The 144,179-nt window shown below is 39.7% G+C and overlaps 2 protein-coding genes across 2 annotated transcripts; one reads left to right on the top strand and one right to left on the bottom strand.

The window, feature by feature from the left end:
• The first annotated feature begins 30,155 nt into the window (after positions 1 to 30,155).
• Positions 30,156 to 136,355, top strand: GALNT2 (polypeptide N-acetylgalactosaminyltransferase 2). The gene is made up of 16 exons (XM_069010250.1): positions 30,156 to 30,353; positions 93,871 to 93,961; positions 100,062 to 100,215; positions 105,233 to 105,331; positions 105,899 to 105,966; positions 106,861 to 106,926; positions 109,920 to 110,041; positions 116,640 to 116,727; positions 120,482 to 120,569; positions 121,111 to 121,214; positions 125,108 to 125,234; positions 128,635 to 128,727; positions 128,929 to 129,012; positions 130,761 to 130,887; positions 134,526 to 134,645; positions 135,858 to 136,355. Exons 1-16 carry the CDS (start codon positions 30,231 to 30,233, stop codon positions 136,011 to 136,013), a joined length of 1,710 nt encoding a protein of 569 aa, XP_068866351.1. The 5' UTR covers positions 30,156 to 30,230; the 3' UTR covers positions 136,014 to 136,355.
• On the bottom strand, positions 40,697 to 49,276 carry LOC138107230 (uncharacterized). Its single transcript, XM_069008513.1, has 3 exons — positions 49,038 to 49,276; positions 43,818 to 43,900; positions 40,697 to 42,438 (listed from the first exon to the last, which is right to left on the bottom strand). The coding sequence occupies exon 3, from the start codon at positions 42,334 to 42,336 to the stop codon at positions 41,020 to 41,022; it is 1,317 nt and encodes a 438-aa protein (XP_068864614.1). The 5' UTR covers positions 42,337 to 42,438; positions 43,818 to 43,900; positions 49,038 to 49,276; the 3' UTR covers positions 40,697 to 41,019.
• Positions 136,356 to 144,179: the final 7,824 nt, after the last annotated feature.

The following is a 144,179-nucleotide window of genomic DNA, read 5'->3' as shown; positions in this document are numbered from 1 at the left end:
CCCAAACTTTCCATCTTGGTGGGTCATGATGTCATTCTGGTGTCAGGGTGGGCTGGATGCCAGACCCATTTCTCTTCTATCTGACTGGATTTCCTGCCCATGCATCATATGGTCTAGTGCTGCAAATCCCAACTCCTCGTCAGTGCATGGGAAGCACAGGTCATTGGCTGCTGCTTGGGGACAGTGAGCAACCCCAACCCTGGCAATCTGTAGGAGCAGATTATACAAACATCTGTCAGGAGGGCTCTAGGTTTAGCATGTGATGAGGCTTGATGGCTCACAGGGTCCCTTCAACCATACAGTTTTGCATGCTGCCCACGACGTTCTTGTCGTTCCTGGGGGGCTCCCAGGAGGTGGCCATGACCAGGGCAGTACTGCTGTCTGATCTCTACCACCCTTTTTCTGATAAATGCCTTCAGAACAGGCAGACAGAAATGCACTGTCTGCTGTAGCTGCCCTGATGGCTGCTGGGACAACTTGTCCTTGGTCACTCCCAAGAGAAAAAGGACCAGGGGCAGGCTGTGGACCAGGTAAATACAGACCTGGTGGTCTGTATTTGGTCCATACACAAGCTGAGTTTGGTATTCCAGATGTGGATGCCTCAGGACCTCTCCGGGTGACACACTGAGGTGCAAGTAAAAGCAAGGCAGAAAATATGAGTGGAAAAGACCCACAACAGTGAGACATTTGGAGGAAGACAGGCTTTGCTGGTAGACCTTGAAATTTTCGTGCCATTACCCTAAGGAGCTGAACTCCTTTTTAGTGAGAAAGCTGCTCAAGAGGCAGGAGGAGACTAGACAGATGGCACCAAATTGGAGGGGGAAGAAGCATCCCAGCATGCTTCTGGAAAAGCAGCAAAGGATTGAGGACGAATGGGGCAGTGGTACAGGAAAAGGCAGAGCCAATGGGAGCCACAAGGAGTGTTGGGCTGTGATGTAGGAAAGAAAGAAAGGTGGTGCACAAGGACCAGGCCTAGAGAGGACAAGGAAAGATAGAAAAGCCAGGAAAGGAGGTTATCCATTATGCTGGTTTATACATGTGATGGTTCAGGGAAGGATTATGGTTACTCTGTGAAATGAGAGTGACGTGACAGTAATAGCCCAGCAAGTGTGTGGCTCAGTATGAAATCACAAGCTGTGTTTGGCTTTTAATCACTCTGAGAAACATCTGGCTAGGATTAGTATGTTCATGACCAGAGCAGCTCCATTAGTTGCACCATCAGGGTGGGTGACACAGTGGCTGGCAGTGGCTGGAATGCAGGGGGATTCAGGGATAGAGACTGAAACAAGTAACTTGAAGCTTCGTCCTCCCTCAAAACCCCCAAGAAGTCCTTTGGAGGACCCCTCTGCCCTGCATGGACCTCAGGGGCAGGCCAGGGAGACTCACTTCCTGCTCCAGCATCACAGCATCCTCTGCCAGCAACACAGTCCCAGGCAGTGGGGAGGGCAGGCAGGTGGGATGCCCCACACCACCCTTTGCCATCCCACCTGCCTCAGTCATTGATGCCCTCACCCCATCAGCACAAGTGACTGAAGTCTTGGTCCCCTCACAGTTTTATTCAGCCACATGGTTTGCAGAGAAAGGGTAACACAAGTGTCATCAGCAGGTCTGTTGGTCTCAGCTTGGTCCAAGCAGTACTCAAACTTGCAGGGTGCTTGGTGAGTGCTTACTGTGATAGCTGTTAAATGGTTTCCATGTGCTATTCATGTTCATATCCTTCTTCTGACAGGTGATACCTTTTTTCCATTGAAATGGTGTCCCCTTGTTGGCAGGCTTTGTGTGAGCAAGGAGGAGACCCGGCCTGTTCCAGTTAATGATGTAATTGCCATCTAACTGCTGACAGAAAGCTTTTGGGAAGCTTCTTAAGCAGCCTAATGATTTTACATTGTGTACACCTAGAGAAGCACTCAGCCTTTCCAGCTCTTTTGGTGCATTTACATGTTGTGTAATGAAACCATTCAGCTGAGATTAGAGGGAAGCTGTAGGGGCAGGCAGTGGGGAGTTAGCTAGTCACAACTGTGTCTTCCTGACACTTGCATTGCCAGGGTCACAGAAATGGGGGGAGTGGAGCATGAAATGAGTACATTGCTGAGAGTCTATTAACAAACCAAATTGATATTAAGCTATCTAACAGGGAGAGTATGATTTTGCTCCAAAAACCAGCTGTGGCAGTGTCACCCTCATATTCCTATAAAGCACACTTCCCACTCCAAGATCTCAAAGCTCATCTTTGTCTGAGCTCAATAAATTTCATTGCAAATAGATGGCAATTTCTATTCCATGACAGAAGTTCCCTCATGCCTTGTTATTAATTGTTTTTAAAAGTTGAAGTTAAGTAAGCAAAATTGCAATTGTTCTTCCCCTAATCTTCCAGCCAAGGGAGGGAGTATTCAAACAGATATTGCTCAGAGTACTTGAGAAAATATTTGTTTGTGGCTTTAAGTAAATTTCCAGCAGGGCCCCCCCATGGGTTATTTCATAGTTCTGTGCTCAGGGAACTCAGCTACCATAGAGAAGGACAGCCTTCTGCAACCCTCCCAACTGCTGGGTGGCTCATGCTCCTGTGAGTAGCTCCCAAAAGATTCAAGGGACTGCTTTTGCAAGCACAACTAAAATTGCTCACGGGTTTCAGAATTTACCTTGGAAAGTGTGGTACAGAAAACTCTTCAGAGACTGGAGTGATTTCTCAATGCTCCAAACAGAAGAAATTCTATTTCGTTTGTTCTGTCATTCCTCCATTTCCTTCCTTCCCTTCTGCCTTCTCATCCTCCCTGGCTTGCTTTCTCTCCCCTCTCTTCCTTCTCCCTCTTCTCCAACACAGATAGTTGAAAAACTCATTCTGGAATTCCTTTGCCCCTGCAGAAGGTACTGAATAGTGATTCCAAAATAGTCCAGCCTTTAATCCATTATTCATCATCCTAAATTGTTGCTCCTCACTGCAACCCTGAACAAAATGTCAGATGCAACATAAAGAAAAGAAATCAAGCAAATGAAGAAGGGACAAAAGGAAATGCAGCAAACCCCGAGTGTATCTGCAAAGAGAAATCATTTAATCCAAAAAGGCTTTCCAGCACTCATACAGGAAATGTGACTTGCGCCGTGTGTGTCACCCTGTATTAGGGGAAAGCAGGACTGGTCTTATCTTGAGACATGCTGTAGAGCAACTTATTGGAATAAAACAGAGACAGAGAAAGACACTAGAAAACAATTTTATCTACCACCTGTACTTTCACAAATAGAACTGCAGTGAGTAGCCAGGCTTGGCTCTGTTGAGGTTTTCTCCACCCCATTCAGACTCTCACCGGACTGTGGTTTGCTCCAGCTGACACAAAGAGCTGTCACTAACTGAGCCTGATGGCCCTGCCCTGATCCCTGAGAAATATTGTAGCAGCCGTGGAAAAGCTGTGAGATGGGGACAGCAAGGTGGGATGGGGTCTGCTGGGGGTGCTAGTAGTGTCTTCAGGTCCTTAGGATCTGTAGCCAGTGCAAAATTCTTCAAGCCTCTGAACATGCAGGTTGCCTTGCAGTGATACACGTGCCAATCTGATGTCACATTAATATGGAATGTCTTGAAAATGCCTTCAACTGGAAAGAATCCAAGGAGAGAGTTTTGTGGCTTTGTAACCTGTAGTTTCTCTTCATCTCTGGCAGTGGTCACCTGGGAGCAGCTTCCTTCTGTAACCTGTGAAGTGCCACCAGCTTTGGGTCTAGAAGCAGAGAGTTTGGACAGGATTGTGAGAGTAGACAGGTAGAAAGCCAGCTAGGCAAAAAAGGATCCTGAGGGCTGGAATAATTGAATTAATATGTACTAGTCTTCTTGCTTCCATTGATGGCAATGGGGGCTCTTGCTATGATCTTCAGGGGAAATAGGATCAGGCTCATTTTTGGGAAGAGAAGATCAAAACTAGGGACCATGTGCTTGTACATGTGATTGTGCCATGATTTGAATCTAGTTTGTTTTTCTGTGTGACCCATGCAAGGATGTAGGAGAAATTAGATTAAAAAAGATTTTAAGCTCCCCCTGTCAAGAGAAAAAGAATGGAGAAAGCCATGGGGTTAGTAAATGCAATTATTAGCCATTCATCCCCCTTAACCCCTTAGGCTTGTGGCATTCCCATTAGAGTTGTCCTTTATACACACTGGTTTAAGTTAGTCTTGATGCTCCATGTAATGCCAGGGGGAAAAAAAAGATAAACATATTCAAAGCCTTTTAAAAACTTGCTCTGCTGTAAGAAAGAGTGGTTAAGTCCTTGATCCAGCAAGGTATTTTAACGTATGCCTTTATTTTAAGCATATGAGTTGTCCCATTGATTTATACTCAAGACTTCTGCTGAAGAGGGGTCTTTGGCTTGTGCCTCAGCAATGCAGCTACACACATGCTTTGCTCTTGGTGTGTGTAGTCCTGTGATTTTCATGAGGAAACTCACGTGCTTGGCTGGCTCAGGGCTGAGGGAGAGTCTTCAGGAGGTGGACAGCATTGCAGCACTGCCAGGGTCAGAGGAAAAAATGTCCCAGACCGCTGTCTCTGTCCCGGTCATCACCCCTCTCTCAACTGTTTTACTCTGTTCAACTGCTTGTAGCTTTGGGATAAACCATAGCAGTGAGAGAGTTTCTCAGGAAAAAACCCCAAACTTTTACACAACATTTTGGCCTTTGCAGTTCTGTCCTTTGCCAGACATGGAAAAGAAAAGACACAGCCAGAAAGTTCAGAGTGTGGACGAAAAGGATACTATAAGTTTGGTTTTAATCAGGGAGAGGAGTTTTGGAAAGCAGAGAGGAAACAACAATTTGGGTCTAATTCTGCTCCTTCTGGCAAAATACCACACCTCACCCCTCCTCATGAAATCATTAGTGTGGCTTTTCTCCAGGCCGATAGCAGAAGTGCCTGGCTTGTACGTGTTGCTCACATGCTCAGATAAACCTGCTGCCAGTTTTGGGGATAAAAGGGATTTCTTTCCCAGGTCAGCAGCAGTGACTTGGTTTCCCCTCCTCTGCAGAGAGGCACAGTTTGCTCCCCCCGACCACTTGGGAAGGTGTGTCAGACCTCCTCCCAGGGCCTTCTGTGGCAATAACTTCCTGCAGGAATAGCTTTTGGTCTTTTACTACAAGACTTGAACTTATAATGGAACACTGAGAAATATTGTAGGGTGGAGTAAATCATTCTTCTGCCCCAGGTCTCACCCCACATTACCTCCAATGCTGGAGTTTGGGCTCAGCAGTCCCAAGATGGTCCCTTCCCACCCCATGACCTCTAAAATCCAGCTAGTGTGTGCATTGTGGGGAGGGAGACCCATTGCAAGCAGGAGCTGCTGGCAAGTAAATATTGCAGTGAGTGAGTGAGGTGGTTTGTCAGTTCATTTTGACAGCTGGAATGTCTTCTGTCTCCCTGTCAATGCACAACCTCCCTGCTACTTTCCAAGCAGAGCAAAGCCTCTGTGCCAGGCATGCCACTAAAGCTGTGGTGGGAGCTGAGCAGCCCAGGCAGCTTGAGCAAAGCACATGGAGAAACATCTGAGCATACTGGGTTGTAGGAATGCTGGGGAAAGGATGATGGAGTTGTCTGGGATTCCAGCTTCTTGGGCCTGGCTCAAGGCTTTACACTTTGTTTATACAATAGTAATCCCAAGCACTTCACGTGATAGATCCCTGGTGATACATTTTGGAGGGGGTTTACACTGATTTACACTGCTTGAGGCCTTGGCCTATATTTTCCAAAGAATTTTCCAAAATTGCTAATGAAAAATACCAGAGTGGTCTGATCAGTGCAGGGTTAGGTTACCGCAGTGAGCGGGCTGGAGGATGCAGGGAGCCCCTCTCCCCAGTCTCCCACAGGGAAGCCCTGGGCGAAATCTCTTCCAGCCTGCTAAGAGCTGCAGGATGAGCTCTGTAGGCACTCATACTCCTGGAGTTTATCTGCTGGCTCTCACACCCTGTGGAAGACCGTCTTTAACGCACTCATCTCCCACTTTCAAAAGCTGGGGGGCACCCCTTGGCAGGAATAGAATTTAAAAGTCTCAACATTGATTAACTCCTTCAACCCCAAAGAGCAGCCCAGAAATAGCCCTCTCCCATTGCTTAACTTTGGCTCTGGGAGTGGCAAAAATGAGATGACAGTGCAATAGGGCCTGCAAGATCCCATTCCCTAAGTCAGATGAAATAACAGTAAGATCTAGACTTATTCTCCATGTTTCTGCTGCTGTAGAAGAAACCTCAGAAACAGGCACTGCTTTTGCCAGTACCTGCTGGGAGGAGTCATTTGGCAGGAGGTAGGAAAAAGGGGTCAGGAGATCCTTTCTGCTCTGCTGGAGCCTCAGACCCACCTCTGCATATGAACAGCCCTAGAAGGTCAGCCATGGGATCCAGCTTGCCCTGGCTCCTGTTTCCAGCAGTGGCACTAGTTGGATGTCACATTTGTGACCCTCATCACCCTCTGTTTCCTTGTCCAGAGCTTCCATGCAAGGCACTGTGTTCCTTTGAGTAAGGAACAGCACAAATGTAGGTAGCATCCGAGGATTTCTGTCCAGGTAGGAGGAATTTGCTTGTGCTGAGTTTACGGATCAGTGGAGGAAGGGTGTAGGAGGAGAAAAGGGAGGATGAGAACTAAGTGTGCAATCTAAACCAGAGTGTTTGTCAGGATTTTGAATTCTGTGTAAACCATATTATTAATATTTTAAAAAGGTTTGCTTTAAAAATTTTGTTCTTTTCTTTTTTCCCCCTCTCTCCTGCCTTCCTGTTACAGGATTGCAAAACTCATTTCCAAATAGGCTTTTTTTTGCTGTTACTCATAGCAGCAGAAGTGATTTATATCCACATTGGGAGAATAAGTGCATCTGAAAAGAAAAAACATCCATCCTTTCTTCCACCTGTATCCAAACTTACTCTGTTTTCTTCATCCTTCCCTCAGGGCTCAAACACACAATGGACTTAGTGTGGTTTCTGGAGCTGCAATGGTAACTTGATAGTGTGTCCAGGCCCAAGAAGAGCCCACCTTTGTACTGCTCAAAGCAAAAGGTCCCCTTTTTAGTTTCAGGATCTGGGAAAGGCTGAGATGTTAAGAATATTGTCTGCCTACAGGCAGTGAGGTTTCCTCTGAAATTCACTGCTCTGGTTAGAATTTGCATTGCAAATTTTCACCTGGAATTCATTTTAATGATTCCATCATGCAAGCTCTGCCAAAGCAAGTTTATAATGGGAACATTGTCTTCACTTTAATGGGAGCAATGAGAGGGCAATATCAATGCCTGTGAATATTTAAGTTTGTTTGGGCTATTTTTGGTATCGGAAATCTGAAGGTCTTCCTTCAGGCACCCCAGCCCAGCGTCAGGCTGAAGCGTGGTGGTAGGGCTGTGGGTAGCACCTGTCCCTGTGATAGAGCTGCTGGAGAGGGAGGCACAGCCTGTGGCCAGATGAGCCCTGCAGTCAGTAGTCTTGCCTGAATGCTTTTCTGTGTGAGCAGTTCACAACCAGCATAGAAGAGCTCACCACTGGCACCGTGTTTACACTGTGGGAGAAGGGACAGACTTAACTGAAAAAGACTTTCTAAGGTGATACAAGTGGCTGTGGAAGGGCTTTGTCAGGCTGGAGCACATGAAGTTGACAGCAAATACTGTACCTGATTTTGGTGGGAGGATTTTCTCTTTGAGGTTGGCAAAGGTGTGTTAATGAGTATCATTAGAATCGGATAACAATGCACTTCCATGTAGGGTTGCCTGACTCTCTTGCTGTGCTTTCAAGCTGAACGTATGTTTTCAATTATTAACATGATTAATGGGAATGACTTGAATCCCAATGAGTTCTATCTCGCCATCATGTGCAAATCCCTCTGTATGGCTATGTTTATGCAGAGTGGAAGTGCATGATTTCTTTCACCAGGAGTGGTCTTTGGAGGTCTAACTCTAAACAAATTTAGGGATCCACAATCAGAGCCCCTTGTTGTATTAAAGTCCCTGGACTCCTGCCCCTGCATCTCCAGGGGCAGGGGATATGGAAAGTGCTGTGCAGGAGCCAAATCACACTGTGCTGCCCCAGCTTGGCCTGGGTTTTGGTCCCAAGTTTGAGAAGGTTTCGGAAACATGAAACCATCTTCTCCCCATCATCACCTGGAACATCCTCCAGGACACACAAATCTCCAATTCAGCTGAGACTCTCCCACTATTTTATGTGGGCTCTAAATCTGCCTTTCCATTCTTGGTGGGCAAATTTTGCTAAGGTGTGCATAATTTTTGCCCTGCTCTAGGTTTTTGGGAAGCAAGTAAAGTTGAGGATGTAGAACAAGAAAAACAGACATTGGAAATTCTTGTAATGTTTGATTTCTCTCCAGCTGCTAGACCCAGAGATCATCATTATACTTGGGCCCTTCCCCCCCCCCCCCCATCAGTTAAGTCCTGGTCTAATTGCTTCTCACATTAGTATATGTCACTTACCCCAAATCAGAAACAATAGATCTGCAAGTGAGCTATTCAGCACCTAAACAAACAGGGGTCAAAGCAGAATTGTACAGAATGAGTGTATTTGCCAAAGATCCAATGTGGAAATGGATAGAGGAACACCCTCCTTCAGCTCAACAGAAACAAAGCAGTGCCATGAGCACTGGAACCAATGAAATCAGACTTCCCATTGTTTTGGGTCTGGTGCTTGAATAAAAGTTCCCATTTAATTTTCCTCAGATTGCTAGACTTTTAAATTTGCTGTCTCTTGCAGATTCTGTAAGTTAAAGCCTCAGTCACTATACAGATTGAGGCTTTCTCCTGTGTCTTGATGCATGTTTTTGTTGATTCTGTAAGAAAGTAGCTACTTCCAGGTAAGCCTGGAGCTGCCAGAAAGGTTTGAGATCTCAAGGAGAGCAAGCAGGTGGAAGGAGAATGAATTCTTACATAATTTTTTATCTTTGGGAAATACGACTAAAATTTCTATACAGTACAAGCGCAGATGGCTTTTACAGTACCAGCAGTGTGTGCACGTGTGGGTATGCAGACAGACATACAGCATGAGTTAGCATCAAGGAGCTGTGTGACTAAATCTCCTTTTCAGTTTTGAAATATTCTATATATGTGTAAATATGTGTATATACACATGGGCACAAATGATATCTTCCTGTCTGTCTCTACCCATATACATGTATGTTTTTATGTCTAAGTATTCTATATATATTTAGAAAGAGTGGACAGCATTGTTGAATAGGCTGATATACGATTATTTGTCTTACTGTGCTTCAGTCATATACTTACTCTTCTCAGATTGACCGAATCAAACAAATAGGTTGTGTATTGGGGCTCTCAAATTCAGCCACAGAAGAGTGTGAATGGTGTGTGTGTGTCTGTGTGGTGTGTGTGAGTGTTTGTGTGCAGTAGGTGATGTACAGCTACACAAAGGTTGCATTCACGTAGATGAGAGACAGCTACATATCCCAAAAGCAGTAAGGCCACCCCAAGCAATGCTATCAGATGGTCCCAAGTCACCTGCTCATGCTCCATCTTTCTGAGAGGAATTTTACTATTAGCAGACATGAGAATTCATGTCACAGAAATAATCTGCAAATGGTTACAGGTCATATTTCCCTGCATGAGTCTAACTGGTATCTGTACAAATAAAAACTTGCCTAGTAACCAACTATGAATTCCCAGACTGTAAAAGCTTATAATGATTTGCACTCAACTGTTGATTGGTTTGGGTGAGCTGCCATGACTGACGGTAACATTACCAGTTAACTAATGGCATGCTAGTAGAAGTTATGGACTCAAGACCATCACTGCTAGAGGTGTACAATCACACAGAAGTTGCTGTCAAACAGCAACAATTTCTGGTAATTGCCAAGCACAGTGTGAGGCAGCAATGCTCCATATTCTGTTAGTCATTCTCCCAGACATCCACTCTTGCTGAGGAAGGGATTTTAGAAACAGAACCTATATTTAAGGTGAATTGAAGTTTCAAGAGATTCCACTTTTTTTAAAGTTGCCATTATTCAGCGTAATGCACCACTATGAGCATCTGGAAAAGGCAAGTCAGGGGAGGGAGCTGCTCTTATTCTGGGAGTGTGAGCAGGTGTCTGAAAGTGAAGCAGCTGATTTTTGGTTGGGATAAAACAAGCCCAAACTGTGACCTTAAATGAAAGCAATCTGCAGTTTGTGGGAGAGCATGTACCAGACTGTGAGCTGCTTTCTGCATGACACTTCATCAGCATCAGCTGGGCTAGAGAGGTTACTTATGGCAGATTTTGGGATTTCAAACGGCAAAGAGAAACTGCTTTAGCAAAGGGTGTTGATGCATGCTCATGTATCACTCTTATGGCTACCAGGCTGGGTCCCAAGAGACATCTTCCATTCCTGCGTCCTTGGCTGCCTCCACCTGGGAGAAAGCCATGTGTGTGCTGTAGCAGGACCTGATGAAGAGGACTGACTCCTTCACACTTGTCTTGTTTTTCTATACCTAGTATGGAGTAAATAACACACAACAGCCTGAGTTTTAATAACAAATGCTCATCATCTGGGAAATGCCTACAATTAAAGGTGAGCAGAAGGAGTCCACCCTCCAGCAGTGTTAGCTGGCACCTAAACAGGTTGCAGGGTTTGTTTTCCTGTTCTGGTACCATTTTTTTGCTGGCAAACTTTCAAAAGCCTTTATGCCAAACCTTTGTATCTCATTCTCAGCATCAGATTAATCAGTCAGTTGGGCTCTTATGTGACCCTGTGTGCCGGTTTGGACAAATTTGGAGGAAAATATCCTTTGATAGAAGGCAGGTTACAACCAGCCCTCCCCCACCAGGTTCGAGAAAAAATAGCAGATTGTTTCTTTCTGGGCGGGTCTGCTATTGGTGGCAGTTTGGGAACCATGTGAATGCAGAGAGCTGTCTCTATCTCTGTGTCCTTGAAACAACTGCTTTGCAGAAGTACACTCGGGTTTTTTCTCTCCCCGCTCTCAGGCTCAGTTTAAAGGCACAGAAAGGCACAAATTAATTTCTGGGCATAGGGTGGCGATAGGGGATACGCATCATAGAGTCACCCCAAGACACCCTGCCAGAACCTCAGTTCTTGAAATATCTAAAAAGGATGGAGAAAGGGGGATTTCCAAAGATGGGTCTGGGAACTCATCAGCCAGGCTAAGGCACGGTATGCAGTGGTGTGGGGACTGCTGAGACCCCAAGTCATCCTACATGGGACCTAGTGCCCTGAGACATGGGCTGTGGGCTATGGGGGTGAGGAAGGAGTGGAGGCTCGCTTTATCCCACCCATCCTTTTCCAACAATTTGTGTGGGCTGGCAGCCCCTGTCGAATGGCTGAGGGAGAGCTGCAGGAGCATGGCAGCAGCTGTGCCCAAGCCTGCCTTCCCCATGCTTCAGTTACAGCCTTAACTCCCTTTTAGAGTGAATTAAGGTAAACTGAATTGGGGGCTCTCTGTTTCTGAATGAGAGTGTTTAGTCCGCTGCTGATTATGTGTCATCACCTAATCCCCTTCCAAGGATAAATCAATTTAATTCTTCTGGATGTCCCCTTATCAACAAGCCCTGAAAATAACTATCTTCCGTGCCTAAGGTGGCTGGAGAGATAACCAATTTAAGGACACCTGGAGCAACTGATGACTGGAGGCAGACATGAGGCATGGCAGTAACCTACTTCTCTAAAACCCTGTGAAGATTTTCCTGTGAAAACCTCTGTGTCCATGTCAGCAGAGGCATTTGGTGGCTTCAGCAGGGGAGTGAGAGCCAGAAGTCTGTGGGTGCTGGTGTTGGCCCATGCTCAGCTCCATCACTTCACACGCCCGGAGCACATTCCTCCAGTTGAAGGCAACACCATGAACAAACCCACATTTTTCTGCTCACATTGTTTCCAGCTGCAGTAAATTTTAAGCAAAATCAGACCTTGTTTAACGAGGAAAGTTTATTTTTTTTGCTTCTTCTTGAAGGTTTCAATTTGTAAACAGTACTTGAACCTCTGTATTAGAGTATTTTACCACTATGACACGGCAGACTGTCAGTACAGTGCAGTACTTTGATGAACGCCAGGAGAGACATAGTGATCTGGCAGCATACCAAGACCTGAAATTCAGTTCTGAAAGTACTGTGCAAATTTGCCTAAAATGTAAATGTATATTGGTAAATATATTGTAAAACTGAAAATCTTATTTTTTTCTTGCGATACGATGACACTGAGAATACAGCATTTGTTACTGCTGTGCTGCAAATAATGAGATCCAAACCCAACCAATTCAGACAGAAGAATCCTCACTGCAGACTGTTAGAAGGCTGGTAAAAACAATGACAGTTTTGCTGTTGGAAACTACATCTAGAACATCACAGCAGGGGACCTGAGTCATATTTTAAGTACTTTTGAATTAAATGTTTGTTTGAGAGTGTTATTTGAATGCCACCCCCTGAAAAGTCAGTAACTGCTCATACAGGACAGAACGGGAAGCATTTGGCAACCATCTCTGTAGCCCCCAGTAAGAATGTGTTGTCAGTCTCTATGTGATGCACAGAGGTAAGAGTAGTTGCATGTATGAAGAGGCACAGCTCTTTGAGGAGCAGTATTCATGATTTTGTTTTGCTTAGGAAAATCCTGGGATGATGATGATGATGATTATTATTATTATTTATGCAACATAATTCAAGATGGAAACAAACTATTTTATTTCAAATAAAACAAAATATTTCATGGAAATTAATTGTGGAGGGGATGTTATTCATTTCACAAAACCTCTATTTTGTTCCAGTCCATTTTATCTAAGCCTGGAGCTGCTTTTCATTTTCTACCTCCTCAAAATGCACACCACCCTGAAAATCCTAGTATCACAAACCCTAGATTCAACTTTCTTTCAGTGCTGTGTTTCTCGCACACAGTCCTCCCGGACTGGAAGGATGTGTCCATGACACGTATCAGGTATGCCCTGTTTTCCAATCATGGCAAATCTCAGAAATAGAAGGACTCACCTCTGAGGAGTGGGTTATATGAGACACCTTCTCTGCTGATGCCTGGGTTTTTGGAAAGAAAATAATTTTCATACAGAAGATCCCAGATTTGTTCCCTCTGCCAGATGTTGGCTGAGAGGCTGTTTTTATCTGCTGATGTGGAAGCTCAATTTTTGAGATACAAGTCATCTGGTCCAGACCCATCAATATATTGTAGCCTGTGGCTTTTATGTGAGCAAGATGAACAGGTGAGAAATCACCTAAAGAAGATCAGCAGGGGATAAATATTCCTCTCTATGGAGTGATAGAAGACAAGAATGGATAACAAGTGATTTTCCATCTCAGGAGATGGCTTTTGCACTTTCTTCTTGCTCTCTGCTATACCCAGAATAAACTTCAGTAACTCATTCATAAAAATACCTTTTCATCTTCTGCAAATCTCATGTTGTTTGTGAAGTACTGTACAACAGTTTTGAGGAAATATTTATTAGATGATAATCACATGGTTTCAGTATTTCCTAATTGTATCTTCTAAAGAACATAGAAGAACACAATCATCTTATCATTTCTAATCATTCTCTTCATTTCTCAATTTCCTCCTTATGGGTCTTCTTCTTGCATTTGATGATATGTCTTAAATATGATTTAAATGTTTTGGTTTAGAGACCTTTTCCCTTGGTGTTTGTATGACAGCATGATTCTTGTCTAGCTATAGTATCAATAACAATATTTTCTTATCATCACAGCAGGGATGCCATGATCCCGTGGTTTCAACCTGCTTGCAGCTGAATTCTGTGGGAAACAGCCCTTATCTATGGCAGGGACAAGCTTGAGTCCATTACATTTGCAAGTCATCAATATCATCCTTCAAGGTGTATACCAGGGGCTCAGAGGTCCTGCTGGTTCAGGGCAGGGCTCATCTGCCTGGGATGATTTGTGGGGATGTCCCATGATTGGCGCTGCTCTCGTCACAGCTGGGGACCCAAAGCTGCTCTGGGGGGATGGCCGGTTCCTTGCCCCCATCAGCAACGTTTCTGGTAGTACTAGGCCAGGCAGTGGCTCTTGAATGTTTGCCTGAAGTGCCTGAATGGGAATAACTGAGATGCCAATTGACAGTAAGCAGCTTCCAATCCAAAACACTGAACTGCATTTTGAGATGCATTTAATACCAGCTTGAAACAGCTGGTGTTCGTCTGTTTGTCCATAGCACTGAATTATTTACCTGTTGGCCATTGCACAGCATTTTATTGCTGCTGTTTACTCTTTTGTACCCTGCACTCATTCTCAAAAGAATAGTACAGACCCACAGAAAAATTCTGCATGTCAGTATCCAGCAAGTAAAAATCCCATTTTTTACTGCAGTTGTTTGCTTTTGAACAGCATGAGAAGAAAGGACAGTCTCTGAGACAGCTGTTGTTCCATCAACACAACATCAACACTTTTGTGCCTTCTGCATTCATCCAGCCTTTTTATTTCCCTCAGACCTCTCTCACAAAAAATAAGCGATATAACACAGACAAGTCTGGCAGGTTATCAAGATGCAAAGGTTGGACTGTACATTAAGAAAAAAAAATCAGGTGCAGTTAACACTTCATTGTTCCCAGAACACCATCCTTTTGGTTTATGGGCCTAAATATAGTCTGACTGGTAATTTATATACTATTTGACCTACCACAGCCACAGATTATTGTTTTTATCACACTGGAATAACTGGTGAAAATAACAGTTCATGTACTCTGAGCTTGCAATGGAAGTATATTTCCCTGTGCTGAAGGCAAGGTGCCATGTCCAGGGGAGTTCTGCACACAAGTAATTTCCGGGTATCCTCGTGGTTATGCTGCAGATTTTGTTATCGCTATTTATTTATCAAGCATTGCCAACGAGCTTGGGTTTGTACACTGTGTAAGAAAAGCACGCAGAGCCTGACTCCCAGCCAAGTTAAACTGGCATGTTGTACACTGGCGAGTCTGGCTCTCACTCCCTTATCCTTAGGGCTTACCATCAAAGGCTTCCACACAGGTGCATTAGGTACCAAGCTCATTTCATTTGCTAACTCTACATTCAAACACTGTTGGGGAGCCGGCCTTGCTGAGAAACTGGGACTTAAAAACTGGGAATTAGAGAAACTCATTCCTAAACCACACCAGTCTGCTTTTCCTTTTATTGTGGTTCTCTTATTTCTTTTATACCACTTCTTGCATGCAGAAAAAGTACTGTATCTTAGTGGAAGCAAACACCACAAGTCTTCTCTTATTCCTTTGAACACAAAAGAAAAATTCTCCTGGACATGAATAGCACACAATCAGGGCACTTGGTGATGTGAGGTGCTGCACAGCCAAAAAGTTAAACTCCATTAGCTTCCTCCCTGCTTGGACTCCTAAATGTTGCTCACCAAGGGGCTACAAAAAGTCACACTTGTCTGGGGTAAGGCCATTTCCTTGTGAAAGAAATTTCATTGTGAACTCTACAGGGACCAGCAGAAAGGCTGTATTCCTGGGCATTTGGCAAACTCTGGACAGAGATGTGCTGAGGTATCATGAGCTGTGAGGAAAGGGTACATAAGGAAAGGGGGCACACTTCTCTCCACTGCCATTTCTAGACAGGACCACATTTCCTGGAAAAGCCCTGGGAATATCCCACTTCGAATCCCAGCAGAGTTTCTGCATTACTCAGAGCATTCTGCAGCATGGGATGGGATAATGTACAGGTGGCTAAAGGCTGTCATGCCCTGCTGATGGAGGTTGCAAGCTCCCTGCTGCATCCCTTACAGCTACTTTGCTATGCCAGAATGGGCTTACACCTCTCTTGGGCCTTGTATTTTTTTCACAGCAGTGAGCAGAGCCACAGCTAAGGCTCCATGTATTTATTAAGATCCTGGACAGACTTTGCAGTCCATACTAAACTCTGCATAGCTATAGTCCTACTGTTTTTCATAATGAGCTGTTGTAAAGCTAGGTGTTCCTTCAGCTGTGATTGTACTCTGGCTCATAGTGTACTCATTGCTGGAGGGATAGAGAACAGAAACTTACCCCACGTCCAGGGAACATGAGTCAAAACTGGGAGCTGATGGGAAATGTGAAAAATACGAGGGCTTCTGTAAGGACAATAGCCAAAAGCAATAAATATATAAGTAAATAAATCCATAAATAATTGAGGAAATGTGTCCTCATAAGGAAAGTAAGTGGAAAATGGGATAGAATTAGAGAAAGGACTTGAAGAGAAGGAAAGGAGAAGCAATAAGAAAAACGAAGTATTTTACCGTGTGTTCATTTTTCTTAGGGGAAGCTGGGAGAAGGAATTGTGGAACAGGAAGAAAGGAAATAGAAACATTAAGAGCTGTGAAAGTAAGGAGAAAAGGGAAGATGCTGAAAGATGTAAAAAAATGTTAAAAATAACATGTTGAAGTTAGCTATAGGAAAACACAGGCTGTGAAAGGAAGTAAAAAGCAAGCAGAACCAGACTTTACTGTCCTTACACACAACATCTGCTGCTCAGTGCGATTAAGCCAGTGAACTCAGAGGTTGCTCTGCAGAGAAAAGGGCTTGTCTGTGAGAGTGAAGGGATAAGAACCTGGCAAGAGGGTGAGGTAGATGGAGAATTGGATGGCTGAAAATGTGCAAGAGAAAAAAAGAAAAATCAATGTTACTATGGGAAGGCTGATGCCAGAAGGTTATGGCAAAAAATTTTAATTTTCCAGTTTCTGCAGGGCATGAATGCTGAGAGGCAGGAGCACTAGGTAGGTTTGGTGGTGGCTGAATCGTGTGCACACAAGCCTCTGTGTTTGGGTGCAAGTGTGAATCTACCTCATCAGAAGTTTTCTTGAGATTTTCTGTGGTGCACTTAGGTGACTCTGTAGGAGTCACCTAAGTGCATCCATGCTGTGAACTTTTCTGGTGCGCAGCGATGTATCAGAAGCCCAATAAGAGCAAGTTAGAATTCCACCAGGAGCCTTCCTTAATTCTGACTTAAAATCTTTTTTGAAAAAATATAGTATTCTGAAAATAAAGGCACGTTGTCAGACTGGAGATCTTCCTTACATCACCATGCAGTGTTTTCATTATGGTTGGAAAACATCCTCCCCCTGCTCCAATAGACAACCAAATCTGTGTGGAGAGGGAGTAAAGCAAAATGTAGAAGCTTTTATGCAAGTAATTCTCTTCCTGGAAAGTGTAAAAAGGTGCAATTGCCTGAGGCTGCCTTTCAGCTGATTGCATTGCAGGGGGTTTTGGGCTGTGAAAAATAAAACCCACAGTGAAACAAGGCAAATCAACTCGTGTGGTGCTCCATTCTCCTGCAGATAAACTGCATCTTGTAATTTGAGGTTGTCTCACACTTGTTGATACCACACCACCGTCTGCAGCACGCAAGAGAGCAGAGACCAAGACAAACGTTGCCCACACTGCTCCTCAGCACCAAGACGGGGAGCAGTTGAGGTGATGGTGGTACCTTCATCTTTTTGCTGGACAGGCACTCCCTGTACTTTAACCTGCAGGGGGTAAACTGGAACAGTGCTGTGGATTCCTCATTTTCTGGGCCCTGGTGGGCAGGGATGCAGGACTTGCAGCAGCTCACATAGCACCTACACAGCAGCCCATGGTTCAGGTTGGAGGGGTTCCAGCATCCCACAGCTCAAGCTTTGCCTTTAGGGGTTGATCCTGGTATAGAGATTGAGTTCTAAGGGTCTTCATGGACAGCTGAAGCCTGAATAAACCTTCTCTGCCTTCGGCTACAGTGAGGACAAAGATTTGGGGTGATCTAGAAAATATTATGGGTATAGTCCAACATCAGAACAAGATCCAGGAGTGACTGGAAAGGGGGTATGTGTGAACACTGGAATGTACTCATGCCATGTAGCTGTGAACATACACAGTTCACCAGGGAGAGAAAAGGGAATGTAAGTTCCTCGGGACTCCCACTACTGGAAAATCCACATGTGAAAGCAGGGAGCAGAGTTGTATGATGACAATGATCCCTGCTTGTCCAAGAAAAGCATGAGAAAGGAAAGGTGTCTGATCCTGAATTTGTGACTGCCGAAGTGTTGAAGTGACTGAAAAGCACCTGCAGCTCAGCTTCAACTCTGTGTTGTTGCAAACAAAAAGGTACTGGATGTATCTGTTGTTAAAATAGGATTGAGAATGTTGATAAGCTGTATGAAACGACTGAGAGAACTTCCCTGCTTCAAATGGAATCAAATATACCTGTAGCACTGTCAGATCTTTTCCTAAAATTGTCTATGAGCAGAGTCCCAAGTGTTCCTAAGAATTATTAGCCAGCTTTGGATTTTCCTTCAACACTTAACTGCCATTCTGCCAGATTCAGTGGACTCTTGCCTGAAAACTGAGCAAAAGAAGTAAGTTATTGTTGTCATTTCTTGGACAGTCTTTCATATACTGGAAAACTATTACCAAATCTCCCTGTGAAGCTTCTAGGGTGACCAATCTAATTATACAAGCTGTTTCTGCTAGGCCACATTCTCTAAATGTCTTATGTTTTTTATTGCTTTTTTAAAAAGTCACCCAGAGCTAGATCCAATACACTTGCTGGCTCTTCACCAGTGCAGTGAAGAGCTGAATAATTCCCTGTCGCATTTGACACTCCTGTAATAATGCGTCTCATATGAGATTTGTCTTTCAGGAGATTTAACTGCTTTGCTTGTATTTGGTCTTGAGTCATACTCTGGTTCTCACATGCTTTTTTCCCCAGCCCTTCCAACTCTTTTATGATTTCTCATTTTGTATTTGTGCATTTGATCTTTCATTTCTCCATGTAGTGCTTCATATGCATTGTTACTAAATTCTGTCTTGATAGTTTGAGACTATTTCTCCTACATATTGAGATAATTTTGTATTCTGATCCCACCTGCTGAATTACTTCTATCCACTCCTACCTTGGTGTCATCAGCAAATTTTATAAATGCACTCTCCACTCCATCATTTCTGAGGATGGCAAGAAGACACTGAGCTAGGTAATAAAACAGTATTTTTAAACTTTGAAAAGATAAATTGTGAGCTAAACTCTGATGAAGAACACCTCAGGATGAAAAAGGTGGGAATATATCTTAGCTCAAGGATTTCTAATCCCAGTTTGTGTGACTACTTGCATATACTACACACTTGAGTATGGATTGGGAAAATGCAATCCTAATCTTTGTGAGGGGCTTTCTTCCTCTACTAGCCTAACTGCAAATAAAAAAAGATGCTGGTAAACTAAAGCATAAAAAGAGCCATATTGTATGGTACAAGATAGTACCAGGAAGAAGTTTAGTATTCAGGGAATGTACGGCACTAAAATACTTGTCAATGTTGCAGTATTTTGACATATAAGTGGGACACGTCTGAAGCCTTATCTTTGCCCTCCATTGCCTAGTGCTAAGAATTGGCACAGTGACAGAATTCATCTTGCTCAGGAGTCAAGATGTTACAAGAGCCATCTCTAGGGGAAAAAAAGAAAGAAAAGAAGAAATGGCAGCACCTATAGAAGTTTTATACCTCTGGGTTAGCAATTGCAGCATCTATACTCTTGACAAGCTTGGAAGGTTTTGTCTGAACTCAGAAATGCACAATTTGTGAACTTGGTCTCTGAGAAAATGTCAAGAAGCATTGGGTGAAGAGGATACTTTCCTTAGCCTTTGGGATGCTGCCAGTTCTCCCAAATTGCTGTCAACCTTGCCACTGCTTGTACGATTTTCCCATCTGTGTAATCAATTGACAAAATATATCTTTTTGCTTCCAGAAGGTATTCATCCTGCCTTCACTCAAAGAGTTTGGTTTTTTTTTGCTCTGTAGGGTTGTTTTCACACATGGAGATCAAAATGTAACAATGAACTGAAAGTACAGTAAATTCCAGTTGTATCTGTTTGCTTTGTTTGGTTGGTTCTAGTGAATTTCATGGTTCTGAATGATGACGGGCCAACAGCCTCCGTAGTGATGTTCCCTTTCTTTTCCATAGAGTGGGAGCAGGATCAGTGCTGGCTTTACTAATGTTTCCTTACTGGTTTGTATCTCACTCAGTAGGGCTAAGAGCAGTGTAGTCACTGGGCTGTGGTCCCTCCACACAGGTACCTGTTACAAGTGCAAATGTTGATCAAAAGCTGTGCTGTGGACTCAGATCCACGCTGTGTGTGCTGTTCCCAGCTGCCTGAGGCTGCCAGCTCTCCCAGCAGACACATGAAGACCCTGCTTGTGGCAAGACCAGTCTGAATGCTTCTGGGCTTTTCTCAAGGAAGCAGAGGAAAACCTCTGGAAGACTTACATGGGAAGGGAGTAACTGATTACACCCTGAAAAGACTCCTTGGCTCAGCTGATTTATTTATTCAAACTTTTCTCAGCCCTAAGTAATGTCACTTGCCATGGGGCATGCAGAATAAAAGCACAGCTCTAACATTGAAGAGGTTCCTCTCTAAAGACTTTATTCTTCTTGGAAAGTGAAACTTGTCTACCTGGTAAGTTCAGGCTTCTGTTATGTTTGCAGGTGCAAGCCCTTTGGTTCTGCATTTCTTGGAATGTCAGAAGCATACTGACTGCTGTCAGCATGTATCAGCTACTGCCTCAAGTTTCCACCAGGACCCTGCTTCCTTCTCTGTGGGGGTGGGGTGTGGGAATACTGTCAGGACATCTCCTGGCTCTTGGAGGCCCTTTCTTTCAAGTCTTTTTTCCTGTGCAGCGACACAGTACAATTTGTTAAGAACTAATAGAATGACATACGCAGAGGGACCCTGACAAGCACTTGAGGTCCAAATCTGTTCAGGTTTTTCAAACACAAACTCCCCATCTTTCCTCTCTCTCTCCGTGAGTGATGATATGAGCTCATGGCTGATCAAATGTAGCAGCTGAAGCACCAGGGATCCTGAACTTGTTTGGTGTCCTATCAAATTCTTTGATATAGCTGTATAACAGCTCAATGTTTTAGTGACTAGAGAGGAAAAAAATAACCCAGCTCTCCCGAGTGTATTGGGACTGCTGATGTTTTTTTGGCCTTTAGAACAGAAAATCTAACTAAAATAATAATCTTATGAACTGCTTCATTTTTCCTGTTTGTTACTGTTACTCAAGCACATGGTATGCCTGGAGATAGCCTAGCCAAGAAAGCAGCATTGACAGCAAGGAAGCATTGTGGAAAGCCAACACAGAGCATCATGGTCTAACCCAGGGTACCTCCAGCTGCCAGGTTAATTATTATTTACTCACAGGACAGATAATATGTTAATTAAAGCAAGAAAATGCACTGCCCTTTATGGAATTTAAAAGAAATCTGCCTGCCAGGAAGAAAGACAAAATCTGTGAAACTGAAAAACTGAAGTAGAAGCAGAAAAGAGAAAGATACAAGCTAACAGTGGTCCTGCAGCAGGTGAGGTTTCCCATTGCACTCAGCCTCTAGCAGGGTCCCATCAGAAAGCAGGGAAAACCACAGCACTTAAGCACTCAGGTTATTGCTTTTGTTCTGGCTGAAATTCTCTACCACTGTCTGGACAGAGTCCGGGGGAAGACAGGGAGATATTTCTTAAATGCTGGATTTCTCTGCAGTGTTTAGGTGGGTGTCTGGCTAACATGTAGTGCCATGGCCCTCTTCCTGATGGGATCCTTGCCTTATGGTGTGCTGGTGTCTGTAGCATTGAGCCACCATCCGCCTTGCACTCTCCTTAGCAAGAGCTCTGGGCCTCAGCTGCTCCATCACACTTAACATGATCCTGAAAGGGCAGATGGCTCTCACAAATAATGGTTTGGGTGAGGCAGTGCCAGGCCTGGCAGGGGCTGTATGGGTTAAAGACAGGATCCTGCTGGTGGGCTGCTAGGATTTCTGCTGGTGCTCTGCCAAGGTCAGTACAGTGTATGCACATTTGTCTTGCCACTGTCACACTGTACCTCTGCAGGTACATCCGTGTCCCTAGGCAAGTAGTTAGTGAGCTCCTCTGTAACAAGGACACACAGAAAATAGCTGGTAAAGGTTTTCTATTGAGCAGTGCAGTCAAGGATATTTGTTCCTGTAAGATTGTCCTGGGACATCCATCTAGAGGGGATGATTCAGACAGTACAAAAGGAAAAATAAGTATACAGCAGAAGTGCTGCTTGAAAAGATATGATACCAGAAACAGTGTTTTTCTTGTTCAGCATCACAGAGTTTTCTATTCCCAGAATCACAGCAGGAAGCATTTCCTAAAATGTGTGAGGTTTCTCTCCTTAACAAGTGATGTGTGAGAGGCAACAGTGCAAAAGCTTCAGGTCCCTGTTGCTGAGTTTCCTGACACAAGCAGTATATCCCCATAGATCACCAAGCAGAGGGCATGTCATCTCTTTTTCAATTCTTGCCTCTTTTTCCTCTCTCTCTCCCTTTCCCTCTCTATCTCTCTTTCCCTCTTCCTCTTCCTCTTTCTATGCCTTCTTTACCCTTGTCTGCCCTGCCATCCCTCCACCCCTGTACACAAGCCTTTGGGACAGTGGCCCCATGAACATTTTCATGCACTATGTCTTCAGTGGTGATACATTTTAGGAGTGTTTGGCGAGACATATATGCTGAAGTGCAGTACTCTGGAAGTGCTTTTCTTTTCTCCATTGTATATTACCACTTTTCAGTAAGAGAAGGAGCTCTGTGGGAAACCTGATTCTTTCTCTCAACTTACATCAGTTTAACCTGCTGTAATGACTTGGTCTTCTACAGAGTCACTCCCAATTCACACCAGTGAGTGTGAGATTACAACCGAACAAAGTATTGCTGTCTTGAACTTACAGTGAATTCCTGAGGCAAAAAATGTTGTTTCTATAGGGAAAGTCTCATTCACACCCCTATGTGCTGGAAAAATCTAATTTACAAGTAAAGTAAAATCATTATTTGACCACCTCTCCCCAAGGTGCATGTCTCTTAGTTCAGATATAGTTTTGAAAGCTAGAGAAAACAGTGAGCAATATCCTGGTAGAATGTGAAAAGGAAAGGGATATTAACCTCAGTTCACAAAGTCACAGACCTTCAGCTTACAGGACAAGGACAGAAAGTTCTTTTATTTGATGTTTGACTCCTTGGAAGAAAACAGTTTCTCCTCTACTTGAAACTCTTGAAAGAACAAAGGGGATGGAAAATACATGGTCTCTGCAGGGAGATCCCTGTTTCTCTTTCAAATTATTTTGTGTGATAGGCCAAGTTCATTGTGGTTCAGTTGTATTATGTAGGGGGTGGATCTGGCTACTTCTGTTGGAAGAAGAAGAGTGTAAAACCAATTTGTACAGTTTGTTGGGTTTTGGTCCTGTTTTCAGAAACAGTGTCTTTCATGATTTTAACAGATGATGATAAAGGTTTGAAGCCAAACTGATTGTGAAGGTTACAAATGGGGTCAATTTCCATCTCTTGTGGTAAGTGAGCCTATTTACTGTCTGTTCCAAAGTACTGAAAGATTAAACTTCGGAGAAATCAATATATGACTTCTAGAGAGTATGTGAACTGAAAGAAACATCTCTTTTCCCTCTTATATGAAATTTGCTCTTGAGTGTGATAGAGATGACCTGTGTAATTTGTTATAATGATTGTGGGATCCAAACACAAAATTTTGCAAATTGGCAAATATGCAAAAAGAACAGGACAAACTAATGTATTTATTGATGATATGTGCCCTGTGAAAATACTACTTTCGATTGCACAGTGCAAAATATTCTTGAGCAATATCCAGGAGTACAATATATAGCATTGATAAAAATACATCACTGGGGTTTATTACTTTAGCCACTGTAGTAATGCAAAAAGCAGATGTGGTGCTAAGGTAGGTGTGGGGGGAGTGGTGTCCTTCACCTGGTGTAGAGGAGTCTTTGGGGATGTACAGCACTGCTGACTGTCAGATCGCACTGTGTCCAGTGGGAATAGGTTGCTATGGGCAGCATACAACTTTTGAGGCATGAGCTCCACTACACACACTTGAGTGGGAGGCAAGAGTATGAAGATGGAAAATTATATTTAAAAAAATTAATCAAAGACGTGAGCTGTATTCAGCCTGTTCACAATGGTATTTCTGATGTGACTAACCATTGTCAGTGATTAGAATGTTTCTCCAGAGAGCTGGAGACCTTCTTGCTGTGTCTCAGACTGAAAGCACATTCTTTAACTCCTGCTATAAGGGAAGTGGAGAAGAAGTAAGGATATGCTTTCCACTATCCAGCTGAAATGAAAATACTGTATAGCAAGGAAAGGCTTTCTCCTCTGCCCTTCTGAATAGTACACAGTCACTGAAGAGAAACATTTATAATACCTAGACTGAGCACTCACTAAGCATCAGGTTCTCCCTGCCATCTGGGTCTGACATCCTGGGTAACTGGCAATCTGTACCACTTATCAATCTTTTCAATTCAGACACTGCAGGTGGTGCAGCAACTTTGGAAGACAAAAGCCTATGTTCCTTCCTTGTACTCTTACCTCCCCTCTTACCATGCCTCTTTCAGTCTTCTTTATGTTTTTTTCTTTCTTTTTCCTTTTTTTCTGTGACATTCCCTGTGGTGAGCTGATGATGGTGGAACTAGCTAAGAAAATTTTATGTAAAGACTTAAGAAAAACTTGCTTCTGGTAGAACACTTTGTCTCAGGAAAACCTTTTTCTTGATCTCCACAAACCTGATTGTAGGGTGATTTAGCTGCATTTTCTATGCTTTGCTGTAGCAAACTTGTGTCATAGATAGTCTCAAATTTCTAGGCTGTAGCCTTACTGCTCTGGATTATAAATTTGAATGGACAAAGTACCAGTTGAGATTACACCACCATTGTCTGATGGGTTCACATTTGCCTTTGTTGCTCAAAAATAGACTTTTGTATTATGCATTAGCACACAGTATTTACCCCTAGCCTCAAATGACTTACAGCACTACAGCTGCACACCACTGCTACATAGTGTTGCTTGAGAGGAAAGGATGGAATTTCCTGCCTTGTCTCAGACCATAGATCATCAGTCTTTACCACTTCTGGCAGCCATGACCTTTGGAATTCAGATAATTGCAATGAAGGGGTGTCAAATTACTTCAATCAAAGGTGAGGTTGTTGTTTCAGCAAGTCTCTCTCCACGGCTGATTCTCTCTTTCATCTATCATCACTCTCCTATGAGAGAGACTTCTGAGCCATATCACATTTTGATATCTGATCAGCAGCCTACAGAATGCTGGAAGAGGTTTGTTTTGTGCTGCTGAAGTTCAGTTCAACATGCAAAATGACTCAGGAAGAATAGCTGGCAATGGGACCACAGTTTGTACTGGCTTCTGCCATCTTTAGCAGGAGGCTTAGCAAAGGCTGAGTTGTTCTTTCTTTGTCTTCACCACCCTTAGGAAAAGAATCTGTTTCCTCTCTTTGTAGAACTAAAAGACTCCAAGGAATGTTGAACCTTAAACTTTCTTTAATAGAGAGGAAAGGCTTCCAGATTTGTATAATTTGCCTTGGAAGCATGAGGGCTTAAGCCGATACTTCAAACTCGTGTGAGAAAGTGCAGTGTTTACAATATCTGTATCACATGATGTAATGTGTTGATCAATCTCTAATGTGGAACAGCATAAGAGCACTGTAATCAAACAAAGTAGCCATTATTTTATGCTTTAAAAGAGAAGATACTACCTTCTCAAATTCAAAGTCTAGGATGAGAGAGCTTTAGCCGTGCAATGCCTGAACATATTTGGACCTTGTGTGACAAACCCTGTGGTCAGGCATGGTGACACATTGTTTTCAAGGTAAAATGTGCATATACAATATTTGCTGCTTGGGGTTTTAACAGTTCAAAAAACATTCTTGGAGGGTAACAAGGTTTTCTGGAAGTGAGCCGCTTTTGAATGCTATTGCCAGCACGTCTTCCTACTCTGGGTAGCATCAGAAACTCTGCTGAAAAATTAAACAAACATAGTTCTTGGCATCTAAACAGATGGGAAAGGACATGCTGACTCCCAAGTCTTTAGCTGAGGAGGTAGTCTGTTTCTCATTGTTACCACTGTGCAGTGAGGAATTGCAAAACACCCACATAGATTTTCAGACCTGCTAGCTGCACTTAACCTTTAATCCTGCAAGTACTCAGCCATAAGCATATAATTTTAAACGTCTGAGTAGTCCAACTGACTCCAATGGGAATACATGCTGAATGAAGTTAAACGTTTACATAAATGTTTTCAGGATCAGGATCTTTCACTACAAACACAATTCTAGCACTACAAACACAAATTGGGCTTGGGCTGAGTCAAGTTTTCAAGACATTAGTAGACCTATATCCTCTACAGATGTATTTTAAATTTCATGTTAACGTGTGATTTCTGTGTTATAAAACACCCTACATTAGGCCAATAAATAACCTTTCTCATGAGAGAGGAGAAATTATTTACTTTGTGACATAACTGCATAGGTTTGAAAGAAGGTAATATGAACTGGATCAGCTACGTTTTAGCTTCCATGTATCAAAGAGGTTGAGAGATCTTGACCAGTTATATTTTTGCCTTTTAAAGTTTCAAAGACCTATTTTCTGTGTTTTAGACCTGGTCTGCAAATCCCTCTTTCTGTCTTTGCAAGGACAAGATTGCTTGCATGAGTAAGAGCAAGAATAAACTCGTTTATTCTTGAAGGTGAGGACTGCTTTCCATTCACACTGCCAAAGGATTTGTTCAGCTTTGACTAGATCAGGTAACTCCAGAAGAGGATGAGCAACTTCTGTGTTGTCTAAATTACTCTGGTCATGGTTGTGACTGGTTTTGTACCCTCTCTAATACGAGTTCAGTGAAGTTCCCTCTGGTTTACACCCTAGCTCACTAGATCAGAAATTTTCCCCTCAAATCTAGGTGTCTGCATTGCAGTTCAAAGGCAAAGTTTTGGTGATTCCTTCTGCAAATTTCACTCCTATTTGTACTCTCACATGCTTGATCTCTCTTGTTTAAAGGGCTGTGCTTGATACAGAAGCATTTATATTCTGTGAATCATTCTAGCGATGTTGCTTTTAAAATATGCTAATATTTTCTTTTGAAATGCACTGGAAAAAATAATTTTAAAATATCTTACATTTTTCTTAAATTCCTTCCTTTAATTGAAGTGCATTTTTTTCCCCCAGTTTTTCTTTCCTGACTAAACATGTTAGGGCTTTTGAGGTAAAGAGATATTTGTATGCAAATGCATTCTAATAGAACAGGCAGCTTTTCCTAGAGTTAAATCAACGTAACATTTTCCATTCTAAACCTCTGTGTTTTCTGTGGTCTCTGAAATATAAATGATTCAGAATGAAATCTGCTGGATTGGGACTTCGTCCAAATGTGAACATTTTGCAAAGACTTGAACAAAACTGGTTCAGCCAGTTCAGAATATCAGGAGAGTGGGGGGAAAAAAAGCATTTCTTGATCTAAATAGACTCTTACAACCTTTTTTGAGCATTTTGTAACTTTATCAGCAGAAGGCTGAAAAATGAACTCTGACATGGAAATAGCCTTCCTTGAAGTAGGCATGTATTTGCTTGTTTGAGAAGAAATTAGTTTTGATTTGACTGAGTTATAAACCTTTGAGAACTGTGGTTGAGCATGTGCAGTGGATTACTTCGATAAGCTTGTGAAGTGTGCAGCTACAAAAGAATTTTCTGTACATGCATGGCTGGCTAATTTTGCTGGAAAGGGAAAAATCTATTTAAGCACATTGCTAAAATCAGTGAAAATACCTGGGGCTGCAGGGAGACCTTTGAAGACCATCCCAAGATCTTTAAGACTATGAAAAGGGCAAGATAAGTTCCTTTAGGCTTTGCAGGTGTTTAAAGACTAAGTGGTCTGCAGATTTTGTAAAGTTAAATGGGATTATGGCTTCACTTAGCACATGAAAGTGTATGATGTTTTCTGTGGGGACATATGTCATGCAAAGCACCCTTTCCCTCAGCAGATCTGCCCAGTGAAGAAATCCTCCAGCAGCAGGGAAGCTGCTTCTTCATCTTATTGTAGAGCTCAAGAGGCAGGACTTTATCAGGCTGTTCACAAGCTTGGGTAGCTGAGTGCTCTGATTTATATAGAAAACCTTGCTAATGGACATTTAGCTTTGGAGTGAGCTGTGGTACGTGTGTATGTGTGTGTGTGTGTCTTTTTACATGCAAGCACAGTCAGTGATTTTGCAGGAACTGCTCTCACTTGCAACAAACACACCCTGGATAAATCAAAAATCCTCATCTAGAACATCTGTGTGTCTCCTGGATGCCCATACTCTCCAGTGTATGTCACTTCAAATAGATGCTAGCTATTTGATTTTAAACTTGTATTTTGCCCAAATTGAGTGTCTGTCTCCAACTCCCTCCAAAACCAAATTCATAATGCTCAGTTTATTGAAAGATTCATTTGCTCTGAAAAAATAGATCTCTTTGTTTTACACTCCCTGAATGGATATTTATTTGGGATTCCTTCTTTTGTCTTTTTAACCCATGCTATCTCTCCACCAGTGCTCTGGCAGGTGGGAAGGTATGCAGTTCTTCCCTGAAATCTTTGCATGCCAGACAACTTCTGCCCAGGCAGTGCCAACACTGACACAATTCACCTTCCTGACAAGACTGTCAGTGGAATGACTGTGCTGGTGAGCAGGTGAGTTTTTGATGCCATTTCTTTTCGTTGATGGATCTTTTCCTGCTTATGCAACAGAATTTATGCCAGACCCCTGGGCCACATCCCACCCAGCTTGGTGAGCAGTCCGCTGCAGAGGCTCTGTAGCCACTGGTGTGGCTGGACTGGCAGAGGCCTGACATTGGTATGGAGACAAGGAGAAATGTGGGGTACAGTCAGAACACGTGGGAGTAAAACAGTCTATTGATAAAACACAGTGAGATGACAGAAAGAAAAACATTTCAAACCCAGGAATGTTCTCCTTTGAGTGATATTATGCCTCTGAAATAGAGGTGCTTTCTAACTGTTAGCGAATGTGTCTCTTGTTAGTTTTGTGTTCTCATTTCTTGATGTCTCACAGTGGGATGAGATAGTAGCAAATGCTGAACAACAGGAAATTCATTGGTGTGGAAAAATGGCAGCATGAGCTGTGCACATGCGAGTCAGTGAACTAGCAGCACTGTAGTGTCTGTCCTGGGGTGTTCAAGGATGAAACTGGGTAAGTAGAAAGATGATTTTACCAGGCAATGACCACATATCAGCAGACCAGCCTCTAAGAGCAGAGCCTTATGTGGGGCAACCTTCTGGGAACATCCAGGCAGAATCCTACAGAGATCCCTCTAGGCCTGCATTAGTGGTGCCCATGCTTCCAGACGGGGCGCTGCTGTAGTGGTGACTTCAGAAGTGCAAGTGGAGCAGGTGTGTGAGTTCACTGGGATGGTGGGGTGTTAGGTCTTTGACGCGTCCCATAGGGCCATGGAAAAACCTCTTAAATAATGTCATCCAGAAGGCAGTGGACGTGCCCTGACATGACTTTGCCTTCCGACCTTTGAGGTACAATGAAGATCTGATTCACTACCTGGCTCCAGTGGCTTCAGGGACAGCACCTTCATAAAGCACGTTTTCCATTCTGCAAAGAGACAGACACGACTTGTGTCGTGGCCAGTCTGGAGTTTCTGGGGGCCTGAGAGCCTCTATGTAATCATCCAGTATGGGTGGGGGAGCGAGACAACTCCAAAGAAGTGAGACCCACACACCAGCGCTGTACTACGGTCCTTGGAGGTTGCACTGAACGAGGGCGCAGCCACTACCAAACGCTGTGAGCCCGAGTACCCCTCATCTCCGAGGTGCCGCTGCGGCACTGCCCATGGCCCAGCTGCACAGGGAGCCCGCGCACCGCTGCAGGAGAGCGGGCACGGACACTTCGGGCTGAGGCAGGCGGGGGTGCGAGGTGCGGACCGGGGCCAGCCCTCGGTCCGTGGTACCGGCAGTCTCTGTGTAATCGGCCAATATGAGCGGGGAGGGAGCGGGACAACTCCGAGGAGGAGAGACGGAGAGACCCGCACAGCCGCGCAGTCCCGCGGTGCCCCGCCGTCTCAGGGCGGGGAGCGGCCACCCCCCTGCTGTCCCACGGGCCGGTTCAGGCAGCGCCCGCCGAGACCCGCGGCCGGCGGGGGGGGCCCGGGGGTGCCCGGCGGCAGGAGGGGCGGGCGGCGGCTCCGGTCCGGGCCGTGCCGGTGCCCGCCCTGCGGCCGCCGCGGGGCGCGCGCAGCCCCCGGCCCGCGGGCCCGGCGGAGGCGGCGGCCCGGCGTGCTGCAACCATGGCGACGGCGGCGGAGCCGGCCCGCCCCCCGCGGGGCCGGGCGGCGCGGGATTGGTCGGGGGGCGGGCGCTCGCCCTCTGCCCCCTGACCCTGCGCGGCGGCGGCGGCAGCAGGAGCGGAGGCGGCGGCTGCTGGCGGCCGTTTCCTGGTGGCCTGGCGGCGGCGCGGGAGGGAGGATGCGGCGCAGGTCTCGGCTGCTGCTCTGCTTCGCGTTCCTCTGGGTGCTGGGCATCGCCTACTACATGTACTCGGGCGGCAGCGCCGCGCTGGCCGGCGGCGGCGGAGGCGGCAGGAGGAAGGTGAGAGCTCAGCCCGGGGAAGGTGCGCCCGCTCCGTGCTCCGGCGGCGGGGCGGCGCGGGCCGGGCTGGGGGCAGCGCTGCGCGGTCCTCCGGGTGGGAGCAGGGACGGCGGCCGGGGGCGATTCTCTTCACCACCGCTCGCTTTCGGGCGGCGTGAAACTGCCCCGGGTTGCTCCTTCCCCCCTTCCCGCCCGCCCTTGTCCAGCCCGCTTCCCGGAGGCAGATGGCTTCTTTGTGGACTTCAGACCGATTTCAGCCCCGTCGCGTCACTCCTTATCCAACTGCGGCCGGCCACGTCCCGGGCCGGGGGAAGTTGGTGCGGGAAGGGAGGGTGGGGAGGGCCGGGGCAGCGCTCCGGGGCGGGGGGGCCCCGCCTGGCTCCGCTCCGCTGCCGACACAGAGCGTCTGCCCCTTCCTGCCTTATCCGCCGGCACCGGAGTCCTTCAGGCTTGTGTTCCCACCTAGAGAACACGCGAGGATCCGAGCTGCTAATGCATTTTGTCTTTGGATGCACAGCACTTTCCTTTCTCCTTAGCGCTGTGCCTGAAGGATACCGTTTTCCGACCGGTTTTGCAATATTCCAGGAAATAGCCGGATTTGTCATGTTTTGTGTCTGTCGCGTGGAAGGTCTGTCTCTTCCTTCTTATAACAGCTCTTGTTACAAGTGTTACTAATGTTTAAGGAGTTCCCTGTGGGCAATACAGGAGTGATTTTTCATTATTCTGGCCATCGAGTTACTAAGTAGATTTTTCAAGGTGTTGTAGTAATTAATCGATCAGGAACACAGCTGGAAGTTAAGCACATCACAGTTCACGTTTGTGTCAATCAGAACAGGGTTTTGTGGCATGATGTGGGAAGTGGCAACTTTATCCACTATTTATGCTTAGAAAAATGAAGTGGTTTTTTTCTTTTGTGGTCTTCCAACTCCCCTCCCCCCCTCCCCCCAGTAAAGATTAGCAAAATCAGGAGCTTTTAGAAACTGTTGTTTAAGCTTTCTATTTTGAAATAGGAAAGGTGTAAAGCATCATAATGACACAGTTTTTTACGAAGAACCCCAGAAATGGCAAGAGGGCAATTGAATGAAGTGCTCTACAGTTGAACGGTGTTGTTTGCTGTTAATTGCTACTTCCTGTTAAATGAAAAGTAGTGTTTTGTGGGTCTAGCTGATGTATAAAAAGAGGAATATTTTTGTGTTTCTGTGATGCAGTTTGGTTCATCAGTGTATGTATTCTCAGTAAAAAAATGCTGATGACTAGTTCCTGTGTCGGGTCGTGGAAGCAAATACTTGGATGGCTACTTATATGAGCAAGGGTCTAGAGAATGCGTCACTGCTTGCTGATAATTGGCTCTCTATCCTGTTTTTTATTCTTTCTGTAGCTTAGGAATGAGTTCAACAGCAACTTTTGATGTAATATGTTAAAGTAAGTGTAAGTATGTATTGCCAAATACCAGCTCTTGGTCCTTCAAAGTAGATACAGTAGCAGAAATAGATCAAGCATATGATAAAAAAGTAAGGCAGTAGCCTAAAGCCTTTCTCGAAGAACCACTAGAATGTATTTAGAAAGTAAAGGCAACTGTACACTGCTGTTGTGTAATGGAATAAAGAAAAGCTATCAAGGCAAATGTATCTGCAGATAAGGAAATATATTTTTAACTCTTATGGTGTGTTACATTTGGAGTTTCCACACAGATTTGCAATTCTGTTCAATTAATTTTTATTGCTGGGGAAACTGCAGTGTGGGGGTAGTGATTTGCCCAAGGTCACCTAGAAGACTTGGTGAGAATAAAATAGGAAAGAAACCAGTATTTCTGAGTAGGAGTCTGGTATTTAATCTGCTAGAACCTGTTGCTGTTTATTATTGATATTAGTAGCAGTTTTTATTATGGTTTTAAGAAATCAATGATCCTGTTACTTGCTTCGGTAGCATAATTTGGTATCATTCTGCACAAAATTTAGTAAGCCTTACTTGTCTGGGTAATTGGGAAAGTTTAGTAAAGATAATTTAAAGAAAATGAGACATTTCATAGACCTCAGCTGAAGCTTAGTGCTGTGTTTAAAAATACGAAAGTTTAAAGTAAAGCTGTGGTAAGGAAGAAAGTAGGTACTGTGGCCACAAGAAGCAAGTGGAGAAATTAACTATTATATGTGGATTGGTGATTTAAGATTCTATTTTCTGTCAGTGAAGCGTAAAATTTAATCCCAGGCTTCAACATAGGTTAGCAAATATAAGTAGAGGAAGATGTGTATAATGTAATAGCTTTTGAATCTGAATAAAAGGCTTATTAACTTAGTGTCAGACACCAGTGTAAAGCAAAAAACCACAAATTGTCCTAAACTTACAAACAGAAACCCTGCTGTAGTAAATTTCTTGATGTGTATGACTTCATGTAGTCCTTACTACTTGCCCACTATTTCAATATAATGGAAACAGAGTTGCTTATAGAAGAACATAACTTTTAATAAATTGTAGCCTCTGCCATGTTCAGTCTATAAAATTACAAAAGCCAGGAGGGGATAGTTCTTCATTGTGTGAGTAATTTGCATGTTAATTACAGATCTGGTTGTACAAACAGAATGTGTTTTTCCATAAGCATTATCTTTTTTTTTTCCCCATACACAGACCTAATGTGTTACTCAGGCATACTGGACTTGTTTGATATGACACCCAGTCTTGTGGTGTGTTGAACAGCACCAATTCCCTTTCTCTTCAGTAGAATTGAAGGTGTTTGCCCTTTGCCAGGATTGCACCTGAGTAAGAGAAAAGAATGTTTGGTTTTTTTTAATTTTTTATTTGCTTTTCTTATTAGAGTACTGTCAGAGTTAATCTAAGCTCCTCCTTATTTTGGTTCTTCATTTACAACATTTCTAATAAGACCTGTGAAGCTGTTTGGATGTTGCAGTGTGTGGTACAGCCTTGATAAAGTTTTTGGCCCCTCTCAACAGTGGTGCAGTCCACAGCTCTGTGTGCAGTATATTGGACTGGTAGGGTCTGAGCAGGCATGAAAGAGTGTAAAGCACACAAAGCACAAGATGTCTCAGTGGTAAATGTGTAAATAACAACAACCAACCAACCAACCAAAAAAAATAGAAAGGTGCAATGCTTCTTGTTCTGGACCTAGGCATAAAAACAGTAGTAGAAAGAAGCAATGTATTCCAGATTTAGAATTCAGTATGTGAAAACTGTTTTTCTTTCTTCTTGAAAAGAAGAAAAGGGTAGAATCAAAACCTTTCATTCAAGATGTGTTTGAAGGGGACAGAAATGTTTTAGGGTTTTTTTTTCCCCTTCTCCCCTCCAGTGAATCTCCAATCAAAATTATTGTAAACATGGGAGAGCCATGTTCAGTTGAATCCTTTTCCAGCTGGGTCACTGCGTTGTAGATTGGAAAGAGTGAGTCTGATTCACATGTCTAAAGGTTAGAGAAATGGTTCCCATACAGAGACTGTGACAGAGAAGAGAGCAAGCTGCAAGCCCAACAGTTGTGAGACTGAAAAAAAATGTGGTCTACTTTTGTGTTCAGTAAATGTGTTTTATATTAAAAAGCCTTTGGAGTGGAGACTGGAAGTTCCCTTCTTTTCATGGCTAAATTTCCTAACCCAGAGCAAAAGCAGTTCATGCTGTCTGTCTCAGACTTGCATAAAAATGGAGCAGCTTTTACAAGATGGTAAGAAAGCCAAAGTCATCCTGATGTGATCCCCTCCTAAGACTGATGTGAATTTGTATATTTGTCACATAGGTTTTAAGTTCTTGAACCACTAAGCTCTTGCACAATAAAGTGACTGGATTGAAATCAAAAAGAAATTAAAAAAACCCAACAAAACTAAATGGCACACCAAAACCAGCCAAAAACTCCAGCTGATTTCCAAAGAACTTGCCCTTCTAGGCATTAAGAAAGTAGCCCCATGTAATTGAGCCCTTCAGGCTGGACAGAGGAAGGTCTGAATCTTATTGAAAGTGCCAAATGCTTTGCTGCATCCAAGAATGAAATCCTCAGAGGCATCTCCAAAAGGAGACCTGCAGGCAGAATGGGGATTTACTGTTGAAAGCTAAGGCATCCAGAGAGGCCAGCAAGGTTAAGCCACAGCTAAAACAAGGTCTGTAGCCTTCTGGATTTAGGTGCCAGAGTGCTGACAAGCTTTTGCATTTGTTGCCATGTAAAGAATCTCAGTTGTTTTTAAGTGGAACCTCTCTCATCTTCCACCCTTTCTAGAAGAAAAGACTAAAAGCAGTATTTTGGTAATGAATGATGGATCACTTTCACAAATACTTCCTAAAATTAGAAGCATTTTTCTTTTTCATCAACTCCCCCCCCACCCCCCCCCCCCCAAAAAAAAAAAAAAAAACCCAACCCAAAACCTGAAACCCCAAGCCTCCTTGAACTAGAAGGTTGTTACTCTCTTGACTCACCAGATTTACTGGGTGTAATGGAATGAATTGGAGAAACCTAATTTATGGCTAGTGCAGCCACAAGGAGGCAGGCTTTTCCTGTGGAACTGGTTCTTATCCTGTACATAGTGCTGGTTTTCCCTTCAATATTCTGGTTTTGTTTGGTTTTCTTTTTTTCTTTATTTTGGAGCAGACTTTTGATAGGTGACTGTACTGGAGCTAGCTGAGATGAAATAAAGCTAAAGGTAAAAGGTAATGCTTCATCTTGAGTATGTGACTGATTAAAAATGTCTCAATCACTGGGTAAAGCAGGGGAAAAAGAAGCAAGCCTTGTGAGTTCTTGTTCTGTATGGATAAAACTTTAAAATAACTTATTTCAGCATACACAAAGTTTTTGTTTGTTTGTTTTTTGGAACCCCTCTACTACTTCAGTTACTGCTAAAGGAGGCTTTTATTGACATTATACATAATGACACACATAACACTCTTGCTCTCTTTCTGCATAAACTACAGATCTAGTGTACCTAAGTGTTTTTTTTTTTTTTTTTTTAGGGTTTCAGTAAGGAGGAAAGGATATGTGTCTTAACTTTAGATTCATTAATCTGTTTGTGTGCAACTTGAGTGTTTCTCTTGAGGTATGTGAAACAAGGGGGTTAAAAGTAACCACTCCAACTCTGCTGGTTTCTTTCATCACAGGAAGGCATTGCCTGCTTTAATTTCTAAATACTGTTTACTTTGCTGCATCATTTTTCATGTAACTTCAGTCCCTTATGTGTTGTGACACTGAATGTAATTTCTGATACCTTGACCTTGAGACAAGTGAAGATACTGGTGGTTAAAAAAGTCAAATTGTCATGTGTCCTTTTCTGTATCCTTCACTTCCTGGAAGGTGCTAGGAGATAGAAAATTATGTTTCGCTCTATAATAGGTAACAGTTTCTGCTAATAGATCTTTCTTTTATATGATTCTATAATAAATGGGAAAGAAATTAAATGCCTAGGCACTTCAATAATAAATCTGTCCTCTCGCTAGAATGTAAATGTCATACATGTATATTTTCTTAATCTAACGTATGTCAATTGACAAAATTACAGTCTTAGAAACTCAGTCACTTATTTTTATGGATTACTTCATAAAACTTAACTTTGGGTTTGATGAAAAGGTGGTCTATTGCAAATTTGGTGCAGTCTCTTTAGGTCTGTCACTGTATTGGGCTATTCTCTTTTCCTCTCCTTTTTTAAATGCTTCAGCAAGGGAGTTTTTTTGCTTGTTGATATGTAAGGACATTGAGAAATTAGTTCTTTGCTAGAAGACCTGTGCTGTCCCCTGCAACCTGCTAGGTTAGAAACTGATGACTGATGCCAGTGCTATATCTCTTGGATTACTGTTAGCTGTTTGCTTCATAAATGCAGAAGTAGAGCAGGGCCATAGATAGAAGGGGTTGAAGAAACAAGAATGACTACTTCGGTAGTTTAATACAAAATGGGGTAGTTACCCACCTTTCCCCATTATTTTTCTGTTTCATGTGGGTGTTGTAGCAGTGTGCTGTTCTTCTGTTATTCCATTGCTGCTATGGTCTGCTGCTTTCTGGGATCTCTGTGTACAAAGTTTGTAAATTGTAGTGATGTCCTTTTGACAGATGCAGTTTAAAAATAAGGTAGTCCACTAACTAATTGTGCATGTGCCTTACCTGTTTTTGTCCCATCAGTCTTGTGATTTGAGGTGTATTGGAAATAAATGCCAGTCATTTTTTCTTGTGTGTTCTAGATACTTCCAAAAATGGAACAAAAAAAGTGATGTAATAGCACTTTTTTTCTAATTTAGAAAAGGCTCAGTATGACTTCAAATGAAGTAAAAAAATATTACAAGTTTCATCTCAATGGTGCTACCTCATTTGTCCTTTAGACCAACCTAGAATAAAAATATAAACCATTTAAACATATCTTAGAGAACTTATTTCTTAGTCTTCAATATTTTATGATCATTCCACATTTTTCCCTTGGAAATCCTATTATTTTTTCCTCTTTTGTCTTGCCCATCCTTTTCAGTTTTTCAGTGTGATGTGTTATCTAAGTGCTTGTATATAACTGATACTGTTTGGTTAAAAGGGTGATATGTCAGATGAGAGACATGGTATTGCCTACTAGCTGCTTGCAATGGTACTCTACTACAGAATAGAAGAGATGGTGCTGGGTATCCCAACAAAGTGACTGACCCTTGTTGCGTGCTTAGAAGCTGTTTAAAAACAATTCCACCAGGCATCCTAGAAAATGTGTTTGCTTGGCTTTTGGTAGCTACATGTAATTTATAAATAATTTAATACACAGTACTTTTGTTTAAGTTAAATCTATTTGAAAAGAAAACATTAGGACACAGTTTGTCCTATGAAGCTCAGGTTTTAAATGTAAACTGCTCAAATTAAGTCAGTGCAAATGACTTGTTTTAAGTTGATTTGGTCCACCTACTTTTCTTAAATAACCTACTTTTGACAGTAGTTCAGCTGTAGTGGCACAAAGCAAGATATAGCCAGGTGGTGTACAGACAGTTTTTTAACTCCCTGCCCAACAGTGAAATCGTTATTAGGACTTAGGAGAAGATGTGTATTGCTAATATGTTGGCAATGCCATGTGTTGGCAAATCATTTGAATTCTAAAAATGAATCTGCAGGAAGCAATGAGGCATTTGCAATTTTTTCAGGAATGTCGGGCTGAATGTCATTGCCCGAATATATCAGGATATTGTGGAAGTGGAATATCAGTGTGGGTGTTACAGAAGGAAACTCTAAGCAGGTTGTTAAAATTACATATTGCCATCATGTAATGCAAAGTGGTGGTATCTTAAGCTACATAAGTTTTAAAACCTGGGTGCAGTCTTTCATGCTGTTTGTTTTGAAATAAGTAGGGTGCCCTCTTCTCTTCTACTTTTCCCTTTCATTTAAGCTTTCAAAGGAATAAGGGATGGATTGAGGAGGGAAGATGGGGAAAAAGTTGTGTCCACATCAGAATGTTAGGTTTGTGTGTTTGGGATTTTGAAGACAGGGCATAAGAGAATCTAGCTAACACTAGAATTGAACCATTTCATATTCCCTTTAGGTCCGTAAAGTTCCTTCACAGAAATCTTTGTATGGTGGACCTTTCCTGATAAGTGGAAGTGAAGATATTTAAATGTGTGGTGTTGTTTCCTTTCCCTTTATTTGTTACTAAAATATATTTGGAGAATGAATTTTTTTTGTGGAACCTGTATCTCACTGACACATCCAGAGTACATGTTTAACTGTCATTCTCTTAAGCGTTCATTTGCCATGTAGTCTTACCATGAATTAACCAGGCCTGTACTATTTGTGTCACGTGACAGTCAATAATGATTAAGAAAGTGAAAAAAATCAGCATCTGTTTTCTTTCTATAAACTGAATCCCCTGTTGGAATGTAGCATATTTTAAACTTATATTTAGCTTTAAGATAGGCTTTTAAAAATTGTTTATTTGTTTGTGTGTTTTTCTTGGTGCTATCACCTTGAATGTTAAAAGCTGTTTTTCTTCTGCAAGAACAAGGTAACTTGTTAATATGACTGGCTTCTAGTGTAGCCTGTGCAAATTACAAATCTGATCAAGACTTTTTTTATTTCTAGTTGACTTTTCATCTGTCTGAATTGTTTTATTTTTCCCACTATCCCTTTTTTATACACTGGTTTTGTTAATTGCTCAGGGTACCTGTATTGTCATTTAAACAAGTTAAAATATGCTAGTTCAAATAGCTCCATCAACTGACAGGAGCACATTTGTGTAAAGGGACTATGTAGACAGATGTTAGTTTTGAGCTTTGCTTGTGCAATTCAAATGGGAGAAGAACAGGATAGTAAAAGAACAGCAAGTTTGAATTTTAGAGCATTCCATATATCCCTGAAATTGCTATGTAGTGCACATCAAAGGCAATAATTTGGATTTCTCTTCTTTATAACTATGGTCTCTTATGGAAAAAAAAAAGAGCCTATTGAAAAGGTTGCAAGTTCAGTTGTTAATAACTTTTCTGAAGTTGTAAAATTGTCATAAAACCTGGGTGCTTTATTAAGGGAAGCAGAGAATAACTAGCAATTCTGCTGAGTTCAAGCATTATCAAAGTGCAATAGACTGCCTGTACTGAGTAACAGATCTGCTTGAACAAAAGAACTTTGGCCAAGGAAAGACTATGCAAAGAATTGGCACCCAGCTAATGCTATTGTGTATGAATTCTCAAAGAGCTATGACTTGATGAGGAGAAAATGTTTTCTCCTTGTATTAAGTTCCAAATGTTTAGCCACCCTGGAGATATGAGCACAGCTGAAATTTGTTACTAAAATAAATTTTCTCTATCTGGCCTGTTGGTTTACAGATGGTCAGTAAATACATGTGTGTGTATATATATGGATATATGCTTCAGTGACATGAAGGTTTTTAAGTTGCTTGGTTTTTTTTTTTCTTGCTTCTTTTAAGTGAAATGGAAAAGTCTGTTCACTCAAGCACACTTTGACTCTCTTGAGACCTTGGTAAGGAAAAGGAAAGTTTTCTCCTCATAAAGTACTTCATTTGGTAGCAAACTGCTCCGGACTAATGGTGGATCAGCCTGGATACTTAGACCTTACATTGTTCCAATGTATTGGAAACATTGCTACCGGAAACTGGGAAATATCCCTACAGCAAAACTGCTGCTGTGGTAGGTGTGCCTACCAAGAGTGTGGGGGCAATGGAATTGCAGTATCTCTCTGCTGAAGTGTGTCACAAAATTAGGTCTGCATATGTTGTCCAGACAGTGTAATAAGTTCTTGTTGTGGGTGGTGGCATGGCTTCTGCTGCAGTGGAATGCCAAAGTCCTTCCGGTTAGCGTGCCAGACCATCCATCAACTGCAGCCTTGGCATTATCTGTGTGGAGCAAATAGGGCTGTTCTTTAGTCCTCTGACTTGTGCTCTCACAACATGTGTTGCTTCGCCAACACCCACTGAATTGAAGATATGCTATGTCGTTTAGCCTCAACAAACATCAGTCTGACTGTTCCACCATGTGGAATAGTTATAACCCATATATGCTTTGTCAGTGAGTACTTTAAAAAGTTTTAATTAAGGAAATGTTCTTTTTTGTCCCACTAACACAGCATATACCTTTCTTTTGGTGTACTCTGAAAGTGCTGTGGGTGAAGAGTAATGTAGCAAGTGCTGTAAGGACCTGATGAGAAAATCAGAGTTTGATTCCTAAAAGAGCAGAGTCATTCTTAAAACCTCTGAAACTGATAGACGTCAATCAAAGACAATGTCCCCACCCCATATGCTAACCTGTGTGCCTTTCATTAATAAGTACATCTTAAGAATTTACAGGTCTTAACAGTTAAGTTAAAAGGCATTTGGAGTCTGAAATGTGAGGAATGAGACAACTCTTTTTAGAAATTAAAACAATTTATTAAAAACAGAAAAATTGAAAAATTGCAAAAAAAAAAAAACTAACAAAATATAAAAATTTGGGATCCAGATGGCTCGAGAGATATGCCCCAGGAGCGCAGGGATTCAGGAACTTTAGGCTTAAGACAGCTCTGAACCTCAGGTAGAGAAAAAAATAAACTTGCAGTTTAGGTTGGTCAAAAAGAAATCTATTTCTAAAAAGCCCCTAGAAAGGGGTAGGCTTCTCCAGCACTGCCTTAGCAAGCTGGAGAGGAAGGGAAAATGAGAGACCACGTGTCTTTTTCTTCCTTTTATAGCTTTTGCTCCGCCCACAGTCCGCCCACAGCCCACCCCCCTGGTTCAAGGCGGTTGGTGTTTTCCCCTTGACAGACCACCTCTGTCCACCAATGGCTCCTCCTGGTCAGAGGGGTGATATTAGTTGAGATAAGGGTCATGTGCTTATGGGGGCTGGGCTGTTTGTTGCAACTGGGGTTTTTAAAATCTGCCTTGAAACCAAGATACAAGTAAAACATAAAAAAATACATCCAACACATCTTAAAACACTTGTAAAGGTATACAGTAAACACAGGAAGATCATAAAAACTTGATTAGTGTACCTGGACTGATGGATTGCTTTAACATTCAATTTAAAAATATTAAGCTCAAATTAATTAAGGCACTTAATATGCAAAGACCAAGCACAAATAGGGATTTCATGTATGACAAGTCCCCCCTTTTTTTCTTATGCTCACATCTTTGGTCTTTGCATTTAAGTGGAGGTGGATAACTCTTCAGGGATAGATTCAAGCTCTTTAAAACTGTCCCACACTTGCTGGGCAATTTTTCTCTCCTTTCTAGTTTTCTTATTGTTACTATTATTGATATGCATAATCTTTTGAGCGAATGGTGGACGCTGCTGTTGTCCTTGAAGATCCTGGATCAGTGGCATGCTTTGGACGACAGTGGTGATTAGACAGATGAAACAAGGGATTAAACAAGGGAGAAAAATAAGTCCTGTAAGGGAAAGTCCAACAATAATTAAAGCTTTCTTCCACCATTGTCCTTGGAGAGTAGAGGTCTTGTGGTGCTTCCCAGAAGTGGGGTTGTATACTTGCTGCTGTAATCCAGTACTTGGAAATTTGTGGCAGGACAGAATATGGATTTCCTTGATCCCAGCACTGCCAGAGTTTTTTAACAGGATTCAAAATGCAATTTTTGTTTTTAACCTTTTCTGCAGACCAGAATACATCTGGTTCTTGAGGTATCCACCAATGTTTTTGCCCATCAGTTACCAGGTACCTTTTACATATTGTCTCACCAACTTCTTCTAAAAATTTTCTTCCTTTCCTCCAGATGCATTCTTCTCCAATAACAGTATTGCTTAGCAGCCAGGTTTCATTGTCATGTCTGGTTGTGGGGGAGAGATTACTCAGTCGGAGTAAATCGGGGGGTCCAAGACTGACTCCCCGCCAAGGCCAACTCTCCGATTCTAAAGTTCCTCCGCACACCCAGCAATTTGTTAAATTTAGCTGTTGTCCAATCCTTTCTGCCAGGTCAATAAACAAGTTTTTCCTTGACATCAAAGGATTGTTTTCTTTTTGTTTTTCCTTTTCTTCTATGACCACCTCTTGGATCAGGTCAGTGTCATAGGTCTTTCTTTTTAACAAATCTTCTGTCTTGGTTATGTATCTAAAATTGAAACAGAGCCAATCGTCTTGGGAGGGGCACTCTCCCTTCTGCTTATGTATTTGGGTGCCAATGTTTTTGCCAATCCAGTACTTGTGACCTTTTTCTGAGCAGATACTCAACCTTGTTATGTTATAACAAGATGGATTAACATAAGTATGTGCTCGGAAAAAGTGTCGAATTTGAAATGAGCCTCCTTCTGCCTGGTACACAGTCTTGTAACATCTGTTACAGCGGCTGTCGGCTGCTTGTGTAAAGGGAGGCCAGAGGACCCAGAGACAGATGACACTTAGTAGCAGGATGTTGCTCACTTTCCCCTTTTGGCATACCCGAGAGGAGCTGTCAGCATTTGGGTTGCCTCTGCTGGTGGGGCTTGTCATCTTTGCTTCTTTCGTCCTTTCTTTAGGCATCTCACCTTCAGATGGTTCTTCAGTGACCTCAGGCTTCTGGAAACTCATGGTTATTTTAGGGTTGGCCTTGTCAAAGATTAGAGTTATCGTGCCCATAATTTTGGAGTCTGATTGGACTGTTATTGGAAGAGAATGCTGGCTTCAAATGGAGCCTTACTATACAGTTGATGTGACAATATGGTTGTGTGAAGGCAGAATCTGTAAAAGGGAATAACAAAGAACAGAATTAACAGCAAAAATATTTTCAACTTAGTTTAACAACTTGTAGCTAGCACTTATTACTGAGGTATAACTGGGGAAGAACTGGGAGTACAGGATTTTATTAACTTGGAGTGAGGGATGCTGAGTGGAGCTTTCAAACAGGGTGTTTAGTTTGATGGTTTGTCTGGAGGTTTCTTCTCTTCAATTGGTGGTGCCACCGGACCCTTCACCCTCTTGACATGCGTCCAGCCCTTTTCAAATGTCCGGACAGCTGTTTCAGTGGTTAGCTGGACCTGAAATGGACCTTCCCAGGATGGGGTTAATGACTTTTCTTTCCAGGATTTTATTAACACCCAGTCACCTGGATTGATGTGATGTAAATTGAAATCAAGTGGGGGAGTTTGTGGTAGAAAACCTCTTTCCCTTAGCAACTCTAGATTTTTGGCAATTATCTGTACATATTTTTGTACATTGGTGTTTCCACACTCTTTCACATTCAACTCTTGTGGTGTAGCAAGGTAGGGTAATCCATACAACATCTCATATGGTGAACAACCCAAATCAGATCTTGGCTGTGTCCTGATTCTAAGAAGAGCAAGTGGAAGGCATTTTACCCAGGTCCATTTTGTTTCCAGCATTAATTTTGTGAGGGTGTTCTTGATTGTCTGGTTCATCCGTTCCACTCTCCCAGAGCTCTGTGGGTGCCACGGGGTGTGTAATCTCCAATTTGTTCCTAATTGCTGAGCCAATTGTTGTACAATTTGGGAGGTAAAATGAGTACCTCGATCTGAATCTATGCGGTGGACTATCCCATAACGGGGGATAATTTGCTCGAGGATCACCTTACTCACTGTCTGGGCTGTTGCATTGACAGTTGGAATAGCTTCCACCCAGTGGGTAAGGTGATCAACGATTACCAATAGGTATTTCCACCTCTGGACAGGAGGCATTTCTGTAAAGTCAATTTGAATGTTTTGGAAAGGCCTGATTGCTAATTCAATTCCTCCGCCCGTGTTCTTTTTCATTACCTTTTTGTTAACTTTTTGACAGATTACACAGTCCCGGGTTATTTGGTTGGCTATTTCATAAACACCAGTGCATCCAAAGGTTCTGAGATAGTGATCCGCCAGAGCCTTTGAACCCCAATGATTGCTTTGGTGGATATTTTGTAGAATTTCTCGGGTTAAATTTTTGTTTAAAATTTGGCGTTTATCTGGTAAATACCAGCGGCCTTGAGAATCCTCATTGGCACCAATTAAAACTAATTTCTGTTTTTCCTGATCAGTAAAAATGGGCGTGGGTAAAATGTTAGTTTGTGGAATAGTGTCAGATGTGGTGGTGTTAGCTGGAAGTTGGTTTACTTCCATCACTTTTACCTCTTCTTCCACTGCTGCTTCTTTTGCTGCCAAGTCTGCTAGGTTGTTCCCCCGAGCTTCTTTTGTGGTTCCCGATTGATGACCTGGAATATGCACCACTGAGATCACCTGAGGCAGTTGCAGTGCTTTTAGAATTTTTAGGATCAATTCCTTATGTAGGATATCTTTCCCTTTGGTGTTTAGGAACCCCCTTTCGGACCAGATTTTTCCAAAGGTGTGGACTACGCCATAAGCGTATCTGGAGTCAGTGTAAATGGTCCCGATGCTTCCTGCTAGTCGGTGGAGTGCTTTTTCTAGGGCATAGAGCTCACAGACCTGAGCTGACCAGGTTGGTGGCAATCTGCCCTTTTCTAGCACACACATTTGGTGTCCATCGACCACTGAATAGCCAGAGCATCGCTTTCCATCCACCACTCGAGATGACCCGTCAATGAAGAGGATTTCCCCTTCATTGAGGGGACAGTCCACCAGGTCCTCTCTGACTTTTGTTTGGATGTCAATTATCTCAATGCAATTGTGTTCAATTTCTTTTTCTGATGGGGTCCCATAAAGAAATTGAGCTGGATTTTGGTGTGTACACACAACTAACCTCAGGTGGTCTGAGTGCATGAGAATGGCTTCATATTTGACTATTCTTGGGTCAGTTAACCACTCTGCAGCCCTGTGAGCTAAAATGGTTTTGATTGAGTGTGGTGTATGCACTGTCAAGTCTCCACCAAAAATGAGTTTTTGACTCTCCGAGACCAGAACAGCTGCTGCGGCGATGGACTGGATGCAGACGGGCCATCCTCTGGACACTGGATCTAGTAATTTGGAAAGAAAAGCAACTGGCTTCCTGACTCCTCCCCACTCCTGGGTCAAGACGCCATAGGCAACTCCCTTCTCCACATTAACAAATAGATCGAAGGGTTTTTCTAGTGAAGGAAGGCTTAAAACAGGTGCTTTTGTTAATTTCTCTTTCAGATTTTGTAATTTTTGTGTGTCTGAATTAGTCCAATTAAAAGGTTCTTCTTCTATTAGTTTTTCATATAAAAATTTGGCAGATTGTGAATACTGATCAATCCACAGTCTGCAGTATCCAAATAAGCCTAATAATTGCCGGATTTCTCGTTTTGAAGTTGGAGGTGGTAGATTTAGGATTCCTTCTACTCTTTCAGCACTGAGTTTTTTTGTGCCATGGCCAATTAGATGTCCCAAATACTTCACCTCCTGTAGCACAAATTGTAATTTAGGTTTTGACACCCTCAGCCCGTTCCTCCCTAGAAAATTCAGTAACTGAATTGTAGCAGTTCTTACCGTAGACTCCTGTTCCCCAGAGAGGAGCAGGTCGTCTACGTACTGAGTTACCTGAATCCCTTCGGGTGGAGAAAAGGAACTTAGCAAATCTTCTAGCGCTTGGCCAAAGAGTGTGGGTGCCTCGGTGTACCCTTGAGGCAGGCGAGTCCAGCGCAGCTGCTGCCTCCGTCCAGTGTCTGGATCCTCCCAGGTAAATGCAAAGATGTCTCTGCAATGAGAATCTAGAGGACATGACCAGAAAGCATCTTTAAGGTCAATAACAGAGAACCAGGCATGTGCTGGGGGTACCCGACTCAGGAGTGTATAGGGGTCCTGCACCAGTGGGTACCTGGTTTGGACTCTCTTATTGACCTCACGCAGATCTTGTACAAGCCGGAATGACTTATCTGGTTTCTGGACAGCCAAAATTGGAGTGTTGTAACTGGATTTGCAGGTCTCAAGAATTCCATCTTGTAATAAGTCCATGATAACAGGCTTCAGGCCCTTTCTTTTGTCCTTGGAGAGGGGATATTGTGGTACATGTACTGGCTGGCTATTTGGGAGCAACTCAATTGTTAGAGGTGTGATGTCCATTTTTCCCCGGTTGCCAGGTTTGGCCCACACTACCGGGTCAATGTGTTGCTCATCTACTAAAGATAAAACAAACAATTTAGTGGTCATTTTTCCACCCTGCGGTACCACCCCAACCCTCAGAGGTATTTGGAAGTCACGTCCTAAAAGATTGATCCCAGCTTGAGGTAGGTATAGCACATCCCCTGTATGGGTACGTCCTTGTATGGAAAGGATTACATTTTTAATTACAGGAACAGCAAAGCTTTCACCATTAGCACCATATATATCTAATGTATCTTGAGAAATAAAACATCCTGGAGGTGTTTCAGTGACACAGGTTCTTTCAGCACCTGTGTCCACTAAAAACTCCACTTGTTGTCTCTGGGGTCCAGCTTCTAATTTTATCAAGGGCTCTTTAAGATGTTTTTGCCCCAGAGAATAAAGCCCCTGACCCCTTCAGTTGTTCAAAATTTGTCCCTCCATTTGAAGGACTCCTTGATCTCTCTGCTTTTTAAAACAGTACCACTGCCCGTGGCCTGGTTTATTACAGTATGTGCAAATTAACCTCTCAGGTCTTTGAACAATTGGGTTAGGTTGTTTATTGCAAACACAAACCTGTGGCTGTTGCTGAGAGCAGATTTGGGTTTGCTGTTGTGGGATGCCCCTTTGGGAAGTTCTTTGTGTAGGAGGATTGTGGATTGGAGCATTAGTACTGTTATTCATTATTCGGCTTTTAGCCTTCATCCTCTCTTCATCCCTCCTAACAAAGACTTTTTGGGCTTCCTCCAGTAATTCATCTAGTTCCCTCTCTGGCCATTTTTCCAATTTTTCTAATTTTTTCCTGATGTCAGGCCAGGAGTGAAGCACAAAATGTACCTTTAGCATAGTTTTGCCTCCCTCACTGTCTAAGTCAATGACAGAATAAAGTTGAATGTTATTCCTTAACCGAGCCATCCAAGCTGTTGGGGACTCATCCTTTTCCTGTTCCCCACAAAATGCTTTTTTCATATTATTAACTCGAGGAACAGCTTCTCTAATCCCTTTTATAATTAAATTTCTGTAGTCCTTCATGTTCCTCCTGCCCTCTTCTGAATTTGGGTTCCATTCAGGGTCTGTCAGTGGTAATTTTTGTTCTCCAATTGGGCCTTGATTAGAATTATTTTCTCTGTCCCAGACTGTCACTCCTGCAGCTCTAATCAATTTTCTTTCCTCAATGGTGAATAAGGAGTGAAGGATGGATTGTATCTCTCCCCAATTATAAATATTAGGGCCGAGGAATTGATCAAATTGGTCAGCTAGACCAATGGGGTCAGCCATCAGGCTTTTCATTTCCTTTTTAAATTCCCGTACCTCAGATGAAGCTAGAGGTACAACTACATAACCAATTCCTCCTTGAGCATTTCCCATGGGTACCTCCCTAAGAGGTAGAATTTTAGACTCATGGGGAGTGCTAAGGCAGGTGGGACAGTCAGGTGTTTTAAATGATTTCTTTCTAGTGCAAGATGCTGGGCCATCCTGGCTAGAAGAAATCCTTTGTTTGGTTGTCTTTTTGTGAGAGCAGGAAGGAACAGAATTTTCTTTTTCACTTTCATTCTCATTTTCTGAGTCCCTTTCGATTGGGTGGCTTGATGAAGGAAGGACCCTTTCTTGTTCAATTTGGACCCTCCTTTCTGGAGGAGTTACTGGAGGAAGGTAGTCTAGGGGGTCCCACTTTGGTTTATTTAATTTAGGTTTTTGTTTTTCTTTCTGTTTGTGTTCTTCTGCAATGGAAAAAATTTGGTTTGAATTTTTATTAAGTCCAATTGAATTAGATTTAGTTTCCTCTTCCAATTCTATTTTTTGCTTTGGTCTTCATTTTGTTTTTGCCAATAATTTAACCAAATTTTAGCATAGTCTAATTCATCAGAATGTTTTGGAGCTTTGTAATGTACATAAGAATGCAAAGCCTCACAAAGCCATTTTTCAGAAGACCCATACTTGGGCCATCTGAGACCATCTTTGTTAATTCTATGTTTTGGCCACTTAAAAACACAGTACCTAATCATTTGACACTGGTCTTTTTCTTTAGTTAAAAGATTTTCTTCCCACTTTAGGAGCATTTGCCCTAACGGACTGTCTGGGAAGATTTTGTATTTCTTCATTAGGTCTTTCTTTTTGCTATTCGCTTGTCCCATTTTGTTACTGGGAAGCAAACAAGCAGCTAGTGCAGAAGAAAAAAATTTTTTTTTTTTTTTTTTTTTCTAATTAAATAAACCAAAGTATTGTATTATATAAAACAATTAAAATATTGCATAAGGAAATAATATTACAAAATAACCTAAATTCAATACACTATCACAATAAAAAAAAAATGATAATAAAGTTATAAGCATAAAATACAATACAACTAATGTAGAGAAAAGCAAGCAGGGTTAGTAGATATATGATGGCGAATCTGTGGGAAAAAAATTAAATATGGCAGGCTGGTGAGAAACAAATATGGTGCAAGAAATATTAATTTTAATTATAAAAAGAATAATTAGTGAATATTTAAATTGGTTAAAGTATGACTGAAATTTAGATAGTTTTATACATATATACTTAAAATTTAAGAAACAAGAGTTGTCTTTATTAGCAAAGGAGAGATAGATTAAAATATTTATAACCAAATTAAAGGAAAAAGATTATAATGAATAACACAAGCAGTAATTCAAAATATCAAAGTAGTGTCTTATGATTAAAGCAGATAAAGCAAATTACAACTACAATCCAATAACCCAAACACTCCAAACTAACAGGAAGTATAAAGGTGCTAGATAGCACTGACCAGAAGAGTGCAGCTAAAACAAGTTCACACATGCACTTAGAACAGCAAAAGGGGTGCAGTTCAAATTAAAAGGACACAAAATGGCGGCCGACCACGTGGCGGCCCGAAATTTCAAAATGGCGGCCGACCACGTGGCGGCCCGAAATTTCAAAATGGCGGCCGACCACGTGGAAACCCGAAATTTCAAAATGGCGGCCGACCACGCGGCGAAAAGAAAAAGAGAGGGGTTTAAAATGAGGTTTCTCCTCAGTTCTAGACCCGAGGAGACTGAGACACTAATAAAAATGAATTTGGGGCTGCGCACACCCCTAAAACGTGGAAACCTCCCCCCAGAAAGGCTGATCACCACACTCGATCCTCCCCTCTGTGTCTCTAAAGGGGTGATCCCTCGTGGTGCCCTTAAAAATGAACCCTTTCAAGCACACTCACACACACACTGGGGGCGGCCAACCCCCCACACACTCTCTCACAAAAGGAATTCCACTCGGAGGTTCCCCAAAAACTAATAGCCCTTAAAAAGGGTAAGTCCCTAACTAAGTTCCCTTTAAGAAGGGTTCAAGCCTTACCACAAGTCTTTCTCCACCGGAGGTGTCCTTTCTCTGCTGCAGTAATCCTTGTGGGAGCCCAGAAAATCCAAGGAGAAAAAAACCAAAAAACCAAAAAAATCGCAAAAATTCAAAAATAGTAAAATTAACCAAAATACCTGGATTTTAGGGCAAAAATAGGATCCCGGAGAGCCCCCAAAAGAGTTGTGAGGAATGAGACAACTCTTTTTAGAAATTAAAACAATTTATTAAAAACAGAAAAATTGAAAAATTGCAAAAAAAAAAAAACTAACAAAATATAAAAATTTGGGATCCAGATGGCTCGAGAGATATGCCCCAGGAGCGCAGGGATTCAGGAACTTTAGGCTTAAGACAGCTCTGAACCTCAGGTAGAGAAAAAAATAAACTTGCAGTTTAGGTTGGTCAAAAAGAAATCTATTTCTAAAAAGCCCCTAGAAAGGGGTAGGCTTCTCCAGCACTGCCTTAGCAAGCTGGAGAGGAAGGGAAAATGAGAGACCACGTGTCTTTTTCTTCCTTTTATAGCTTTTGCTCCGCCCACAGTCCGCCCACAGTCCACCCCCCTGGTTCAAGGCGGTTGGTGTTTTCCCCTTGACAGACCACCTCTGTCCACCAATGGCTCCTCCTGGTCAGAGGGGTGATATTAGTTGAGATAAGGGTCATGTGCTTATGGGGGCTGGGCTGTTTGTTGCAACTGGGGTTTTTAAAATCTGCCTTGAAACCAAGATACAAGTAAAACATAAAAAAATACATCCAACACATCTTAAAACACTTGTAAAGGTATACAGTAAACACAGGAAGATCATAAAAACTTGATTAGTGTACCTGGACTGATGGATTGCTTTAACATTCAATTTAAAAATATTAAGCTCAAATTAATTAAGGCACTTAATATGCAAAGACCAAGCACAAATAGGGATTTCATGTATGACATGAAAGAAATACTTAAGTAAAGTAGTGAGCAGTGGGATAGCAACCATCAACACTTCTTTGCATCCTGAGTTTTCATACATAATGTCCAAAAGATGGAAAGGCTTGACTTCTTTGTACAGCAAAAAGTGTGTCTGAAGGCACTTGTTTTGAGGAAACTTTTTTTCCTCTATAGGGACATAAGTGCATAAGTGTCATTTAGCCTGGTAGATTCTTAGCAGAAAGATTGAACTGAGTGACAGATTTTTGATACCACCCCTGGGTTGTCACAAGACTTAGAAATATGTTAGGGAAAAATGTACACTGATCAGGGAATAAAAAAAATGATGTTGAAGGACTTCTCTTTAATGACTATCAGGTTTGTGAAAGGCTTGGTAAGAATGCAGTATGTCTTGTTCAAGTACAATTTCTCAGTTATTCCTAATACTTCCTGAATATTCTCTAGTAAAATTAAGCAAGAGATTGATTTTGATGTTCATGTTAGCCTAGACCTAAAATATCTGTCTTTATACAAAGCAAAAGCCATTTGCTTAAAAATCCATTTCAGTTACCTACTGAGATAACTAATGCTTCTTGCATCCTGGGAACAATAGCAAGAAAATCAAGGCGTTAAGATCAGCCTGCAATCATTTAATGTTCTCTCTCATGTGCTTGCAATTCTAAGAGCCAGAAACTTGGGCAAAACCTGGTTTTATATGCTTGGTTTGTCTTGGTGTGTGACTTTTCAAATTTTTGTTTGTTTGTTTTCATTATTATTCTGTAATGGTGGCAAATGTTTCAGATTTGGTCATGGTTTTTTCTTCTTTTAGTTAAGCATGTAGAAAGTATTTTTGACAGTTTCAGAGTACATTTGCTAGGTTGTCTCTGTATAAGTAATCCTTTTTTTGATAAACTGGGATGTTGTTAACATTTTTCAACCACATTGGAAACTCTGGTGAAAAGATACCACCACTTGTTCAGGACACTTTTGAATGTTGTTTGCATTATAGCACTGTTTAGAGTCCTGGTTCTATTGTGCCAAAGATTGAATCGTCATAACAGGTTATTTCTACGCCATGAACTTAGAAAAGGGCTTGCTCCCACCAGGCTTTAGATACCCGAGTGTGAATGTTAGCTGTGGTCATATGGTAGAAATTCTCATGTGGTTATCTCTTGGTGTGGCCTTTTGCTCAAAACCAAACTTTTTTTGCCCTCAGCAAACTATATTAGATAATTGGCTTTTATGGATTAAGTCTCAGTAATTGAATGGACTTCAAGAAATTTTAATATCCCACGTTATACATCATATGGAAAGGATAACTCAAGCTTTTCAGACTTCAGCATTGAAGTACAATGGGACCTGGTGCTTTATGCTAAGCTTGCTAGAGTATGGATCTGGAGCTGGTACTGTCAGGCTATGCAGGGAACCACATCTAGTGTCTAATCCTAATGTGGTTGATGTTGACCACTTCTGAAACCCTCAGTTCACATATGTTCAGTTTGGTTTAGAATTGTGATATTCTAATGTTTATTTCCAAGAGCAGCTACAGCTCAGAGGCAGGCAACAGTTTGGAAATGTCATGGTATTTGTTCAAATTAATTGTGATTGTGGCTGTCATTGCATGATGTTGTTATCCCAGTTTCTGAGCTAAGTTTCCAATGTAGAAGTATGGAAGAAAATGGATGTAAAAATGTTCTTCTACTTGATGAATATTGTGTATCCTGTTATGAGTGTTTTTTTCTAAACTTAGAGAAATGTCCTTGGTGTTCCTAAAGGTGTGTTGGAAAAAAAAAAAAAAGGTATGTTAGGGAAGTTGTTCAATGCGTCTTGGGGCTTAGGAGTACTTTGGATGTTAATTCCTTTGAATAGTTTGCAATGCCTGAACTGATTGCTCTTTCAGTTTTGCTTTGAAGATTTTTTTTTTTTTTAAGGGAACTTATACTTGAATGATTTGGTGAAGTCTTTTGGAAACTTTAAAAACTATCTTAAGAAGCGTTGGTTTTAGTACATCCAGTTTGTGATGAAAGGCAGTTTGTAATGTGTAATAAGCAGGGAGTTGGATGCTGGTGGGTTGTAGGTAGTTGATCGTTTTCTAAGCCATTATCGTCTTTTAAAAAAGATGTGACTGGTAGAGCTTAAGGAGAGCACCACTGTACTTAAGATGGTAATTTCTAATAAAATACTCTGGAGAAACACTGTCATTATCTGAGTTTGAGACTCTAAGCACTTGTTTATGAATGCAAAACAAATGTCTGTAGTTGGCTTTGATTACTAACACTTTTTTTTGTTTGAGTCTTACATACCATCTTATTTTGAGTTTATTGCTAGCTATATGTTTATATAGTTTATCCCCTTAGCTATATGACTGTGTCACTTTCCTCTTGTAGTGTCATGATGCTTTGTCAGAACCTCATGGCACATGGTGTATTTTTTTTAAACATAAGACAGGTTTTTAGGTGGAGATTCTATTTTATTATACAAGTGAAGATAGATGTAGAACTTATTTTGGCAAAATGTGTGTGTGACTTTTGTCCTTGGTGGTTTTTTTTTTTTTTTTTACTTAAAACTAAGACAGTGGCCTTTTTGTTGCTACTGATAATTTGTTTGCTACTGTTTGTTGTACAATACTGAGCATATTTCTCATACAAGATTCTTGCTTAGATGTATGAACTTTGCAGTAACACAGCTTGATATCTGCACTTTCAAGTGAGCTAAAGATATTCGTCTGCATTTGTCTTCTGTAGGCTAAAGTAATGCATGCCCTATCTTGGAGGAAGCTGATAGAGAGGGAGCATTAAATGATCAGTCTGGAAAACCTGATTTCATGTAAGTGTCTTATTAGAATAATTAAAAAGCTTTTTGTGATCAGCTAGGTCTTGTGGATATCAGCTTTCTAGCACTGAATTCTTCTGTCAGCTGGAGGACGAAGAGTCTCCAGTGGGAGAGTTTTTTTGGAAGTATGTCAGTTGCTGTTCTGTCAACTGCACGATGTTTTCATTTAGACTGTTCTCATGCTCTTACTGGCAGTAGGCTGTAGCAGCTGGGATGGCAGCATGTTTGCTTTCTTGTGACATGATTTAGGCTTCTTTTTCAGGCTTATCAGTTTAGGACAATAATTGTGTAGTAATTTTTTCCCCCTGTATTTAAATGGCTTTTTGCCATTATACAAATAGTGAAGAAAATGGCAATGGAATCATAGGAAGTGCTAGTACTGGCTTCTCTTCTGGTTTTGGAAGTAAGAGTTGTTGCTGCATGCCTGAATGCTATTATTTGCCCCAGTTCAATGATCAAGCACTTAATTCTTTTCTTCCACAGAATCACAGAATATCCTGAGTTGGAAGGGAGAAAAAGCTTTTCCCAGGTCTGCCAATGAACAGCAGTGTTTTCCAGTTACTGCAATGATATTAGAATGGATAGAACTACTGGTGAGATGGGAATTATTCCAATTGTACTCTTTGAATAGAAGCATAGCATGGTATGGGCTACATTCCTCCTGTTTTTGAGTGCTAGCATGCATAAATGTGTGGTCTTCATTTGTCCATGTTAACCTGAAGATTGATCCCCTAAATACTTTGGGCTAGTATAGCCTATCTCACATGCAGCACTGTGTAGTTTTTCAACTGTTAACTTAATTCTGCCTGTTTTTCTGGAAGTGCAGTTCTAGCTCTTATGCTCATTCAAATAATAGAGATGACTTTAACATACCCTGCCCTGTTATTCCTTTGAGGACTGAATATGTACAGCAGAAGTTGTATTAGTTCTATTTGTCCAGTTTCTGTGCTGTGCTCCTGGGTTTGTATTTGAATCTCTAGCAGCTTTGCTCTTTATCTCATAGTTGAAAATTAGGTACTGTGTAAATAAAGTGCTTGTTCTTTTTCCGTGCAAGAATGTAAAGCTACTGATACTGACATGGCATATTCCCGACATGCAATAAAGAATATAGTATAAGAAGTATTCTTGGGAAGTGTGCTGTCTAACCAAGACCTTAAAAAGACAAAGTTAGATGCACCCTTGATTATTTTCCACTAACTAGAACTCTTATGATCTTAGGTTTAAGAATTAAATGATTGTGTATTGGTAGACTATGAAAAGAAATATTTCAGTAAGTAACTTACAGTAGGAACTGGCTGTTCCTATTTTTGATGCATAAACCCAGTGTTTCTGTGAAGGAAGAAGGGCTGCAGGAATCTAGTAATTTTAATAGTATCTGGCACACACTGACATTTTACTTGTGTTCTGCAACAGAAAAGGGAGAGATAATTATACAGGCTGCTACTTTGTTTTAAAGGCTTAGTAGCTGTTGTACATAATTCTCATCAATTGCCAACAAAGCATCCTATGTAAGAGAAGGAAGAAATGGGTTGAAGATAAGCTGCAGGTCATAAAAAAAAAGAAAAGGGAAGTAAAAGGCTATACTTCTTTAAAATATCTATCTCAGAAAATCATCACAAGCCCTAAGAGAACAAATGTGTTTTTGCTAATCTTACTGTTCGTATAAAACCATGCCTGTATTATCTGCACTCTGCATGAAAGTCAAATCCAGTTGAACTGAAGAAAATCTGGGGAGAATACCATGCTGCAGAGTTTTTGGTTTTTTCCTTGGTTCATTTGTACTAATGGCAACAATATATAATCTTAATTATTCTATTAAGTCCTCTTAGCTTTGAGTCTTACAAAACAATAGTTTCTGTGCTAAGAATAGCAAAGTAGTTTCAGACTGAGATGTTCAATATACTTATTTACCAAGTTTGCTTGCAGACAAAAGCAATTATTTTCTATTAAGACCAAACATGAGTGGAAAGCTGTTGCCTTCATGTTTATTTGGTTGTGTGGGCTCTCTTATCCCTTTGCTTGACCACTCGGTCACTTCTTGACAATGCGGCTGATTTATTTCTTTTTCAGTCATGTTTGGATTTTAATGATGACAATTGGATTTTCTCAGACTGTCAGCTGCCTTCAGATTTGCATTAGCAGAGAAGGAGGCTTCTAGAAATGGAAACCACGTCTGTCATGGTACTATGGTGTCTTTCTTGTCAGCTCTGAAGTATGGCATGTATAGAGAGAAATTAAATATATTGTGTATGCGTGTTCAAATCTAAGCAAAGATACAATAGTCATGGTGTATGATCCTAGGACACCAAGTGATTTTGATTGTACCCACTTTTGATGGATACGTTTCCAAAAAACTTTCAAGTTGCAGTAATATGTAAAAATCTGGGTTTTGTGTAGCCACAAATCATATTACAGAAACTGTTGGAAATACCCATCTGGGTCAGAGAACTCACAAGTGAAGTTACAGCTTTAAACTTGCAAAACTAATGTATTGAAAATCTCTTAAGAAGAGGGTCAATTTATTCTGTAACCATCACTGTGACTCCAGCTATTGAAATACTGAGTTTAGGTTAGCTTCAAAGCTAGAGTACGTGTCCCTTTTTTTGCATTGATGGCTGTTGGAGAGCTCACAGTAACTTTTGGCTGGCAGTGAATCAGATTCTGGAGCGTGGATTGCCTGTAGCCCCCTGTGTCTTTGTGTGGTACAAAACAGTTGGCACTGAACTTGTTTTTCAGTCTTTCTTTCTTCTTGGGCCGTCACTCCTGCTAGTAAGTGGCACTGGCTCTAGGAGTGTCAGTGTCTATCTATCTTAATGTTGCACTTAATCTTATTTCCAAAGAGATCAGAAGGTGTTTTGAGAGATGATCTGCAATTACAAAAGGCAAATTAGATTGACAATGTAGTTTTCTTGCTGGGCTTGGGTACCTACAAATTTTAACTTGTTTGCTATTTTCGCAATGTGTTTTTTCAAACTCTACTTCAGTGGTATGCTTGGACTGTTCATTGAAGGAAGCTGTTTATTTCACAACAATGTTCATCTGCCAAGGCTCTATTTTGCAGCTGCTTTTTTAGAGATGCACTAATTCTGAATGTGTTGGATGTTCAGCATCTCTCTGTCTACCTTTGTTTCCTAAAAAAACCCCTGTCTTGTCATGTTACTGTAAAAAAAAAAAAAAAAAAAAAAGAGTGGTGATTTCTACTATTGCAACAAGAAATAACAGGCCCCATTTTTCCAAAATATTTTTACCATTTGATCTAAGCATGCTATTTTACTTTATAAACTGTCTGCTTGAGATAAAGTGGAAAGTATTATGTCTTATAAATAAAGGCTAATTTAATCTGCTTGCGATATTTTTACCATTGCACTGTTTACAATTTAAGACTTCCTAGATATGCTGGAGCTTTTTTCTTTTTGCAAATAGCAAAATATCTCATTGCTTTTTTAAAATCACCGTTTACTCTGTGCTGCAGTTTGAAGCAACAGTGCTGTTGGAGCCTTCAATTCTCTACATAAGACTGCAGACCAACACTTTGTCTTCTGCATCTTGGGTTATTAGACAGTTGTAGTTGAACATGTGTTCCAAACCAGAGAAATGTCACAGGGATAAGGACTTTGTAATAATTTCCTCTGTAAAGGACTGAGGAAGAAGAATGAAATCCATGTGTACAGGTCTTTTTTATTTAATTTTTGTCTGTTGGAGGAAATGCACTGTTACTGAACTATATCATGGCATAATACCATGACCATATGGTCATGATTAATGCATAAGTGGACTTAATTAAAAATGTGGCTCCTTTCTTTTTTTTTCCTCATTTTGCTCTCCTCAGTGTGTAGTGTTAACTAATAGGAATGAAGTTTTAATATACACAGTTATTTTCCCTGACATTTAAAGAAAGTGATAACCTCTGGGAGACCAAGTAATTCCTGGTTCTTGATGGAGCGTGTTCTGTATAACCAAGTCTTTCTTCTGCAGAGCCTGAATGGCATCTTCCACATACAGTTGTCATTATAAACAAATCTCGGTGTGTATCCAAATGCTTCAAATTCAAGTAGGGTTTAGTAGGCTTTCTTTGAATTGTTATACAGAAGTTGTACAGAGACTACCAAATTTAAATGTTAAAATTAATGTGCATTTTCAACATGATACTGAAAAACATTCAGTTCCGTGTTCAGGTGATTAGTTTGTTCCTGTACCAAGCTTCATCATCGGCTCAGCTCCAGGAAGGGAGCTTTGATTAGGTTTATAAAGATTGCTGAGTCAGTTTTCCTTCTGTGCTGATTGGCTTTCTTTGCATCCGGTAGCTGTGTTGTCCCTTTGACTTCTGTTTTCTCCCTTTTATCTGGTATTAGACTAGTGCTACTAAGTAGCTGTGTAGTTCCTGTTGTAGTTCCCTTTCTTGCCTGTTGATGTTTTTCACCCCTAATGCAGACTAGTACCCTCTGAGGAGGGAATTATAAAAACTTTGTAATAAAACAAGAATAATTTTTACCCCCTCTTGTTTAGAGTGAATCCTCAAATCAGTGCGAGAGCAGGAAGTTTGGAAACAAAGGAACGTGACATGATTATTTTCCTGCTGGTGGAAAAGTGTGACAAAATGCTATGCTAAAGGTAACCAGAACCCAAGGAATATAATGGTCTTAAAAACCCCCAATTATTCTGTGTCAGAATGTGTGTGTTGGATGGTAGAAGGGGGGATGGCAGTGCTTCAGTTTGCTGCATCAGGCAATTTGATGTTTCAAACTGATCTTGGGTATGAATTTTTATCAGAGATTTTGAATGAAGGTTAACTTGAAGATGACTTCACAAGGACATTTTGAGTAACAGTTTCTGCCAGATCTGGATCTGTTTTCATTGTGGTTTTTCTTTTTCCGAAGAAATCTGCTGCAGTAGCAGTCTTGGAGTCTGTGTGTTTGTGTGGCATGGCATATCTCCAAAGGCTTGGGGATTTGTTTTTGAAGAGTGGTGATGTAGCTATTTCTTTATTTTAGTTGCATACAAAATCAACCATCTTTGTTCTGCGCATTCTAATACATTCATTCCATGAAGTAGACATAACCCTCAGTATTTTTCTTTGAAACTTCTCTTGCCTTGGTGATACTGTCAGTTGCTTGGCTTGAAGGACTGACTTTCAAAGCCATGAGTTTGTATTTACTGAGAGGGATATAAAAATTAACATTTCTACTTTTCACATCTGAGATTTGCCCATATTGATGGGTACTGATGTCAAGAGACATGAGCTGCAGAGAAATAGGCTTTATTGGTGCAGATGATCAACACGTATGTATGGGTAGAAATTAAAACAATATAGAAACCGCTTCAAATTCAGCCTTTGAAGCTGCATGTCAACAGCTAGATTCAGAAGTTGAAACGTTGTTATAAGTAGTTCAGAGTGATTTCTGGAATTTAAAATCTGATTTTAACATATTTGATTGTAAGCTATACATTATTGTATTTTGGTGAAGGCAATGGAAGTATTTTTCTGATGTAAGAAAAAAGCAATCCATTCAGTGGCTTTTTTTTTAACAGCAACACACAGGAATTCTTGCCTGCCATTGCTCCCTCTGACCATGTGACTGCTCTTAAGTGTTTTTTGTTACTCTAACCATGTGATTACTCTTAAGGGCTTTTTTGTCAATTTAGTGTAGTTTTCCAGTGGAAAGGTTAAATTTTTCAAGCAGTTGTTCTTTCCCATTGCCATAATAGTAGTATTGCCATACTCTTGAGTAGCTTGTTTTCTGATCAGAAAGCAAGTCTTATGAGGTACTTCATGGGCTCTTATCTCCTAAATGGGTGAATAAGTGGTCTCAATTTGTGCAGACAGCAAGTAAACTGACATAATTATTTTGTTAAGAGACAGATTTCAAATATGCCCAATTCACTGTAATTGACTAGTTCAGTAATTGGCCACTTCTGTAGATTGTGCATCTGGTAGCTTCAGACCTTTGGTGGAATGGTCTTGCCTTGAACAACTTGCCTTGAAGTTTTGGGAAATGGGATACTTAATTGTCAAGCTGGCACCAACTCCAAAAGCAGTCATTCTGGAAATTGTTTCAAGATCCAAAGCTTTCTAATTCTGCACAAACTTTCATGGAAGTTGTTTATAAAGGAGAGAAAGCAGGTTTTCCTTTTCCTGTTTCAGAATTTAATTTCTCAGGAAGAATGTGTTGAGGGGAATGGAATTCTTGTGTTGAATACAGTATTGGTGCTCTTGTGTTTAATAAATGAATGATTTTGGTATTTTTAACTATTGTTACTTTTTTTAAAGAATGTGCTTAAAAGAGCTGATTTGATTGAATTGATTTCTTTTTAACAGATTTGTGTCCTTTCTTGTGGAGAAGGGGGAGTATAAGGAGAAGAGTCTGAAGAGGGCTGTTAATCAATTAAAAAGGAAGTCTGGTGTTGGACTCTTAGGTACTAATTTTCCCAGTATGTCTTGCTCAGACAGCTGTGCATGACAGTGTTTATACAAGCAGCTATGAAGATCTCTTCTTTAAGGGGTGAGAGAAGCTGCATAGTTGTATGTACCCTTACTACCACAATAGTATTAAGGGTCTTTTTAAAATCCAAGTAGGAAATTTTAAAATTCAAAGGCTGAATCTGTCAACTAATGGTGAAGGTATTGTGGTACTTCTAAATGTACAATGACTACCTTGCTTCTGTCTCCTCCCTGCTTTTGGAGCCGGCAGTGTGATAGGTAGCTTCTCATGGTTAATCTGTCTAGTCAGATTCCAAAGAACAAGCCTATGGATGACCTGACAAACTTTGTGATTTTGTGTTTCGTTAGAAGCTCCTTTGCTTTGAGTCTAAAAGGCAAGTAGTGAAGAAGAAAGCCTCAGCCAGGCATGCAAATACCCTTTCTTCTTTGGTTTGTCTATATTCTACAGTAAAAAGTATAGCCTATAAAAAGCATTCAGTTATTTCTTAGCTCCTACTCTTTGTGAAGATACTTTTTCTTGTAATGTGACAGTTCTTGATTCTTATATCTATGCTGGAGTATCGATAGTCTGTGAACTCATAGCTACAAATGTCCTAATGAGTGCTATTGATAAAGGCTGTTATAGATGGAAGTAAGTCAAAATAATTGCTGTTTGCAAGTTGGACTGTGCTGTCTGTGTTGGTTTTTTTTTTCTTTTTTTTTGTCTAAAGGACTGTGGGGGTGAATTCATCAGCCATACTGGCTGGATGGCCAGGCCCAGAGAGTGGTGGTGAATGGTGCTGCATTCAGTTGGTGGCCAGTCACTAGTGGTGTCCCTCACGGATCAGTGCTGGGGCCAGCTTCGTTTAATATTTTTATTGACGACATGGATGAGGGTTTTGAGTCTTCCATTAGTAAATTTGCAGATGACACTAAGCTGGGAGTGTATGTTGATCTGTTGGAAGGTAGGAGGGCTCTGCAAAGAGACTTGAAATGGTTAGATAGATGGGCAGAGTCCAATAAGATTAAGTTTAACAAGTCCAAGTGCCGAGTCCTGCATTTTGGCCACAATAACCCCCTGCAATGCTACAAACTGGGCACAGTGTGGCTGGACAGTGCCCAGGCAGAAAGGGACCTGGGGGTGCTGGTCGACAGCTGACTGAACGTGAGCCAGCAGTGTGTCCTGGTGGCCAAGAAGGCCAATGGCATTCTGGCCTGTATCAGAAATAGTGTGGCCAGCAGGAGCAGGGAGGTCGTTCTTCCCCTGTACTTGGCACTGGTGAGGCTGCGCCTCAAGTACTGTGTCCAGTTCTGGGCCCCTCAGCTCAGGAAGGATGTTGAGATGCTTGAGCGTGTCCAAAGGAGGGCAACAAGGCTGGTGCGGGGCTTGGAACACAAGCCCTATGAGGAACGACTGAGGGAGCTGGAGTTGTTTAGCCTGGAGAAAAGGAGACTCAGAGGTGACCTTATCACTCTCTACAACTACCTGAAAGGTGGTTGTAGTCAGGTGGGGGTTGGTCTCTTTTTCCAGGCAACAACTGACAGAACAAGAGGACACAGTCTTAAGCTGTGCCAAGGGAAATTTAGGTTGGATGTTAGGAAGAGGTTTTTTACTGAAAGAGTGATAAAGTTTTGGAATCGTCTGCCCAGGGAGGTGGTGGAGTCAATATCCCTGAATGTGTCTAAAAAAGATAGGATGTGGCACTCTGTGCCATGGTTTAGTTGAGGTGGTGTTAAGGCATGGGTTGGACTTGGTGGTCTTGAGGGTCTCCTCCAACCTGGTGATTCTATGATTCTGTGGTTCACAACTACAGTAGAGTGCAAGCCCATGGAATTGCTGCAGCAGAAATAGCCAGCACTTTGGAAACACAGCAGTGTGTCTGTGTTGCAAGGGAGATTAGACCTGTTCTTTCTGCTTATGAATGACTGTGTATTGTCAGCCTTGGCTCTCTGAGGTGAGGAGGATATGCTTTCCTGTTCTCCATCCCATTAGGGTGGATTACAATGTGGTTTTGTGCATGTGGTTTACACTGTCAGGAATATTTGACTCTCTAGGCATGATTAAAGATTGCATTTGTATGATAGTATTGTAGAAAAAATACTTTACACCACAGGCTAGAAAGGAGATTCTGGAAGCACCAAGAATGTTTGGTGGATATCCATTTTCAAGTCAACTGTATGATTATAGCAGCTCATTCAGCTGTGCTCAGCGTGGTGGGTTAACTGGCCACAAGGTGCCTACCAAGCTGCTCTCTCGCTCCTTTTCTTCATCAGGATGGTGAGAAAACAACCCACAAACCTTTCATTCTGAGATAAGGACAGGAAGATCACTAGACAATTGCTATCAGTGACAAAACAAACTCAACTTTGGGAAATTGATTTATTGCCAGAAGACAGATTAGGACAGTGAGAACTGAGAACAAAAACTAAAACCACCTTTCCCCACCCCTCCCTTCTTTTCAGGCTCAGCTCTACTCTTGACTCTTCTACCTTCTCTCTTTTGTCATATAACAGTACTGTAAAACTCAGTTGTTTTTTAATTTTCTGCTTGTCCAACTCTTTAAGTGAGTAGAAACTAATGACATTGCTTAAAACTGTGGAAAGATAGTAAAGCAAGAGAGTAGTCAACAAATCCAGTGCACAGTTCATATGTGTATTTGCATTGTAGTAAAATGCACCAGCCTGTCTTAAACACGGGAACTATGTCTGGGAATAAGGGGCTCCTTTATCATTAACAGCATGACCATAGACCTCTAACAACTTGATCCTATCTGCAGTAAAAATGTGTAAGCACGTGTGTTAAAACCTGTAGGTTATCAGTGCTGTTTCATTCAGCAATTGGAGCAGTGTGTGTGTGTAAAATCCAAACAGGTGTGTTCACCCTCACATTTTGAGGAAACAGAAGTGCACAGTGTAGCACCATTGATATAAAACAGTGACTAGTCTTGGTAGCGGTCCAATAAATGTGTGTGAGGCTTTTCATGTAATAACTGGATTATTAGACAACAGAGAAGTGTCATGTTTGCTCTGAGTCACTGCTAAAGTTTGGTTGCCTTTCAATATGTGTCACTAAGCCTTAGGTGGTTTTCTAAGAGTTTTGTGCCAATGCCTTTTGTTTTGGTCTATAAAGTCTGGTAAGACCGTGCATCATTTGAAAGCAAAGCAGTAATGATAAGGAAACAATTTTCTGTTTATCTTGTGATTGTCAGTCTAACTTAAATCAGTCTAGCTCAGGTGTGAGACTGGGCTTTTGCAGGAGCCCTCTTTTAAGCATTTTATTAACATTAATAGGTTTAGGTGATCTCAATTACTGTGTATCAATACTTAGCAGCAGATAATTTACTGGGCAGTACTGCTGAGTATTTTGCTAGAGTTTGCTCTAGACTCAGCTGTTCTACAGCCCATAAAGCAAAGAGGTAGGAAAGCAGAATTGAGAAGGGGAGCAGGAAAGAAGCTAAAAAAACCCCCAAAACAAAACAGTAAGAGTTGAAGAAGGGCAGAAGAAGAAAATACGGAAGGATGTATACCAGAGTCTATCAACACAGCGCAAGGAGGAATAGTTGCTCTGCTTTAGGAGAAAAGAGTTGGCAGAGCACAGGGAGTGGGCATTGCAGAGCTGTAGGAGCAGATGGGTCTTAGCAAAAAGAGGGTAAATCATAGAATGAATTTAAGCATGTTATTTTTGATCTCGTGCCTTTAAAGTTACAGTGGGTAGACCAAACACCTGTTCTTTATCATCACTTTTTAGGAAATGTAAATAAGCCTAAATGTTAATTCACTTCTAAAACTTCACCTCAGCTTACTTCTAAAATATTTGCCGGTATGTTTGTTCCCTTTGGCATGCTGAATGACTATTGTAAATGCAGCTGGTGTGAGCCACATCTATTACCTCATTGTTAATGTTTTCAATGAGCTGTAATCTGCTTACTGAATGCTTGATTTCATAGAATCACAGAATTATTTCGGTTGGAAAAGACCTTTAAGATCATAGAGTTGAACCCTTAACAGAGCACTGCAAAGTCTGCCACTAAACCGTGACCTGAGCACTACAACTCCATATCTTTAAAATACCTCAATGACTAACAAATTCCCTGAATGTAGCCCTTGTGTGTTGGCTGTGATGTTTTTTTCTGCATTTGTATGTTTTTCCATCAGTCATCAGAGCATACAGGAGTATAACCCTAACAAATTTACATGGAGAAACAAGCATGGCCTATTTTATTTCATGTTTGTTTGTGTCTTGAGAAAGTCCTAGCACTAAATTGTAGTGCTAAATTGTATGAAATTACAACCCTGAGGTTTCTATAAGGTACTGCCAGTATTAGCCTGCACAACTTGAAGTTGCAATTTTTCTAATCATTCTTGATTACATCTTCATTTCTTGCATACCAGGGATAATTAAATGTTGACTAATTGTAGTGCTTTACATTTTTGCTGACAAAAACCTGCTTTAGAAAGTGCAAATTCCTTGTTCCAGTTATAGTTGTCTTCTTCCAGCCTATATTTTAGCACACAAAAATATAACTTGGGGGCTGTCTAAGCAAAAGTGAAAGCAATCTGGATCACAGTGTAATTGGCCTCCTTGAACTTTGGGAGCTGTAGAATTAGCTGACTTGAAATGGTGGTACTTACTGGGCACATCTTTCTGTACAGTGGCTCTTACACCTGCCAGCCACTTCTACGCTTCTTTTGCTGGAGTCCAGGATAGCAAAGGGTTGTGTTTTCTGCTGGGTCCTTGCTAACTGAATTCAAGTAATAGAAAGTTCAGTTACATTTCACAAAACACCATGCGAAGCTCAAATGTGGAGCATCTGTAAATGAGATCCCTAGTTGTGAGTTAGCAAGATAGTAACTTTGCACTTTATTGTAGAAAGCAGCTATGTATGGAAATTGCAGGAAACTGAAAGATGTCCTGAAACACTAACCATAAATCCAGAAGAGGATGAAGTTCTGGTGATGCTCTTGCTTTTTGGTGTGGCAGCTGACATAGTTGGTTGTATATCTGAAGTGAACCCCTAGAGTCTAGAGGACTAGAGGGTAAAATTGGATACCACTCTTGTCAATACACTTCTGTGATGTTCTGTTTGTCAACTTGGCATGGATTTTCAAGAATTAAGATATAAATTGCTGAAGATGCACCTCTAGTTCTCCTAAACTCCAAGAAGGTTTTATAGAAATTCAATCATTAGTATTTTATGCGCAGTACAGTGAGTTACCATACTAGAATCTTCTTTATAAGAAGTACAAACTCAATATCCCATAGCATTTCTGTAACAATTTTTTAAAATGTATACCCTTGCAGATTTAAAATACTTCTTCACTTACTGTGAATATATAGGGTTATAATTTTAGATAAGGCAAAATATTCTTGGCATTGCTTGTGATAATCCTTCTTCAGTTGACTCAGAAAATAGAGAGATTATAGTGATTTCATGGCAGAGTGACCACAGAAAAATTTTTCTTAGTACTGAAGCAGACGTTGGTTCTGGCTCTTTGATTTTGCTATAAAGCACACTCACAAGCAATTGTGAAAATAAAACTTTACTTATCTAGCCTGCCTGGTGTGTTAGAGGAGTATTGATTGTTCTTGAAATTGATTTAGAGATGCAGCCTGCTGCATGCCTCTGTGATGACTATATAAAATCTGTGGGCCTGTTCTAAATGTGGGGTTTTTTTTAGTGTTTCATTATAAACAGCCTCCTGACTGTGCTATTGGCACTGCTGTGTGTGCTGCCCAGGAAACAGGCACTGCCAGTGTGCCCTCTGAAGCTTTACTACAACTCCCACACCCCCACACCTTGTGAGTGCTCATTTTCAATACAACTTTTAATGGCCCTCCGTTAGACATGGAAAGCATCTTGCTGGAAGGATAAATACTTCTAATGTTCCTTAATGGTTTTCTTTTGAAATCATATCAATAACATTTTTTTTTGTCTAATGTACTAGGCAGATTGGTTTTGCATGAGAGGTTGTATCTTTTTTCTGCAGTTTCAGAACTGCATTTCTTTGTCTTCAGCGAACAATCAGTAGAGCTAGTCATGTACAGATCTGCCACTTTATCAAAATGGTTTTGATGATGAAAATGTGATTTGTCAGTGAAGTCAAATATGTGTTTTCCCCTCTGCACTAGTCTCACTTGAACTATGAGTTTTGAAACTTGACTGTCAATTAAAACAAGAGTTGGAGCCTGATAGTCTGGGTGGGACATGCAGCTGAGGTATTTTGAATGGGATCTCTGAGCTTGATGATTTTTAACGGGAAGGTTACAGTTGGTGCAGTGTATTGCAATTTCTTTACATTATTATTCCAACCATTTCCATTCTGTTTTCTTGTCTTACATATCTTAACTCATCTCCTTAGCCACTTTATCCATTTACCTCTGTTCTTTTACTGCAGGGGAAAAGCCTGGTAAATAGATATAGAGCACTCTTCCCTTGATTGGTAGGTGGTGTTGCAGAGCACGCTGAGTGTGCAAGTGTCTGTGTTCAGTGTCCTGATCACTGCCTTCCCAACCCCAGTGAGTCTTTCACAGTTCTTAATGCTTTTGAAAAGTCTCTTAGTAATCACAATATTAAACAAAGGTTTAGTGGTTCTGATCCTGGACTGCGGTTCTGGGAAGAAATGGATTTTATTGTCACCTTCTGCCTGCTGGGGCTACAAAAATCTTCCCAGGCACTCCAGTTTCTCTAGCCTCTGGTAGCAGGTATGGCATGCATCTAAGCTTCAACTCCATCTGAACAGGGGAAGTATATGTTTTCTTCAGGGGTGCTGCAAAAAGGTCATGAATCTAAAACTGTCACTTGTTTTTTATTGCCAGATTTTCATAGATTGTGTGGTTTCACAGATAGTAATAATGACATCCTTCAAATAATTAAGTTCGTATTTCTATAGTGTTTGGGAAAATTTTGAGCAAGACTATTGGGACTGCAACAGGGATGCTTCACTGTAAATTTGCTTTCAATTAACTCCTGAAAAATTATCTTTAGGGGAGGATAAATGTAATTAATGTCTGACAGTCATGAAGGAAGTTGAGAGACATTTAGCCTCTGCCTTCATTTGATGTGATACTCCTGTTACTAGTGGTTTGCTGCTATTTTAGAAAGAAGTTTAGAGGAGATACCATCTGATCTGGATAGCTGCCCTAGCTGAAAATTACTCTAAAATAGAGATATACTTACCTGTTTAAATGCATGTTGCTAAAGGCTTGTTCTGTACCTTCTAAATTTATTTGAAGAATAAGGTCTGTCAGAAATAAATTTCTAGAGTTATCTCAATTTCTTTGATAATAATAATAGGGGGAGAAAAATGGTCAAGAGTGCAAATTAATATGAAAAACCAGCAGAAATTTAATTTTTTTTCTTTATATGTGATCATTGTTTTGGCTAAAATTCAGTTTTTGTATCATCTTTTGTCTGTCCTCAGCTTGTCTGAGTACTTGAAAATTGAGACAAATTATATGCCTGTCAAAAAAGATTAAATATCAAAATGCAAATTCTCATAATACTCTATCTTCCTTGTGTTGGTTCCCTATGTTGTTACCCTTTCATACTTAATTTCCCACAAATTATGTGCAGGTCTTTGTGACCACAGCTTGGTGTAAACATACTTGTTTTTGATCTAGTGTGGATGCCAGTTCCACAATGCTCTAAAGAAGTTACGGGATTTTTTAAGATTGCTAGCTGCAAAATAATGGTTTTGAAAGTGAATTTGGACAAGCTGAATAATGGAAGATGTGACTTTTAATGAACATCAAATTATCTGGGTGGAAAAAAAGCCTTTCAGAAATTAAATATGCGAGAAACATGAGTGTATTCCTACTGTGTAAGTAGTGTTCCAGGCTAAGCAGGCCCTGGATATTCAACACAGAGCTTGACAGTTCAGGTTATCAGAGAAAAAGATGCACACAGGCTATCAGCTCAGTGAGGGGAGAAATTACTTCTTCCTTTACAGCTGAGTGAAGAAAAATGTTTTCTGTTCCTTAATGTGAAAGTGCACTATTTTTAATAGTTTTTTTTCTTTACTTCACCTATGCCTTCTACTAAAGTGTGGCAATTAATAGTTGATGTCCTTTGATAAGTCTGAGACTAAAAGAATTTGGTGTTATATCCTTTGTTGTCTCATTTTAAAACAAAATTTAGGAAAAGCTTTGAGGGCACAGAGCACTCTTGCAACCAGTCCTTTTTTTTGGGTTGACTTTTAAGATTTTCAGTGAAGCAAGATTTCACTTGGAAAAAGCCTTGTATCTCATTTCTTGCTGTTCTTCTATTGCAAGTTGTTAGGTTAAGGATATCTTTTGAAGTTTGTATCTTCTGAAGCTGTGAAGTCTGCAGTGGTTTGGATTTGTGGTTATGAAAACATTTGTTCAGAGCATGACCAATCAATTAAGGCAAGGCTTCCTTCCTTAGTTTAAACAGGAAAGGAGCATGGTTGCTTTTGAAGAGTCAGGGGACCGAGGTTAGCTGGTGTAAAATGTTTCTCTGGGAATTGTAGTTAGCTTCTTGCAAAGATACTTCTTGAAATGCATGCAGAGAGGGAAATTGCCTTTCACTTGCAACTTCCTGCACTTGTGCCTGCAAGAGAAAAGAAGCTGTATTTCAGGAGCTTATTTTTGATCTGTACTGAAACCTGTGGCAAGGATTGCAATATTCCAGTGACTCTCTAGAGTTTCTTTGTAGAAGCATGATAATGATACATTTTTGGTACCTTTTTAGGTGCTGGATGCTTTAAATATCTTTCTGGAGTTAAAACAGTGTATGGAACTGCTCAGCATTTCGGGGTTGGAGATCTGTGTCTAACTTCAATATGCATGCTTATAAGTATCCATGAGTTTTTTTACTGAGATTGTGCCTTCCAAGAATCTATGGTATTGTCTGATTTTTTTTTTTTTTCCTTCTGTTCCTCACAGTCCATGATGATTTTGAATTATTCTGAAGCTACCACAGAGATCAGATTGTCCCCAAAGCATCTCTGCAGAACTCAAAGTTATTAGAAATGTCATGGTACTAATCTCTGATATTGCTTTATCAATTAGGTGGCTCTTAAGTGCTCAAAATCCCTTTACCAATTAATGATGACAGACTTTTAGCTACATGCATCTCTGAAATGAGTTTTATGTGAAAGATCTGCTTTTACATGATAAATTATTTCCAATCTGCTTGCAGAGTAGGGTTTGAAATGCCTTTATGTAAAAGTTTTGTTTTACAACTTAGACCAAATAGGCCTAATAGATGGGGTACTTGAGAGATTTTTCTTTTTTTTGTTTCTCCCTCTAACTGTCAAGGTATCTTTTTTTGGTACTGATGAAGAAAATTCACTGATTTTTTTTGTGTAATGATAAACCAAAGTTGCTTTGACTTTTCCCCTCTTTTCCCCTCTCAAAATTATTGGTGTCAGCTTATTGTTTTAAAGTGGAAGATTTGCTATAGCTCTACCTTTATGGCTGCCTCCTTCCTGAATGACTTCTCTTCCTCAAGAGCCCAGCTCTAGGACATTTCTAAAGCTTTATTACTTGGCATTTTTATAAAATTCCTCTAACTTAACATGTTTTTTTTCCTATGATACAGTAAGCCAGATAGTTAATCTTTTCGGGCTTCACTGAAACTTCTTCACTGAAACTTCTCACTGAATCTCAGTCAAAAAAAGTTTGATTAAGACTCAGTTTTGTGCAGATAAACTGTTGGTGGGGAGGGAAGGGAGGCAGAGGTTTGGGGAGGATTGCTTTTGTAAGATGAGGCAGAAATGTCTCGACTTCTGGTTAAGTTTTTTGTCTCCACCTGTGTAATACTGAAGAGATTCTTAACTGACTTTCAAATTTTTTCTTTCTCTTATCTGGGGACCTGCCTGCTATCTTGACTGTATCTGAGTTCTCTCTTTTCTTGAAATTACTGTCTTTACAAGAAATGCTATGGCTTTGAATCAAGTTACCTAAAAATGAGGCTAACCCTTTCCACATCCTTAAATCATTAATTATTGCAGAGAACTAATAATCATATGAAACAGTGACTTTTGTTTTCTAAAAATACTGTACAGCTGCTAAAGTAGTAAATGAATTATTGTAATGCAAATTTGCATCTTTCCAGTACCTTTCTCTACATTTGCAGAAATTTAATTCTTAATTCTGTAAACTTTTGGTCAAGAAAAGATTGGCTTCCAAAAAGCCATCCTTGGAGTAACTGGGAAATTCTTTTGTTGTCAGCATGAACTAATTAGTATCACATTCTTTGGCTTTTAGCACTTGCTAAGGGAAATAAAATTAAATTGCACGTGTCTATTTGTTTCCAAAATAGTAATTTTTGATGTTTGACAAATGGGCTTGCCTTTGTTATCACACACTCATTTAGGGATAGTTTCTCCATTTGAAATGAAAATAAGACTGTTTATGAATCTAACCAAAAGATTAACAAGGTAACTTGGTATTTAAGTATTTGAAGGAGATAGGGCCTAATTATGTCCTTAGGTGCCTTAGACTCTTGTCATGCAAATTAAGAATAATTGAGTATTTCTTCTTTTACTGTGACACGTTACTGTTTGAGGTAAGAACCCATGCTGTACAGTGTGAGATGGATGGAAAAACTGGCTGTTAGTCTCTTCTGCTTTTTATGCCATTTAGTCAGATACTCACCTGTGTGCCAGAAAGTGAGGCATTGTGCAGGCCACGCAGTGTAGGCCATCACCAGGGAAGTGAAGGGTTGCCTGGTCAGGCATATTTATCAGTTGCATTTATTGCAGTTAGGAGATGTATTTTCTAACAAATCATCTATTGCCAATGTGGCTGATGGGCTGATCAGAGATGAGGCTCCAGTTGTATTTGCCATGAATGACCTCACAAGAAGGGAACTGAATGCACAGCAAGCACAAGTGGGGCAAGCGTGTCCAGGCACTTTGGTTTTTTAACAATTCAATGTCATCAAAACTGCACATAATTGATTTGAGCCTGCTAAGTGTAGCAGTGAAGCAAAACCTGATGCTCTTTGTGACTGCAGTAAATTAATGGTAGAAAATATGTCTGGAGAAGAGTGATGTAGTCTAGTGCGCTTACTGCTTTTAAAGTTGTTTTTAAGGAATAATTGGTTATCAGTTGCTCTTTCCCCCAGACTTTTCTGAATCCACAGAATAATGGCTTCCTGGCAGAGCACACGGCTCAGCTGGCAGCTCTGAGCAGGCTGGTGGTGCCAACTTCTGCGTGGTGCAGGGGGTGGCTCATGGCCAAGCAGTGAGCCATGAACTCTGGGTATAGTTCTTCTGTGGGTCATTGTGGAGGCACTGAAGTGAATCCTGCCCAAAACACAGCCTTTTGAATTAAAAGGAAAACTTCCATTTACATTTGTGCTGGCAGATCGGCCTAACAATGTAATTCAGCTCTCTTTCTTCAGTTAATGCTTAAGAAAGATATGAATCATGTTGCGGCACATGGCTGTTGTGCTTTCATTTTGAAGGCTTAAAATTCTCTTACAAACAAATTATGTCAGGAATAGCTGTTCTCCATTTAAAAAAGAATCAGGGAAAACTCGGAATATAATACTAAAGTGTGTGTGTAGAGACTTCAGTGTTGGAAACATTTCATAAAGAAAAGCTTAAACTCTTGATTTAAGCAGGGCTGAGAAAGTGAATGGGCCAGAATGTGTTAACATTAACATGGAACATGTGTTCCATTAACATGGAAAAGCTAGCTGTAGCTGCTGCTGAATATTTGACTGTTCTGTAATGTTCTATTAACTTTATCTTTTAGATAGTTGGAGTAATGTCTACAGTGTGTGTTCTTCCAAGGGTTTAAAAACAGAAGTTGAAAATCCTTTTCAGTCACCTTTTCAAGATGGGAAAGGAATGTTACTAGGTAATATTTTAATGTATTAAATTATAGAATTCTGACAGGTTTGCTAGGTTATTCTTCGATCATCTGAAAGCAGAGTTGTCTTAGCAAACAATACCTTAATTGGTAGACCAAGACACATATCTAGTGTACTCCTAATCTTAATTATTATTCTTAATACTTAAGTACTGCTCAGAACAGGACTGCTATCCACCCACAGATAAGCATTCACACAGAAACTTTAGGGTTAGCATGTTTTTTTTTTTTGCATTTTCCCTATCTGATTTTGATAAAACACTTTTTCTTCTTGTTTGCTTCTGTATAAATCTTATCAGTAGTAATTTCGTTACAAACTATTTAAAGTTGAAAATTTGTTTGCTTGTATGTGAGTCATTGGAAGACTAATGCAAGAACTTGATAAGATCATGAGTAGGAGGAAGAGAAAACCAAGTGTGGCTTTCTTGCACTGCAATCAAATTTGGCAGCCTGAGGATTCAATAATTTAATTTCTTTATTAATACATTTTTCAAGATGGATGACATGTGGTATGTTTTTCTAGGATAAGAGAAGTATTGACTGCCAGAACAGTTATTTCATTTTCTGTTCTCTCCCTTGTAGCTCTCCTCTCTATGAAAGGAATATGTTTCTGTAGAGTTTGTTGGTTGTGCAACAAAAATCTGTTAATCCAATAATTTTTTTGTTGTCTGGGGACCTTTTTATGTTTCTGCTGTTGGTAGTTGGCTGTATTGAAGTATCATGAGAGACCAGTGGAAAAGGGGAAATAGCTTTTTTGTCATATTGGTCCGTGCTGCTGTGTAAAGGTGCTGTAAAACAATTAAGAATGATTTCCCGTAGATTGTGTTAGCTTCTGGAAAGGTAGGCTTCTGAGGTGAAATCTGTTTTTACTTTTACACAGAGATCCTATGATGGAAATCTAGTTTGTTGATAACAGATTCTTGTTTTGTTACAAATGTTCACACCTTACTTCTCTTGCAAGGAAGAAAGACCCGTTTCAAAGTTTACCTGTAAGAATCATAGTCATCGAATATTTTGGGTTGGAAGGGTCCTTAAGGTCATCTAGTTCCAACTCCCCTGCCATGGACAGGATCACCTCTTACTAGACCAGGTTGCTCAAAGGCCGATCCAATCTGTCCAAGAATAATTCCAGGGATGGGGCATCCACAGCTTTTCTGGGCAAGCTGAGCCAGTGCCTCATCCCCCTCACAGGAAAGAATTTCTTCTTCTTATTGCATCTGAACTTACCCTTTCCAGTTTAAAACCATTCCCCTCCATATCACTGCCTGCCCTTAAGCATTAGGCACCTAAACAAATAGAAAAAATTGCATGTTTCAAAGTTTTATACCTTTGTAGGTGTTAAATACATACTGTTTGGGTTTGTTCATCCTTTCAATTTCTGTTTTTCTTGTGTGTGTGAAAGGTTTCAGGAAAGATGTGGGGTTTTTTCTGTTTTTGTTTTGGTTGGTTTTTTATTTTGTTAAATGATATAAATTAGATTCAGGGCAATTTTGGTGTAGAAGTTAACATTGTTGAGAAAATACATCCTTTCTTTGGGGTCAGCAGGGATCACAAAAATGCAGGTGAATTTACCAGCAGAAAATCGAGTTTACTGATGTACTTTATAAAGTGTCTTGTACACCCTTTTTCTGATCAGCCTAGTAGATCAGATTTAGTAGATCTTCCAACAGCTGGAGAGACAAAGAGCAAAACATTGTAGGGCGCAAAATCCTTTAGTTCTGAGGTCTCCGAGCAGTCAAGGTGGCTGTTCTCATGACCAGATAGATTCTGCTTTTGATGGCTCAATCCTGCTTGCTACCTTGGCTGGACCATGACCTCCCAGAACATTATCCAGATAGTTTTGCTGTGGTATGCCCTCAGCTTTGCTAGCTCTGCCACATGAAGATGATTAGTATAATTGGCCTAGCAGAACACCTTTTGTTGAACATCTGGGTTCACGTCAGTGCTTCCATGCTCTTGAGCTGCACAATTTTTGCCTGGGTCATAGCTAACGTAGCTGCATGCCTTGGATTCCAAACTCTAATGTAATGGTTGCAAATCCTTGAGCCTCTCTTCAGTGGAAAATGAAACCAAAAGCTGTAAAGTGGTGCTCTGTTGGCACTCAGTAAGAGAATAATAGGTATCTTGATGGAAGGATGAGGAACTTACCTTCGAAGTATTCTCTGAGAGTTTTGAGTCACTACTAGAAGAGCTGAGCTCTGACAAAGCAGAGCTCTCCTTTGTTCTCTGTTCTGCAGATCCCTGATGAAGAGCACCTGGACAGACGTGATCTGTGTCCACCAGTTTTGCTCCTTTGCCTTTATCTTGTGTGTCCTTAGTTCTTGCTCGCTGAGTTGATCGCTATTGGAAAGGACTAATCTTTTGGTGGCATGTGAGAAAGCATTTTTCTATGTATTCAGAATTAGATATGCAAAACTCATTAGAAGTAAGCTTTAGGGTTTTTTGAAAAGTTTTTCAGCTGTAACTAAACATATTGTCAATGTGCATGTGTAAGAACGTCCTTCTGTGTGCTGAATCAGTGTAGAAAGTGGATTAAGAATGCAAACTGCAAGAAGTCTGGTATGGGAGCAAGGAAAACTAATTTTAATCTAGTCCTTTGTTGAAAAGCAGACATGTCTAGTTTATCAATAGCATGGAGGAGCAAGATGGTATTTTTCTTCCAGTAGATCTCTCATGTGAGTTCCCTGAGTTGTGCTGCATACACTGTATTTCATTTTCTACTTCATACACTGTATTTTTTTACCCTAGCTACAGCAATTAATGCTAGTGTTTAACTGGCAATAAAGACACCTTATCTTCAAAAGGGTACAAAATTTCAGTACAGTTTTTAAAAGGCTGGGAGCTCTTAAGGTCATACTGAACTTCGCCAAGAAAATGTGTTGTCATCAGGGATGCAGTTCCAATTTTAAGGGGATGAAAATGTGAGGACTAAGCTAAGTAAAAATAGCCAATATTTTATTTCATCTCCAAAGGAATGATTTTGTTAAGAGAGCTAATATTTACTTCTCTCATCTGGACTATGTATTATTCATACTGTTATATAGCTTGTAGATATTCATGATTCAGATTCATTTTGAACTTCAGAGCAGATCTGTTTTTTCTTGATCCTGCTGGTGCAAAGCTCTAGGTTTCTTTTCATTTTGGACAACCATTCCATATGATCTCTGCTGCCTTCCAAGAGGTTATGGTAGAAGTAATCCCAAGATGCTTTTCTTTTCCATTATTAAACCTGAGTACACAGCTTTTTTTTTTTTTTTTTTTTTTTTTTTTTCCCCTTAGCTGTGCGTGTTTGGATTTTGTGAGTAAACAGTATATTAAATTCTCTTTTCCCGATCTCTTGAGAGTTCCAGATGAGCCCCTTTCTTCTGAAAAATCTCTTGATTCTGTTTCTGGTGCATGTTCTGCATTTTTTTCTGTCAAATTCCTTTATCTTTGTCCTCACTACAAAGTTTCCTGTAATTTAACATGGATGGATCTAAGTAGATACAAAGGACTAACTACTTAAAAGGGGGAAGCAATATATTTTCTTCAGAAGAGAGTCCATTTAATATGACATCTGAGGACTGATAGGTTATGTTCTCCAGATCATCTTTTCTATTGGTTCCCCTGCCCCATGTATTCCTCCTTCTTGATATGGTTGAGCTCTGATTGGTTGTGGAGGTAGGTGGTCCCCAAAATTATCCCTAAGAATTGCAATCAAATATGTAAGCTGCTTGAGAAGTACTGTGTAGCTTTTGTTGGGAAGGTGGGCAAGGAAGAAGCAGCATATATAGTGAAATAAGAACTACTGTGGGGACAGTCTTTCTCTTTTACTTTAAATCATTTTGTATAGAAAAGCGGAATAAAAAAAATCAATAAACTGTTTTAATCCAGATACCCAGTGGAATGCAAGATGATAGAAAAAAAATATCTATTAATGTGTAGGAAACTGGGCTAAGAAATATAAGTTAGGAATAGGAAAAATGTACTACTTAAAACATTTTCAAGTTGAAAGTGAGAAGATGCAGGCATAGGTTCATCCCTGTATAAAGGGACTCTAAGAAATAAAAGATGCTGCCTGCAATCCACAAAGCTGAAACTATGGTTACCAGTGAGCTATTTCCACATACAATATTCAATAGATAACTCTTGAATAATAATTGATAAAACTTTGTATCCTAGGCTTAAAAAGTCTGCTCTGCTTTTTGCTTACTGTGGGTGTCAAAGGTATCTCATTATTCCATAAATCCAATTTTATTATTAGTTAATATACTTCTGAAAAGTAATGTGAAAGAATATTTGAAAATCTAAAATTTGAATTGTTATTTTTCTTCAGTGATGCTATCAGCAGTGGTTTGTGGTCAGTGGAATGAACTGATGGTTAAGACAGAATCAGTATCTTCCATTCAAGTGTAGTGTAAACTTCAGTGTATGAGTTTCTCTATAAGTTTATCTTTGACTCAAGCAGGTTGATTTCATAAATGCAAGATCTTCCTGTGTCCAAAAATAATCAATAAACACAAAGTGTGCACTGCTTCAGGCTTACTTTAACCAAGGATTGCACCAAGATCATTCTCCAAGTTGTTGCTTGTAGTTGTGCATTTACTAAGATGTTTCTATTACTGTATCTGAAGAGAATTTAAACTAATAGCCTGATTAAAAAGCAATTTAATTATAATGGTTTTCCTTAAAAGAAAACCTATGGCTCTCATTGTAGGTTGTGGATTTTAACAAATGTTCAATTTACTTTTGTTTTTCACCTACTTAAATAGGATTCTAAAATTGTAAGTTCCTGCTTATGACTGACAATTCACCTCTTTCATCTTTAGCAGTGGGCCAGTTGTTTTCACTAACTCAACCAGAAAAGAGAATTCCCTTGCTAGTAGTGAAAGCAGCTGATACAAAAATAAACACAATAATTTTGTGCAACGAGTGTTCCAAAAAAATGTATTGTATTTGTTTGCCTATGAAGGAAAACTCGGCCATTTGCTTTAATCAGGGGCATTTTTCTGTGTGTAAGAAAGCTTAGACACTGCCTCTATATAATCTCAGCATTATTTATAAGTATGTCCAATTGCAACAAATGGTTAGCACTGGATATATAGTTGATAATGAGTTTTTGAGTGTTTTGCCTTAAGTGCTGATGTTAAAAGGTTTACAAGTGTGAGAGATTGTAAAATCGGTAGTTTCTCTGTGTGTGGCTTTGAAGCAGCAGCAGAAGATAGGCAAACAGTGTTTAATAGTGTTTTAGAACCAAATACGACCACCCAGAATTATAATGTATAGGTTCTCCAGCTAATGCTCATGGTAAGCAACTCCTCTTTATAATGCCAGCGGTTAAAAAAGTTTGGTGAAAGGGAAAGGGACAGCCTAGTGAAATACAGGATTGGAACAGGTTTTGATGTTGGGTTGAGGAAATAGAGCTGATGACTTTCAAAAGCAATATCAGAACAATTGCTGTAACATACTCCTGTTTGTGTTACAGCTCCATTCAGTGGCACCTGATGAGTTTGAGCATCAAGGAATTCTACTCTGGTTTTAAGGACTGATTAATCCTCTTAGAGGAAAGGAGTGTGAGTGCATGAGTGGAAAAGAAAGAGGAGAAAGATTGGAGACATCAAGCAATATTGCTTGGGGCTGGCAGAAGGGTACCAGACACGTGGCTTTTGGAAAGTAGCATGCAGTGACTGGAGAAGTTAATGTGTATCTCCCTCTTCTTAAATTGTTTGTAAATGTTCCTTTATGTGGTTGTGTAAATTTGGGTGATTTTATCTTTCAGGATTTTCCTTAGCACTTTTTATTTTCAGCTTTGATCTCAACATGTGGGTAATATCTATCAACAGAACAATGCACACTATGAGAGCAGGTGACCTAATCTATGTCTCTGTCTTTATCTGTGCTTTCCAGCAAGTGAAAAATAAATGAGTTTTCAAGGTGACTATATGTTTAATAATAAACCTTTTAAAGCTGCTGTTATCTGAAACATATTTGTCCAGTGGTGAGAATTAAATGTCAAAGAAACACTTACTTTGAATTGTTACTTGGTAGTTCTGAAGTATTTCTTCATTTTCTCTAGGAAGTTTGGGGTTTTTTCTGGTTTCGCGTGTGTCAGACCTTTTTTTAGGCCTTTCTCCTGACCCAGAAAACTCTTTTGATCGACTATTCTCTTCTTTCCTTTCTTATTAGTCTTCCACGTTCTGCTTTTGAATCTGTTGCTCAATTCAAAATAGACTTCAATGTGTCATCTTTGATAAGATGTTTGAAAGAAAATAGACAATGTAGCAGATAAGGGCAGATCAGATTATGACTTCCCTGAAGGAAAGGCTGTATCATGAATTTAAATATTTGTAGCTCCTTGTGGGTTAAGATTAGAAAGCCTAATTTCTCATGGCCTTAGTTTATAAATGCTCCTGCTTGTGTAGTTCTGTTACCCATTGTAGTCTTAACTGAAATCTTAAATTATGGTAAAGGTGCATTTAGGCTGCAATTCAACTGTTAATCTGGATATGTGAGTCAAAATATAAGTAATTTTGACAGATCATATTTACTGATTAGTCTAGAAACAGCTTTTGAGTTATTAGTCTGAGAAACGTGCTACACACTACTTCTCTGAAGCTCAGTTTGTGACACTCAGCTTGTGTTCTATGGCTCAGTATTTTGGTGCTTTTTTTCCAAAATACAAGCAAAATGGAGTAAGGCATTAGAGCAATGTGTGGGGGTTCTAAAACCTGGTGGCTCTAATTTTTTAACAGTGTGACTGGTCTAAAAAGTCAAGCCAGTTGACTGCACTCACTTCATTTATCCACACTATTCAAAGCAAGTGATTAAAAAGATAGGACATTCTGACTCATGTAGTTTGAATTCCTCCAAGTTTGATGAATAACTTGTTTCTTATTCTCTAAATATTTTAGGATCTCTCTTATCTTTAAGGACTTTTCTAATCCATGTGACTTCATTCTACTAGCTAAATTTGCGAATGATGCTGTGGCTTGGGCTCAAGATGTTTGTTACTATTGTTCTTCTTAGGTTTTGTGAATTCTTGTTGCTCCTTAGGTTTTGTTTTGGTTGTGTCTTCTTTGTGGTAATGTATATTTTCGTTTTGTTATTTGCTGTTGTGCTATGATAGTGATTTCAACTCTTTTCTCACTTGCCAGAGACCAATTAATTCTACTTTTTATAATAATCTAGTGGAAGTTTAAATTACTTGTTAGGATTTTTTTGTATTTTTAAAAGGGTACTTGATCTCCTGCCCTGTGCCTCTCCCCAGTTTTCTAGTACAAAGTAAGTCTGTGGTTAACTCTCTGTATATGCATGCGTGTATAAGGTTTTGTGTGTGCATATATATGCATGCATGCACATCATGCACGTGAATACAAGGAGTCTTTCTCCTCATATCCTTTTTTTTTTCCTCGCCTGCCTTGGGATGATTTATGTCTTAAATGTCAGTATATGGTCATATATAGTGAGAAGAGGCGGAGGAGAGCTCAGTGTTAAAAATAGTGGGGCAGTATGTGTTGTGAAAACACTAGATGATAGGAGTGACATTTTGCTCTTGTCTGTTATATACTATTCATGACTTCCAAACTAGATGACAGCTTTGACCTCATCTTTTGACATTTTTTGACCTTAAGGTTGATCTTCCATGTATTTGGATGTTTTCTAGAGAATGGTAGCTCATAAAATTCTGCAGAAGGGTTTAAATTTTGACTGAGAAATTTCTGATAGTTTGAATTAGGCAGCCTTAAACTGGAGTCTGGGTTGGAGTAATTTTTCCTGTTGGGCTCTTTTGAGTTGTTAAATTTCAAGACTTTTCCTTATTTTGGGAGGTTTGAGAGCAACACAAAAGCTTTCTGCACTGCACTTGGCTTAGCCGTCATGCTTGGATCAGGCTTTAATTCTGGCTCTCCCCCTCTTACGTCAGTTTCTATGATAAAGGCTCTTTGTGGAGGTTGTGTGAGATCTCCACTAAGGGTGCACAGTTGGTGACCTCTCCTCTGAGAGACTGCAGATGAATAGGCCATAACTTCAGCAGACTTGAGCCCCCAACCTTTTCTTGTTAGGCCTTAGCATCCAGGAGGAGGTTTTCCATCTCTCTTTAGAATGAGATTAACTCCAGTGTGCCTGGGTAGTGTGAAATCTCCTTGCTGCTTGCAAGTGTGCAGAATTCCTGGGGTGCCTCAGTAAATTGCTCAGTCTTTTCTAAACTTTTTTTCCCCTTGGTCTTTCCCATGAATAAGTTTGTGTATTGTTAACTTTGTGCTCCCAGGTCTGATAGATATATCTGATACACAGTGAGAATATTGAATGTTTTGCACACAGGACCTAAATTGTATCTAAAGGGCTCAATTTATACACTTGGTATAAAATTTGCCTAAAATTACTGCTCCTCTCTGTGCCTTACAATCTGCCTTTGCTCAGGGCTGTACTAACAGGATCCCAGCTTGAAGGCCTACTCTTTGATGGAGTACAGACAAGCTAATGCAGCCCAGATTGGGGGAAAGGCAGTGCTGTGTGTGAGGAGCAGCAAGGCGAAATGCCTGATTTTCTGCCTTGAAGCTCTGTGTCTGTGTGTGGTCAAAATTTTAGTAATAGAGTGCTCTGACATTGGCTTCCTGTAACAGCATCAGTTTGAGGGTTAACCTTAGTAGACAAAAAACCTCCAATCTTTTTCTTTTCCAGTTGGTGCCTTATTGCAGAATGGTGTCTTTCAAAGGAATAATGTTATACAGTTTTATTCTGTGTTGAGCATAGATACAAAGATCTGCATTGCCTGCTTCAGGTAGAAATCTTAGTATTAAAGTTTGGCAGAAAAAATTTGAAGTATAGATGTCCATTATCTCAGTAATGATTAATGTTTCTTCCTTCTGATGCAGGGGTCTGTCTTCCACACTTCGTCCTGTTTGTCATAGGCATTTATTTCATTATCGGATTGAGTTTTGATTTAGTAGTCCAGAGTATTGCAGATGAGTGATGATGTCTGGGTCTGGCAAAAATCAAAGATGTTATTGGCAAACATCTGTGTGAATTTTGTAGTATGGAGCCTTTAATGTTTAATACATTAACAGATATCATTTACTGTCAGAATTTTTGAACTGGATGAAAACTTTACACTAGCTGTGGACAATTTTTTTTTTTTTAGTAAAAGTCTACAGTTAAACACAGATGATGAAAAGTAATACTGAGTGTACTGTGTCATGTGCCCAGAGCTGTGGAGACCTGATCATAAATCCTACTGTTGAGATAGAAAATATGCAGAGAGTTATTGAAGACAGAAGTCATCTGTCAAGCACAAGCTTCCTCTGAAGGTTATTTAATTAGAGGAGTTACTAAGTAATTTTTCAGACTTCCGGGACTTATTCCATCTCTTTGTGTTCAAAGATGACCTATTTGAAGGAAGTATAAGGAAATGGTTTCCTTGTTTTTCAGTGCCTTGCTTTCTGAATCTGAAGATTAACCTTTTTTCCCCTTTTAAAACAAAAAGTTGTGACCTTAAAATCAGTCTTGCTTTTTCTTTTCTTATTATTTTCTTAGACACCAAAGCAATGCTCTTGCATTCTACAGAAAAGTTCCAAGACACAACAACTTTAATTCCTTTGTCTCAGTCTATCTTCACTTTCCTTATATGACTGTGGTAACCTTCCATTATGGCTGAGAAAATGTAGTGTGATGTTGTGTTGCTTTATTGCATTGTAGCCCTACAGATCTCATCCAGCAAAACATTCAACTTGTTAGCCGCATCTTGCTTTTTCTTTTTGTCTTTCTTTCTCCTTAATGCAAGAGAGTTTTCTTGGTTTAACAATTTCTGTGTTGTTGTGGTATAATAGTCACCTGTCCCCTTTGCTAGCAAACTGTGGATGTGACTTCTACAGCAGTTTGGTTTTAGACATAATTGCATTTCTGATATCCTTTTGATCTCAGTTACATTTGCAAGTTTAAATATTTGTAAACCAAAATTAAGTGAAGAGGGTTTAGTTCCAATCGCTTTCTGTTTCTGTTCTCTGTGCTTCAAGATGCGTGTACAAGTTATGGGAATTTTTTTCTTCTGCTCTTCCTTTCTGTTGCATCTGGTTCTTGTATTGCTGGTGAGCGATTTTCTTACTGCTTCATTCAGATGTATATAGGGGGAGATTTGGGTTGTTGGAATACTTCACTACACTTAAGTTTTTGGATGCATTCATGTTGAGTTCTGCTTATTTATTCAATACTTCACTTTTCTTTCAATTATTTAACTTCAGTTTCCTGGACTTCCAGAAAATGAGACTTTCTCATATAACTAAATATGAAAAAAAATTTTGCTTTCTGTGCTCTCCCCTTTCTTCCTGTGCAGAAGCTTTTTTTTTGCTTTTCTTTTTTTCTTCAGAGAGCTAAGAGCAAGCAGTGATGAGTTTGAATTCAAAGAGGATTAGGGGTAGGACTTAAAATACAGGCTAATTCATCAGACATTTCTAATACTGTAGAATTAACAAGAGGTGGCATTAAATCATGCCTGAGCATTTGTTGAGTAATTGCCTTCTTTCAAGAAGAAAAATTTGTAGTGATTTTGAGTGATGGGTGGTTTAATGTTTTAACTAAACTTGTAATCCTTTACTTGTAATGGGAACACCCCTTTCAGTACTTTTTCCCCTGCTACCATAGCTGGAAATGCTTCCCTTGCATCCAGTACCTCAGATAATTTAGTGGTTGGTCTTGTGGTTTAAAAAAATCCCACCCAGCGGAATGATATATCCATATCTTCCCCAGCTCACTGTCAAGTCAGCCAAATGAGTTGGATCACCTGGTCTGCCACACTAGTGTCTATAAGGGGAGAAGTGGGGACAGTCCACGAGTTCAAGATGGAGACATGGTGAGATGTGAACAGCCCTTGTCAGCAGCAGCTGGACTGTACAGCAGCTGTCTTGTCAGAGTAAGCAGCAAAGCAAAGCTTTGCAAAGCATTGCATCAGTTTAAGATGACAATGTCCTTTTGGTTTCTTCCCCTTGTTGGGCTAGTTGTTCCATGGGCTCTTTCATCTGCTTTAAGTAGAATCAACTGGGATTGTTAAACAGGAATCTAATCTCAATAATTTTTTGAATGACTAATAAGGCCTCTCTATCCCTTGGATCTGAATTGGGGTCTGTGTACTTGTATTAAGCTACGTGAATGTTCAGGTTTCACATCTTGGAAAGCACTCAAGTGAGAAAATGAATAAGCACAGTAATTTTCAAACAAGAGCCATGGAGTTTGAAAGAAGCACAGTGGGCAGATACTGTTTGTGTATCAAGCCATGCCCTGTTTGGAAGTAGTTGACACTTGTTCAACCTTTTCCCATTCCAGAAACGGATCAATTAAAACAAAAAACCCCAAACAAACAAAAAAGAAATATTACTTGCAAGCATTAGAAGGTATGGGATAGGCATGATAAAATTATTGCTGCTGCCTAGGTATGTGCCTCAAAACACCTTTTACCTCACACCAGACATGATGACAAAATGTTCTTTAGAGGTGACTATACCTGTAAGATGCTGTCATAGGTTAGCAAGCATAGTCCTGGAAGGGATGTCCTTGCTAAGGGATGCTTACAGCTTCCTCTGGGACCAGATAGAGCTTATCAGCTGGCCAGTTTGAATATGGACAATTCTTTAAGCCACTTAAAGTTGTGACCGCCTCTGTGATACACACTTAAGAATAGACAAACTCCCCCCCAAGCTCTCTCTCGTTTCCGGCGCTGGGACAGGTGGCTGCGGGGCCCGAGTGGGGGCCAGCGGGCCCGGCCAGGCCCTGCTTGGGCCAGGCCACTGCTCCAGGATGACCCCCCCAGCAGGGCTGTGGGCAGCCAGAGCTGCTTGGAACCCTGCCCCCCCCCCACCCCCCCCCCCCACTGCAGCCAAGATTTCAGAAAAAGTGGCACCAATGTCCGGCACAGGTCAGGTGACCAACAGCGATAAGCCACACAGCTGCAAGGCCGAGGTGAGATTAACCCTTTTATTGCTGTGAAGAGCTGAAAACCTGAGGGAAGAGAAAGAGGAGATGCTTAAAGCTGAAAGTCTGTTGTGAAGCTATGATATATCAGAATATCCCGTTGTAATTTCATGAAGATATGGGGGGTGGAGTGTTCAGCTTGTAAGCAACAGCACCTGCACTGAGATAGGCAGATGCTGACGCAGCTGTAATTTCATGAGAAGTTTGGACAGGGAGAGATGAATCAGATGAGGACTTTGGCTCCAAATGGGAAATCAGAAAACCTCAGTTCCTAGAGATGCTCCCAGAGACAGTCCTAACGATGAAGATGAGGAAGACCCTTTGCTCCCAGGGAAGGAGAAGGGCCTCTGTTTTTGTTTCTGAATGGCTCAACCTTAAAATTGTATCCCAAAAAATTTCAAGAGTGGACCCTCGAAAGCAGTTGCAGGAAAAGCTGCAAGTCGGGGGAAAGGGACTCACATGTGAGCAGAGAACCAACCCGGGCGGCTGTCTCATTGTGATACTGTTGTCATAGCACGAGCAAGAAGAGACTTCTCTTTCTAAATGGACTGAATAAGGTTATTATGGAAGTGGTAAACAGACTGAACATCTGAAGGGTTGTCTTTTTACATTGTCAGCGGGAGAAGGGAGGAAGGTGGGGGGGGAGGGGGAGAGTTCTGAAGGTATGGTTTGTTTTGGTTTTTTTTTTGTTTTGTTTTGTTTTGGTTTTTTTCCGCCCTCTTTTAGGTCTGTTAATAAACTTCTTTATATTCTTTCAAGTTTGGTGCCTGCTTTGCATTTCTCCTAATTCTTATCTCACAGAAGATAAGTAGTAATGTCGGGGTCTCCTCCCCCGCCATGTAGTCGTGAGGGGAGGCACGGGGTTTCCCTGCCCCTGGTCAGCCTCCTTCCCCGTGTTACAGTATCCCCACTGCAACAAAATGGTGGAGAATTGTGAGCAGAACGATCCCCAATCCCTAAGTGACTGATTTGTGTGAGTAAACCCTGGAAACTTTGGATGCCTCTTCTTGGTTTTGTTTTGCTATTCCATATCTAAACTATGGAGGAACCGTGGGAAGACTCTTGGCTTTCAGAGCCGCATATGGACATTTATCTTAAAATGACTCTTGAACAACGATTTGTAAATTTTAGCTTGATTCAAGCTCAGAAAGAACTGAAACACTTCCTGGCATGGTTGTTTAAGAACTTTTTCTATGTTTCTTGGGATTTAATTCTTACCAAGGGCTTTTGGAAGACCGTTTGGACCCAGTTAATATTTGAGTCAAAATATATGCCGATGGAAGAATATTTTCGTGAATATTATTTAATTACCGAGACTGTTGAGCAATGTCAGCTGTGTCCTGGCGAAGGGAAGCCTGGCTCAGGGACCGTGCGGCCTCGGCCACGTGCACCGAGTGCTCTGTGAGCAGCAGCGAGGCAGATCCCACACGCGGGCGGAGCCATGCGAGCCGCGGTGTCGGTGGCGGAGCAGGAAGCGGTGGGACCCAGCAGTGCCTGCCCGGCCCCGCACAGCGCGTGGTGGAGCGAGCCTTGTCAACGCCCAGCCGAGAGGGGCGGCGCACGGGCAGTGGTGGAGCGGAGCCGTGCCCAGCTGAAACGCGTGCTGGAGCAGAGTGCGGGGGGGTCATCGCTCAGGGACCCGGCCGAGATGCAGCGCCTGAAGCTGCAACCAGAGGAGGCGACGCACGGAGAACTGAGCAGTGCGGCCTGGCCCGGCCCGCGCGGCCCCGAATGCGACCCTGGGAAGAGCGCGCAGGCACCAGCAGCCCCAACAATTCCAACACGGGAGCAACCAAAAGAGAGAGCAAAGACTCAGCGAGACAGAAAACAGCAGCCACTCGGAAAAAGGAAAAGACCATAGTAGCTAAGATCTTAGGGATAGTGAAATGGTATAATGTTAAACAAAATTATGGTTTTATAACAAGGTGTGACAACCAGCAAGACATATTCGTGCATAGAACTGCTATTAAAAAGAATAACCCTGAAAAATGCATCCCAAGCTTGGGAGATGGAGAGGTGGTGGAATTTAAAATCATACAAGGTAGAAAAGGGTTACAAGCATGGCAGGTCACTGGGCCTGATGGTGTTCCTGTAAAAGGCAGTATATATGCAAAAAATCGTAGTCATGTTAGACAACATCTCCATTGTAAGCCCCCCCTACAGTCTCCCTTTCCTAATCCCACCTTTCCCTTTTACTCTATGTCCTATTACCCCCAGTGTATTCCCAATCCATTTTTCTATCCATGGTTTCCCTCACAAAACCATACCTTTGATAATTGTTTCCCCAAAAATCCTTTTCCAATGCCAAGTGGGGGATGAAAAGGGGGAGGGAAGAAATTAAACCCTCTCCTGCCTCAGTTTCCCCACAAAGCATGCTCAGAGAGTTCTGTCTCCCTTCTGTCAGCCCTAAGATGTTCCACAGAATCTGTCAGGAGGGTGGCTTGTTTTGTTTTGAAACTGTTCTTGTTATGGTTATCCAGTTGTCTTCATTCTCCTTTTATTAAAATAAAACGGGTGAAATGTCGGGGTCCCTTCCCCACCCTGTAGCCCTGGGAGCCCTGAGGGAGGCACGGGGTTTCCCTGCCCCTGGTCAGCCTCGTTCCCCATGGGTTGGTTTGTGTTTCCTGCGCGGGCAAGGACCCTCGGGTCCCGTGATTGAGCAGTTCCTTGGCAGAGCCCGGCCATGCGGCTGGGGAAATAAACATCTCTGAAACATCTAGCAAGAATCCGTCCGTATATATTTCTTTTCCACGGGACTCCTGGTTTGATATAGGAGTGTTACAGTATCCCCACTGTAACATAGTAATGAGTATTTTGGACCAAACCACTACAGATGCTTTTAACAAGTTGGAAATGATAAGGTTTTGTTTCCAAGTTCTTCTTTTTTGCTGTTGAAGTTTTGGGGTGGTTTTTTTTGCTTGCTTATCTATAACAGATCAGATCAATCAGCCTGTTTTGATTGATGATGATTTATGATTAATATGTTCTTGGATTTTTTTTTCCCAATCTGGCACAACTAAAAGAGCAACTTAAAAGCTATTGGTGCTGAGTGTGCACTTACTTTTATAAATCACGTAACTGTGTCTGCACTGACAGATACTGATGGAATAGAAGGCTGTTTTCAACATTATTAAAAAAACCCACATGAACTAACTTTTGAAAGAAATGTCTTTTGTCACCATCAATCTTTCATTTTGGAAACTTAAACTGGGTGATAATAGCCTTAGGTATTACCCTGAATTTAAATAATCACTGCAAATGTTTTGTGATGTTTTATTTTCATAGTCTGTGGCAGGTAGTGCAGACAAGTGAGATTTTTTTTTTTGAGGCATGATGAATTTAACAGGAAACACTGGATACTCTTTGTGACCTGCTGCTGTCTTTAGAGATGCTAATTCCTTGCTTTCAAAGCTACTGGTGCACTTGAGATTATACCCTTTTATCAGTACCAGTACCCTTACATGTTTCTCCTACACTTCCTCCCTGCCCCACCATTGCCATCTATCCTTGTACATTTATGCAGCATCATGAATCATGAGGATTGAGTGATCTTAGAAAAAGCAGTGAAACATTTTTGTGGCTCCTCTGCAGTGTTTTTGTCCATTCACATTCTGTCTGGTGTATGAGACCTTCCCCTCACTTCTGCTGTTTCTGTGGAGAGGTGACAATCAAGCCAGAGAGAGATCCATTTTGCTTTCTGGTGCTTGGGCACTTCACAGCAGGTGCCGATTCTGCTTCTGTCTGTGGTGGCCTCTGTGGAGGTCTTCAGTTGGCAGGGCTTCTTTCAACATGGAAGACTTAGATAGAAGTAGCCTCTAGCAAGAAGATGTGTTCTTACCCACACTCTGTGTGGGGGTGTGTGTCATTGCGTTGTATTGACTGTCAGTCTGACAATCACTTTAGATCTAAGTGTTTTTTCACTGTAGAGCTGATGGAATTGAAAGGGGTGTTGTAGTTTCTGGGGTTTGTGAGTTTTTTGTTTCCTCTTTCTGGTGGTATACTAGATTGCCAATTTTGTGAGATAAGTAATGTTTAATTCTCTGCTTTACTGGTAGGTGATGAGGTTGTCCACTTAGTTCTGACATTTATCACTAGAGTGGATGAAGTCTCTAGGCAAAAGGGAATATGGTTTATTAGAGGTCACCTGGAGCTGGGTACCAGAATTCTCTCTAAGCTGTAAAAGTGTTGCGGGTTTGGTTTTTTTTAAAATGTCTTTAGGATCATATTACGATGACAGATACTTACAGAAAAATTAATTTTTTTGTAAAATACTGAAATACAGTCTAAAACTGTGTAGGATTTGTGGGCTAATAAATTAATCCCTTGTATATTATATCAGTGTGGGTATTTGGGGGATAAGTCATGCTGTTACTTTTAGGGAACTAATGAAAATTTACAGATAATCTTAAATATATTTGCATGCAAATCTTCATATTTAATTGCTGATCTATATTTAAACGCTTACTTCTTGAATAGCCTGACCTGCCCTACCTGGGGTTTTCTGTTGCTGCTTGGCTTTTGTCAGTTTAGGTCTATTGTGCCCAGAAATTAAGTTGAACCAGAACTTCCAGTTGATCCCAACTGCTGTTCAAGTAAGTCTTCAACTGCAAAGACCTTCCTCAGAGAATATGTATACTTGTTTTCCAGAAACTTCAGATAAAGCATTATTTTTGTTTAATCCATTCTAGGTTTAGAAAATGTCACATTTTATAGTTGTTTTAGTACTTCAGGTAGTGCCTTTAAGCTCCAAAATATGTACTTTGTGCTAAGTAAAGGTAACATTTACAGAGATGGTAGGACACTAAGGCATTTAATTTTGTCTAGAGAGTACAGCTTACAGTAATTGCCATTTTCAAAATGTTTTTAGTGTATTCACTGAGTATATCTAAGCACATTTCCTATGTATGGAGCCATCAAGGTATAATCTTGATGCTTTTCCCTGATTTTTTTGAGAATTTAAAATTGTCCTCTTATGAGGGCTGTGTGTGTTCACCCTGATGGAAGCTTCTATTTTTGTTCTGAGTACTTAAACATACACAAGGAATGTACCTTTGACAGCAATTTGCTTACACTGAGTAAAGGCGTAAGAATGAAAATTAAATCATGTTTGCTGTAATAATTTTGTGCACCAACAGTGATAACCAAATATTGCAAAGTATATAGTTTTTCAGTGTTTTTCGTATTTATTTATGCTTCACTTCCTGGTGTGCTTGGAAATGTCTGCTTTAGTATGCTGAGCAGGTTGGCAGTCAAAGGAAGCTAGCATTTGTTTATGGGGTTTTTCCTGCTTGTCTTTTCTGTAAGAAGCAGCATTCCAGGCATTTTCAGAGGATACTTTACCTCGGTTTTGTACAAAACGTTTTTGCTGAGAAGGGAAGAAGTGGGTGCCCCATAATGTAATTACATTAAATTGCTAGAGTGCTTGCCTGGCACACAGGAAAGCTGGATTCATTTACTGGAGCAAGAGGGACTGGAGTCGTGTTTCTGGAGATGCCTTAGGAGGGAGGGAGGGAGTGAGTGCTGGGTCAGAAAGCAAGTCGAGCTGGACACTGGACTCTGCTGAACATCTTCCTGGGTTGGAAGGAACTGGTGCTTCAGGGCTCACTTAGCCAATGTGATTACAGCTAATTAAAAGACTGTAAACTGAATTGGGGTGGGGGAAAGAGGCACATATTAAGTACAGAAGGAGATACCAAGCAGTAGCAAAGAAGCTTGGGCTTTGGCTTTGTCAGTGTCTTAGTCAGCTGTCTGATTCTCCTTGGCTTTGAGTCCTTTTCTTCAGTAACTAAGCTTTGTGAGGAGCCTTTATGCTTGGTTTAGGGATGTAAACTCAGCAGGCGTTAAACTGTTGTAATGCCAAGTGCTGCTCCACGCAACATGGAAGTGCTTCTGAGTGTCTGGTCCCAAGTACATGGTCAGAACAGAAGTGTATGAAGTCCTGAGAGGAGCTGTCTTGCAGTGAGAGCACCCCTTCCAAAATGATCACTTGATTTGACTGATCTGTATTTCTGGATGCAGCACAGCCTGGTATTAGGCCAGCTGGATTAAATGAGGTTCTTTGAAGATGCTGCCAGTATATGCTTTCCTCTTGGAAAATCGCTAGTAGAGGAAAATCTGTCTGCAGTAGTCCTTGCCTAAAAACAAGTTCTGAAATGGATATTAAGCCTTAATATGTTATTTTGTTCAACAAGGATACATTTCTCAATTATTTTCTCTGAATGTCCACCTGTCCGGGTAGCACATAACTCCCAGCCATCCCCTGTGCCCAAATGTTGCATGATGTTCATCATCTAGATTGCCTGTGAGAGGAATGGCTGGTATTGGGGACACAGTCAGCTCCCACTTGAGGTATTTCCAACCTCAAGAGCTTTTCAGAGATCTGTGTTGACTTGCTACTTGTAAGGTCTGTGTGGTATCTTAATGTATCTAAGGATGTTTCATGTTGTTAAGTTGTTGTCTTGATAGGAAGCCACTGTGGGGTTGAAATCTCTGCTATAATGAGATCTAGTTTGTAGCAGTTAAATGTCAAATCCGTGATTCTTGAAACTATAATGAAAAGGAAAAAATGTATTGTGAGACAAAAATAGGAAAAACAGTAGTGGTTTTACGTGTGGTTTTTATTTTTTTTTTTAATATAGAAGCAATACCTAGGGACTTGGAACAGTTTAAAATTGGTTTTGATGCCAAATGAAACAACTGACAAAAAATTGTGTTGCAATGCTTGTGAGGAATATAATATTCAGTGCATACAAATATACCAAAACTGGAAGGGTAAGTGGTCTGAAAGATTCAAGTAAATGGTAATGAAATTATCCACTAATGTACATGTGTGTATAATTACAGCTTTCTAAACTCAAATTGAGTACTCTTAAATTTCTCATGGAATGCAATGGTGTCTTCTTGTATATATGTAGAAATGCTATAAAAATGTTTGAATCCTGCTTTGAATTTGAGCTACTTCATTGTTTCCCTGCAGCAGAGCAGCTGCAAATGTGTAACTAATAATTTCCTGAAACAATTTTTTTGAGTTTAGTTCTCAGAAGTGGATTTTGATGTTGCGTTTTCAACATATTTCAAATTCAGTCTTCCAGGTAGTCTTAATGGAGTGAGTGAGTTGAGCAGGAAAAGAAAAGTGAGCAGTAATAGCAAGGTTTGTCAGTAGATGGGGGCTTTCTGAGGCATGGAGACCTTACAGTATCCTGAAAGAAAAAGTTGCTGCATTTCAGTGATTAATCAGTCTAAAAAAACATCCACCTCACCCTTAGTTTACTCAATTTACCATAACAAATTGTGCAAGGTCATTGCTGCAAGGCATGTTTTAACAAAATGTTAAGTAAATGTACATTGCTTAGTTTCAGAGCTTTGGGAATAGCAAAGGTATTTAGATAATTGAATTTAAAAATTACATTTAATGTACTTTTATTTGTTATGTTTAAAATATTACTGTAGTATTGTTGTAATATTGCCCAACAAATGGACTTGAAAGGTCGCAATTTTGTTTCTTTGCATGTCTTCTAGTACTGATTCAGAAATTAGTGGGAAGGAGTGGCATGATGTGTGAAATTAATATATGCCAAATCCCTGCAACACATGCATTTTAGTTGGCGTGCGCTTATTTTCTTGTTGATGTGTGTCCTGGCCTAAGAAAATAACTGCATGAACAATGACCACAAAGGTTTTATTATAGTGGTGTTCTGTGTAAGTCTAATGAGTGGTTAATGTCTCTGGTAGCTGGCAGCTACCTTTTTGTTTTTCAATAACCTTAAAATGATTTTCCATTTGCATACTCAGTTGTAGCCTGATATTGCTAGCTCTTTTTAAGACTGTCAGGAAAATATTAAAGTATTAACAGTATTTTAATATAGAAAAATACAGTAGCCTTTTCAGTTTTTATTCATTAAATCTCCCTCTTGTGCTCTCATGATTAAAGAGCTGTGCCTCCTCTTAAGCAGTTTAAGTTGCTTTCAATCTTCCCTTAAGCTTAGCTTTCTGTATGAATGAATTTTGTCAGTGCCAGCATTGTTGTCTTCTACCAAGAAGATTACCCCTCAAAAGCAAGTGGCTTTTTAAGGTCACATTAGAAGCTGAGATTTTGTTTCACTCTAAGCAAGACGAAAAAGCTTAGAGCATTATGATGTTGCCATCACCACTCTGTCTGTGGTGATGGCAACATCATAATGCCATTTGACCATATGATTGATTCCTATATAGCACCAAATTAGCAATTTGCAATCAGAGATGTAAAGAAACTGGTAGTATTTATGTGGTTTTACAAACTGCTTTTATCTCTTTTTGTGCTCTCAAGTTCTTGCTAAAGGATATAACGTTGTTTGCACCTAAAAGGTAGGGGTTTCCCACTTGTACTTTCCAAATTCTTAATTGAGTGAAAGTTAGTGCTTACAATGGAATATCAGTTTTAGCTGACTCGCTGATTTTAGAGAAGAAAACTGCCACAAAGTCCTAATCCAGGGCGCAGAGTTCAAGGTTAATATCCCTTAATGCCGCATTCTGTCCCATCACAATACTGTTTTATAAGGAGTCCTGGGAGGCAAGTTGAACATCCAGCAATATGCAGTGTGGCAACTTCCATCCTGGCAGCTTGGCTCACCTCAGAATGTCTGAAGGCTGGACCAAGTAGTTTCCTGAAAGTGTCAAATTTGTAAGAATTCAAAATGGCATTTGACCGTAAGATTTCTGCATCCAACTTTGCCTTTGGTAGTTTATGTTTATTTTATAAAAATTTGAAACACAACAGCAATAAAATCCAAAGTGAAAGAACTTGATAAATAATTATGCTCAATGGCATGTGTCCTTAGCTAGAAGGATTAGTGGGAAGGCAGAGTTTTACCCTAAAGACTTAGAGGGGGACAATGAGGAAGCACTCGATAGTTTTTTTGTTTAATTACAGGAGAAACCCTTGCATTATTGTTTTGATTGTTTAGCGGATGTTTTGCATTTATTTTTTAACTTATGCATTTTTTAGACTCCTTACAGTCATCTGGAATAGTGAAGAGCTTCGTTGAATTTTGCAGCTACAGTTGATACTTGGACTTAAGTGTTTCTGTAGTGTTTTTAAAATGGTGCACAAAGCCAAATTTCACAAACTAGTGAAATACAACTTTCTCAAAACACAGAAAGCATCTGTTTCACTTGTGCTGGTGGGACTCAGTGCACAGTGACATATAACTTCCCTCATCAGTGTGAGTCAAACATTTTCTTGAAATGTGTTGTGTGGTTCTGGGAGAGAGTGTTTTTGTGTTGGTGTGGGGTTTTTTTGTTATTTTTATTGTTATTGTCCTAAATCTTTCTTTAAGCAGAGGTATCAATCGACCTCCACAAGGCCCAGTCGCCAAAAGTATGTACCAATACGGTGATATGTAGTATAAGACCCTGGTAAAATTCCTTCTCTCCAGGATCCTTGATGCATGATGCTATGAAAAGCATGCATTGGTAGCATTCATTTTTAAACTGATTTATAAAACCCTGTATTTCTCAGGGGGGAAAAAAGCATCTGTATTTAGTTTTAATTTTCAGTATTTTAGAAATCTGTTGCCTTTTTTCAACATATTTCTAAATATTAGTGCCCACTTAGCACTTAGATGCTTAAGCAGAATTTACATTGGAAAGTTCTGAGACTCCTGGGGACAAGCTGAAATGGTATAATTTGTGGTCAAAATGTTCCCCAGCATAAGTTTGGCCTGTTCCAACTACTTACTATTCCATCAAAGAATTCCCTGGTGTGGCTTAGGAGCTGGGACAGCAGAGACATTTTCCAGTATGCACTTCGTAAACCAGCACCCTGCTCTGGAGACTGGCAGATTCCTATAAGAGATAAGAACTGTTCTGCACTGCTTGGCTTCAGGGCCTGGTAATGTTTTTAGGTGCACTTACAACACTACAGCTATACTAACCAGTATCTTCTTGCATGCTGTAGTAAAGGTCTTGTCTTTAGCAGGATAGTGCCAATATAACTGGTTTTGTAAACAGGACTCCTTCGGTGCAGATTTAGAAAAGGGAACGGAATTTCTTTTGGCAAGTGTGCAAGAACAACAGAAGCTGATGGCACTTAAATCCGTTGGCTAAGCGTAGTGTGCAAATTGGCATACAGTCCATGCAGTTGCTAGTTCTTTCTTGTTTTAAAGTTAGCCTCTTCTCCACTTCTTCCAAATGCATAATGGGGTAATTCTGGTGTCATATTTTGTATTTTTGTGGTAATAAGAATGCAAAAAAGTGGTGGTTGTGGTGTGATTTTTTTTTTTTTCCTTTCTCGGTTGAAATGAAAGTGAGATTTACAGGTTCAGAATAAATGCTGGAAACTGGGGGGGGGCATTGATGAAACTCTTTGCGCCCCCCCCCCCCCCCCCCCCCCCCCAAATGGTTATAACATCAATATCTCTGGAATCACAAATCCAGCAGAATTGCCTGTGAAGCCTAGAATAAACTCTGATGAAATTAATTCATGAAAATATTTTGGAAGTGTTTTTCCAATAGTAAGGCTGCCATTCTGGAAATAACTGCTAGATAACCTGATTTCTCTTTTCAAATAACTTTCTATTTAGGCTGTTCTTGCTAGAGCAAGGCTTTCTTCAGGTCTTGCTTAACCTTTTTGTCTGTGTAGCTCCTTGGAATATTACTGATTAAAAAAAAGAATTCCATCTTTCCTAATAGATTTCCTTTTTTTTCCAAAGAAGAATTTATGCAATTAACTGCAAAAGTCTGTCTCAATTTTTGTTCTGTTTTTCAAATGATGGAAAAAATAATCATTGTTTCTCTTAAAATCCTTGTTTTTTTGGACCATTCTAAGTTTAAAATCTGGAAAACGTAGTTATTACTGTTTGCTTTGAAGACACAAAACTAAATTAAGATTATTTTAAAGATTATGTACTTTTTTCAGGAGGACCCAAATGATATCGACCCCAAAAGGAAAGAAGTGCGTGGCAACGATGGGGACGACAAGGCACAAAGTGTGGAGACACTCCCTCCAGGTATTGCAGTAACATTTGTTAGCCATAAAACATTTATCATTGAAAACCATAAAACACTGCAGTTGTTCTGATTCTAAAAATTCTTTGTAGTTTGAAAGTGCTAGGATTATTTCAGCAACATGTACTTCTCTGTTCTTACAGCTTCAGCATCCTTAAATCTTACCTGCTTCACTGCTCCTTTGAGTTTAAAACAATAGGGAGTGTGGTTCTTTGCTAGTATGCTTGTATTGTCCTTCAATAGGTTTGAGATACTGTAAAAGCATCTGGTGCAAAAGTAGTTCATTTCTCTCTGTGGATGATGCTGGCAGGCAACAGACAAGTCACCTTGGGACTGTTATTTTGACTGAAGATTCAGCCAAGGTTCATACTTTTTAGATTTTTTTCTAGCTTTTGATTTGGCAGATTTTCATAACTGTGCTGCTGGTGTGCTTTATTTTTTCTCATACTTGCTCGGTATTTGTCACATGCTGGAAAATGACAGAGCAACGTGATTTTTATTTTGAGTGAAATCCTCATGCCTTGAGGATGAGCTAGGAAAATTAAGTGTTACGGAATCTTCATTTCAGGTGAATGCTTTCATAAACTTCTTTTGCTGCTTAACTGTTTCACATCAATGAGATTTCACAAATAGCTGCAATTCACATACTAAAGTGTAGAGAAAAATGAAAATTGAATTTGAATATTTTACACAATTGAAAAAGTTTAACAAGTGAGAAGGACAGCTACTGATCAGATAGCATCACAGGTTTTGCTTCTCCTATTAATCCTCATGTTTTTCTTACAAATATGTCTTGGCCAAACATTTGAAATACTGTGAGTTCTTGCAGAAACAACTAACCAAGGCAAGCTTTCTTTTAAGCAGATGGGAAATTCCACCCCCAGGAACATGTGAGGTATGATTTTTCTTTTTCAGTTATAGGCTCTCCAGGTACATTTAAGCTCTTTGCTATTGGCAGCTTTTTTTTGTATCCTTTGGCCTACCTTATTCTAGCTACTGTCTGGAGAAGGGAAATAAGACTGGTTATGTATGTATACCTTTTTGACAAAGCCTTTATTTTGTGTATGTATTGAGAAATAAATCCCAAAAAGTTGAAGAGCCTGGCTTATTTAACTTGGTTTCTGGCAGATCTTTTCAAGTATTTCTTCTGCTTGACAGAACTGTCTACAGATTTTGTTACTGGGGTTAGATGAGCCAATTTTGCAACTTCCAGCTGTTCTTATTTCCCCTTTTTTGAATGTTTTTGTATTCTGGGCCAAACCTTGCCCAGTGGCCCTAAGTAGCCTGTTTGAGTATTAACAGAAGTGGGAAGTGTCACAGGTTGAAAGGGAGAGCTGTCAGAAGATGGAAGGGTTGAAACTAGAAGTAAGATTAAGTGTAAAGTAGAGCAGGACATGGCTTTTTTCATTTCGTATGTTGATTAGTAGTGTCTTACGGCCTGATGTAACAGACAGGAGAATTGTTACTGCAAAGTAGTATCAGAGTCTGGAATCAAGCATCAAAGGCTTCACAGACAGAACTAGACACTCTTAAATCACTATTTTCTTTATTTTCAGTAAATATAGACAAACTTCTGAATCCTTGTGGCAGGGAAGCTTGGTATTCACATTTCTGCAGATTCTTTGCATTGTTTTAAAGTAAAGTCATCAAATTTTAGGAGGGCTTTGGTTCAGAACTTTCTTACTTTTCCGCTCAGTTTAGTAGACCTATAATTTAGGTTTCAGCATAATGTAGTAGCATCTTTCAGAACTTCCTGGAATTAAGGAATTCTTTATTATCTTTATATTAATTTTTTTTTATATATGGAGATTGAACTGTTCAGTCAGAGTGTATCCATCCTTTGTCTTTTGGTGACTTTTTGATATGCTGCAAAAGTCTATTTTCTGTTTTGTGAAAATAGTGATATTAGCTCTTGAAAGACCTACCCTGGATGGTCTGCATGGATAACTAAACCAAAACTGTATAACCAGTTGCCTGTATTGACAGTAGTTCCAGCGGTTACTCAAACACTTTTTTTGTTAGTTAATGAAGATCTGGACCCCTTAATGCATGTAAGCAAAAAAAATTGTATTTATTTATTTTTTTTTTAATCACATTGCTTTTAGGCTGTATTTGAGTCAGTAAGAGGGAATGCAAGCTATTTAGAGGATTTTGTATCCATCTATTCCAAGTCTTTGTTGCCTGCTGCTTGATTTCATACAGATTTATCTGCTCTGCTTTTTTCTTGTCTATCTTGCTTCAAGCTGCTCTTACTGTTATCTGACTTACTTCTAATAGATCTGATTCCTACTGCACACAGCTGACAGGGTCTTTTGCCAGAGTCACACCCAGGCATTACCTCCTTCATGGTTCCTGAAGCCAAATTCTCTTCTTCTTTGGGCTGTCACTGCTTTTCACTAAACTTAGCCCTACAAAGTGGTCTCCTTTCTTCTTAAACTTGATTTATTCTTTCCAGACTAGTTTTGCATTTGCTGGTTTTAAAGTCTTGGAAAATGGTAAATGATACATTTTAAAGGATTTATATCAAGCTCAACTTGGATGAAAACTGGGACAAAAAGAAGCAGCTTCAATGGATTTCATATTTTCCTTGTTTGTGCTCAACTTCTTAGGCTTAGAACAGTTTGTAAAATAAACACATCACGTCAAAACCAAATTTAGTACTGCAGCATAATCTGGTTCCAGGGTCTTAGTTCAGTGATTGGGGTTTGGTTTTTTACTTTTATGCCTCAATTTTACTCTGGTAGCAAATTCTGCAGTTCACTTAGTGTTGTTTAAAAGACTGTTTTATTGTCATCTTAGGTTTTGCTATAGGTAAATATGTTATCTTGAATTTGAAGTTACCATTTTACCTAACTTAAGTTTGAAATAATATGGCTGCATTTTCTGATATTCATTGCACCTGACAAAGTCATTGAAATGTAGGAAACTATAAAGCCATCTAACCCCCTCAGGAGAAATTCATGCTTCTTTTTGTGTACCCTAGGAAAGCATATAACAAAAATTGTATCTATTATTGGAAAAGGTTTGTTAAACGACTTTCACTTTAAAATTTAGTTGAAGATTCACACAGGCGAGTATGGGGAATTATAAGATAGAATTAGGTTGTGAGCTGTAAAACCTGCCTGCAGAGGCACATGGCAGCACAAAGGAGCACACGGTGGCACAGAGAGGCTTGTGTCCACGGAACCCTGGGGGGAGGAGGTGTCACACGGCAGACCCCTACGGAGAGGAGCCTGCCGGGAGCTGACAGATGAGTGAACAGCGAGTGATCATCCCACAGAAGGACATTGAGAAAGTGGCAACACGGGATAGGTCACACCATGTAAGGAAATCCTGTGCCTTAGAAAAGTGTATAAAAGCAACTCACTCCTTTGAGCAAACGATTCAGATTCCCTGCCCGTCTGGGTCCAAGATTCAATCACCAACAGGAAAGCCTTTCAGCAAAAGTAAGGCTGGATGGTTTAGTTGGCTTTGGATCAGCCTTTCACTTTCCAGTAGTTAACTTGAACCTTTGTCATGTAAATGTGTGGACAGCCCATGACACATATTGTATTTCATAAGGAACACAACATGTTTAAGGGCAGTGCTTGTGACAGCATCACTCATACCACTGACGAGATGTCCTCATGATCTCTTGTGTTTTAGCTGCTCTTTCCAGTGGAAGGAAGGCAACTGGGGGAGTGGTTGTGGCTGGCATTCCTGAAATGAGCATAGCTTTAAAATCCATTAAAGTTAAGAGTGCTTGAAAGTTGAAAATCTACATAAATGTGTTTAAGTGTACATTATATTTTGTAAAATGTTTACTCTAAAATCACTAAAATTGTTATTTTTAGGCCAGAAAAACGGTGACATTACATGTCCAGTATTTCAGAAAACATTAATTAAATGTTTCCGATTGAACCTATTTTATAAATTAGAAGCAAGGGTGATGATATAGTTTAGTTACCAAGGAGGTTGCAGAAGCTTTGGGAAATGCTGAGGGAGAGAACTGTATGGGGGAGATGATCTTGTGATCTGTTTCTTCCAGTTTCTTGAATCAAGCTGGTCTTGCATTTTGTATAGTTTTGTCACAAGTGAGGTTTGGTGTAATTTTTCTAAATAACTGTATTGGGGTATTTGTAGCATGTTAGCTGGCTGAGGTGTAAAATTGTTATGAATTAAGTTCCTGAAAATATTTTGAAGAAAGAACTTGAAAGGCTAAGAAAAGCTTTTGTCAGTCTGTGGGCTACTGACAACAGCTGGCAAGTTTCCTTTTCAGAGTTCTGTCAGTGATGCGAATTTTAAAATCTGTATTTCTCCCTCTAGTTATTTTCTTATAGTTTCCCTTCTGGGCTGCTTCAAGAAGTGCCTATTAAATGTTCTGCAGTCTGTTTTTGTTTAACTCCCTAGTTCTGGCTTCTGTGTTGAGTGCATGTATGCGTTTTAACTTCTTTAGGGTGATAATTCAGAGATAAAAAAATAGTTGCTTAGTATTGACTAGCTAACTCTCAAACCAGTAATCCAAAAGCATGGGCCCATCTTTCTTTATTCTCTTGGAAGTTTCTTAAAAACATACAAAAAAGACCTCAAACCACCTCCCTCTCAACTTGGCTACTTTTTCCCCTACTATCTGATAACTAAATCACACCTTGGAGTCCAAGTTGCTTTTGTAGATGAGCTCCTTGGATGACCCTGAGATTAGAGGGTGCGTAATCAAGTTGTTGGTATTTGTCTGCTTTAACAAAGAACAGTTGTTTTGTTTAATGATAGGAAGTGTTCTTTCATTATCAGAGTCTAGCAGGAGGTAATGTGCTGTAGTTGGTGCATAGCTTATGGCTAAAAAGCTGTAAATGAATGAGGCCTGCCTTAGTTTCCATGCTGTTCTGGTTGAGACACAGAGCAAAGGCAAACCTTGGAAAATCTGAGCAACCTGTAACTCTTGTTAACAGCTGGTAGAGTAGTATTCCCTGTATGCATATCAGCTTAATTTAGGATATGCCTGAACTATAATACTCTTCCTGCACTTGAATGGAGTGACATCTCTGCAACCTTCTGCTTACTGCACTTTTGAAAGTACCTCAAAAACTTCATGTGTTAATTATGAAAACAGTGACTAATAAATCCTCTTGTCTGTAATAAACAGTGATACCAAAAGACAGTTTTTGCTTTGTATCTTTTATTAATGCCAATGGCATGTTGCTTCACCACAACTTGCTTGGAAGAAATTCTCCTACCACATCTGTGTTTAAATGAAGACAGTGTTGCATTAGGACTTGACTTCTGATTTTGAGTTAAATGTGGTATAAAATTGCTAATAGATGGCATAGTCTGTCAATAGTAAAAAGAGTCAGTGTTCAACTAGGGGTAAGAACTGGTAGTTTTAAGATACTTGGTAAATATCATACTGTTGTTTTACACCTGAAAATGGTGGGAGTCCTGAAGTTTTGTTCCTAGGGGCTGGATGTTAATCTGCCTTTCTGTGTTAGTGCCACAAGCAGTCACATAGTAACAGAATCTGTGTTAAAGAGGGATTAATCTGAATCAGGTCTGGTCATCAAGGAGGTTGCAGTTGAGTAGTATTGGAGAGTGACCTAGTGCTCTGCCTGCATGAATTTGCTATTCTATGAGAATAATATTTTCTTGTATTTCTAAAAGGCCTGTTTCTCAAATGGTTTGATTATAACAGGCTGTGTTATTACTTACATAATGAGACAAATTAAATTATAATGTCTTTGAAGTCTGGACTGGGTCTTTAGAAAACTTTGTAGCCAGATGATGTGATATTTTACTGCCTGTTGACCTGTGGATGTTTGGTTTTTTTTTTTTTAAATGGCAGTTGTGGTAGGTGGAGTTAAAAAACCCCAACACATAAAGTGGACAAGATGAAACATTGTCTGGTGATTACTTGGATAAACTGAGACCTATTGTTCAGTTTGATACTAATTTGCAGTATATTCTAGACAAATTTAATATGCAGAAGTGAGTTTTGATGTTACACTGTTAACAATACTGTTGAAGTTTAATTACTTAATTAAATATTTCATCAATTGTGTTTGGATTACTAAATGCTGTTCCTTAAATCATGAAGATTAAACTGGATATTTTCCTGTTTTTCAACTGTAGGAAAAGTTCGGTGGCAAGACTTTGATCAAGACGCCTATGTTGGTGCTACCGTGGTGCGATCCGGTCAGGATCCATATGCACGGAATAAGTTCAATCAGGTGGAAAGTGACAAACTGCGAATGGACCGAAGCATTCCTGACACTAGGCATGATCAGTAAGTGCCAAACTGAGCCATGTTGGCTTGGATTAGGCTTCTGTATTTATTGCTTTTGAGCTGCTTTTTCTGAAGCAGGAATTCTCCAGCTTTAGAAAGGACAGTAACAGTAAACTCACTGATCCTTGAACAGTGGTTTAAAGAACAATAAACCTTATTCAAGTTTTCTGTTTCCATTACTTCCATCAGTGTGTGTTATATATCCAAACTGGTGCTGCATTTCAGTCTCTTTTTGTTCCTGTTTATCTGATGGCATTTCTTGGTTCCTACATTTGTGAGTCTCTCTCACAGTGAGGATATCAAACAGTGGAGCAGGTTGCTCAGAGAGGATGTGAAGTTTCCAGGCTTAAGGATATTCAAAGCCCAATGCACAGCCTGCTGTAGTGGGCCCTGCTTTGAGGGAATCTGGGCTCAGAGATCTCCAGGGCCACTTTGGATCTCAGTCACTCTGTGATTCTGTTTGTATGTGATGATTGTCAACCCTAAACCTAAAGGAATCAATTTATGCACACCCTGGTAAACATAGGATGGAATTGTACTTAAGGCTGCTTGTGCAGTTTCAGGAAACAGTATGCTTCACAGTAAGGAAGGATATTATTTGCTACTGGTTAGAGAAGACCTTCATTTTGAAAAGGATTTAATGACTTGCACAAGTCTTGCTTAAAAAAAATTGCTCATTAGGGCTTTGTAACTTAAAAATACAAAACCAAGTTTGGTTTGGTTTCAAAAACTAGGGAAGCCAGTCTTGAAGCATAAAATTAGCCAACCATATGTAGTTAATTTACCTAAATAATTCTTCAGTTAGGATGAATGTACATTCACAGTTTTGTAAGTATAAGAAGCTGGAAAAGAAACTGGAAGAGGAGAGAGAAAAGGAAGGCTCCTGTTTTTCTTCCATAAAGCTCTTTAATCAGAAACGGCATAGTGAAGAAAATTTGTATAAAAACTCACTGTCATTTTTGAAATCCCTTGTATAATAGCATGGGTTTACGTTTCTTTACGCAAAGTATTTGTAGATGGAGTAAAACAAGTAATTTGTTGTTAATTGAATGTCAAAGGAGGAAGAATCTGGTGTTTTGCTTGTTAACAAGAAAGCAGTGAAAAGCATGATGCCTGTGGTGTTGTACTGAGGAGTTTAAAGTTACTTTTGAATTTTCTTCATAGCATATACTTTTTTTTCCCCACAAGAAATCTAACTTTTCAGATCAGATATTCTTTTCCGTGAGATCAAACTCAACTACTGACTTTTAGAAGTTTCTATGATTCAGATATGCTGAATTTGGAATTTTTTAGATACCTAATAACCTGGCAGGGGAGGGAGGATGTGTGTCTAACAGACAAAGGCTGTTCTCTGAGAATAACTTAAATAAGAGAGATGTCTGGAGATAAATTATAATACCATGGCCATGTTTCTTTTAACTGTTAGTCTTGTGATTATATGCTGACTTGCTTAAGTGTTTTTGCTAAATGGAGATGGAAAAGAACCCAGAAAGAGAGATGTTTCTGGGGAAGGACTATATCTGAGCTGGGATTATTCTTAGACTTTGCCATGGAACAGATTTAAGTGCCCATCAATCTGTGAATAGTCATCTTTTAAAGAAAAAAAATAACCAAAAAGAAAAACAAACTGAAGCAATCATTCTTACAAGCTGTCCTTAATGAGTTCCCTGCCATGTTACATTTAATTTTCCTTCTGTTTTGGGAAGAACTTTCACTGCAGAAGCTGAAAAAGCTGCGTGAAATTATTTGTTTGGGAACTGTGCAATGAAAAGAACAAAAGCAATAGCCATAGGAAGAAGAGTATCTGAGCATGTGACACTTTGGAAGCATGTTGGTTGCTAATCAAATTGGAGACAACTGGGTTGAGATTTAGTATCTCTTGTGGAGCAGTTGCAATCTTCTTTAAGGAAAGAAAACTGGATGAGGAAATACTTTGTTTCTTCTTAAGTAACTTGTTATTGTATTGATGTGCCTAAGAGGCTGTTTGTCTTTAAAGAAATTACATAGCAATATTTTTTAATTGCTGAAATTGTCTAGACTGTTTAGAAGCAGTTTATCAGGATTCTGCATTAGATATGTAGATGTGTGTAATTACACATCTCTTAATACTCTATTGTTTAGTCTTTTTTTACATCATGCAAACTTTTACTAACATGAAGACCAAAGACTTCCACTTGCTTTTTGTGGAAAAAACTGGACTGGTACTGCTCTGGTACTGCCAGCAGTACCAGAAAACGCTTTTGGTTCACCTGTTTTAGCTGCCTGCTTTTGTTTTAAGCAAAAGGAAGAAGGGAGAAACATAAGCAGAGAGAACTCTGAGCAGGAACATGGATTCTCACTCCAGCTGATGCTTACAACTACTGCTTTCAACAACTCTGAGAAACCTCTGGGTTTCCTTTCATTTAATGGTAAATTTTGGAGATCCAGAAAGTGACAAGTGAGTGTCACAGTTGTAATAGGAAACTTGTAGAGCTGTCTTCCTGTCAGTGTAAAATAGTTTCTCAAGTGGGATGAAGGATGAAATACTCCATGTTTTTTTGTGGAACAATGTTCCCCGTTTATGCTTTGGACCAGTGATTTCTGATCACATCTCCTAACTGGTGTGTTGTGATGATTTTTAAGAATTACTGTTATGTACTATAGCTGCACTAAGCTGTGTTTTCTTTCTCATTTGGCACCTATTAGGAGTTTCTGACCTCACACTCAAGTTTTATTCTTAAGTAGAGAAGAAACAAACTTTCTTGTGTCTTTGGTACCAGTTGAAGTGAATGTTCTTCTTGCACTGGTTAAAATGTGTATTTCTGTCAAAAAGTGGTTTCAAACAAATCATAGAGGTTTTGGGAAAAATTGTTAATTAAATGAACTAGTCCAAATCTCTGGGGGAAAGAATGTACTGATTTTAATGACCTATGCTAAACATTGAAGGTCTCGATTGAAGTTTGCAGTTCAGGTTCTATCTTCACTAAATGTATTTTCTTATTCTGCATGTAAAATTGAAGTGCTGCATCTTGAGGAGACAAAGTTTAATCTCCATGCCAAAAATAATGACACTGTTTCTTTGTTTTGAATTTAAACTGTGGCCCTGTTGACACAGCAGAATAGGAGGAAGAGTGATGATACTGAGTCAGTCAAAGCGGGGATTTATGAAGAGCTGAAAACAGTAATACTTGGTGAAACATTCCTCCAGTTTTATTTGGAAATCTAGAAGTCTTATTTCTCCCTCAGAAATATGCACTAGAGCTCTTCTCTTCAATTTTCTTAAAACTGAGAGGCTTCATTGCCTTGAGTAACTCCCCCATATGTACTCTGACTCAAGTGCTCTCTTTTGTAAATAGATCAATATAAGTTTAATGTAACTTTTTAATTATTCTAATGCAAGTGCTTCATGGGATAAATGCGTGCACAGTAGCCCTGTCCACTGTGAGTAATTTGAAAGTTAGCAGAATAAATATCTTCTTTGGCACTGCAGGCTTTGGAGTATAATAATTGCATGTCTTTCAGCTGTCTAGATGAATTGCCAGAAGCTCATGCTGGAGAAGCTGCTCTTTGTTTTTCAGGAATGCATCGGCATTTGAGATTTATGCATTCCATGCTGGGCGCTAGTGACAAAGCCATCTTGTATGCCCACTGCAAAGCCAGAGATGGCCCTGCTAATCTGACACAGCAGTTGTAGGCTTGGCATAGACTCTGTTTTTGTTCAGAGCCTAGTGAGGTCACTGCAGCACGATAATGTTTTGTTTCATGCAGGCACTAATGTGTGTGGCACTATGGGTGTGTTGTATCAAAGCACCACGGGTTTTTGGGATTTTGTAGGGTGGGCAAGGGCAAGAAGCACATTGCTGCTTGCTCTCTGATTCCAAGAGGTTGAAGGTTGCGTGGTTTATGGTGCATGTTGCAGATGTTTAATCAGGTTAAAGATTAGAGTGGGTTTTTATACTGGCAGAGGCCTAGTTTTAGAAGTGTGGGTGGCAAACTTCTCTTAAAAACTAGTCGGGTTAACACTGCACAGAGTACAGAAATTGAATTGCTGAAATAAGTGCTGAAATCAATTGCTGAATTTGCTACAGGTGTATGCTAGCTGGGTTTATTCCCTCTGAAGACAACTAGGTCTGTTAAAACTCTACCCTTAATTAAAGGATATGGAAGAAATATATCACTGGTGTGTGTCACTGCACAAATGGCAATCAGTATCATGACTTATCACACTGTAATGCTTTTGGCATAAACTCAATATACATTGTTTTCTAGTACTGTTAGTTTCTAATACAATGAGAGCAGTGTCTTTTTTGGGTTTATTTTATTGGATTAAATAGCTTAACTGTATGTAGTCCTGAAGGAAGCATTTTGGGATTTCCTTCTTTTTGCTTATTATATTAATCTCAGATTTGTACAGGTGATGAAAAATGAGTTGACATAGATGGAATATTTCATTATCTTTATGGTTTGGAAAGATGTGGTTCTGTGTTTAGTTGGCTCAGCATTGTCACAGCTAGCTCTGTTTTTCAAATTCTGAATGTTATGAGCCTAACAAGTTCTCATTAGAATAGAAAACTAGTGTTATCTGTGAACAAGTCCAGGATGTTACAGGAGCTTTAAAAGTAAAGGGAGAAGTGGACATGTGCTGTTCTAAAGAAGAAACACCTGGTAGCCTGTGAACATGCACATTTTTGTTGAAAATATGCTTATTTCCTTATATGTATTGAATGCTTTTAGTGTAAAAGGGCTCTGGTTTCATATTCAACTGCACAAAAGACATTTGACATAGTGCAATGATGATGGCCTGGTGACTTTTTTGAACCTGCCTGTATCTGCCACTGACTTTTTAGGCTTTTGTGTGCTAAGACAGCTACCAAAAGTGTCAAAAGACACGTTGATTACATTCTCACTTGAAAACAAGGTATTTCATTCTTCCTAGTCTATGAGTTTAATAGATAAATACTTTGCAATGAAGGCGGTCTGCCAAGCCTGAGATGTAAAAATTGCATTGAAATTGATGACAAGGTATTATTTCTTTCAGGTGTCAACGGAAACAATGGCGGATAGATTTGCCAGCCACTAGTGTGGTGATCACCTTTCATAACGAGGCAAGATCTGCTTTGCTTCGAACTGTTGTCAGGTATGCATAAGAGAGCCTAATTTTTCTCTAAAGGCCATTCATTTCTGTCAGATAGCAGCTTATGATAAGAAAGGGAAGTAACAACCCATTATGTTCTTCTGAACTATTTGCAGAGGAAAAGATGAGTCTTAATTTCATTGAGATCTTCAGTTCTTACATTCTGAAATAGTGATGTTAAACAAAATTGCTCACCTTAACTAAAATGCATGAAGTGTGGGACCAATTACCAGATGATGTTTAGAAGATGGCCATTTCAAGAAAAAGTCAGGGTAGATGGATTCCCAGGTGATATTTGACTCAAAGATATCTGCAAAAGTTCCAAGTTAGATATTTCTAATGCGCTGATTTCTGGAAGCTGAAATAGTGGGTGTGGGGGAGGCAGGGAGGAAGGAGCACACAAAATTATACGTGTGCCTCTTCATGCTTTCTGTAAGAACATGCCAACAGCTGTTGTTGAAAGTAACATCCTGGGCTAGGTTCTACTGCAGCTGAACAAAGTAACTGCTTTTATGACATCATTATGGAAAATTAATACTGCTTGAATGCTTTTGTTTTGGTCTGTTTCAGTGTCCTTAAAAAAAGTCCATCACATCTTATTAAGGAAATCATACTGGTGGATGACTACAGTAATGATCGTAAGTACTTTTACAGGGTCCTACCTTACTGTTCTTATTCTGGTAAGATTTCCTGTAGATGCTGATAGGTGACTCAGTTGAGAATAGGACACACAAATAGGAGTTTGAAGACACTCAGCCAAAACCAGATTTTTAACTCTTCCATATCTGTCATTGTGGAAAAGTGAAGTTTCTATAAATATTTCAGGCATATCTTATTATTTCCTGTTAGCTGAAGGACTAGAGTGTATCTTTTAAAAGAGCCTTTTCATAGTGTGTTAAGTAAAAATAAAACCCATGGTGCTTGCAACAAATATTTTTGTAGTGCTGTTTTAAATGAATGCCTGTCTCCATTAGTCTCTTGGAAAAATTCTTACTGAATCCAAAAGAAGTTGATGTCTTGTAGGTACTAGGGTATAATGATACAAGTTTAAACAATGGACATGGACCTCAGAGTAATATTTCTAAGAAGAAACAAATGTTTATATTTGCATTAATACTTTTTTAGTAAGCTTAGGACAGGTTTGTCTTAATGTTGGTTAGAAAGTGAACTTTCTTACAGGCAAAGAAAACAGTTTATTTAATCCTATGAAAGTTTTTTTTCTCTAGGCAATGTAGAAACTGTCTAAAGTAAGCAAAGAGAAGATAGTTAAATAAAATTATTTCAAGACTGTAAAATTAAGCTAGCTTTGAATAACGTAATGAAGGTAGTAATTTCTTAGCCTGGTAATTTTTCTTTATTTCTTGTGAGATTAGTAACTAATTCTGACCACAAACATTTTCACCTACAAAGCTTTTGCTTTTCTTTGAAAACAGCCTCTCTTCTCGTATACAGTGATGGATGTCAAACTGCTTCTCATCACTTTTTTTTTTTTTTTTTAATTTTTAAATTTATTATTGTTTTATTTTCTAAAGCTGATGATGGTGCTCTCTTGGGAAAAATTGAAAAAGTACGGGTTCTTCGAAATGATCGACGAGAAGGTAGGCTTAATTTTAGGGACGTAAGATGCAAATTCCACTGTGCTGCTCTTAGTTTTCATCATCTTTTAAAGGAACATTCTGCCTAACATTCCTTATTGGAAGAGATTTTCACTTTTTAAACATACTAGTAGAAGGAATAAAAAAAGCATTTGTGCAGGTAAAAACAGTAATTGTGATTGTTTCCATGTTGTTGTGTGCACAATTGCCTGTTGTTGGCTTTTACAGTGAAAGCTTCCTTCAGAAATTGCATTTAATCTTCAACTTTGCTTTCTCTTACCACACTGAATCCTTAGTTAAGCTGCTTCCACTGTACACAAGGTCCCGCTGTAAAATGGATCTGTGTTTGAAATAATGCAGCTTAAAAATAGCCCTCTTTTTTTGCTGGTTCCCTTATTAGATATCATTTTAAGGATTTAGTTGATGGACAGCCTGACAAACAATTTGTTTTGACTTAAGAGGGTTTGAGCAGCCAGGAGGGCTGGGACCAAGTATGCTGGTTTTGCTGAAGCCAGTGTGCTCTGTAACAAATTTGTCTTAGATTTTTGTTTTCTTCTATGTTGCTTTGTAAATGATGGTCTCACATCACTGAGCCCTTCAGTCAGCAGTTTCCTGACAGTGGAATTTAGAGTATTAGATACAGGCAACTGGTGTTCTACAGCTCTTTGAAATAATAAATGAGATTTGACAGTTGAAATAGCTGACTGAATTAGCAGATATGTGCTTGCTAATTTTTATAAGCACTGTTTCTTCTAGACTGCCAGCCTAGCCTGGGGAGGACCTGGAAATACCATGTACAAAACCTATGTTGTCCCATAATTAAAGTTATTGCAATAATTGATGGGTTCTTAGTGTTTAAATATTCTGTTTGGAATATACTTGCGAACAAAGGCTTATTAGGAAAGCAGGTCTTTTATGACTTGCCATGGTTGCCAGGTTCTAAGTAAATGAATGTCATTTTTCAGTGCATCACTTGAAGATGGAGATAGTAGTAAGGGAGTAAACGGAATGAAGTAACACCTTTTGATGTTTGTTTTTTTTAGTAATTATAAATATTAATTTGTAATGCATATACAAATACATACTTAAGAATGTGCATCAGTTTATCTTAAAATTAAATATAATTTGACAAATCTACTGTCAGAAAAAACCAACTGTTTGCAGATTGAAAACAGACTATTAGTTTACTTTGTATGTTTGTGAGATTAAAATTAAATATTACACTTATAAATTAAAATTTAAGAGAATCAGTGAAATTAACCAATGTGTAGGATGCTAAGAGTAACTCAGTAATATGAACAATAGAGGAAAGCAGTGTGTTTTAAAACAAAAGTTGAAGTAAAGGGATGGTGTCAGTGGAGGGGATGATGTTAACTGCCTTTCTTTCAGAAATAAATATTAGTAGCTTTTAGTCTCATCTGTAGTCTCAGTTGTTATGGGAACAGATGTGTTTGAGGGTGTGGTAGTCAACAGAATAAATGTTCAGTGGAACTTTTTCAGCTCTATTCATAGTAAGCCTGAATGTGATTGTGGAGGACTCAATGACCAAAGTGCTCACCTCCATTTTTTTGCCACTAAATCTGAAATCAGAAACATTATTGTGTGTTTTCTATAGAAGTAGGGTAAGACAGTAGGTTCTACAACGATGTTATTTAGAAATAATAAGCTCTGGGAGGAGGAGTTGAAAAGTTAAAAAAAGTAGAGCCATAGTGCTTGAGGAATGGTTTGATGTGGAAAAAACAGAACAGATTCAAAGGCTGGAATTAGGGCAACAGCACGAAGTCACTGAGGTACAGTTAGATGTCAGTATGCCACAGATCAAAGGTAAAATGTTGGAGAGCCATAGCACAGTGCATATCTGGAACTGTGAAGTGCCCGCACTTGAAATGAGAGATAGGAAAAGGATCTTGATGGGGCTGTTGCTGAATGTTGGTCAGAGCAAACAAGCTTTTCTTCTTAAGCATCTTGTATTCTGTAGGCATAGTCATATTTTGCATATTTATTTTATAAAGGGAGAGGTAAGTAACAGGCTTGACTCTTAGTGTTTCAGTTAGGGGGGAAAAATGCCCAAAAAACCAGAATAGATTTAGTGGGAAACAATGGAGAAAGAAAAAGAAAAAAAAGACTTGGTTTTGGTCTCATGTGACAAAAAGAAATCAATAATTTTTTGAATAGTAGTAGAAAAAAGTAGGGAGGAAATTTACAAAGTAATGGGAGGAAGCTTGCTATGTGTGTGTATAGCAAGGACTTTAGGAATGGTGAGGTCATCCTATGAACAAATATTAAAACAGAAGGAAGAAAAGGGTAAATCAGTGAGGGTATCTGTGTAATCGAGACATAGAGATGAGAAGAACCTTTTGGTTTTACCAGAACTTTCTTCTTAAAGATATCTATTAAAAACAAACAAACCACAAACAAGCTGCAAAACAAGAGAATTGCTGTAATCACAGAGAAAAAACAGTTCAAATGGGCTGGGGTAAGGCTCTCAGATGGGAATTAATGAGGCATGGTTATTTCTGGAAGGAGTTCATAGAAGAATGGACAGACTCTGGTAAGAACTAAAATGGAGGAGGGAAAAAACTGGGGAAGATAAGTTAATGATGGTGCTTTCCTCAGTTGCTTAGTAGAACTGTAGGAGATGTATTTGTTTTCAGGTCCAATCTTAAGTAAGATTTATCAGTATAAATACTACTTAGAGTGATGCAGATGCATCTGTACTTGTGTATCATTTGTTTTGAAAAGGTACTTTTCTTCTTCTGCTTAAATCAGAGGAAACCTGTACCATGCAGTAGGTTGAGCGCTTGCAGGCTGTTTGGTATGAAGTCATTTCACTTGAATTCATAATTAGCATCTGATTTTGATAATGGAGCTTGTGTATTTGCCCTGTCTGAGTTAGAGTAATTTAACTAATTACTAACTGGGAATGCAATCGTTTCTCACTACTGTTGATTGTTTTTCTCAGGAAGTGCTTAAAACTTCTTATCTTCACTTCTCAGGCCTGATGCGCTCCCGTGTCAGAGGGGCAGATGCAGCACAAGCGAAAGTGTTGACCTTCCTGGATAGTCACTGTGAGTGCAATGAACACTGGCTGGAACCGCTTTTGGAAAGAGTAGCTGAGGTTAGTAAAGAGTTCTAATGTAATTTCCTGAAGAAGCAGCTTTTAAATTTTAAAGCCATCTGGTTTATACTAGATTAATTTTATTCATTTTTCTAAGGAAGCTTTTTCCCCTGATTTAAGATGATGGAGATGATTGGAGTGTTCTGTGATTAAATGAGCAAAACTATGTTTTAATCTGTGAACACAGGCACATAAAATCTGAATATTTATTATTATCTTTGCAAGCAATTCAAATGTATGTTTCCTTCATTCTTTGGAGACCGCCTTAATAAACTGAAAATCTTTAGAGCAAGGTATGATTCTCCTCTACCGATACCATCTTGGTGTGATTCAGTTTACCTGAATCTTTATGCTTCATTAAGATTCAGTGTGATAATAGGAGCGAGGATGACTTGTGAAACCAAAATTCTCATGGAAACTAGCAGGAACTAGAGGCTCAGCATCTACGAAGAGGATGCTTAGTCTGTCTCCTGGAAAAGTGATTGAGAGTGAAAGTATACTGTTTTCTCCAGGGGTTGGTTATACTTGTTAACTTGTTCTGGAAGAACTCAGTTGAAGTGGAAATTGAATGAAGTGTGATTCCAAAAAAGCACTGAGGAGTACTCAAGACAACAGGGTTTTTATTCTTCCTTAATTGCATTCCCTTTCTGGAAAGCTAGTCTTCCAGGAAAGGTTTGGTTCCAAAATGCTCCTGATCAAAATGATTTTGCTAAGCTACTCTGGTTATGCCCAGTTCTTCACTTATCCACCTTGCGCTTTCCTTTGAATTTCCACCCAAAAACAGAAAGGGGGAGAGAGAAGGAAGAAAACCCCATATACTCAGTATGCCAATGAAGAAGCTATCAATTGATGACTGATTTCTTTTTTTTTTTTTATTCTACTTGGTTCCATGATGCTTTTAGAATCATAAAATCATATAGGTTGGAAATGACATTTAAGATCGTTGAGTCCAACTGTTACCTGAGCACCTGCCAAGCCCATTGTTAAACCATGTCCCTGAAGTGCCACATCTACACACCCCTTAAATACCTCCAGGGATGATCACTCCCCCACTTCCCTGGGCAGTCTGTTCCAATGTTTGACCACTCTTTCAGTGAAGAAATTTTTCCTAATGCATATTCCAAACCTCCCTGTAACTTGAGGCTATTTCCTCTTTCCTATGCTTGTTTCTTGTAGGAAGAGACTGATTCCCCACCTTGTTACAACCTCCTGTGAGGTAGTTGTACAGTTGTATGCTCTCCTCTGAGCCTCATTTCTCCTGGCTAAACACCCTCAGCTCCTCCTCAAAAGGCTTGTGTTCCAGACCCTTCACCGTCTCTGTTACCCTTCTCTGGACACACCCCAGCACCTTAATGTCTTTTTTGGACTGAAGAGCCCAGAACTGGACACAGGATTTGAGATGTGGCCTCAGCAGTGCCAAATACAAAGGGATGATCATTGCTCTGGTCCTGCTGGCCATACTATTGCTGATCCAAGCCAGGATGCCACTGACCTGGGCGTACACTGGGTCATGTTTAGCTGCTGTCAGTCAGCATCCCCAAACCTGTAGCATTGCATGAAATTGTGACCCAAGTGCAGAACCTGGCACTTTGCCTTGTTGAACCTCATACAATTGGCCACAGCCTGTTATATTTACTGGGTATTTCAGAAGTACTTCAAGTTGCCCAAGACACATCAGCAGCTGAAATCCTGTTTTAGAGTAGAAATAACTAAACCTGGATACTATTAAAGTACCTAGAGCCTACAAAGCCTGTGAGCGTGAGTAACATAGCACTTCCTTCTATTTTTGTACCCACCTAAAGTGTTGCAGCTTCAGAAGGGTTGGGGGAATTTTCCTGTAATTATTAACTAGGGAAATAAACTTGAAGGCATTAAATATAGCTCTGAAAGAAGTGGATGGAGAATGCTTGCTGCTGAAGCACTAGCCAATTGTAAGATATGGGAACCGTTTTCAGACCTTTTGTGTTTGAATCATCTATTTATTCAAGAAATCAGAAGAGAGGTGGTGGTTTTGGTCAGCAAAACCCTGCATTTGGTAAGACAGTTACTTAGTCATTTTCCCGTTTCTCTTGTGTATGACTTTTTGCAGAGCTCATACTCATTTATCTTGCTGAAACTGATACAGAATTTGAAAAAGTGTTACCTTTCCATCATAACAGAATGTAAAGCCTCTTATTAAATTGCTGACAATTTGTGAAGATCCAGCATTGCATGGGGTGTATTTGGTTGGAGAAGCTCGTGCGTTATTTTGCTTTTTGTGGCGGCTACTTTTTAGTAGCATGTGAATTATTAGATCCTTCAAAACTCACTCCTAATTGTCACCATAATACACACTAATTGTGTCCCAGTGAATAGTTTTCAGCTGTATGAATATATTTTTCCATTCTTAAAAGATTGCTGTAGTGTTAAATAAATAATGAATATAGAATTCCAGTTGACTTTCATCTGCAAAGCTTTCCAACCAACAGGTATGGGGGCTGAAAAAGCAGCTTCTAAGCTTTCTGGTTGTTCAAATAATTAAGGCATGGTTAGTGTTTATGCATAGCATGTGATAGTTCTTTGTTATTTTAAATGGATTCGTTCTGCTCACAGGGCAGACAGTATGTTAGTTGATGTTAATTGGCAGCATTTTTTGATAGTCTCAGTGACAAGAAGCTGAATAGATGTGAACTCTTTTCTGCTCTGGCCTCACAGGTAACTTTTTTCAGGTCAGGGCTACTGTTCATTAACACCATGTTTTCTGATATGCAGCTGCCTGTATTATATATCTGGTGGAAAGTGTCTTTTGTTTTTCTTTTTTTCTTTCTGTTCCAGAATTGCCCACTTGGCATTTATTTCTGTTGGAGTTTTGGGAGATTAGCTGTGTGTGTTACAATATAGGAATTTACAGCTTCCAAGGAGCAGTCTGAATAGAGTCAGTTCTGCAGTACTCTATCTGATGTGCTATAACCACTTTAGAAAGCTGTGCCTCTGACATCTGAGATACCAAGCTTTCCTCCTCAACTGAAGCATGATCCATCCCACAGTTTTCTTCTATAAGATGGTTTCCTGGTTAGAATATCTTCCTTTTTTTCATGAGCCATGCTTGCCTAGCGTTTCTAGAGGGGTCTGACTCTGCTAGGGATTTTTCTACAGCAATTTGAGCAAAGGCTTAAAGGAAAAGCAACATACACACAGGGTGACTGGCTTTAAAGTTCAGAATGCCTACAGATACTGGTGTAACCTGGAGCTGGTATCTTTGCTCCTTCCTGGAGAGTGATTTTCTGCTTGATTGCTAAGGCTACCTATTATACCCTCTAGATTTTTTTTGTGTGTGTGTGTGATTAAATGAGGAGACAGTGGAGGTTAACCCTTTGATTCCTCAAAAATGTCAGCATAGTAGTAAGTATACACAATCCTGAAAACATCTATAACTACTAGTGATTTCATGGGCACTTGTCTACTTGGCTTTTTCCGTTTCAAATTTCTAAACACTTTGACGTTCTATTCTTACAATTCAGCAATTGTATGAGAAAAATAAATTGAAAGATTCTGATGCAGAACTGAAATAATCTGTTTTCATAGCCTAGCAGTAAATCCTCTATCACATTTAGAAGATATTTTTAAACAAAGATGATCTTAAAAGGAAGAAATAACTAAGATTAAGAAGTGAGATGTGGTTGGCTTTTTCATGTCTGTCTCAGATTTTTGTGACTTTAAGTGAGTCAACTTTTAACTGACACAATGCTAAATGGAAAATATTTATATTTCCTCTTAAGAGTGTTGTAAAGCTTAATCTTTGAAGTGTCTTGAGATTTTTAGAAGGAGGAAGCAATACATGCAGAAGTTTGAGGATAATTTCTCATGGTTTATGAGAACAATATATTAAGTCTAACTCTCTAGAGCATTCATAACTTCCTTATGAATTGTCAAGATGAAATAGTTTGCTACACATTTCCAGGTGCTAGAGACTTGCAGTATTCACAGACTATTTCTTTTCATTATCTTCACCAAGAAGTACATGGTTTTCCAGTTGTGCCTGCCATTAGAAGGCAAAAGATTTTCTATGTTAAATTATCCTAAAGCAAGGTATTATTTATCCATGGTCTGATTAAAGGGAGCAGCTGCTTTTTAGTCTTTTAAATGAGTGAACTCTGTAATTTGGAGACCCACAAGCTCTTTTTCAGCAGTATCTGCATTAACAACTTTCTAATGCTCCACAAATCATCACCTTAAGAATGTACAGATCTTTTTTTTGCTTTGCTGCTGAGCAAATCCTGTAATTTCAAGTCACAGAAGGAACAGCATATTTCCAAGTCAGCAGTTTGGGGGTTATACATCAGACTGAATGCACATGGCCTGGGTATTTGGCTGTCAGAGAAACAACTGGGAGTTAAATGTAGCAAGTGGTGTTAGCGTGGTGCCACACTGATATTGATAGAAATAATCAAACCAACAGTAAAAGCCTGAGGAAATCCCAAATGTGTAGGGACAACATGTTACCTGCTTATGTGGCTTGGTGGAGATAAGCTGAAGCCTAAATGAAGCTGTGCCTGATGTGACACCTGATAACTTGGGCAGTTTTTACCACCAGGATCAACCTGGTCAAGTAGAACCATTTGAAAAAACCAAATCTTTCTCAAAAGATGTTTTTAGAGAGGAGCATGGATGAATAAGCTGTCTCAGTTTCAGCTAAGGAATAAACAAGAAAGAAAGGAAGGGTGTTTTCATTTTTCTATTTTATGCTCATAGGTGTACTGTGAATAACTGGACAGGCTGGATATCTTCTGTCTCATCAGTCTGTATTTAAGGGAGTTTCCTAATTCTAGCACTATATATAGAATGCCTAAAATAAGGGCATGGGTACATCTAAAGCATTTCAGTGATGTAGGAAGGTGTGCACACACACACACACAGAGGACTTTGCAGTGAAGGTGCAGTAAATTGTAACTGCCTCACAGTTAGCAAAACTGTGCTTGGCATTGCAAATAGGGGCTTGAGGCTACCACTAGCAGAAACAGGAGCTAAAGATGTGATCAATGGGGGAATATGAGAGGTTGGTCTTTTTTTGTTTGTGTTTCTAGTTTGCTTTAGATGAAACTAATGAATTCTTTGTAGCAGGCCACATTAGATGTTACATTACATCTCTCATAAAAGCAGATTCTTGGCCTGGGTGGCATAGCTGCAGTGAAAGTAAAGGGAATGTAAAAAGAAAGGTGTCTTCAGCTTGAATTCTCTTGGGTTTGCTTGAATTCTTCTTTTGGATGATACAGAAGTCTGTGACCTTTTGTTCACTCAGCCAGAACGACCTAGTAAATGTCCTATATGTAATTAGGGCTTACTAAAAATCAGCACAGATTGAATAGTTAAGGTTCAATAAAAGAAAATGGGTGTTAAAGGTTCTTATTGGACCAAGCAAAGCATTTGACTAAGAGTTGCTTTTAAGTCTCTTCTTATGAGCTCAAGCTATTCTCATACTAATTTGGTTCCAATCTGTTCTGTATAATACTGATTAGCAAGGGGGATACATTGCTTGAACCATTGTTTAGAATACATGTGGTGTTGTTTCAAGACATACTTGTAAAATAAATTCTTAAAATGGAGATGTTTAGGTTGTATTTTTTTAACCATAAGAACAGTTTCTCTGTAACAGGAGTTACCAAAATATCTCCTGTTTGTTCAAAACATTTTTTTTAATATTCACAGATTTGGTGATACGCTGTTCTGAAGTTATTTGTTCCCTGAATGGTGTTAAATTGTGCAGCTCAAAACTTTTATTTTGAATTCAAGCAATACGTCATGGAGACAAACTCGCTTAACCGTGATACCGCATTTCTAACATTAGATGAGTCTTTTTTTAGAATACTGAGGTCTTGTGATTCTACTGGGTGATGCACGTGGAGTTATTGGAAAGATTTTTGTTCTTAAACTGTTTTGGCAAAAACATCAGCTAAAATAATTAACATTGCTCAGAATAGTATACGGGACCATGGTTGGACAGAGGAGTGTGGTTATCTGTACCGCTGGAATCTTGGCTGCTGGAGAGTAATAGCATTCATGAGTCTGAGGTGCTTTTTAGGTTCTCTTTCCTATCTGAGTATCTGTTATTGAAGTATGATTCTTCTAGTGTGAAATGGATTGGCATTAACCTAAGACTTTTCTGATTGCCAAAAGGCCTAAGTCTCCCTTAAAGGTTGAAATAGTAGGACACTAGTACACTGCATGGCTGGAGACTTGCTGTGGAAAATATGTATTGCCTGGATGCTTTTCTTTGCATTGGTTTTAAAAGCAAGAATGGAAGGGCTGTTTGCTTGACTGCCTTTAGAACCACAAGTTCGCTGCCTTCTTGAAGAGCAAGTCGGAAGAGGGGGATTGCTGCACAGAAGTAGCCTAGAATAGGAAGAAGATTTCCAGTCATATCCTATGGTTTCTGCTCTCTGAAGCAGTGCTGAGCAGTGCTGTTCACAGCACTGGCTCCTCAGAGCCATTAGTGGAAGTAGGGGGAGAGCTGGGGAGACATGCTAATGAAATCCTGCTGGACTGTTCAACATCACATCCTGCCTGAATCTTTATATATTGACTTCATTATTTCAATATCACTTTCTAACATTTATTTTAGGACAAGACCAGAGTTGTGTCTCCTATTATTGATGTAATTAATATGGACAACTTCCAGTACGTGGGGGCGTCAGCTGATTTAAAAGGCGGTATGTACCTGTACTGGAATACAGACTTTAAAAAAACCCATCAAGAATCAAAGCTCATAATCACTGCATTTGTGGACTGGGCAATTAACATACTGTTCTTCCCTTTCATAGATCTAGTTTCAAGTTCTGTAGGTCACTTGCTTCTTGGCTTGGATTTTAATTGGCCTTGTCATTCTCTGCTTTAAAATTCATCTTTATTATACTAATTCTTATAAGTTTATGCTGCCTTTTACCAATATGCAGGACTTGCTCCAAGGTTTGTAGGGTTGTGTAAATGTGTCAGAAAAAGCTAATAGCCAGAGTTTATGGTTCTCTTTTTAGATAACACAGGCTTTAATTGCTCACTAGTTTAGAAGCCCATCAACAATGCAGTGTCTATGAGGTTTTTTTCAAGATGCTGGTTTGCTTAAAAAATTTAACTCTTCTGAATAAGCAGAAGACTTTGGAATGTGTTTAAAAAATAAATGTTTGTCAGCCATGATCTGTAATTGTGAAAACAGTCACACGTGACCACGAAAATTTGTAGTGTTTATACCTCTGCCATTAAAAAAATCCACTGTTAAATTGAGAAATACTACCGTTTCAATGTCTAGGTAGTGTAAAGCATTGACAGCAAATATCGAAATTACTTTTGAAGCCCTAAATAAGAATAAATAAAAAAAAATTCTTCTCATCTCCTTTTTCAAAGAGAGAGAGGGCAACTGCATGCTAAACTCCTTACTTATTACAGATTTTTAAAACTTCTTTCACTGCTAACAAGAATCTAGTATTTAAAATAGCTATTCTCTACCCACTTATCCCCTTTTTTTATTATTGTTTGTAAGTAATTGTTCCCACAACCCTGGAAACTGACCTGTCTGCATAAAGGTGTAAGATGAACCACAGTATAAAAATTATAGTGCTGTTCTCACAGTGTCCCATCTTTTTCTGAGTGGACTTTCTTGAGTGAGGAAGGAAAAAACAGTTTCAAGTCTATTCTTTTAGGTTCTAATCTTTAACTGGTCACCTAGATTGTTCCATAAACTAAAATAAAAGCAGTATTTGCATAATGTTGCATATGCTACAAGTTCATCAGTGATCTGGAGGTGAGAGGTTCTGTATCCTTTTAACTAATATTTTGAAATGATGCCTACAGTGCATATATTCACAGTATGTTAATGTATAATTCTGTGCTATTATGTGTGCCAGCATTATTAAACCTTAAGGCCTTTACTTGATCTATTCATTAAATCTCGACTACAGAAATCCCCTATACCATTATGTGGCTTTTATTGTCGTCTGCAAGAGGAGAAGGAATTCTTTCCTTGAAACCTTAGATTGGTTGCTGCTGGGTTCATGTTAAATTCTTTCCAAGTGGGAGAAGATTGAGAGATTGTTTCACTTGCTACTGCTCTTCATGCTTTATCTTTGAAACTACGTTTCCCAATTCATTCATTTATCTATTACTGTTTAGTACTCATTTTTTCCCTTTGTGTACAATAGAGATTGGATTTTTCTTTTTTTTTTTTTAAAGTATGTGAAGCCTATGTACTTCTGATTGAGGAGTGAGAAGCTGTCTCTTTTTAACATTAATAGAAATTTTGCACATAGCAGTGTGCCAAGCTATTTGAGGGTCAGTTGAAATATGAATACTATATTTCTTGTCAGTTCCCAAAAGACAAATTACCATGTTAGAGGCTTGACAGCATTTGGCACCACAGGACATTTCCACTGGGGCCAAGTCTAAACATGGAAACCGATCTATGCTTTCAACTTTAGGTACAGTGTCTGTGTGGCTGAAGCATGGAGAGTTGAAACAGCTGGGACAGCATTTGTGCCTGGTCTGTCTTGAAAGGACTTAATCACCCAAGACAAGCAACCTACCAAGTGGTACACACTTTTTTCTAAGTGGACACATCTGAAATAATTCCCAAATCTGGCCAAAACTAAATCCATGCACTTCATATTACAGGGTTTTTTTGGGGGGTTGTTTTTTTTGTGGTTTTTTTTGGTGGGGGAGGGGAGTTTCCAAAAGTGTTTATGCCACTCTGAGAAACACTGTAATTACTGGAACAAGCTGTAGTTAACTGAGATCTAATAATTTAGAATATGCCTGTGATGCAGTTTACACTGGATAGAATTTCATACTGGATATGCACTGTGTTTAAAAATACTCCTTTTACAGAGTTACTGATACTATCTCATTGAGTGCAGATTTTTCCCAGAGTCTGTGAAAATGGAGACAGAAAACCAGTTTTGAATGTGTAGAGACTTTATACACTTGTTCAGTTTGTGAGAGTGCTGTGTTCCAAAAGAGACCCCTTGTGTTCACTGGAGGACACGGTGACTGTCTCTATCGCTGCTGCTGGAGAGCAGTGGGTTGTTCAACTTCTCCCAGATGCAAGTAATTTTGCTGGCTATCTAGGATGAAATGCGGCTTTTTAACGGCATGGAAATATTGGAACTCATTTTACTCTCCATGCTGGAGCAGTACTGTAGGTTGTAGCCATTTTACAGTTTTGCTACTTGGAGTTTTGGAGTAGTTAGGCAGTCTTTCATTTTTACAGTGCAACATTTCATGAAATACTCAAACATGGAGAGAAAGCTGGCATATGTGCTGTAAAGACTGTTCAGGGTAATTTCTGTATTGTGTGTGCTAAGTATCTCATGAGTTAAAATGAAAACTGTGGAGTTTTTAACTTCCTACATCAGTCATTGCTATGCACCTTTACAGATGCAGACAGGCAGTTTGTAGGGCTATAATGTTGTCTGTTTACTTTAGCTTTTTTTCCCACTTCCCCACAAAGTAATTGCTTTATCTTTATACTGGAGAATGAAAACTATTGACATCTGTGCACCAGAAGTCTGGAAATCATTCATTACATGACCTCATAGGATCTAAATGTGTTTGGCAGCAGGCAGAGTGTACAAGGCTGATTTGCGAGGTGTCCTGGGAGAGGACTGTGGGCCTTGTACAGTTTTTTAATAGATGTTCATGATTATGGGCATAACCCAGCACAAAAACTGTTATGAAAGTGTTTCCTATTCAAAGTTTGTCCTATACCAGCTCTGTACCATTGCCTAAAAAGAAGTAATTTAATGGCTGATATGTAGAAAGGTGCTATAGGCAACCTGTTGATCTTGTCTGTTCTAGTCATCTTTGTGCTTCTGTGCTTAACTCATGGCAGGCCCAGACCAGTTGTTCGTGTGTGTTCACACTTACATGTATATGCATAAGGAAAGTAAGGTTTTGGTGCTCTAGCACTAGCCTCAGGTTTTAAAAATGATGCACTTAAAAACACAATGGGAAAGTAAGAAGTTAAATGGATGTTAAGAAAATAAGTGGAACCTACATAACTTGTGACCTTCATGATAGAGAGCTCTTGCTGTCAGAGTACCTCCAAGAGTACTGCATAAAACCTGTGTAAATGGAAATATGCAATCACTTCTAAAGAGTAGAAATGCAGTTACTCAGTAAAGATTGTTGGGAGCATTTGTAATGGCTGGAAGATCATCATTTCTATTTGATGTAGGGGTACCACTTGGGTTTCCTGCTTTGTGAAATAGATAAAGACAAGATCCAAAGTTATTTGGTGTTTGAGGTTTACTCTTTTTTCTTTACCTTTCAACTGGACTCCTACTTGTTTGTTTTCTACCCAGAATTTTGCACAAGTTTAAGTTTTAAATTACGATTCCCAGTGTTTTTAGTGAACATTGTTATTACAAATTGAATGATGACCACAGTAATTTTAACAGCCTACTTTTCTTCTTGAAGGCTTTGACTGGAACCTTGTATTCAAGTGGGATTACATGACACCAGAGCAAAGAAGAGCACGACAAGGAAATCCAGTTGCTCCCATAAAGTATGTCTGTACCACCACTTCTCAAGTAGATTGTAGTTTGCAGCTAAGCAAAGTTAGAAATCATCTTCTCTGAGTCTGAAAGAATATCTTTACTATAGCTTACATCAATATTGAAATTCCATTCATATATATGGAGCATTCTGAGACTCTCAGAAATAAATGGTATTTAAAAATAGTTTAAAACACACTACTAAATTATTTACTCTTAAGAAAAAATAGATGTTACTTTGTTTAAAGTTAGCTTGTTTTGATAGCTAAAAATACAGCATCAGTTCTAATGTCTTATTGCTGGCACAAATTGCCACCCTTTAAATGAGGGGCTTATGAGCCAAATGGAGATTTGAAAGCTGCCTCAGAAGGTGGTCGTGGCATTGTGTATGCCATAAAGGTGTGTGGAAACAGCATTTGAAGTGATAGATGCAAAATAAGTTGCCTTCAAAAGCATTGCCAGGTTTTTCAAGGAGGTATTAATCTTGATGTGCAAATAATAGTTACCCCAAGTTCATGGTTCTGTTTAATTTAATTTTTCTTGTTTGTTTAGGACACCCATGATAGCTGGTGGATTATTTGTGATGGACAAATCCTACTTTGAAGAACTAGGGAAGTATGACATGATGATGGATGTTTGGGGTGGAGAAAACCTAGGTATGTGTATTATTTACCTTCTGATCAACCTTGAAAGAAAGCAGGTTTCATCACTTCCTTTACTGTCAAGGAATCATGGTTTTCCTGATTTTGTGCAAAGAGGGTTAAAATCAGAGTTAAAATTTCATACATGTTATTGCTAAAATCCAAAATGTTTATTTCAATGAAAGAATTATAACAAATTAAAAATGATATGCTAAATATGAGGGAATAAAAGTATTAGCTCATTGAGCAGTGAATTTTTTTTGTAATGGAAGTTAGTTGGTAAAAAAATTACAGGCTGTAGATAGGCAATTAGTTTCAAAAATGCTATCTTTTTCGAAAGTCAAGCATCATCCTAAGTTATTAATTAAATATAGTAATGTTTAAATGCTGACAGCTGAAGGCATGTTTTTGAGATGTTGCTTAATTTAATAATGAAAAGTAGGATACAAGAGAAGGAGTTTAATGTTAACCTTAATAAATCAATTAACTTATCTGACTGAAGAATTACCTGTTTCTAAACTTTGCCAGTAGTATGTTGCTTGGCATCTAAACTTAGTGAATTTTGTAGTTTTATACCCGTCCTTTAGCCCTATGAGATACTGAGAGTTAAGAAGTCATTTTTTCTGTAAGTCCTCATTTTCAGATGTTGAAGTGAGTGAAATTTAGGCAAGAGGGAGGAGGGGCTTGTGCTTTGGCCATTTCTTCTTTGACCAGGTGGTTAAATATGGCATTAGTAGGTTTTTGTAGTTATTTGCATTACAGTATTATACAAAGATTTTCTCCATGTAAGACCAGTATGTGTTACTTGTGTTAAAACAAAAAAGATTTGAAAGGAACAGAATTCTACAGTTCCTCAAGAATTCCAGTTTGTCATTAGTTTAGTTTTTTGGGGTAGAGATGCATCTCAGACATTCCAAGTAGTGTGTTTTAGGAACACTTCTCAGGATAGAAGCTTCTCTACTGCACGTGCTAGCTGCAAAATCCTAAAATACCTTGAACTTGTAAAAACCCACGAGTATTTTGAGTTACTGAAATCTGCATATGCATTAAGCATATGCTTGGCCTACAAGGAAGTGTGTGCTGTATAGAGACATGGTAACCAAATGTTTAATGCTACTGTAATGCACTGAAAAGTTGGAAGTGGCATCCCTATAGTCCTGTCTCTGACCATCCTATGCAGTACTCGAAGAAACCCTTCAGATATTTTGAGCAATTACATTCTGTGTTTGTTGTCTCGCTCTTTTGTCTGTATAGTGCTAAATTGTATTAATGTAAACATAATAATTTTTCATTTTTTAAATGTCATGGAAAGTCATTGGATAAATTTGGTGCAGCAATACTATTCACTCTGAAAACCACTTTTACCCCTCGAGCACTGAAATATTTGATTAGTTACAAGCATGTACCTTAGCAACTGAGTTTTTTCTGAACACTTAGCAACTACTTTTGTGCTTTGGTTGAGGCCTTGATAGCAGGAAAGGGCACAAGCAACAGCTCCTCTCTCGAGGATGCCAAGAGATGTTTATGTTGCTCCTGCTGCATTCAGTTCCTCCCCCTCCATGGAAAGAAGATGGAGACTTAGGGGGTGCCTGAAAAGCAGGCAGAAGGCAGCTAATGATTTCTTCCTAGCTGTCAGACTAATTGAAGATGAGTAAAAATCACATGGCATATGATTTAATTGGCAATAAATGACGCATGCACCAGATAACTGGAAATCTGTGATGTGCAGTTTAAAATTCAATGTGCACACTTGTCAGGCCTCTTTACTCTCAAGCATAGCTCTAGATCAGTTGCTTGGTGTTACATGCAAATAACCTGCTAAATGGACTAGCAAAATAATTCTGCACATCGTATTCATTTATAAAAGCTAGCATTTTTCCTTCAAGCATGTATAGAGCAGCTGTTATATGAGGTTTTGTTCACATGTCAGTATCAATTTGGAAAATTTCAAGATGAGCCTGCAGTATTTTCTCTAAACTGCCCAAATTACCATGAAGATAGGTACGCTCTCAGACTGTTGCTAAATGTAACTGGTAACACGTGTCCGCTGTACAAAAAGTGGATCAAGGTTAGTTCAGTCTTGTCTCCAACTCAACAACTCCAGTTCTCAGTATGTTTATGATGCTTTTTGATAAGCTTAGGAGAACTGGAGTACACCAGAGAACTGGGTAGACCATGAGAAGGTTTGGGTCTAATTAGAAAATCTAGGCTTTTCTTACTAATTTTTCTAAAATCAGGGAATGAGTAAGACATTCCTTGTCTTCTATATTGATGACACACTCTAATAAAAAGAATGAATCTGTTACAGAGGAGTAACTTGATCTCATACAGAATTTTTGACATGCTACTAATGCCTTTTCATTTAAAAACTATGTCCATTGAACTTGCTCCAGTAGTAACATTTCTTTTCCTACTGTTTGAGTATAACAAAATGGTTGTCTTAAGGCAGTTTGTGGGGTTGTTTTGAGTTTTAGTTGCTGTAAATTCTTTTTTCTTTTTCCGTGCAGGCTTTAGAAGCCATGTTGGTGCAAATAAGAATTAGTTTGCTTCTCCCTATATTCTAGTCCTTTGCTCTCTTTCCCACTGGGCTATTTTACATAATGTTCACTTTTTTTGAGATTCTTCATGATCTAAGGTGCTGGAAGGTATACAAAAATTAAAAATTATTTTTACCTGTTGCCCCATGTAAATTCAACTGGAAAAGTTACTGTCAAAGAAAATATTGTCATTCATGTTTTTGGAGTATGATCTCTCTATAGCTTGGGCTATGTTGACTGTATAGGATTCATGGATATGGCCATCAAGAAGAAAGGCAGTTAACTTGCACTGCCAACAGATGAAATCACATCTTTTTATTTACTTTTAAAAATTTTTTACATTTCCCTGGACATGCAATTAAGATGATGTGTTCTCTAACCTGTAGTTGTTGGGTTTTATGTTTTGGTTTTTTCAAATTTAGTTTTGAAGTAATTCTGCTATTATGACTTCTTTTGTGTATGTGGAGGAGAGCTTCTGAGGGAAGAAGGCCTGTCAGTTTGTCATAAAAGAGAGACACTGACTTTAGTTTAGGGATGCCTTTTTTTTTTTTTTTTTTAAACCTGTGGAAAGGTGCTGAATGGTTTTGAGGAGGCTTGAAGGCTGTCTGGCACAAGCTGCTGGACTAAAGGGGGAATCATCAAAATTGAAACAGTGCTGCTGGAAACACCCTTCTTACTGCACTTACGTGGAATTAATGAGGAAAAGTTCTCTCTCAGCACTAGGTGACTTCTGCCATCAGAGGTCAAAACTGAGAAAAGCATCAATATTTCTAGACCTTCTTGTCATCACTAGCTGGCTTAGATCATTAGATTAGCTTAGAAGTGTACTGTCCATAACCTTCAATTTACAAAAGTTAAGTTTTTATTTGGTCTATCCTCAAGTTAAAATTGACTTGATATAACTCCTTCCAATGTTTGGGAGTGTTTTTTTATCTGCTATAGTAAGTTAGCAGCTTGAATCTATTGATTATTTTAGTTTGCCTTGATTTCACTGTTATTCCATTTTTAGCTGAAAAATTTTTTTATAAACTAGATCATTAATTTATTTATTAAATGTATGTACTATTGTTTACTCTTCAGATAAAGCACAGACACCTAACTCGCAAATTGCAGCAGGGTTTATGGATTTGGGCAATGCTGGTAACTTCAGATAAGAGAAGATACACATTTTGCTTCCAAGATAGTATGTTTATTTCTGCTGAGCTTGCAGAATCATAAATGCTGAGATATATGCCTTTGTTTATCCTAGAATTTATCAAAAACTGTCTTGCTGATCTTCTCAGCAACAATCACTAAAAGCCTTCTCTCTAAATAGAATACAAAATAACAGTATTTTATTATATTGGTCTTTCATTCCTATTTTTATTTCAGAGATCTCATTCAGAGTTTGGCAATGTGGTGGGAGTCTAGAAATCATCCCTTGCAGCAGAGTGGGTCATGTATTCCGGAAGCAGCATCCTTACACGTTTCCCGGTGGGAGTGGTACTGTCTTTGCAAGGTAACTGCTAAATAGCCATGGTTTGGATTTCCTCAGATGATCAGCAGGTGGCAGTAACTTCATTTAAGGGATCTCATCTTTAGGAATATTAGCAATATTATTTGTCATGGTAAACTATTAATTAAAAAGAAACTAATGACTGAGTCAGCTATGTAAGTTGAGAGAAGAACCTGAGCTGAAAGAGGGAAACTTCTGGTGGACACAGACTGAGAATCTGGAAAATAAGGAAATGCTTAGCTTGGCATTTCATCAATATTGTGTTTATTTGATTTTAAAGAAGTCTTTATTTTCAGAACAGTGTCATAGAACTTCATTTTATATAAACAGTTTCATTGTTCACTAAGAGCCAGAATACACTAAGTTATGAATATGCTTTGCTTGCTTTTTGTTAACATGTGATCAGCATGTGAGAGGCAAATGATTGAGACTGATTTCAGTATTTGTGCCAGTCTCTTGGCAACTTAGTTCTCTATCATATTTGCTTTTCCTGTGCTATGTTTAAAAATGCATATTCTACAGACCTAAGAAACTGCAGTTTTAGTGGCTTAGATTAGTATGCCTGTTAATTTTGCTGGTGATACCCATGCATAGCAGTAGCTGAAATACTGAGCTATCTCCTCAGTTTCTCTTCTATAAAGTGGGAACAGCAGTGCTGATTCATGTTCATAGTGGTTTTTACTTAATATGGATAAAAGTATTGCGTGAATGTACCAAGGGCATTTTGATCAAGGCTGTATCAGTTGCAGTTGAAGAATCACTGTAGATTTTGGTTTAGAGAATTGGACTTGATGCTCAGGGGGCTGAAGAAGTACAAGTCTTGGCTATGGTTCTGTGGGTTAAGAGCTGGAAATAAAATTGTTTATTTACCCTTGAAGGGATGTGGAGCCCTAACTCTGTTCAACATGAAGCAACACAGAGAGTGCAGACGTACTTAAATTCATAAGAATCTTCTAAGCTGCTGATATTTTTGGACTTGTGATTCACTTTAGACTGAGAAATCTCCTTAGGGTGTAGTTCTTCCCTTCCATGCTGGCTGTGCCACCAAGGTGACTTTAATGAATTTAATAGTCTGCTAAAATAAAGTCACTGTCCTATTTCTCTCAGTATAGTAGACACAGTAGTATTTTTCTTCTTTCTACCCATTCTTTGTGTTTTTTATGCTGCAGTGAAAAACGAATAATAGTACATTTATGTGAACACAAAAGCTAGCAATGAAATATCCTCAATACATCATATCTCTGTTGCAACATTTATAGGGTGCATCAGGAGAGTAGAAAGATTTGCCTTTCCAACTGCATTATGCAATCTTAGGATGGAACTGGTTTAGTTTAATGAGGTTTTGAAATGACAGTGTCATAACAAGGAGCATGGTTAATGAAAGTGAATAAATGTATGAATATACTGTGCAGTTTTCCCATCTTTGGGGTGTTGCCAAGATGCTGCTTTTCTTGTGCTGTAAATAGCTTTCTTGGATGTCAGACTGATATAATGGGATGCCTTAAAATCAATTTCAGCAATGAGAGAATATGAAACCTTAGGTAATCAGATATCTCTGTAATACAGATATTATAATACGGATGTGTATGGGACCATGGCGCCAAGAAATTTGGTGCATGGGATCCGTGCTAGTGGCACAGTTGGGACACGTTGGCTTATGCCATTATCTATCTCTTGGCTGTAAGCAGTTTGTTCTGGACTGCTCTATTTTTAGCTGACTCGTCAGTAAGCATGGCCTTTTGGCAGCCCACACAGGTTGGAAATTTTGGATGAGAGACTGAATGTCCTGGCCATGTGATGTGGGCAGGTACAGCTTGTGTCCAGCAGGATTTGTGTGACCAGTAGGTTCTGCCTTCACACAGCACTCCAGACGAGCCAGTGAGCCTTGCAGGCCCCAGTCTGCTCCAAGCAAAGCTGCCTCTGATCTCTCCGTGCTCTTTCATTAACTGGCTCAGCATTAGGTGCACCCCATGCTGTGTTCCTCAGCACCCTGAGTTCTTTGGGGCCTTGCTAGTTTGGGCAGTTCTCAGCATCTACACAGTGCCCATAGTCGTGTCACACTCAGCCTGAGCTGTTCTTAATCCCTGAGTATGGGGCAGTGGGATACATGCAGGCATTCTGGCCTTGGAAGTGCCTTGGAAGTCATTAAACCATGGCAAATGAAGTAGTTCCTTTCCCACCACCAAAATCTGTTTGGCCTGTGGGCAGCCAAGCTGGTTGCTGAGCAGACAAGAGGGGCTGAGTGACTGACATGCACACAGGCCTGAGAGACTGCAGGTGAAGGTACGCTCACACAGCTTCTAACCGGAACTGAGTGCGATTTTGCTTACAAAAAACTAGAGGAATCTCTGCAAGAAAAAAAATCAGTCCTCAAACAAAAGAATTATTCAGGTTTGTCTTGTAACATTTTTATTCCCCACATCCTTTTTTCTCAGCAACCTGCAAGCCTCCTCACTTTATCCTGACTATGTTTTATCTTTTGAATTGGAAAATCGTATTAAAGAAGTTATTGGCTGACTGAGTTCACTCCAGTTGCTTTAGATGAACTTTCTGCCAATGTAAAATGAGCTTCAGAGCATGGTAGCTGCAACTAAAGTAAGACTTAATTTTCTAAGGATGAAGTTATAAACAATAGAAGTAAATGAATTTTATGTGGAAGCCAGGGGAGGGAAAAAGCCATTGGACCCTCTTGCAGTCCAAAAAAGACACTACTTACATAAATACAGGAATTTTAGAGATGTGTTTGATTAGAAGTGAAACATTTGGGTTAGTGGTTTTTTCACATTTATTACAATAATCAATCTCAAATTTTAAAACATTTAAAATTTTTCCTGATTGCTGTTTATCCTCTTACCTCAGCTACAGAAGACTTGTTTGGTTCATAGCCTTAAATGTTGTGATAGTTTGTGTCTTTTTGGAACTTTGAATGCTGTACTGGTAGGAATAGGATGAAGCCTAAAAATGTCTTGCCTGTGTTAGCACATCTGTTTTCAAAAATGTAAAAGACATTATTAAATATTGCCAGTTGTTGAGATGTTATGATGATTTATGTTCCAAATTAGCTTGCTTTATCCAGGTGAAAGATCAACCAAACATCAACCTAATAAATTCCATGCAATTTGCAGGAAGAACTGAAATATGTGTGTTAAATTCTGGATGAAAACCAGAAGCAGTGATGACTGGGGAAAAGACAAAAACTTTGTTATAAATGCATTGATTTCAGTTATGTTACTCTCTAATGGTTTTCTATTACTTGGGTCTTTTATTAGGGTCTCTTCTGCCTGGCTTGAGGCAGCTGACCATGTAGTACTGGGAAGAATTAAAATCAACCTGAGGAAAAATTGCATGGTTTAATTGCACCTAGAGAAAATATAACCCATGTGTTTCATATCATTGTCCCTAGAAATACACGCAGGGCAGCAGAAGTCTGGATGGATGAGTATAAAAATTTCTATTATGCAGCAGTGCCTTCAGCCAGGAATGTACCTTATGGCAAGTAAGTCACAAGTGCTTCTTTGCCCTATTTGTTTATTCTTCATGAGACAGCACCTTCTGAGGTGAAAGCAGTGCTAAATGTGGTGTTGTCTCTTTAGGATATATTTCTACAGTTGTACTGTTCTTGAGTTTTCTGTGTATTCCATAAAATATATGAAGACAACAGGCTGATTTTGAAAACTCCTTTTTTCTTTTTCTCTAGTATTCAAAGCCGAATGGAACTCAGAAAGAGACTTAGCTGCAAACCCTTTAAGTGGTATCTTGAAAATGTTTATCCTGAGTTACGGTGAGTTTTGGCTGAAACAGAGTTCATAGGGAGTTTTCTTTTTTGCCCTCCCCAGAAATTACTGGTTTCTCTTTCTCCATCCTTGGATGTAAAGGGTGTGTTTTACTTTATCTGTGAATGCAATGCCTCATGCAGGTTTATTGGCTTTTTTATTAATTCTGTTCTTAAAGAGTCATTTTTCCCTAGTTAGCTGCTTTTTCCTTTTTCTACAGCTGTAGTATTTTAGAGAACAGTGTCCAAAGGACTCAGCTTACCTGAGCATGAAGCTAGTCTCCTACACAAGCCATTTGCTCAAAAGCACACATTCTATGCCCTGTTGTCATCCTTTTAAAGCTTTTGCCTTTGCCTAAGCACGTGTAGTTAAGTGAGGAGACTGAATCTCATTGCGGTACAAATGATGACAGTCAGCAGACAAAAGGGCCTTGTATGTTTGGCAGACAAGGGATAGATGCCTAAGACTGAAAAGCTGAGTCTCATGCTCCTTCTTTTCTCTTGTCACTGAATAATCACTGACTTTTGGGAAGGGCTGAGAAGAGGGAAATGAGGGATAACACTGCTAACAGTTTCTGTAACATGAATGCATCCTAACTAATGAAAAATCCTTGAAGGGAAATACTTTTGAAAGGATAGAAAGATTTTGGTTAAATAACCCATTAAGAAGTATGTTGGTCAGATCTGAGCCCATAAACTAGTCTGACTAGTCTGCCAACCTAATGCCAACCTAATACTGGTAGTGCAGTGGTGTAAGATACTGTGTGTAGCTTGTAAGAATACTTGAGGTTTTTTTCCTGGGGGCACTTCATGTCAGTGATGAAAGGTAACTGCTAGTGACATACAGACTTGAGATGCAAAAGCACCACCAGCTATTACAGCCCCAGTGCAACATGTACAAACACACATACTAACAAGTCATAAACCAGGATGATACTGAGGAAGTAAGTTTTCCTTTATTTTCTCTTAGAAGTGCCAGAAGATATTTGGTTTTGTCTAATTCGTCAGAAAAAATGTTTCTCCTGGAAAATGTGCTACCATAAGCATTACTTACATGTAATTTTGTCTTATTCTGCCATCCTTCATGTGCTCATTCTGCTGGGTTATTATTCTCATAATATGGTCTGAAGTTTTTAAAAGCTCTGATATGCCCTTGTTTTACTGTTAGACATGAACTTATGGGCTCTACCCTCAACTGTACTTTGCTGAATGGACTTGCCTAGGTGTTTCCATGCTAGGAGTGTGCAACCATGAGAAAATAAGATATCAGAAGAACTTTGATTCTTTTTTATTTTTTTTCAAATTCCTAACCCCGGTTTTAACATTTCAGTAAAAAGTCTGAGAAGAATATAGTGTCCTATTTCTGCCACAAGCTATGTTGCCTGAAAAGACAAAAGGACTTGATGAGCTAACTGATAACATTCAGCTTTGAGTCACTTTAAATGATGATAAGTCATCTTTAATTTGACTTTTGTGCTGAGTTTATATGTTCATCCACCTTCTCTGGTATAAGTCTTCTGGTACTCTGTGGTAAGCTTGCAAGTTTACTCATGGTTGATCAATTCATGATTAGGTAGTTGCCTCCCCTCAAAGGATGATTGAGATTTCCAGATAATAGTCATCACTCATCCTTAACCTCTCATCTTAAAAATACTCTTGAGTATTTTTACAAACAAGGAGTTTAAAAAAAGACCTGAAAAAAACTTCCCAAACAAACCCTGAACTGAATTAAGCAGATATTTCTGGTTTTGTTTCAGGGTACCTGATCATCAAGATATAGCCTTTGGGGCTTTGCAGCAGGGTACCAATTGCCTTGACACTTTGGGCCATTTTGCAGATGGTGTTGTTGGAGTTTATGAATGTCATAATGCTGGGGGAAACCAGGTCTGTATGCCATTAATTTCGTTTTCTACAGTAAGTCTTAAACAAAAGAAAAAGTTTAGCTTCACTTTCTTTAACTCAAGCAGTTTACTGTGTACTGGTGAGGGAAAGATTAATCCAAACCAGCAGATCAGTTGTTGTAACATTGGCTAAATAGCTTCTCCCTCAAATATAATTTTGCATTTTCAGGATTAGGAATCTGAGCCCAGAGATTCATTCAGTGAGCATCACATTATCCCCTTCCTTTGTCATTATTAACATTTTCTTTTGCAGTAGAGGCCATAACTTCCTTTCCAGGGGTTTTGTAGTTGCATAGAAAGCTTTTTTTCAATGAAATGGTGTGTTTGATTTTTGGGGGTGATTTTTACTTAAGAAAATATTTGGGTTGCTTTAAGCATATGGCCTAGGGTCAGCAAAATAAATGCTTTGCTGTGCTTCCCTATTAGTCCTTTACAGTTTGCAGTAGTGGAGTATAAAAAAATCTGTCATAAATCTCCATTTGGCTCTTCTAGAAAACAGAAGTACATAGATGTTCACTCACAGTAAGGGGAGTGTTTTAACAAATCCTTTCTAATCCTACTCCTAAACTAATTGCAAATGTGTCAGATCTGTAAATGAGAGCATTAATTATTTCAAAGAATCTATTTATGCAGTTGTGACTTAGTTATCATTCATGAAATACACACAAAGGTTCTCACTGCTTTGTGTGCTGCTTTGTCACTAAATCCTTGTCAGATTAAACCTGACTTTAAATCAAATGTAATATTAATGTGTCAAGTACAGCTGTTAAAATAGAAGGCTGACCAATTGAAAACTACTATTGAATGACTGTCAGAAGTTTGCTCTAATTTAAATTAGAATGGGAAAACCCTAAAATAAGATGAAGCCTAAAATAAAGTAATTTCCCAGAAGATGTATGATGACAATTCATTCAAATCAACGTGTGAGAAATGCCTCCTTTCCCTATCATTAAAGAGAATTTGTCTGTGGAGGATCTTTCAATTACCTTTATGAAAGTACCCTCATCTTTTCAGAAACCACAGGGGATTTTTTGGGAGAAAGGGTAGACGTGTCATAAGTGCCATGGAGCAGAAATCTTAGAATTTTCTGCTGATGTTGTGTATTCTTTATAGAGACACAAAGTTATTTTTGTCTTTCCAACTCCCCTCCCCTGAACCTGACCCTCTTCTTTCTGTGTTGTTTCTTCTGTGGCACTGACCTTGACAAGCCAGTGTGCACTTGCCCTGAACAAATACCTTTGAGAGGACATTCAGACAGCTTAAGAAGCAGGATGGGTCAAAACCAGGTTTTATGTCCAGGCAGAACTCATATTGGGTTGAAAAGAAATAACAGCATGGGAGTAGAGGGATAGGGAACAAACCACAGTCTTTTAATCTGTACTTTGTGTTTTGCACCTTATTCTTATCAAGATGTTTTTTGGGGAGTTAAGAGCACTCGGATATTATAGGCTGTGGCAATCTTCTCCTATACTTGAAGAGTGTACTCTGGCTTATGTTCAACACAAAATGCAAAACCCAAGCAAAAATGGGATTTCTGCCCCCCTTTTCCCCTGCTCTCCCCTCCCCAGGCTGGTAGAACTCAGTGGTAGCTGTGCACCTCCAAAGGGCTGAATAGATTGTGGTACATTTGATAGTATGTAGGGTAGCTAAAGGTAAAACCAAATGCACTTAGGTGCAAGGGGAAGATTTCAGGTTAGTTGTATTCTACTAACTTTTTATTTCTGATTTGACACAGATTTTTTGAGATATTCCAATTTTTGCATAAAGCTGTCCAATTTCCAGGCTGTGCCCTGAGCATATACACTGCTTGCAATTTTTCTTTTCCTCTGGTATAATGGAATTTGTTCTGTCTTATCTCCATTATAGTCATAGTTACTGACCAGTGGAAGAAAGCATGTGTCTCGTAACATGAAGGGCCATCACGTACATGTTTCCAGCAACAGAGCTTGGAGCCTTTATGAAGCAGCTGTATATTTGGCTTTTAAATGTGTTAACTTCTTGTATGATTTCTGTTGTGGCTGGGGCTCATGCAGCCTTTTGATGGAAAGGTGGAGATATATAAAGGCAATAATTTCAAGGTTCTAGCTCTGACTGCAGGGTTCTCAGACACAAGTTTTACTACATCCCTGGTAGTATTTTCAACTGTCATTTTTCAGTATAAATCTTACAAGGGAAGGGTTCAGGGCCATTTGTAATTCCTGATAAGCTCTGGAAATAACTTGGTTCATTCCTTTAGTTGTGGCTAAAAAAGTGGCTATTAATTTATTATATATTAATGGTTCTTGTTGGCATCTTACAAACTGGACAGAACTGAGAAGGCAAGTTATTTTGCTGTCATTTGAGTTTAACATATAGAGAGTAAAAGGAGAAGTTATCAGCTTAAGCGTTTGGAAGACAAATAAAGGGATACACAGATTTGTCCTGGCTTTGCTTTGTTTTCCACAGTTGTCATCATTCTGGTACTTGCAGAATACGGTACCCAGCCAGTGACCTGGGACCTGTACAATTGTGATTTCTTGTACTCTCTTGGGTTGCAAGTTCTGACAGTGTCCGAGCATCTCTTCCCAAAGAGATTTAATAATTGTTAAATCTGCTGAGTTTCCAAGTAATTATACATTTATTTTATTTCTGAAACATGTTTACATGAAAAATAACATTTAAATGTTTTTTAACATACCGGCTTGACCCTGTTTGTCTAGGATTTTGTATTATACAACTCTAAATCCTCTTTAGTTGCTTGAGAGAAGCTAATCATGCCATTTTAAGTAGTTTATAAGCATGATTTGGATAATTAGCCTGGCTTTAATCCAGTGGCTTCTTTCCTCAAAGGATAGTTGGACATATGGAGACCAATGTGGACCCTGGAGACCAAACTTAAAAGGGGAAAGGCATATGGAGAGGGTCTGAACATCAGTGCAAGATCAGGCTCTGTGTGAAAAGATGCTGAGATCAAACAAGCTGGGCAGCAGTACATACAGAACAGCTTTTCTTTGCTCTCTCTTTAGAAGTTGCATAGTTAAATACATTTAAAGGAGGTTCTGTTGTACATCACGCTTTGGATGGGAGGGAACATTCTCTCTACCCCTCTTGTGTATTGCTTTCTGGTGGTCTCTATTGTATTAGGAACTGCTGTTTCCTCACTGTGGTCCATATGCTTTGTTCAGTGTGTGGCCAGGGTGGCCAGTGATGCTGCAGACCAAGCTTTTAGGGTTTTTATGTATATAATTATATATATATATCTACATACATATGTAGAAATCCTTCCGCACAGAAGACAGGGGAAAGGTGTAATACACACACATATATAAAAATAAACATCTAACTAAATAAGCAGCTGGAGAAATATTTCCCACGAGACCCTGTGTGGCTGCCCGCAGCATCTGTGTGAAGCCAGCAGAGGGAGCAAACAGCCAGCTCAGCCCAGAGCTGATCTGGGGACACCGAAGCAATTGGAATTGCTGTGTTTAAAAGGACTTTTCCTTTCCTGCCCTTTGGGAAGCAATGAACTGTTCTAATGCTTGCACATAGCTATTTGTAGGATTTTAACTTGTGCTGTATATGCAGAGATAGCATGCGTTAACATACACAACTTTGTACACTTTTTGTTTCTTCCTTTTGTAGGAATGGGCCTTAACAAAGGACAAGTCAGTGAAACACATGGATTTGTGCCTTACTGTTGTGGACAGAGCACCTGGTTCACTAATAAAACTTCAGGGCTGTAGGGAAAACGACAGCAGACAGGTTAGTATGTCATGACTGCACTCTGCAAACAGTGGGGAAAACAAGGATGGTGAATAAACCATGCACTGGTGATCAGACCTTCTATAGGCTCTACTTTTGCTGCTTGTGTGTGTAAAGCTGGAATTTATGATGTCATAAAGGCAGAATAAGCTTTATCCCAACAGGGGCCTTACGTAAAGGTTTCACTCATTGATATATAACAGTGTTTAACTGCCACGTGTGTCTTCTGAAAGAGTTGATATATTCCACAATGTCTTTTTGAAAGGTCTTAGTGAAGTTTGAGTATTATATATTCTGTGTCTCAGAAGAATGTGGTTTGGCTTTCCTTCTTTTCAGTTGTAGCCTGTTCATAGCAGTCACTAGACTCCTTAAATTCATTTTTATCAATGCATCATTGTAACTTCATCTATTTCCCATGCCTGAGGAAAATCACATTTGCAGAGTCATACCATCTTTTTGATGTAGTCATACAACAGCTCATCTCTTTCTGCTCAGTCATCAGTTCTGATCATCTGCCAGCTTCCTTGCTTCTGTATCTGTTTTTGCAGAGAGGTAACTGAAACACTGTTTGTTGATGAAGGAAGGAATATTCTTGCCACTCTTCAGAAAAGGAAACTAAGGAAGCAAGATTTTCTTGATAAGGTTTACAGGCATAATATGGTAGACATACAAGAGAAACCACCCCCTTTTTTAAAAAAAATCCTGTATTTGGGATTTATTCTGTCATTGACATCATCTTGGACAAAGAACTTTTGACAGCACAGATTGGTTGTCTTCTGTAGAATTGAAAGGTGTCTGACAAACTTCTGCATTTCTGTGAAGTTGTCTACAGCGAATGTGCTTCTTACTTCTCTGTGCTCAGTATTGTAGGGGTACGTGGATGGATTTTGATTCTCATTTTTTTTTTCTTCAGACCAAAAGTGTCACACAGATAACTGTGGGACAGTGTATTTGAGAAGCTCTGACCTAGAGGGAAATGTGTTGGTGTATTCTGTGTCTTACTGAGTGTTAGCTGAAAGAACAGCTGTTTTGGCAAGGCTTGCCAGAACTTACATGCTCTTACTCAGGAATCATCTAAACTGCTCCTATTATTGCAGATTTTACAGCTTTCCAGGCACAAGCCAGGGAGGCTTATGAAGACTTCAAAGGACAGGATGTAGAATTCTTCCTTTTCTTGCTTTTCCAGGTCAATAACTGTATTTTCTCTTCCAGAAATGGGAACAAATTGAAAGCAATTCTAAACTGAGGCACGTTGGCAGCAACCTCTGTCTAGACAGCCGAAATGCCAAAAATGGTGGTCTCACCGTTGAGATCTGCAATCCTTCTTTGTCACAGCAGTGGAAATTCACACTTAATCTGCAGCAGTAGAAGGACTTACAAGCAAAATGCTGTTTCAACTGAAAAACATTGGGCAAAGTTTTGATTGAATTACTGATGTATTTCTTAAAACTTTCCACGGAACTTATATACCTCAGTATTCCACCTTTATCTGAAAGTAGAGTGCTGAAGCAGACACCAGGGATTCAGGGGACTCGGAGCACTGCAAAGATGTCACAGAGCATTACTTCACATGATGAAGGAATTGTGCTGCAGACTTCAACTGTTCCTTTTTGTCTTCAGCTACTACTTGCACAGCAGATAATTAACTCTAGGAACAACTGACGTATTATAAACAAAAGGATCTGAAGAAACATCTGTGGGGGAACAGAGTGTGGGAGGGAGGGTGGGAAAAATTACTAGGAGAAGGTCATTTGAAAACTCCATTGGAATAGAAGTCATGGTTTGTCATTTCCAGAACCAGAAGTGTCATTTTGAAGTTTTTTTTTCTCCTGTGTGTACTTGGTAATTTGAATATGAACTTTTCTATGATGGACTCTAAATATAAATATATGAAAGTATATATATTGTCAGCTCCCAATGATTTGTATCCATTTTCAGCATCCTATAATTATCAACAAAGTGATTGACATATGTATAACCAGAAATTGGATTGGAGTGCTAGGAGAGAGGAACTCTGAGGGTGCGGATTTTGTGCTGCTGGGTATGATGTCCGTGCTAACACTGGATGCTTTTGCTTTGCAAACTGGATCTACTTCTTAACACTTCACCATCGCTGGAGATCATGAAACTCAGGAGGAGAAAGAAAATAGCAGAGGAAGACAATGCATCTGCCCAGATGATTGCTCCAACTCGGGAATTCATCACCTGTGCTCTGGATAACGTTAAACCTGTACTTGATATTTGTGTTGATAATTTCTGTAGTACTTTGCCTTTAAAATACTTCTTCCTTAGTTACAAAATTATGTAGACTGCACAGAGCTTTTGTGCAGCCATGTTGGTTCAGCACAGTTTTATTCTGGGCCCTAATGAGAAAAATTTGTCCCAAACTCCCCTTTTGAGTTGTAGAAATAAGTTAGAATTGTACCACCACTGATGACAGCACAAGATCTGAATTTTAATTTGCAAGGATGAGCTGTGTAATATCTCTGAATTGCACTTGGTAATTTATAGGCCTACTACTGGGAAATTTTCCTCCATTTTGTTTCTTTAAATGTAGCTTTTGAAAGGATTCAGGCTTGACTCTGGGAATCAGCCTGGATACCTGCATAGCCTATGTGTTTTTAGCCATAGAACTTGTGCATTCTGCAGCTTCAGTCCAGCTGATGTCAATTTTATAAAACAATACTGTCAAAGGTAACCCCAGCTTTGACCTGTCCTTTCTTATGTTTGCATAGACTATATACTTTTTTTATTAAAAGCAAATGCTTCAATGAGCTTTTAAAGCGAGAAGGAAAGTAAATAACTATTAATAAGCAAGACAGCATTGACAAAAATCAGTGCAGACATGGCATGCCAGGAAGTGGTTTTGGAAAGATGATGGATCTTGGAAAAATAAAAGGGTTGATCATAAGGAGATGAAAAACATCTGCTGTACTGTAGTATGCTGGTACAGTCCCCCTCTTCCTTTGTCCTGGAAGTAGAGTAGTTCCTGATTTTTCATTTTCCCTTGGCTGTACCTATGCATCAGGTGTAGAGATGGTACTCTCGCGGGCAACATGGCTTTACTGTGCCAGTCTGTGTGCCCATAGATACCTTGTGTGTCTGTGTTATGACCTGCAGGTACCTGCTTACCTTTTGGATGGGGCCATTAAATCCAATTTTACCCATCCATCATCATCTGACTTTTTTAATGAATAATTAATACTTTTTCTCTGCTTATCCACAATCCACTTTCTCCAAAACTTGCCTGTTTTAAAGGCCAGACAGTGGATAAACTATTTTCAGCTTTTAGTCTCTCCCTGTAGCCTTTTAACCTAGCTGAGAACTTGAAGAACGTGTTTCATAAACATAGCAATAGATGCCTTCATGTTTTGGAAAACAAATGCTGAAATATGAGCTCAGCAGCAAGCCAGTTGTTTGAGGCTTTGAAAAACAGAATTTAAAAGGAAATTAAAAAACCCAACCACTCAGCTTCAACCATGGAGGTATTTCCACTTGCAGCTTTGATCAAATTGAGGGCAGTACTAACTGAAATCAGCAGCTGCAACTCTCAATACTGACCTGCCTCTTATCTCTGAATCAAAATTGGTAGTAACAATATTTTAAAAATCCGTATTCCATCTCTCAAGTCTTTAATGACAACAACATTCATAAAGTAGGAATAATTTTTCAGTAATTCCCCATGGATGCTGTGCATAGGGGTTTTAATATAGGAGCTTTTCTTGGAGAGAATAGACAAGAAGTGGTATCCTTTTGTTATGTTTACATGACAGTGTGCCAAAGTTACTTACTGTGATTTTAGGGGTTTTTAATGCTGAAGAAATTCACCCATTTGAAAGACAAATTAAGAGCCCTTGAAGCAAATTGTGATGGAGTCTCCTGAGAACTTTTCTTACCATCTTCAGAACAAGAATGGTGATACTGTTTATTTTGCAGATTTTCAAAACATAGTTTGGAAACTGTTTTTTTCAGTTGGTTTGAAAAGTCTGCTGTACAGAGCTTGTACTTGTTCATTTTATAGATGGAAACCATCCTTGAAAATTTGTTTAACTTAAATAAAGAAGAACGCTTTATAGATAAGTGTGTGCTGGTTAATAGAACTGAGTAAAGCCAGTAAAAGTCTGCCTGGAGCTTGTAGATTGAAGTAGTTTTCAAACACTTAATTTCACTTAGTTGCTTCATAAAGTTCCTGTTCTAAAAGTGTGTATATGTGGGTGTATATTTGTATTTAAGAAAAGATTTTGTTTGTATTTAATATTATAATTTTGAGGACATTTGTCTTATTTTAGAAGCTGTGTTACACTGCGGAGAGAGGGTTAATGCTGACGGTATAGTCACCTTAGAACATATTGTCACCCTCCTGCTCCTCTAGGCCTGGGCTTCTAGAGATTCCTGCTGTGCCTCTCCTTGCTCCCAGCAATCCCTGTGCCAGGGCCAGGAGCAGCTGCAACTCTCAGCCCCTCAGGGTGCCTGTGCTCATGGGCTCGTGTTGTCCCCCTGCTCTCTCTTGTGCAGGGGGGTGATAGATTGTAAATACTTCCTATTTAAACAAAAATATACTTTTTTTAGTAAAAACTTTTTTAATTAAAACTCTTTTTAGTGGGCAAACACTCCACTGGTCTAGTTTAGAGAGTTTGCAGATGAAACTGCACCAAGACAGCTGGGGAGGGAGCAAATCCTGCATGGGAAGTGATGGGGAGCTGCAAAAGGAGAATTTTCAATTTTCCTGCTGCTGGAAGAGGAAATGGGGCTGCCAACAGGGTATGGCCTGGCATCCCCTTGGCAGAGCTGGGCTGCAAGCTAAGTGAGATGGAGATGGGACAGTGCTCCAAAACTCTCATCTGTGATTTGTCCAGCCTCAGAGATGCCACAGGTCAGCTTTTGGGGCACATCATTCTTTCCCACTCCAGGGCATACAGGGCTAGGTTCTTTGTTCCTGGTCTAAGAAACTCAGCTTTGCAGTCAGCCCCAAGGGCACAATCAGCCAGCAGAACCTACAGAAGCATCTATCAGAAAGAGTGAAACACTTCCACTCTTTTAATTGTACTGACAGGGAGAGTTTTGCCTAGCAGCCTATGGGAAATGAGAAGTCTTGGGTACAAACTTTCTCTCTGTAGCAGAAGTCGGTGACTTTCAAAATCTAAATTAAATCAAGGAAATAGGTCTTTAATATTAATGGCTGGCAAAAATAAAAAGGCCTTGACAAGCTGCAGTAAACAAAAGGAACAGTTTTGCATCTGCAGATTATATCTGAGTATTCAAATGAGGATTCTCTATCTTAAATGCCCTTTAACACCTGGGAGCTGGCAGGTGATACCGAAAGATAATTACAACAGGAAAAATAAAAGCAATAGAAGCTTTTAATCTAATCCAGTGTTAAATGTAGGAGTCTGTTATGTCTCTGCCTAGAGTCTCCCGTGTTCCTGTGTGTATTGTTCTCAGTTCACTTCCTAGTGTAAGTAGCAGGACTGAATGAACTATCCAGCAAATTTTGCATTACTGCTGAGCAGAACTCCCTTTGTTCCCATGTTACCTGAGTACATAGACCTGAAAAAAGTTTCCCATTCATTTTCTGGAAATTCAGGTCATGCTTTTTAGCAGTTTTTCATGCATGGGTTTACTCTGCTTGCTTGTCACTGTGCATAAAAGCAGATGTCTATACTGCTTTTATAAGGGAATGTTTAAGCTTTACTCTTTGTGGATTAACAAAAGCATTTTAAGTCCTGAATTTTCAAGAAGATGCCTGTGTCTGTTTGGAAAAAAGGAAGCTGAATATTGGGAGAGATTAAAAGGCTGTAACCTGCTTGAGGTAAGGGCTGTTGTCTTGTTTAAAGTGGATCCTATAGAGCATTGCCCGGTTCCTTTCTGGGGTGTTACTGCCATAACCGTAGTTATTTTAAGATGTTTAATTTTTGCACACAAATACCAACTTCTACTTTGCCTTACTTAGGTTTATTTTAAATGTAGATGCTTTACGAATTTATGTGGCCCTGAGTGGCATGCAGGCATCACCCGTGTCCTCCTTCAAGCCTGAAGTACAGTGAATAATTTCATAGCAATAACTTCTTACAGGATGCTTAGCAAGAGGCTTTTTCCTCTACAGAATCGTTTCAAGTGAATGAAGTCACTGAAAAAACCTCTGGGATAATAAGCCATGATTACAGAATGAGCACAAATGTCAGGGTTGCATCTTTTGTTAGCCTTCACATTTTATTTACAGCTTAGCATCCAGCAGCTATTTTAAGATGTGCTAGTAATCAAGCTTAAAAATTGAGAATAAAGTCAGTCCACAGATGTTCTCTCTACAGCCCTCCAAGAGGTCTGAATGGGTGCAAAATACCCTTTTGATTTGACTTGACTTGATTTCTTGCAGCACAGCAGCATGTTGCTGCTCTGTATGCAGAAAGAGGGATCTGTTTGATTTCAAGTTCCTATTTCTACCCAGCAGATGTTTTTAATCCAAGGATTTTTTGAGGTGTTTTTTTAAATTAAAAAGGATCTGGAAGTAGCAAGCATCTTTCTGCCAAACCTGTATTAATTAAAGGTCACCTTTGGTAGTCTGGTAAGAACAGGGTTAGAAAATTACTATTGAGGGTCCGTTGTGGTCTGGTAGTGTGATGAGCACCACTTCTGCAAAACACTTTTCTCAGCTTTTGTGCCACCTTTCTTCCTGTCCAGAAGGTTGTTTTTGAAGTGAGCAAGGGCTGGGTTCCTGGTGGCAGCTCTGTGCTCAGCTGAGCCCACCTACTGGTTGGTGCTGAGGCAGAAAGGAATGCGGATCCTGCTTCTCCTCCCTGGGATACTGTTTCTGCCCATTCCATAAGACAAGATAGAGAAGGCTGGCAAAAACAAACAAAAGGAAAACAACCAACAACCCAAACATAGAAAGTGTGGTTACTTTTGGTAGCTGAAAGTCCTTTGAGCTTGGCTTAACTAGACCATAAAATCAAGCCTTACATTTTTGTAAGAGAGGCTGAGGTGAGGGATGCTCTGGTTTGTGTTGCATTTGAGGTGCCTATAGTAATAATAGTACTACTACTAACTTATACCAAAACTGCTGCTATCTAAAGCCAGCAGTACCTGTAGTGTCAAGAGAGGAGAAATGGGGGTGAGAGACAAAAAGATTGTAAGTTTTGCATCAAGGTCTTGGTTTCAACACTAAGCCAGTGTTTGATAGGGAGTTTCCTGCTAGAAAGGGACGTAATACTTCGGTCTCAACAATCTGGAGAAGGAAGATGCTCCACCCTGTGTGCAGTTTGTGCTTTGTGTGGCATGGACCACACCATACTGGTGTTAGGCTCTCTGCCAGCTGGTTTCATAATTGTATCAAGCTGTTGCTCTTCCTTTCCCTGTGGAATGAGTTATTTGAGAGAGGGTGGCATCTTTAGGTCACTGGTGAGGGTCAGGGCTTCTGTCTTGGGAGGAGCTTCAAAAGAAAATGACACACACACTCTTCTTGGTGTCTTGGTAGAAAAGATGAAAAAGAAGTGAAACAGAAGAGAACAGAGTTGCAAAGGGAGAGGGCGTGGAGAAGCAGATGCAGAGCTGCAGCTTGGAATGTATTTCAAAGTTAGTAATTCATAGTTTAAGGGAAAATAAGATGGGACTATCCTGTGCTCTACAGAATCAGCTGTAACATCTTCAACAGTGGTATCTGTGCCAAGTGCTCAGCTTCTGTTTGGATGTGACCTCTGGCAAGAGCTCAGATGTAAAAGACCGGCTACAATTTTCAGAAGTTATAAGGATTGTTAGTTTTTAAAAATAAAATTTGGAAGTTTAAACATCTTGAGAAACAGATGAACTTGAGAATTAGGAAATCTTATTCTTCAGCTGATCTAATTCTCCTTTTGTCAGCTCTTCCAATATAAGTTTGTTTTAATGAGTAACTGTTTCCAGGCTGAATGTCTAGCTTCAACTGTGAGCCATTTGTCTGCTAATTATGTTTGATTCCTTAAAATATTTTTTCATAGAATCAGAGCTTCTGGAATGTGATTCTGCCATTTCTTTACTTTTGCCTGTACAGACTGAGCCCTTAAACTAGGTGAGAAACAGGTTTTTCAGGTCACACATTGCTACAGCTGTTCCCTGAGCTGTCCTCAAGGCAGACGGAGGGATGATGAAGGGTGAAGGTCCTTCTCTCAACTCCAGTAAAAATAGGATGGGGTTCCCTATGGTTGTTACCTGTGTAAGATTCCTACTGATGCTTCTTACTCACATTGTACTTGGGGCTTTGTAAGAAAGACAGCCAGGCAGTGCTCTGAGTGATCCTGAGGGGTGTTACATCTTCCTTGGCTTCCAGCAAAGCCAGTGTGGCAAGGTAAATCAATGTTGGGCCTTTAGCTGTTTATCTTTCTGGATGAAATCAGTAAAGAGAACACTGCTAGATCTCCACAAACAGTGCTTGCAGGCAGCTGGTGAGAACTGATGCTCTCGAGGGCCTGTCAGTTCGCTCAGGGAACATCCCAAAAATTGGTTGTCCACCTGGGAATCTCTGTGCTCATTTTACACAACAGGATTAGGCGCTGGAATGGATCAAAGTATTTGCACAGCACACTGGGAAATCTTACTGGAGGAAAATGGAATAAGGGAGATAGACATAGCTCAATTACAAGGCAAGTGGCACAGAGTGTATGCCAGGGGCCACTTCTTTCCCTGTTAAATCTGAAGTCCTTTATCAGCAAGGAGCAAGAATTGTCCAGTTTTGAGCTGGAAAGGCAGGGTGGCTGTACAAGAAGAGGTTAGATCATGAGCAGTAAGGAGTATATGGATAGGGAGTTAACTCATGGCTGTTCTTTACAAGTACTGAATGAGAAGGAAAAAAAAAAGAAAAAAGATGCCAGGTACCAGGTTTAAGACAAAAGCACTTCATATTGTTGAAAATTACTCCATGGATGTGACAGCCCTTTCAGTGGAAAACAGGGCTGTAAAACATTTAAATTTATAAACATGCACCAGGAAGTCTCTAAGACCGAGATTAATGGGAGCTTGAAGGGGCAGGTGGAGGTAATACTATTCGGTTTTAATTCCATTCCTTTGTTCTTTCCTTAGGCAACTGCTTGCTGGGTTATCAAATCCTTTGGTCCATGCTTGCTCACATTTTCCAGCTGAAGTGTCCTGAAGCTGGACAAATACATGGATGCACTGAGCACCTTTGGAGTACAGCAGGTAAGAACAGCAAGTGCAGCACCAGGAACATGCCAAGGGGCAGTGCCAGGTGAGCACACCAAGAAGGAATGACCAAGCAGCTGATATTTAATGTGCTGGGTGGAGAATCCCATCTCCAGTTCTCATTTCAAACTACTTTTCTTGCTACTTACAAAATGGTGTCCTCAACCTCTCACATAAAATGTTAAGATGTTTCTGGTTGATTTTTATATTATAACAGAAAATGGCTGCAGATAGTTTTTAAATTTCAGACTTTCACACTGAGGAAGTATGGGGAAAAAATGAGTCTGGAAAGGATTAGGAAAATAATTTTGCATTTTATTGTGAATAGCAGTTTAGTGCCTTTGGGGACCAAATTCCACATGATTT

This window comes from Aphelocoma coerulescens, chromosome 3 (assembly GCF_041296385.1).
Source record: "Aphelocoma coerulescens isolate FSJ_1873_10779 chromosome 3, UR_Acoe_1.0, whole genome shotgun sequence".
Taxonomy (NCBI): domain Eukaryota; kingdom Metazoa; phylum Chordata; class Aves; order Passeriformes; family Corvidae; genus Aphelocoma; species Aphelocoma coerulescens.
The sequence above is the reverse complement of the archived record's forward strand: the minus strand, read 5'-3'. Positions and strand labels throughout refer to the sequence as shown.

What these genes read in the sequence shown, in the direction of transcription:
- GALNT2 (XM_069010250.1), top strand. Translation starts at nt 30,231, where the DNA reads ATGCGGCGCAGGTCTCGGCTGCTGCTCTGCTTCGCGTTCCTCTGGGTG. An exon ending in AATCCAGTTGCTCCCATAAA is followed by an intron (nt 120,570 to 121,110) that starts GTATGTCTGTAC and finishes TTGTTTGTTTAG; the next exon opens with GACACCCATGATAGCTGGTG. An exon ending in AGGAATGTACCTTATGGCAA is followed by an intron (nt 128,728 to 128,928) that starts GTAAGTCACAAG and finishes CTTTTTCTCTAG; the next exon opens with TATTCAAAGCCGAATGGAAC.
- LOC138107230 (XM_069008513.1), bottom strand. Translation starts at nt 42,336, where the DNA reads ATGGGCACGATAACTCTAATCTTTGACAAGGCCAACCCTAAAATAACC.